The 144,179-nt window shown below is 37.0% G+C and overlaps 1 protein-coding gene across 2 annotated transcripts; it reads left to right on the forward strand.

The window, feature by feature from the left end:
- The first annotated feature begins 25,476 nt into the window (after nt 1–25,476).
- LOC131048311 (ceramide synthase LOH2) lies at nt 25,477–106,499 on the forward strand. 2 transcript variants are annotated; one of them, XM_057982216.2, is made up of 6 exons: nt 25,477–26,114; nt 58,858–59,066; nt 99,127–99,282; nt 105,247–105,432; nt 105,555–105,733; nt 105,958–106,499. In XM_057982216.2, the coding sequence occupies exons 1-6, from the start codon at nt 25,998–26,000 to the stop codon at nt 105,975–105,977; spliced, it is 867 nt and encodes a 288-aa protein (XP_057838199.1). In that variant the 5' UTR covers nt 25,477–25,997; the 3' UTR covers nt 105,978–106,499. The 2 variants fall into 2 exon arrangements, with proteins under 2 accessions (XP_057838199.1, XP_057838200.1); XM_057982217.1 differs by lacking the exon at nt 25,477–26,114 and adding an exon at nt 34,858–34,957.
- The last annotated feature ends 37,680 nt before the right edge of the window (nt 106,500–144,179 follow it).

Raw genomic sequence — 144,179 nt, forward strand, 5'->3', positions numbered from 1 at the left:
TTTGAGGAGATAAGAGAATAGATCCTATAAAATGTATCAATCTTGAATCCATTGTTTTCAAGACAAATTCTTCTTTGATTTTTGCTTGGCAACCAAATGATTAAATTTAATGTTAAAATCTAGAATGAAAAACCTGCAACATGAAACTTTATCTCAATTGGTGATTACAAAATGCATGTATATAAGCTCCTTAAGAGTAGCACATGAGATTAACATTTTATAAGTTGAACACGTGGGAATTAAAAAAACCCCAAATTGTTTACTATTAACGCTAAGTTTCTAATATGACCCCCTAACAAGTACAATGTTTGACATTTTACATTATTGTAATTCTTGCAATACTAGATTTCATAATTAATCAATTTTTACAAGGACCAAATAAACCCAAAATGTTAAAGTTCTCACAAAATAGGTGTTTGAGTTATTTGTTCAAACCCACGATCACATGAATCATCTGCAAGCAAAACACATGTCATAAATAGAGATCCAATAAGATAGATTTTCTCAACAATTCGATAATCACATTGATGAACAAAAGATTATAATTATTAATGTTTGAATGAATCCTTATAGAAAGGATGAATGCAACCCTACATCTAAACCTCATAGGAATATTAAATTAACTAGTTCCAAGTGTCCAATCATAATGAATGAGACAACTGTTGGTCCTCACAACTGGAATGGCAACTAGGTAATAAAACACAATTGAGAGATTGAATATCCTTAAATAGCTAACTTTTCCTGTGGCAAAGGCTCATTTAGTTATCAACCAGGGATGTAAACTTGAAATGGGCCAGCACTGTATGTGCACCAAGTTCATATTACAACCATTCTATATTACTGCAGGAAAGGAAATTCTTCTTAAAGTAAATACACGAAATCTCAAATGAACTAATACTTAATCTTACAACTGGAAATTACTTTAAACAACTACTGTTAAATGATAAAGTTTTGGTGAGTAGCAGGAACTACTTTGTTGTTGTGGCTGCAGGAACAGACACAGGAACGGTTTCCAATGGTTGTAGGAATAGACAATTGCAGAAACAACTACTACAGAAGTATGAAACTAACTGGAACATCCAAAGGATTACTCACCAAGTGGCCCCCCTTGAGTGAGTATCTCCAGAGCTTTAGATTACAATTATCTAATCATTCAAAATCACCTTGATCTCTTTATTTCATCTTGACTAGAAAATACATAAACAATACCAGAAGACTGTGTTTTATAAAATATTATGGTTGTTCTCTGCTATCCCCGAGAGGAGAGAGATCCCTTTATTTATAGGAAAACTTATAACAAACTTCTAACTGATCGACCACATTCCTACGGAATAGGTGAACATGATTTATTAACAAGAGAAGAAGAAGAAGTCAGCACAGGAAAACATAACAACATATGTCCTGCAGCTGAGAAAATATAGCATGACTCGCTTCCTAGATCTAAGCTCCGCTAAGAACAGTTATAAATGTTTCATAAATCAATCTGCTGAAGAACCAATCAAGTGGTTTTGATCATTACTGCATTTCTTTGACTGGGTCTGCATTGCGGTCATATACTTGATGCTCCTTTAAACCGCCATTTAGTCTTTACTTCACCTTTGCTGACCCTACATCATGATATTAATGTGCACAAAAAACATGCGTATATACTATTGCTAACATGATATAATGTAAACCATATTTATAATTGATTTTAGATATTTGCATAGATAGATCATTTAAAACCATTATATGACATCCTTAGGTATAAGTTAAACCAGTTTCAAAAACACTTAAAAGGTATCAACTTAGGAGAGTATTATAATCCAAATATCATCTAATCATAAGACCTAGACATGAGTATTATATCAAAAATCCATCAAAATAGAGCCATTATTTAGGCTCATCAACAACAAAGATATTATTAGTCCAATCTAATGAAAAAAAACACTCCTAAGTTTATCTCAAGTAATAAAGGACCTTATTAATAATTAATTAGGTTATTATCATAATTACTCTAGCACCACCCTTAGATTAACTTAGGGAGAACCTAAAAATATAATGACGAATGCATGAATGCAAACATTAATGGGTTCTCACAACAAAGGGATAGTTAGGTACCCATGTACAAATCAATTCAAACTCTGACAATCGAAGAAGAGGAGCCATGGAAAAAAATCCCTCTCTAGAAGTGAAAAAGAAATAGAAAAGAGTATATGTGACTAAGAATGAATCAATCACATAAGTACAATCAATATCCCCCCATAGGAGAGAAAGGAAGATATGATATATCCCCCCCAAAGGAAGAAGCTCCAATGCTAAAGGTGAATACCTAAATGATTATGAAGATCTAAAAATGACAAACAATGTTCCTCCCATTGGGAAGAAACAAATCCAAGGGTGATGATAGAGAAACTCCATGAAAGGGGATAGAAGTAATAGTCTCATCATGTGTGTCATGGAAGAATGATCTAATATCCACATGTTTGAATCACAATATATTCCAAATCAATTGAATTTTCCCTTCTACTAAAAATGATCAATTGAAAACCTTTTGTGATCTTTAAATCATATTTGAAATAGAGATAAACACACAAATCGGGAAGATATAAATGTCTACCAAATCACACAAAACTGGAGATGAAACTTCATGCAACTAATGTAAAATATTCATGAATTTGTTTGACAAGGATTTTTAATAATATTTGTTTTGTTAAATACATCTAATAATAGCAATATATATATGTTTCAACGACTCAAAATAGTGTCCAAAACTAAAGCCAATACACATATTGAAGCATTAACAACTATCAAGTTAACTCATTAAACTTCACACCAAAGTTATTATTGAAAGTGTAAATGAAAAAAACAAACATTATAAGCATAAATCATAGCCTCAAGGCTTCCAAAACACTTATGCAAACTCAAATTACTAGAACTCAAAATACTCCAAATGGGTATCAACGGGCACAACTAAAACCATAAAGTTTTTAATGTAACTTCACAATACTTGGAGCAGTTGTTTGTAACAATAAAATATATATTCTAAACATATAATAATATCAAAATAAATGCCATTTTATATTATGAAAGCTACAATAAAACTAGAAATGTAAACTCATACAAACCCTCAGCTAAACCCACACAAACTACCAAAAACAAACTAACTCTAAACCTATGTACACAAAGGAAAACTTTGATTGAGCTTGCACCAAGAAGAGCCTCATAATCCCATCCGTATCCATTCTATAAACTCCCATTCTTGGGTCTCCTTCTCTATTTTTTAGCAGTCTCTAAAGAATAGTAAAAGCTTGATAGGAAAACACCAAAGTAAATGATACAAAATGATGCCAAAAAACCCATTTTATTGAAAACCACTCCAAAAACCAACTTAGGCACCAAAAGTCACAACCAAGGGAAGATATTACCTTGCATGGAGTGTATTTAACTCTTTATGCCAAGTGTCCACTAATTTCATCCACTCCAGAAGCATTGTGTCACTTGCTCTAGCTTGGCATGGACACTGAATGCCAAAAATAGGCTAAAAGAGAGTCTCCCACCAATGTTGGAAAGATAATTAATATTGAATATAGTTGGTGTTTAAATAATATTCTAATATCAACCAAATAACCAATTTAATAATATTTCCAAAACCATCAATTGGTTCCGATTTTCTATTCTAGGACTACCAACTTACTATTTTTAGTAAGTTGCTATTTTTAGAAATTTTTGAAAGGGAGCCCGTTATCTATGATGATGGACATGGGTACGCCATACCGATAGATGATGTAATTGAGGATGAGTGAGGCAATCTACTTGTCGATGACTTGGGTGAGTAGAACGGCTTCGATCCACTTGGCGAAGTACTCTGTGGCAGTGATGATAAATTTATGACTGTTGGATGAAGATGGATGGATTTTACCCACAAGGTCAGGTCCCCACTGACAAAAGGGCCATGGTGTTGTGATAGGTTGCAATTCTTGCATTGGGGCATGTATCAGATCTCTATGAACTTGGCACTTCTTACACTTTCTGACAAAGTAGTAGGAGTCTTTTTCCATAGAGGGCCAATAGTATCCTACTCGCATGATCTTTTTAGCCAATGAAGGGCCACTTGAATGAGCTCCGCAAATACCTTCATGTACTTCTTCTAAAGATGTGGTCACCTCACCTTGCTCTAAACATCGGAGGAGAGTACCATCGAGACCTCGTGAGTATAGGGTTTTAGCAATGATGGTGTATCGAGAGGATTAGCGTATGAAGGTTTTTCGATGGTTGTTTGATTGGTTAGGGGGAAGGATTTGATCACGTAAATAGGCATAAAATTCACCATACCATGGGGAATTGAGACCGATGAGTTGATAGACCATCTCGGATTCTGGGATATCATAAGCGGGGATCCAAAGTTTTTCAACTAAGAACTTGTAGCATGTGGAGTTATGTGGAAGATCAAGGAGAGAGGCTATTGTAGCCATTGCATCTGCAGCTCCGTTCTGGTCTCGAGGAATCTACTCAAAAGTGATAGCTATGAATAATTCCTTGAATTTATCAACCATTTTCTTGTAAGGCACGAGCTTATCATCCTTAGTCTGGTAGTCATCATTAACTTATCGTATGACTAACTGGGAATCACCATATACTTGTAGTTATTTCAAATTCCATTGGATGGCCATGCAGAGTCTTGTGATCAAAGCCTCATACTCTGCTATGTTGTTTGTGCATGGGAATATGAGCCTGTATGATTTGGGTATGCTATCACCTTGAGGAGTGATAAAAAGAATGTTTGCTCCCGAACCATGTCTAGTGTAAGACCCATAGAAATATAGCTTCGATGGTGGTGTTGGCATAACTGTGAAAATATCCTCATCTAGAAAATTGGAAATGAGAGGATGGTTGCTTGTGAGCGGTGCTTCAGCTAGCTGATGTGCAATGACTTGTCCTTTGATGGCTTTGCATTCCACATATTCTATGTCAAATTCACTGAGGAGCATAACCCACTTTGCCAAACGATCGGTTAGTGCTACTTTACTGAGTAGATACTTGAGTGGATCTATCTTGGCAATGATTTGTATCTTGTGTGTCAACATGTAGTGCCTCAATCTAGTGGCTGCCAAAATTACTGCTAGAAAAGCTCGTTCAATAGGGGTATAATTGAGTTCATACCCTACCAGTGTTCTGGAAATGTAGTATATTGCACATTCTTTGCCTTCTGCATTATGTTGTGTGAGTAAGATGCCTAAGGTTGTAGTTGTAGCTGATATGTATAACAATAAGGGTATGTGTGGAGATGGTGGCGTCATTAGGCAGTCCTTTAGCTGTTGAAATGCTTGCTGGCAATTCTCTTCCCATTTGAAACGAACATTCTTGTGAAGCAAATGTGTGAAGGGATGACATTTGTTGGCCAATTGTGCAATGAACCGCTGAATCGATTGTATCCTTCCTTGTAATGTTCTTAATTGACTTATGTTCCTAGGAGGTGGCATTTTCATAATTGCTTTGACCTTTGCGGGATCAACCTCAATTCATTTGTTTGAGACAATGTATCCTAGGAGCTTTCTGGAGGTTACCCCAAAGACACACTTCTTTAGATTTAGGCGTACATTATATTGCTCCAGTCTGTTGAAGATTTTGTCCAGTACAACGAGGTGACCCTCTCTAGTTAATGATTTAGCTAGTAAATCATCCACATAGTCTTCCATCAATGTATGCATCATGTCGTGGAAGATAGTAGTCATTGCCCTTTGATATATGGCATCAACATTCTTGAGACCGAATGGCATTACATTTCAACAATATGTACCCCATGGGCATGTAAAAGTTGTTTTGTGGTGATCCTCTAGAGCAATCTTTATCTGGTTGTATCCTGAAAATCCATCCATGAGTGATAGCATTACATGTCCTGCTATGAGGTCCATGATCATATCAATGTTTGGAAGAGGGAAGTCATCCTTAGAACATGATTTGTTTAGATCTCTAAAATCTATATAGATACAGATGCTCCCAATTGGTTTTGCCACTAGTACCAAGTTGGAGATCCATTCTGCATAGTCAATGGGTCTTATAAAACCCACATCTAATATCTTTTTGAGTTCAACTTTTACTAATAGTGCAATATGAGGATGCATCTTTCTAAGCTTTTGTTTTACTGGTTTGGCTCCTTCTGCTACTGTTAAGTGATGTATTAATAGTTTTGGATCAAGTCCTGGCATGTTTGCATAGGGCCATGCAAAATTGAATTGTTTCTTGCGAAAGAACTCTGTAAAATCAAGAACTTATGTTGGAGTCAGTGATTCTGCTAGATGTAGTACGTGTGAATTTTCAAGTGCCCCCAGATTGACTTCCTTTGTTTCTTCTATGAGAATAGATGATCTCTCATGATTAGTGCTAAAGGGGATAATGTCAAACCTTCCATCTTTAGGCACCTCGGAGAGGTTTTCACCATTAGATACGTTGTTTGTTTTTACTCTTTTTGTTTCCACAAGTGTCACAGTGTGGTTTTCACTTGCGGATCTTGTTTTGATTGTAATATTTTTGTGACTGAAAGGTTTGGCATTCTCTCCAAAGTAAGTTGTGTTGTTAAGTTCAATAGCATACCCAACTTTGTGATCCCCTCTTGGTTTGTCATCTCGTAATTCAAGAAAGTTTATGATCGCATCATCATTTTGGAAGGTGTCAAGGTGTGGAGGATCTTGTTGGTTCCACTCAATGAGTTCAGGGTGAATAATTGACATTGCTTCATCGATCAGGTTAAGTTCATAGGATGCATCAGTTATGGTAAGTATGGAGGAACCAAGGTCATCGTCAGTACTATCCTCTTCGAAATCAGGCTTGGGAGGTGACCTATCTGTTGTTGAAGTATCCTCATCAACTGGGTCCCAAAAGGTTTTAATAAATGCATCTCCTTAGCTTTCTTAACCTCAAAAGTGTCCTCGTTAGATGATTGTGAAAATGAAGAATCCCACTCGTATTCATGTGAATCTGTCTCAAAATCACTCAGTAGAACTCTATCACTATATATTATAGAGATGTCTACTGATTTGAAAGGTTTGTCGATAGTTGTTGCAGGGGTTTTATCTGATAGGGTTGTTGATGTTGCTTGGGTGTCTAAAGTAGACAAGAGTTGGTGGGCAACATAACTCCTTTGCTTACTTGTTGTAAATTGAGAAGTGTTTTCGTAACTTAAAAATTTAGACCTGGTAGGTTGATTTGTAATAGACATTGTCCTGCTTCTAGAGGGGGTGATCTTAGAAGTGATCCTCTTATGTTTGCTTGGAATCCTGAGCTTAGAAGAGCTGCCTGAACTAGAGTTGAATCCGAGTCCAGTTGTATCTTGTGGTTGTAACAATGGTTGCAATGGCTCTTGTACACCTTTCTTGTGGAATCCCAATGCACTATGGCCATCATAGCCCATATTTTGCATTAGGGTAAAACCTTTACCATACATTTCTGTCAGGATCCTGACTTGTTGTCTAGCTGTGTCGGAAGGGTCTTTGTAGATCCATCCTGCCAAATCTTCATCAATAGTTTCTTGTTCCTGTGATTTGCCTGGGATGAAACCATCAAGTGTAGTAGTATGGGATGCAACAAGTGGTTTGAGTGAATGTTGTGGTTTTCCATAAGTCCTAGGTGAGAGGGATAGTTGGCCAACATAGAAAAGCTAACTAATATTATAAACTCCTAGGCATTCATCTTGTACTTTCATTTTCAGCTTTTCTTGTTTGGGTGTAGGGATCGGTGGATTGGTGAGGTTTGCTGGGTGAATGTAAGATGATGAGGTGGAGGCTTCTCTATTGCTAGGGACTATGATATCAGGTTGATGCCTTATATGGTTGCAAAAAGCGAATGGGTTGGCATCACCAAGGATAGTAATCTCTACTCCGTTATAGGAAAACTTGATGCATTGATGGTAAGTAGATGGTACTACTTGCATGGTGTGAATACATGGTCTACCTAATAGGAGATTGCATGGAAGAGGGAGGTCTAGGGCTTGACAAACCACATTCTTCACCATGGGTCCTACCCTGACTGGTAGAGTGACACACCCTTTAGAGGAGCATTCTGCATCATCATAGGCCTTGATGGTGATCCGCTTTCTAGCATTTACTATATCTTCTGTATATCCTAATGCTGTGATTAAATGTAATGTGCAAATGTTAAGGCCAGCTCCATTGTCAATCAAGACTCGCTTGATTCTATGTTTATGTATGAATCCCTCAATGTGGAGAGGGGCGTTATGCGGTTGTTGAAAGGATGCATCATCATTCTCTGCAAAAGTGAGACATGGTGATGATTTGAGACTACCAACCATGGGTTGAAATTGATCTGTATTGAGGTCAGGTGGAACTGACGCTTCTTGGAGAGCTTGATCTAAGATGGTTTTATATGAGGGTGATATATGCAAAAGCTCTAGTATGGAGATAAGTGATGGTGTCTTATCTAATTGGTCCACAAGGTTATAATGTTTGGGCACATACGCCACTCTTGATGGTGCACCTGGTAAGACAAGCTTGCTACAACGGACAACAACATTGCATGCGGGATCTTTGCCTTTGATGGTAATGGTAGCAACTTGTTCATTGGCATCATAAAGATTATTGACAATATAGGTATAGGTTGCACGTGTATAATCTGTCGTGTTATCTTGATTCTTACCTTGATGGGAGGGACCTCCTTTCTCATATGATGGGAGTGGATTTTTCAATATGGTATGATCAATATTGGAAGTTTTTGCATTGTGACCATCCACTTCTATGTCACCTCGATCAATGAGGTCTTGAACAATATCCTTTAATCAATGACAGTTTTTTGTTTTGTGTCATCTTCCTTTATGAAATTCACAATAATCATTATCCCTCCACCAGGAAGGTTTCACTTGTGGTTCATAGTTTGATGTTTTAGGTAATTGATAAGATCAGAAGAGATGAGCTGGCGTAAAATCTTTTCAAGATTCTTCCAAGGGTGTGTAGGTGCGATTGGGTTTGTAGGTCGGGTACTTATTTTTAGGTTCCTCTTGCTGTGTGTTTAAGGGTTGATTTCTTGGATTGGTTTGAGGATTACCTTGATTGGTAGTGGGGTTGTTGTGATTATCTGCAACCCCTGCAATTTTGACTATGGGTTGGACGATTTTGACAGTCCATGCATCCACAACATCATCGTTAATAATGTTTTTGTTCTTAGCCCAAAACTTTGGTTTGTCACTGTTGTAGACTGGTCTTGGACCCTCCTTGTTGTCATTGTATATTTTGACAAGTCCCTTTTTGATAAGGGATTTCTCTATTTGAAGTCCTTGAGCTATGACATCTTTGAAATTGTCAGAACATTTTATGTCTAAGTAAAATTTCATTTCCTCATTAAGTTTGAAATAAAAATTTCAACTAATTACTCTTCGGGGATGGGAAAGGAACATCTACTAGAAAGGTGTCTCCATCTATGTAAGAATGTTGAGAATAACTCACTATTCTTTTGTTTTGTATTGCATAGATCAGCCATCAAGACATCCCATTCTATGTTATGCACATGATGAGATATAAATTTTTGTACGATATCCTCAAAGGTTTGATCCCACCGGGTAGGTGTGAGAACCATTGCATGGCTGAGCCTCCCAAACTTTGGGAAAAGAGGTGCATTAAATATGTGTCCTCGTATGCAACCTCTAAGCAGATGGAGAAAAATTCTCGCACATGATCTCTAGGGTCTTCACTTCCTTTGTATTTATCAAACTTTGGGGTTTTGAAGGTGTGTGGGAAAGGAGGCATGTATATGTTTCTATCAAATCGATATGGACAGATATCTTCGAGAGCATATTGCTTTTGTGTCCTTCCTAAGTGCACTTGTTGGGCGAGGTCTTGCATTTGTTCTCTTAACATATCAATTTCTGTAAGATGAGGGGGGATGTTGTCGTGTTGATAGTTATCATCATAGTTATGTGTATTCCTTGCCCCCCTTTCATCGTGATTTTTTTCTTGTCGATGGCTATGTTGGGCTTGTTTTGGTATATCCTTAAGTTGTGATACGTCAAAGTCAGTGGGAAGTTTGGCTCCTTCTTGAGCAAGTTTTAGAAAATGGGCATCAACACTTCCCTTGAGAACTTCTTCAAACAGTTTGTTAAATCTGGGGTTGCTAAGTGCATTTTCTATTTGTGCTTGTGTAGGGGTATCTGGGTATCCTCTTCTGGAAAAGGGGTTAACATTCACTTCTTCTTCTTCCCATATTTTATTTTGAGTTTGTCGATGACTCTGAGACCTAGTCCTAGCCATGTTTGAAGCATGCATTTGTGGGTGAAAACGTGTGTGGTTGAGAATGAGATGAATGAAAAAGTGGATGTGTGATCCCTTCTTATAGTTCCAAGATTTTATGATGATGATGATGAGTTGAAGTGTTTGTGGATGTTTGATCTCCTACAATAAAGGTTGGGTATCAACAAAGTCCTCTTTAGAATTGCTTGTTTGATGTCTTAACAATTGTGAGATGAGGTGTAGCAAGGTTTGTGTTGTTACAAAAACAAGCTATCTAGTAATGAGAGGATGCACTCATGGACTAGTTTTGACCTATCTAGATGTTTAGTAATGCCTTTTAGGATGATTGATCCTAGATGTAGAGACACACCAGAAAGTAATTTTGTTGGTATGATAAGCAATATCCGAAAGGACTAAGGACAACACCTCTTTGTGTTGAGAGTTGAATGGATTTTTGATGTGTTTGGAAGGAGTGTGAACCTTGGAATTTCTACTAAGGGACTATGAATTTGATGATTGATTTTGGAAATGATTTTGAAGTGAGAAAGATGGAAGAAAATGTAGGAGGACTTATGTGAACTTAGGAATCTCTAATAAGTGATTGTGGGTTGTGGAATGTATGATGGAGGAATGCCTTGACCGTGACTATGACGATATGATAGAGCCCTTCTTTGAAAGAAAGCTTGTGATGCAAGTGGTTCTAATTCAAATTCGTCGGTAAAACCGTGACTAAAATCGTGATATTGATGGATGAAAGTGCGATGTTTCAACAAAACTTACAGTTTTTGTATAAGAAACTTATTCTCTTTTGGGTTTTCTTTTCAGTTTGCTTCTTTTTGGTTTTTCTATAAATTGACTTTTTGACATATTTGAGAGATTTCCAAACACGAAGCATGGGTAGCTTTTTGCAAGAATGTGTGAAGTTGTTTTGTTGAGATTGTTGTCGGGGTGTAGCTTGGTTTAAATGGTTGATTCCTTGGACAAGAAAACACGTCAAGACACAAGCACATATTCTTGCCTTTTCAAAAATGGCACAAAAGGTGTGGGTCTAAATCAACCCATTCATGAACTTTTTGACCTTGATAATGTGTGTATGTTCATAGGCCTAAAGTCGGCCCAAATTTATGTGAACTTAGGAATCTCTAATAAGTGATTGTGGGTTGTGGAATGTATGATGGAGGTATGCATTGACCGTGACTGTGACGATATGATAGAGCCCTTCTTTGAAAGAAAGCTTGTGATGCAAGTGGTTCTAATTCAAAGTCATCAGTAAAAACGTGACTAAAATCGTGATATCGATGGATGGAAGTGCGATGTTTCAACAAAACTTACAGTTTTTGTATAAGAAACTTATTCTCTTTTGGGTTTTCTTTTCAGTTTGCTTCTTTTTGGTTTTTCTATAAATTGACTTTTTGATGTATTTGAGAGATTTCCAAACACGAAGCATGGGTAGCTTTTTGCAAGAATGTGTGAAGTTGTTTTGTTGAGATTGTTGTCAAGGTGTAGCTTGGTTTAAATGGTTGATTCCTTGGACAAGAAAACACGTCAAGACACAAGCACATATTCTTGCCTTTTCGAAAATGGCACAAAAGGTGTGGGTCTGAATCAACACATTCATGAACTTTTTGACCTTGATAATGTGTGTGTGTTCATAGGCCTAAAGTCGGCCCAAATTTATGTGAACTTAGGAGTCTCTAATAAGTGATTGTGGGTTGTGGAATGTATGATGGAGGAATGCGTTGACCATGACTGTGACGATATGATAGAGCCCTTCTTTGAAAGAAAGCTTGTGATGCAAGTGGTTCTAATTCAAAGTCACCGGTAAAACCATGACTAAAATCGTGATATTGATGGATGAAAGTGCGATGTTTCAACAAATATTACATTTTTTGTATAAGAAACTTATTCTCTTTTGGGTTTTCTTTTTAGTTTGCTTCTTTTTGGTTTTTCTATAAATTGACTTTTTGACGTATTTGAGAGATTTCCAAACACGAAGCATGGGTAGCTTTTTGCAAGAATGTGTGAAGTTGTTTTGTTGAGATTTTTGTTGGGGTGTAGCTTGGTTTAATGGTTGATTCCTTGGACAAGAAAACACGTCAAGACACAAGCACATATTCTTGCCTTTTCAAAAATGGCACAAAAGGTGTGGGTCTAAATCAACCCATTCATGAACTTTTTGACCTTGATAATGCGTGTATGTTCATAGGCCTAAAGTCGGCCCAAATTTATGTGAACTTAGGAATCTCTAATAAGTGATTGTGGGTTGTGGAATGTATGATGGAGGTATGCGTTGACCGTGACTATGACGATATGATAGAGCCCTTCTTTGAAAGAAAGCTTGTGATGCAAGTGGTTCTAATTCAAAGTCGTCAGTAAAAACATGACTAAAATCGTGATATCGATGGATGAAAGTGCGATGTTTCAACAAAACTTACGGTTTTTGTATAAGAAACTTATTCTCTTTTGGGTTTTCTTTTCAGTTTGCTTCTTTTTGGTTTTTCTATAAATTGACTTTTTGATGTATTTGAGAGATTTCCAAACACGAAGCATGGGTAGCTTTTTGCAAGAATGTGTGAAGTTGTTTTGTTGAGATTGTTGTCAGGGTGTAGCTTGGTTTAAATGGTTGATTCCTTGGACAAGAAAACAGGTCAAGACACAAGCACATATTCTTGCCTTTTCAAAAATGGCACAAAAGGTGTGGGTCTGAATCAACACATTCATGAACTTTTTGACCTTGATAATGTGTGTATGTTCATAGGCCTAAAGTTGGCCCAAATTTATGTGAACTTAGGAGTCTCTAATAAGTGATTGTGGGTTGTGGAATGTATGATGGAGGAATGCGTTGACCATGACTGTGACGATATGATAGAGCCCTTCTTTGAAATAAAGCTTGTGATGCAAGTGGTTCTAATTCAAAGTCGCCGGTAAAACCATGACTAAAATCGTGATATTGATGGATGAAAGTGCGATGTTTCAACAAAAATTACATTTTTTGTATAAGAAACTTATTGTCTTTTGGGTTTTCTTTTTAGTTTGCTTCTTTTTGGTTTTTCTATAAATTGAATTTTTGACGTATTTGAGAGATTTCCAAACACGAAGCATGGGCACCTTTTTGCAAGAATGTGTGAAGTTGTTTTGTTGAGATTGTTGTCGAGGTGTAGCTTGGTTTAATGGTTGATTCTTTGGACAAGAAAACACGTCAAGACACAAGCACATATTCTTGCCTTTTCAAAAATGGCACAAAAGGTGTGGGTCTAAATCAACCCATTCATGAACTCTTTGACCTTGATAATGCATGTATGTTCATAGGCCTAAGGTAATGTCAGTTGCGATATTTTCAGCCCATAGCTTGATATTTCTTCAACTTTGGTACTACATACCTTATGTATCTCGTCGTAGCAGGTAAGGATGTGATATACTAAGTCTTGCGCGAGCATGATAGATAGGTGGTCCCTATGATGGGGGAGTCACCACTTTCATCAAGCTACAAGTAGCCTTTCAAAAAGCCCTATTTCTACTCAAGGAAATATGTATGGTGAGTATCTTGTGAGCAAAACCATATATGCTCTTGCACTGAACTTTTCACAAATATCCTCAATCAATAGAATGGGTGGGCTTCTAAAATAAGAGGTGTCTAGTAATGTTCGATGTCTTTAGATGTAAGTTTATTCTACAGTGACTCACTTAAGAGCCTTGTAACTCACGATGCCCATATGTCCTTTCGAAAGTTACACTATAGGAACATATACACCTAAGGCTACAAATTTCGCTCTCACTTGATTTCTATAGCGGCTCAAAGGATTCACCACTCAAGGTCATCCCAAGAGTGATGCGTCTCTTAGCAGGCCTCTCTTAAAAATAGAAAATTTAGAGTGTTACTAACACTTTTCTCTTGCACCTAGGACCACAAGAGCCAAGGGAAAGGATAGTGTGTGTTAGAATTGGGACCACTCTACAAATTTGAACAAGCGTGCCAAACACAAAAGACACTTGTTCTTTTTAACCTTTCATTGCAATATGATCTATTTGCTACTTAGAGATGTTGCTCCAACAACCATGGTGTTTTTTTAAACCAAGATAACAAATGATTTTGACTTTTGAAAACAAGCTTGGTCAACAAAAACTGAAAATGCGAGATTCTTTGTTATGCACCAAATGAAAGTTGGAGTTGTGTTTTAAGTGCACCAAAAGACAATGAAGTTCATTTTATCCTTTTGTTGAAAAACAAGAAAGATTGGATTCATTTTATGCACCAAATAAAAGTTGAGTTGTGTTTTAAGTGCACCAAAAGACAATGAAGTTCATTTTATCCCTTTGTTGAAAAACAAGAAAGATTTCTTTTAAACCAAAGAAATTAAAATGCTTTTAAACTAACTCCTTCCAAAACCTACAACAAATTGTTAGACCTACAAAATCCACTCAAAAAGTTAGGCAAAATGGTGGGCTTGACAAGCCTAAAACTTCATTTTTCTTACAAAAATTAGCTCTCTACCCGATACAAAAGCGTTAATCTGAGGGAAAACAAAAGCGCTAACATTATACAAAGGAGCTATAACTTTTAGCGAAAGTGCAATAATAGTACAAGAGCATTACAACAGCTAACATAAGTTTTAAATTAAATCAAAAGCGCTATAATAGACAACTAAGGCGCTAAACTGAATAATAGCGCTACTATGCAGGTAGAAACCAGGCGCAAAATCAGAGACAAAAGTGCCACTTGGCGAGATGAAAGCGCTAAAGCGCGACCTGTGCGTGAAAATCTGCAAATTCAGAATGGTTAGTTAAAAAGTTTTAATTTCTTAGTCTTTGATTCATGCCGGGTTCACCAAATGATGTTGAGGAAACAGGGACAAGGCAAAAACAAAGTTCATCAAATGTTAGTTTCCAACCATAAAACCAAGACAAAGAACTAAAACCATTCCAAACATATCAAGAAAGATTACAAAACATGTAAGTAAAGCAAGATAAAAGAGGAGAAGGAAGAGAAATCTCCCTAAGATGCTTCCATGATGCCTTTTGACGCTTCTTCCTTGTTTCTCCCCTCTCCAAGTCCCAAATGAGTGTAGCTCTTAGCTTTTAGCACTATCCATGGATGCCATATGGATATTCAAGATGGTTGTAGATGATAAACAAATGCTATGCAAGTGTAAAAGGGTTGCTATGAGAAAGCTCATAATGTCTATGTAAATTTCACTATAATAACAATGCTCTAATGCTCTATAATGTTGCTTGAGGAATGAGGTCCTTTTATAGGGAAAAATGTTGATTGAGTGAGCTTGTGAAGGGTCAAGATTGATGGGTTTATGATCCATGTGATGGCTTTCAACCCAATCCCATGATGACAAGTGTCAACATGAGATGGCTTGAGAGGAGAGGGAAGGAGCATTTAATGCCCGAGGAGACATGAGGGTAACCTCATATGGGTTGGGCTATTGGATAAATCTATTATCCAAGGGATAAACTCTTGTGCAAGAGTAAAAGGTATAACCATGGTCAAAGCAATGAATGCTTGAAGAGACCCATGAGTTAAAGGATGGTTGAGTTAGAGAGAAAGTCTCTAACCAAAGGTTGAGTTTGAGTTAACCATTTATGGTCATGTAAGAGCCTTTAATGGTTTTAGAAGACTTTAGAGGTTAGCTTGTTGGAGACACAAAGCCTTTAATGGTTATTGAAGACTTTTGAGTTGTTTTGAGAAGTGACCTTTCTTAAGGGATGTGCAAATGATTAGAGAGGGGGATTAGGCTAATTAGAAGGGGTTAGAAGAATTTAGAAGAAGGGTTAGATATGCAAGTGGATTTGGTGGGTGAGAGAAAATAGGATTTTATTTAGAAATAAAATCTATTTATTTGTGCAACTTGCATTTGTAGGAAAATGCAAGTGGGGTGGGATTTTAAATATATATCGATTTATTTAAAAAGGGGAATTTTGATTTGTGTTTTTAAATAAATGTTAAATTTATTTAAATGAGAGGAGTGAGGGAAATTAAATAAATCGGATTTATTTAATAATTGGGTTATAGATAGGGATTTTTAATTTAAATGAATTTATATAATTTATTTAATTAAAATAGCAGAATGGGGGTTGAATGAATTAATTAAATGTGAATTTAATTAATAGAGGAATATTAGTACATTAAAATAAATATTAAATATTTATTTAATTAATAGATAAATTTAGGTGTCTACACCTATAATATAATCTCTCAAATACTCGAGTAGTATTTGGTTGCTTCTCATCTAAATAAGACCATAAACCCATAGACTAAAGCAATTTGGTCATATGAGAAATCTAACTATGATAGTTATGGGGTATGAGTTTCTCAATAAAAGGTTCTTGAACTAAAGTAAAGGTGTGGAAAATGCTTCCTAACACTAATCTAGTGGGGAAGATAGTGCAAATTTTCCTAAAAATATTAAACTATTACACAAATAAAAATACATTTAGAAAGAGAAATGGACATGTAAATAGATAAACACAATTAACACATGATCTACATGGGAAAAACACTTTTGGGAGAAAAACTCCACACTCCAAAAGCACAATACTTTTCATTCTAGTATACTAATTAGTTATAATACATCATCAACACATAGCTTCTTCAATAGAAGCAATTAACCAAGAAACTACAATCTGGATTGATTTTGGTAGGACAACACTTCAATTGCAAAACATAACATGCATAATGCTCTCCAAGACCACCTTATATAGAGAAATAAAACAAAGGAGGAATCTCTTGAAAAAACACTTGGCACACTTCTTTCAACCACCTGTAAGGATGCAAATGACACATTTATATCATCAAATGACTCCTCATTTAAACCTCTTGAGTTGGGCACCCAAAATTTGTCATAAATTTGTGTATGAGAGATGCTAAGATTACACATCTTATAGCTATCATAAAAATAATTATGGTTGACAACACTTAGAACTATGAGAGAATCTATCATAACTAACCATAAATAACACATTCTCTTACAACTCATCATTACCCAAAATGGTTACCCACCTTCTCCATGCAAATGCGTCTCCTACAACTTGTCCATTCTATCATAGAATCTATCGTAGGCTGTAATAAGTTGTCAATGTAAGTGTGACCATAGAATCTGTTATAGATATTGTCATAAATATGTCATAACATGACACTTTTCACCTACATATGCTTAATGCAAGCTTGTAAAAGTGGGACATCTACCTCCACATGTGCAACATATGTATCATTCACTCACTACCAAATAGGATGCCACCAATCCTGTGGTTCCCACTAGATAACTAGACCTTTTTAGGCAATTAATAAAATAATAAATAAATATATCAAATATTATAATGTACTAATAATAAATATTAAGATTTGCAAAGATTAAGACTCCTTGATCCCAACATTCTCCCACTTGTCAAATACCTTTCAAATAGCTCTTAGATCAACTATAGCGGGCCATGAGGCCAATAAAACTATAACACCATTTGAACTTCTCTATGATCATAGGTTTTATTAGTACATTTACAACATTAATCAAAGTGTCAACCTTCTCCAATTTTATCTTCCCATCCTCTACCATATCTCGAACAAAATGAAATTGAACATCAATGTGCTTTCTTATAGCATGGATACTTACATTCTTTGCTCAGAAAATAACACTTTGATTATCACAAAAGATAGTAATCAATCTTGCATCAAGCTGAATATTTAAACATGATCGTCTAAGCCAAATGGATTCCTTTCAAGCATGAGTAGATACCATATACTCTGCTTCTATAATGGACAAAGTGACTACAAATTGTCGCTTACTCGTCCAACTAATAGCACCACCAAATATAATAAAAAAAATAACCACCAGTAGATCTTCTACAGTCAATGTCACCTGCCCAATTTGAATCCACATATCCATGAATAGTCATAGAATGTTGGCATTTTTTAGGATAACCATGAAAACACAAGGAATACTTGGAAGTACCCATCAAATATCTAAACACTCTCTTAACTGCATCCAATGCACTCAACCAAGATTAGTCATATTTTGACTTAGGACTCCCTCTACTTGAGCACTGTTTAGTTTGGTACAAAAAATAACATACATAAGACTGCCAACAACACTTACATATGGTACACCATCTATGTCCTCCACCTTAGTAGGATATTTTGGACAATCCTCCATAGATAACTTCATTCCTAGTGCAATAGGAACTATCATGGAGCTACAAGTTGTCATTCTAAATCTCTCCGACATTGAATTCACATACTCACTCTATCTTAAACAAAGCTTTATGTTAGCTCCATCTCTTCTAATCTCTATCTCCAAAATGTACCTAGAGTTGCACCTAAATATTTCATCTTAAACTATGCTGACAACCGAGACTTCAAGGTAGAAATAAAATATCCATTCCCAAATAGTATCATATCATCTACATATAATGTAATAATAAGAATGCAAACATTATCAATTTTGAAGTAAACACAATGATAAGATTTAGATCCTTTAAATCTTAAACTCAATACATAGATATCAAAAATTTGGCACCACATCCTACTACACTATTTTAGACCATGATACAAAGACTTTTTCAACTCACAAACCAAATTTTCTTTACCTTTCACCATGAAATGCTCTAGCAATGACATTTAGATTTCTCCCTCCAAATCACCATGAAGGAATGGTGTCTTAACACATCCATTTGCTTGATTTACCAGTCATGAGCTATATCAAGTAATAATAAGAACCTAATGGATGTTAGGTTTGTGATGGTAGAGAAATCATCACCATAATCTATTTCCTCAACTTATGAATACCCCTTTGCAACCAATCATGCTTTGTGCTTCTCAACACTTCCATTAGAGCCCATTTTTTTCTTGAACACCCATTTGCATCCCATGGGCTTACATCCTTAAGGGAAAAGGTACCAAATTCAAGTATTATTATTCTTAAAAGATTTCATCTCTTCATCCATGGCTTTCATCTAGGAATCTGCATCACTCATACCCATAGCCTCTCTAATAGTCCTAGGCTCATCAATGTTAGCAATCAAAGAAGAAATACAGTTGGAATCTAACAATTAATAACCAAACCTATTTGGTTTCTACTTGATTCTTGTAGATCTCTTCAAAGGCTGAGGTTGAGGTTCTTCATCTTCTTTGGAACTTTCAAAGCTACTGCCTAGATTTCCTCATCATTAGGTCCATTAGGATCTCGTAGTTCTTCTTTCTTAGGAGTAGAAGGAATTTGAACTACCTCCTTACTCTATTTCTCTTCTTTCTATGGTTCCCTCTCAACATTGGAAGGTTTCGTCTCTTTGAAAATATCACTTCTACTGTAGAGAACCTTTTTTATCACTAGATCCCAAAACTTGTATTATTTTACATTGATAACATAGACGATAAATATACACTTCACTTCCTTTTTCTCCAACTTAGATCTTTTCTCATTTGGCATGTGAGCATATGCTTTGAAACCAAATACTCTAATATGTATCATCAAAGGCTTCTTTCCTAACCACACCTTCATAGGTGTTGTATCAAAAATTTAATATAGAAGACCTATTTACTAGATAGAAAGAATGGCTACAACTTCGGCCCAAAATTTTTGTTCGATGCCAACACAACTAAGCATACTTGTAGCCCTCTCCATCAATGTCCTATTCAACCTCTCTGCAACTCCATTCTTTAAGGGGTGTATGGAGATGTCTTATGCCTCTCAATCTCATGGTCCTTATAGAACTTATCAAAATCTATCAAGCAAAACTCACCACCATTGTCAGTCTTCAAACACTTAATATTTCTACAATTTTGATTCTCAACAAGAGCCTTAAACTCCTTAAAATGATTAAAGACTATATATTTTCTTTTGAGAAAATAAACAATTTTTCTTATACTATAGTCATCAATGAATAATACAAAATACACATATTTTTTAAATTGAAGGAAAATTAACATGACCAAAATAAATAGAATGTATCAAGTCCAACAACCCAGAAGATTTGTGATAACTAGAGAAAAACTAAACATGGTTTTGTTTACATTAAATTTAGTGTTTGCAAAAATTGAACTCAATATCACAATCATCAAGACCCTCTATGAGGCATTTATTTTTCAAGGTTTTGAGACCCTTCTTACTAATATGACAAAGTCTTTGGTGCCAAACATTATCTTCTCTATTGGAAGTTTCATCCCCAAAGCATTAGCAACAAGTAGGTACCTACAAAGAATGACCATAAAATATAGAAGCAAAAATCCTCTTCATTGTTTTATCTGGTGATGAGGATGAATAATCTAGAGCCCTCTTCTTGGACTCTACGAAAGTAATATTGTAGTGTATTGTACATTCATCCAACTTATACAAGGTGTCAATCAAATACCTTTAGCAAGAACCATCAAAGCTCTAGTCATCTTGAATTCTCCTTGTGAGAAAATAGCTTCCAAACCCACATCACTCAATTTACATATATAGAGTAGATTACATGTCAAACGTAGGATATGCATAACACCATCAATCCCCTTCAATCTTCCATCAGGGAATCTAATCTTGACTCTTCCACGATGAACAATCTTTAGATGGGTTTCATCACAAAGATACACCTTCTTACCATCATACTCTTCATACTTTGTAAACCAACCTTGATGTGAGGTATATGGAATGATGCACTTGAATCTATCAACTACACATCTTTGAATGTATGCATTGCCAGGGCTATGACAAAGGATTCACTATAATCCTGATAGGATTTGTTTGAATCTGAATTGGAGGAGTTTCTTTACATTCTTTACAGAAATGACTAGTTTTTCCATAGTTCCAACGTTTTGCATTGGATTTTCTATTAGAATTAGATCTTCCACAACATTTGGATTTGCCTCTTTCATCGTTCTTGTCCTTTTTCTTTTGATCTACCACAAACTGCAAGAGCCTCCTTAACTGACTCAAAAATCTTCCTCTAGATCTCTTTAGAAAGTAACGATGCTTCCGCCTCATCCATATTGAACTTGGTTCTTGTACTCCCAATATCCATAACAAGGTGGTCTCATGAATTTGGTAAAGAACACAACAAAAGCATGCAACGATCCTCTTCCTTAATCTCATCACCAACAAAATCCAATTGAGGATCTATCATGTTGAATGAATTGAGATGATCAAAAACATATCCTCCATCTTTTATCTTTAGAGAATACATAGTCTTTCTTAGGTTAAGCTTGTTTACTAAGGATCTAGCCTTATAAATGATGAAAGGATTATCTTTACACTTTAAATCATATTTTATGGTTTAAACTTTTAATTAACTGTGAACTAATATCCCTGGTGGCATACTTATAACTTGCATGTTTATTCATTTTTTCTATTATATTCTGCTTATTAGAAGTAATATTAGGAATGATATCTTTTGGTTAAATGTTTTACTTTTTGATTGATTTGCAAGTATAAATGCCATGATATCCAAGATTACATTGCTTTGCTTTTGTTTAATGTTCATAAATGTATTTTTGAATATATTTTATGAGAACAAGCGGATTCAACAATCAACTCCAGTTCGTTTGCCACCGGTATGATGACGGCTCCTGAAGTATTCTATATATAAGATCTTCTTGATCTTCCTTGTGTTTATTTCATCGGTTGTCTCTGGAACTTTAACTTCCTTCCGAAGTTGTTAGTCTGATGTTAAGTTTTTTCCAGTTCAGTTGTACTTGTTACTAGCTATTTTAAGCAGTAACAATAGTTTGAATTTGAATAAAGGATATGTATAAATATCCCATTTAGTTATGTAGAATGTAATAGGAAAATTAGTCAGTAAGTTAGCCAACAATAGAGCTCCACATTTTGTAATCAACAAGTCTGTTTTTACTTCTTGTTGGAAGTACAGTTCAATGAAAATTAGAAGTTGATCTAAGAATTCTTGTACCTAGGATCCCACCAGAGGAAGAGTAGGGCCTTCTCAACCGAAGGGAGGTGATCCTTGTGTTGTTTCTTTTACATGCTTAGTTTGTGCATTGAAATTAATTTCACATTGTTCAAATTCCATGGTAACGCATTCCTGATTAGATTGAGTTTTGAATTTCAAAAGCTATAGTTGTTTTAATTTCCACTCAGATATTGTTTTGATAAATGCATGTTAGGAAATCTTAGTTGTTTACTGTCATTTAGTTTCTTTTAAGTAAATGAATTTAGTTTCTCATTTTAGTAAGATGATGAATTTGGAACTAAGAAAAGAACAAAAGCATTATCGGGTTAACTCATGGAATTTAGTTGTTTTCTTGTTTGTTAAGTAGATTTCATTTATGCAATTATAATTTAGATTTATTTCCTGCAAACATAATATAGATTTCATTTTCAACAAGCGTAAAATAGGTTTATTTCCTGGCAACTAATCCTGGCACTTAGTTGTAGATTTCATTTCACAGGAAGATAAAAGTTATTTAAGTTTACAATTAGATAATTCCATGATTTATATCTTAAAATCTGTTCTATTCAGAATCTTGGTGTCAGATTTGAATTCTTCTCAGGATAGTTAATTTTTGTGGCTTAAATTAGCAAAGTGTCTTTTTAGTGCTAAACCGCAGTCATAGGAATAGTTCTGAATAGATCCTGATAGCTCCCGACGGAGCATGATCCAACCACAGTCACTATTTCACAATGCAAAACCCTCCAATTGAGATCCTCTTTATCGCAGACAACTTTCAGACACACTTCGAGTCGATAATGAAAATAATTTAAATGGTGCAAGTTGTGACATCAACAACCGTGCCCACCAATAAACATCTCAAATCTTATTCCAAAGATCTTTCATAGTCTTCTCTTCATGGATATTCAATAAGATAGAGTCCGTCAAACTATAATGGTGGATAATTAGGGCTAGGGTTAAATTAAAATAATAAAACCACTAAATATCCTAGTCAGCCAATTACATTATGGAGGAAAGGAATCTAATAAATATAGCCTTGATAAACCAAGATTCTAATCAAATTCCAACCTCTTAGGATAGGGCTTTCTCCTCCTAAAATTGAATTGAATTGAATTGTTGAAGATTAGGGCAAGATAGTGAACTGTTGAAGCAATCTAACAGAAACAGTGAACTACAGATGTTGAATGGAGCCACCAACCTAGATCTGAGCAGAAAAATATGTTTCAGATTAGTTGCCAAAAGTTCAAGCTAATTTTTCGAGACTAGGTAGTATTAATCTCCATGGTCCTATGAATTTCTCACTGTCGAAAGCTGAACCTGTTTGTCTCTGTGAATTTTGTTGATCCAATAGGACTTTTGCAAGGAGGTGAATATGTAAAACAAAACCAAGATCATGGTCTAGTCTAAATGAAAGGAAGAAAACAACTTAACTTTTATTTTAAGGAGATATCTTGGAAGAAGTAACATGGTACAAATATCTTGGGATTTAACTTTCAATAAGAAGCTTAGTCGGGAAACTTGAAAAACAAAGAGAACATTGGAAGGTTGAAGAGCACTTTTTGCATTGCAAAATAGAGAGAGGAAGAGGTTGAGTTAGAATATTAGAAAATTACTTGGATTCTATTTGGGTTATTAGTAATTCTAATAGTGCTTCATGGGTGTGATCTATTGGCTAGTACAACACTTCAAAAATAAAATGGAGACAAATAAATATGACTCAAAATCCCTTGATCACAGGCAAATTCAAGATAAAATCTTTAGTTCCTTATGAGGTTCTTCTAGCAAAAGCATGCATCTTCCCTATTGAGGCAATTACTATGGTATGCATCTCAAGATATTTGAAAAAAAATTGAATGTAAATTTAGGCAAATAGATGGCATAAGGTTGCAACAGAAGAAGTTTTGAATAGGAAAAATAAGTTCTGGATGAAACAAAAATCAAATGAATTAAAAAAATGGAACATCAACTTGAATGCATGTCCAAATAATAATAAATAAATAATGAAATTGGTTATGGATAAATTCTACAAGTCTATGTTAGAAAAGACACAAGAGAGAAAAAATTATCTTGACAATATTCTATAATTGCTTATGGTTTTGATTGTGTGCCCTTTTTTTACATCAACATTTCAGATCCTACTCTGTGATCCATCATCGGGATGCTAAGATCATAGAGTGTGATCTGAAACATTGATGTAAAAAAGGGCACACAATCAAAACCAGAAGAAATTATAGAATATTAGATTGTAGAAATTTGATTACTTTATCTTGACAAATTTAATCCACATACGATCATTATCAAAAGGCATATAGAAGGATAAATATCACTTAGAGAGCAAAGATGCTCAGAGTCTAATTGATAACTAGCTCAAATCATCTTTGATGCGAAATAGATATATTAAAGAGACCAAAAGAAAAAAGAAGAAGATATATGTCTTTTACATAAATGAGATAATTGAATTAGAAGAACATTATATTATAAAATGCAAACTTACAATAACATTTATGTCAATTACATAGATATTTTCTTAAGGTCAATTACATAGATTCTCTCATCACTTATTCAAAGAAGAGACTATTGAAAATTAAAAAAAATCATCATCAAAATGGCATTTATAGAATATTAGATTGTAGAAATTTGATTACTTTATCTTGACAAATTTAACCCACATACGATCATTATCAAAAGGCATATAGAAGGATAAATATCACTTAGAGAGCAAAGATGCTCAGAGTCTAATTGATAACTAGCTCACATCATCTTTGATGCGAAATAGATATATGAAAGAGACCAAAAGAAAAAAAATAAAAAAAAATATATGTCTTTTACATAAATGAAATAATTGAATTAGAAGAACATTATATTATAAAATGCAAAACTTACAATAACATTATATCAATTGCATAGATATTTTCTTAAGGTCAATTACATAGACTCTCTCATCACTTATTAAAGAAGAGACTATTGACAATTAAAAAAAATCATCATCAAAATTGACATTAACAAACCAACAATACCAAAAACCCAAATAAATGAATTAGTTATCCATTATAATATCTTTGACCTCGTAGATATTCAAACCTTTTGGTTGATTTAATGTGATTTTGTCACATTTTCAAACGTGTGACGTTTTCTTAATTGATCAGATTTTTTTTTCCAAAAAAGTCTCTAAAAACATTTATAGAGTTGTGCACATTTCCAACTCTTTAATAAATTGCTTGATTCCTCGCACATTAATTCCAGGAGACTCTTACGAGCAAGTCAAATTAAAACACCTGCACCTCCATAAGACCATATCCTAAAATAAAATAAAATAAATGATTTGGTCATTTCTATCCGTAGATCAATTAAAAAAATATATTAATGAAGTTAAGCGACGACGCCACCATTTACTCGGAAGAGGACTTGAGCGTTTAGTTTTCTTCCTGGACTATTAAGAAGAATGTTAGGTGGTTAACACTCAATGCATATATTAATTCGGGAAACTGGGGAATATTCAACAAATCTCAAGGAACAGCACATTCGGAACTTAATTTAAAGACAAATTAATTCTTCCTTTCGTTTGTTTACAGTAAGCCCGCGTATCCAAATCCATCAAGAGTACTTTCTACAGATGCACAGGGGACGTTTTACCTAGGAGGAGTGTATATGCACAAAGTATACCGCCTTCTCCTGCCCTGAGTTTACAGACACAGGATAATGCATTCTCATTCTCTGCCCTATTTGACTGTACATGTGATCGGAACTCATTCTTAGCTAGAGTAGCTTCAATGCTGCGAAAGAGTGTAGAATGCATTGGGCTTTTTTCAGAATTAGACAGCTAGACTAGTTTAGAATGTAATTGAAAGGAGGGTTTACCAGATGGTAACATTTTGAGGTGATACTTTTTGCTGTGGTTTTTAAATGGAGTCGATATGGAGACGGGAGGGTTTACCAGAAGTGAAAGATATCTTTCTGGCGATCTATTTTGCTCTTGCGTTTATCGTCGCCCGATTTCTTATCGATTCTCTGCTTTATCAGGTAACCTTTTTTTTTCAGATTTAACCGTGATTTTGGATCCGATCTGACCAAATTATTTTATGGCTGAATTTGAATAGTATTGCAGTTCTTTCAGATTATGTCTGTTTTATCTATTTTTTTGGAATTGATATGGAACAGCATGGATGTTTCCTAATCTTTCAGTTTTTCTAAAAAGATCATTTATTCTCTCTTTTCAGTCGTTAAACGTAATCGAAAGATCATCTTGTCAAATTCAGTTTTTAGTTCAGTATTTAAATTCACAGGTCTAGTGTTTCGGCCATAAGTTTTAGTGGGTTCTTGTGATCACTATTTATGAAATATGGGTCAATGAAGATTGAGTCAAAACTATACAGTTGAATTATGATAAAACATGGAATAAAGATGTTCTTGATTCACAGAGAATTTAAATGCACATGTTTCCTTTTCTGTCACATTTTGAGAGATGAATTATAATGAACTGCCATGTATTGACATTCTTGGGACTATACAACAAGGTTTTCCTTTTCCTTTGATTTTTTTTCAGGCTATGCGCCTCCTTATCTGGCTGGATTCTTTAAGAGGCCTATGGAGACTGTTTTAGAGTAGTTATATTTTTCTTTTGTGAAAGTAATTTCTTCATGCTCAGGTCTATGGAGACAATGCTTTGGCCAAGGGCAAAAACCGAACTGCCCTTGGATGCTTCCCTTTAAAGAAAGTTCTCGTCTGTTCTATGGACAGCTTGAGTGTGATATTCAACAATATTGCAGTTCTTTAAGCTCTTAGCTATTCTACGTATTGCTTGAAAGTTTTAAGTTATACTCAACAGTACTACGGTTCTTTAAGCTCTTTTCTGTCCTATGTATGGCTTGTATTTGATATTGAACACTATTGTGGGTTTTTAAGTTCTTATCTGTTCTATGTATTGCGTGGAATTGATATTGAATGCTACTGTGGTTCTTCAAAGACTTGTTTGTTCTATGCATTGCTTGGCATTAAAAATGAGCAGTGCTGTGGTTCTTTTCATTTTCCATTTTCCTTGGAGGGAATTTGGTCTTTTGTGCTGTCTTTACAGTTGAAATAAGGAGACACTATTATGAGAATATTCAAATTTAATTGCAGATGTAAAGCTTGCAAGTTCATCGCTTCTGCCCCAAGGTTTACAAAAGGTGTTTCTGATTCGGAATTATATACAATTTTAGATTGTTTCCCTACTTCTACTGTTAGAATTTATATTTTCTCTTTGAGACCCAGGTTTCTACCCTAGGTGCAGTGGTCACGACGAGTTACAAATGGCCTAGTAATGTTGGAATTGAATCCACTTTTTTGCTCTCATGGGCAATCATCATCTATAATTTGCACTCAACTATTCACAACTATTCGCAGAGAAGAATGGTGGAAGTCAGAAATTGAATTTTTTATTGAAGAAGTTCTAAGAACTTCTGTGGTGACATTAACTAAATATTTGAAGCGAACGAATCAGGCTCAGCAAACACTGATGTTAATCGAAAAGAATGGTGAGATTAGAGTAGTGAGGAAGGTGGCCAGCAAAGACCTTGTTGCCACAGAAGGGAGGTTGGATATCTTGATGACAAACAAAACTCTTTTGCAATAAAATGTAATAAATGCAGAGGCAACCATTTTAATCATGGTAATCAGATGAACCAGGGTGGGACTGTATAAATAAGAGATTAATTGACAAGATTCCCATTCCTACGATGTTTGTAATGAAAATATTAGGTTGAGTATTTTGATAGGCAAGATATCCCTGTTTTTTTGACTAAACCCAATGGAGTGGTACTAAAAAGTTCATTTCCCTTCTTTGCATTTCGAAGGACCAACATTTGGACTGTTGAGGATGATGGACCAAAAATAAACACATAGGACCAATTTTTGATTGCATTCCATCATAAGTTTGAGACTTATACACACAGAAGCTACTTCTTAGAATCTTAGCCCACAAGAATATGAAATATCAAAGGAATTTTTACCGAGGCAGCACGCTGATGGAAAACATTTTTCTTAGGCATGTTGTTATTATAATATTATGTGGATTGCTGCATTGAAAGAGCCAATTGGGGTGTATGTCAAGTTTGTGAGGTTAGCTACACTTTAAGCTGACATTCAACAATTGTCAGCATATATTAAAGCTGTTGGACATATTACATTTAAAATATTTTTCCAAATGGAATCCAATCAACAATAGGAGACCAGAGACCAAAAAGGTACTTAGAGATCAATCTCATTTTTATTTCTACTGCTGGACTGACCAAAGGAAGGATAGACCCTGCTTACTAATTTATGCTCAAAATGGCTTTGCTTTAGCTGCAGAGATGTTTAGTCCAAGTGACAGAAATGTAAGATCCTCGGAAGGATGCACATGATTGAGTTGCTAAAAGGAAAAGTGAGGAGATGGCCATAAATGATTATGAAGAAGCAGAAGAAATAGAGAATGAAATTCAAATGCCTATGTGGATGAGCATGAACAACAATAGATCCTGACTGTTTTCCTTGGTAGAATGATAGGAATCACTCAACAGTAGACTTTGAGGGTAAAGAGCAAATTGAATGGAAAAGTGGTGTTGTCCTCATTAATGTATGCCAAGTTAAATGTAGAACCCAATAAAAGAAGGGGAAGTGCAATGGCTAGTTGACGAGTATGAAGATATTTTCAAGGACCCTACAACACAGGCTTTGATTAGCTAAAGGGAAACAGCACATCATTGAGTCAATCTGGACTCCGAGCTAGTCATTATTCCTTGTTGTAAGTATCTAAAGCTATTTAAGGATAGAGTTGAAAAAATAATCCAAGAGCTATTGGATAAAGGGCATATGGCATTGAGAATGAGCCCTTATGTGTCTGTACTGTTGCTGCAAGGAAGAAAAATGATTCATTCCATGCATCATTGATTATCAAGAATTGAATAAGAGGAACTGTAAGATAGATATTTCATTTCAAGAATTGATAAACAAATTGCTGAATTTCAACAGTACAACAAAATTGAAAACGGACGATTTACTATCTTGTTACTATCAGATAAGTGTGAGGGAAAGTGACCGATAAAAGATAGCTTTCCAAACTCATTACATCTATTATAAATTTGGGTTGCACCTTTGGGAAGAGTGATGCTTTAATCATCTTTCAAGTATAATAAATTGAAATTCAAGCTTCATTTGAAGTTTGTTTCATTGATTGTATTCTTTTTTAATCAAATCTAGCGAAATTTATTTGATATACTTGAAGATTTCCTATAACTCTTGTTTTAAAATTCTTTATTTGCAAAAGAATGAAACTGTAATTTTGCAAAAACTGAGCTTGTGCACTTAGGATACAATTATTAAGCAGGGAGTGAAAGATGACCTGGCTAAGGTTCAAGCTATCATTGATTGGTCTTCTCTGAAGATTGTGATCTAATTGGATGATTTGAATGACCCATGCAGTTTCTATAATAACTTGTCACGGGTTTTGGAGGCTTCAAGTCACCCAAATTGAAATAACAAATTAACTATAGAAATGGAAAAATGCATTTGAGGCTAAACTTCCAACAGAAGAGAAAGTAATTATTTTCAACCTCATACTTGGCACTTCTAGAATTTTTGCAGTCATTTTCAGTGGGATGTGATGCACTAGTAACTATCATAGGGAAAATTGCTATGCAAAATCAATAGACAATCTGTTTTGAATCAAGACATTATGACAAAAGGGGAGGTTTTGATGCATGCTGTAGAAAAGTTCAGGCAGTAATTGTTGGGACTTATCACTCAAAAAGACCACCGGATTCCCAAGTGTTCCCATCGCAAGAGACCTTGACTGACCAATAAGTAAAGTGGGTAAGCATGTTATAAGATTTCAACTTTGAAATTTTTTATAAGAAGGATATGAAAAATGTGGTGGAAAATTATCCATCTTGACTCCATGGAAAATCTATAGGTAAAGCTGAATGGGAAGACAAAATTGAAAATACAGTCTGAATTCTGAATATGCCAAGGATGAGAAGGTGGCTGGTTTACTACAAGATGATGGAAGGAACATGGAGATGGAAACAAATAGTTTTTTGAGGTGATATGATTTTCTATAGGACCCTCATATGTCTTGTACCCAATTATAGTTTCACTGTAGCTGGATATCATTCTTCGTGCACTATTGGTGCTCTTGGCTTTTTGACTTCCTACAACATAAAGAGAACTCTCTTAATGTGAAGAATTAAGTTTTATCATGTGGGGCTTGTGAAAGGAACAAATTGACTGTTAAAAGTCTAAGTTTCCTCAGTCAGTGATAGAAAAGAATTATATCTATGTTGTCATTGGTAGGACGATTGACATGCTCATTTTAGTTAGGATTTCACTGATAAAGCTTCATAGCTTTTGTGTAATTCATGTAACATATATACATATCACATGGGTCTACACAGATCGTATTTTGCTCTGTATACTTAGAGACTGTTGACCCAGGAAAAAGGGAAGTTAAAAGAGCCCACCTAGGAGCACCCTTATTTACTCAAGGAGTTCTCATATCTACAAGCTGAAGTCAATGAAGGCTTAAAATTGTTAACTTTCTTTCAATTTTCCGAGCATAATGCTCTCAATTGATTATAAATTTTAAAGATTTTGAGCAAAAGCACATAATCCACATATTTCCCTCTCTTTCCATCTTTCAAAACGCCTCACTTAAAATTTCTGTGACTGACAACTAGAATGATAGGATTATGGAGGGCTTTTGTTCCAATCCTGATTTGGCCATTATTATTTGTGTCTAAAAGATTGGAAGAAAAATGTTTTGTGAGACGTGTGTTATCTTGCGCTCCTTAATCAGAACCTTTGCCTGCAAGCTCCCCAAGTTATTGAGGCTGGGATGACTATTTTTGGGGGGATCGAACCTTCCAAAATGCCTCACTTTAAATTTTCCTATAGGGGCCAAATGCCATTTTTGCCTTGCCTTTAGGATTACCTTCCATCAAGCATCATACACATAATAGTATACATAAATTGGAAAGACTCAGAAATAATTTTGCTGTCATTGTGGCACTCTTGTTTGTATTTTTCCTGTTACCCAGTAGGACTGATAAAGGAAAAATACAGAAGCAGAAGATTAAGCCAAGCATCTTGGGTTGAAAAGTCATTATCACTTAACAAATACCAGTTCTAACTTCTAACTCATTAATTCAGATTCTGAAAAGCTACTGCAAGCTTCATCCTACCTCTAAATTTTTCAGCAAAGAAGGAAATTAAAAAAATAGAAAGAAATTCTTTTCAACTACCTTATGCCACTTGACAAACCGTTCTCTCTTTTCATAACAGTATGTGAGAAGAGCTTGAGAGAGGATTCTTCATGCAACTGTGTTGAGTGCAGGGGTACCTGAGCCAAAACAACAGATGTATTTTTCCTAAATTTTCAAAGTACAGAGGGTATACCTTTGGATCTTTATTTGATGCAAAAAGAAAGAAAGGAAAGCAAAATCTGATTAGTCTGCCTCTTGGGTCTCAGACCTCACGCATCAATGATAAAAATTGGAGAAAATAGATGCATAATGAATTAAATGACAACTTTCTAGTTTCAATTAGAGTCTGGGTAAGTTTATCAAGTAATACGAATTGCACTGCTACCGCTTAGGGTGAAATTCTGTGCACCAAAAGAGGTCTAAACTTGAAGCTTATATCAAAGCAACAAAAGTCAAGCATCTAGTTTTGTTCTTTAAACTTCAATGATCATCAGCACCATCTTCTTCCTCCTTGGAGGAGTCCACAAGTGGTAAAGGTGTGAATGGTTTAGTCAGATTTCTTAGGATGCTCAAATTCAAGAAATTGGCTATAATAATCTGAATCTTTAGTAGGTTCCTCATCCAACCTTTTAACTACATGATGTGATTATACATCTCCATGTATCTGTCTGATATACAATATTCTGCATCTCTATTTATATTTCTGAGATGTAACCATCCAGGTTGTTTTGGCCTTAATGGAGGAGATAAGTTCCACATTTGACAGCATCCCTGAGTAGATAAATTTACAGACATAATGTTGATTTACCTTCTTTGAAAACTCTTTTTCCCCCATTAGTGGGGTAGTTGAAAAAATTATTTTGAGACTCGCAGCCACATGGACACTGCCTCTGAGTGGCTTTCATAAGCTTAATTATGGTGGTGCCTCTTGGGGTGATCCAGTGTTTGCTGGTGCTGGGCTCCTTGTCAGATCCTCCTTATGGAAGTTCCTAAGAAATGTGTTATTTTTATAAGGTTTGATACATAAACTCCTTAATTAGAAATCAAGAATCACATATTATTTAAAATAATTACAAATAAAGTTTGCTTTTAAGAGGAGAATATTGTGAGAAAAACAAATTTTTAACTTGAAACAACTCACAAAAAAATCAGATTTTATCCCAGAAACCCCTAATATGGAGGAAAACCAACTCTTATGGTAGTGGCAATAGTCTTGCTATGTAATGTCCCCATTTTCCCACTAGACTCTTAGGCTCAAAGATTCACCTGTTATCCATCTCCGCAGGTGAAATTCAGTGGATAGGAGATGATTATGCTAGCAAGGTGGTTCATACTTAGCCATTTTTGGCTTTGGTGGATTTATATCATATGAACTTTATAATAGTTCATTATAAAGTTACTTTTTCTATAATTAGACAAATTTATAAAGTAACTTTATAAAGAGGGGATTAATGAAATGTCAATAATAAAATATAAAGTTTCCCCCCTTTTTGCACACCTTTCTAGGCAAAAAGTAAAACAAACTTTATTTTTATAAAAGGTGGCCCCATCAATGATAAACCCTCAAGCTGGGCGCCTAAGTGAGGAATATTCCATTGGAATAATGGTATAATGAATCCCTAATTTGGGGCGTGGGATCAAGAAGGCATAAAAGAAGTGCACGGGAATGAATTTGGGTATTGGATTGTTTATTTTTTCTTGGCATTATTTCTTCAGCAGGTCTGCAACGACAAAGGCAGAGGTCTGAGAGCAAATTTGGGGACGAAAACCTCCAATTTCAGGTGTTAGGACATAGCTTCTCTTACCATACAACATATTGGCATACAAGGGAAGCATATCAGGTCATTGAGGGCCAAATTCAGGAATATTTTGGTGGTAACAGCAAATTCATTGGCTAAATTTCTGATCTGGGCAGAATACAAGCATTTTCCAGCAAGTTTGATGATTATTTTGGCAGGCCATACCATTCCTAGCTGGGCCGTACCATTAATTCGTGCCTGGGGACCATCAAAAATAAATACAAGGGTTCTAAGTCTGCTACTGGTTGCAAAATTCATTGTTGGTGATCAGAAACAGTAAATCTGTGGTTGAAAAGGACAAATCAGATAGCAAGTGATCAGCAAGAGTAATTTAGTGGGGAAATTCCTCATTTCCAGGAGGCCGTACCTGACAGGAATTTGACAATAAGCTTGGATCTGCACTTTTCTTCATTATAAGGTTTAGGTAATTCATTTTAGGGTCAATAAAACTCAGTATTGCTGTTGGGTCAATCTGGAAGTACCTACATCAGCATATTTCTCAATTCCACCAATAAACGGAGCTCAACCAGGCAAGCTCAAGATACCTGTTAGGCCAATTTTGGCTTTAGATGCAATTAGTAGTGAATTCATTTGATTTTTTAATTGCTGGTAATAAAAATCACAATTCCGAAGTTTCATTTCAGTTAATTGCTCTTTGTGTACTGTATTTGTTTTTCATTCAGCATTGCCAAATCTCAAGTAAAAACCCTAAAAACTACAAAACCACAAAATTCATTCAAAACTTGAAACAAAACCTCCGCTGGTCAAAGAAAATTCAGTTGGCAAACCTATCAGATTTGGGAAAGATTCAGTTGGCATCTTTCATGCTACCTTCTTTATTATTTTGGAAAGATACTTACAACAAGTGAGGCATTGATTCTTTGCCCTACCTCTGCTGATGTCCTCCAATGAACAGCTAAATTGTATCCTCTCAAATCTCCGAAAACATGCATTAAAGATACAACTCTCTTTTATAGAACTTTGTGAATAAGAAGGTTCTCTTGGGCCATAGAAGATATACTGCACACAATGGAAACTGAAGTGGCATCTCTTTGTTTTGTATTCTGAATTTGAAGTGCTCATTATTGGTGGATAGTATTGTGGTTATTGCCCCAACTTGGTCACTACCCTGATTGCAGTCTTGTCTACCTGTACTTTTCTGTCAGTTAAATTTTTTGAATTCAACTTACCGTTTACTTTTCTATTTTCCATACATTTTCTAGACAATGTGGATCACACCTCCCTTCTTAGGGAGTTTTTGTCCAACAAAAGCTTAATAAGAAAATAAGCGAGGAAAGATTTCTCCTACTCTTTCTTTGGAATAACACTTTGCTTGGTTAATCTTTTGATCCTTGAGTCCTATTTTTCCTTTTTTCTTGGACTCTATTATCGTTTTCCATTATCTTCTTTTCTAGCATCACATCCTTTTCAAGCATGTGTTGGAAATGTTGTCATTGATGTCAAGAAGAGCTTTGTTAAAGTGTATTGTCAAGTATGCTTAGTTGAGAAAATTCTTTAGTATATCAAGAATAATTCTATACTTGATTTTTTTTTATTTACTTGATAAGAATGTAGTGCTTAAAGCCATGACAATGGTGTGAAGACAAACAACTATTATTTTCTCAAGACACAATTATCAATATTGATTTATTATTGAAGGAACTTTAAGGAGTATACTAAGACAAAGATTAAATTTTTAGTAAGCCAGAGATTATGCCAAGTTGTGAAGTAAATTGATGTGACTGCAGATCTTCGAATGAAGAACAGTAGTGAAGATTCTGATGAAACACACCCAGTTGTGAAGTGGTTGACTCCCAATAATATTGAAGGAATAAAGACTTCACGTCAGGTATTCGCATTTGTATATAAGACTTCAAGTGATGATACCTCCATCATATATTTTAAATGGTTGATTGAACCAGATATTGTGGACAAAACAAATTCTACAGCCAAATGATATTAATTCCTTGGTATGCACAGAATTTAGAGCAGGCCGTGAATTACACATCTCCAGACTCCAGGAGAAAACACGTGGAGAGCTTTATCATGCCTATTATAATTTGAAACCATTATTGTCGCTATAGCTATAAGAGAAACGGGTAAAAGAGGATTTTGTTGATATACATGTCTCGATTGAAATACAGCATGAGGGAGAGGTTTCAGAGATTACAAATTAGAAAGTTCGTGAAAGAAGTAATTTTGAAGTGATTATGAACGATCATACACATGGAGAACATGAACAACGATTATAAATCTTACCGCTAATAAAGTCCGAATTATGCAATGATTACACACATTAATATCAGCGATCTGAGAATAAAAAGAAGAGGTCACATTTGTTAGAGCAGTGATTAAAATAAAGAAATACAGGAGTCTTTGACCAGCGATCAAAGTATAAAACTTTGATATATGAACAGCGATTCATATATTAAGAAGACTGTGTGTTATGATGCAAAGCGATGATAGCAATGCTGATGATTATCAAAGCGATTAAAGTCTTGTAAGACAATGAAGGGAAGAACGTATTGATAGATTGCCGAGAAATACAATAGTGGCAGTATAATTATCAAATCAGTGATCTCTCATGAAGACATCGACTTACATAATAAAAAAACATTTGTTAGTGGCAAACAATAATCAGAGATAACATATACAAGATGCAAAGCAGTGATAAGAGATACAGTTTTCAGAAACAGCGATCTTAAGAACAGATGGTACGCATTAAAGCTATAGTGATCTGAGCAATTGGAAGACAGCGACTACAGGTGATTAAGACGTGAATCATGTTTTGAACGGCCATTAAAAAACAGCAACTTAAAGATTGATCACTAAAAGAAACAAAGATCATTGATCTATTTGGCAGCGATTAACGTAAAAGAGTGAAAGTGTTTATTCAGAGGTGAAGATGGATATAATCGCCCATGTAAAGAGATTGATGCACATTTGAAAGATAGCAATTAGTGTGTGAAGGCAGCAATTAAGAAGTTAAGAATGATTAATCTCCACTTCCAGTAGTAGTTTTTCTCAAAAGGTGCGAATTGAGTTAAGAGATGCAATTCATAAAAAATGATAATGAAAGTTAATTTTACCAAAAGACATAAGTAATATGATAAGGAATATGATTTATGTTCTAACGCAATTAAAGAAAAGACATGTCTCTTCTAAAGAGGCATCTCTTCTAAAGAGTGTGACTTGTAGAAGAAAAATATATAAATAGAGATATAGAAGAGGAGATGTGAGTTGTGTATGGTGTATAAGTGAGTCAGTGTGTAAGATATAATTTAATTCAGATTTACTACTGTTGTGAAGAAATAAAAAATGAAAATATATTTGTGAAGGGTTCCCTCTCTTGGTGAAGAGGTAGTTTAGAGTAATATATGAGGAGGTGAATGAGAAGTGGGTTTGTTTCTTAATGTAATAACTTATGCACATTTGAATAGAGGAGTTTGAGCAGATTATGCAGATTTAAAGATAATTTGTAAGAATTCCTTGGCCAGTCATAGAGAGGAATAAATGCAGATTCAACAGCAGCTATCCAGAGGAAATTATTAGCAGATTTATAAGGAAGGACATAAAAGAGATTATAGTAAATTTGAAGAAGACTTTATAGCAGATTTGAGGAAGATATTATAGCAGATTTGTGGTGAAAATTTATAGTAATATTGCAGGTCCCTCATCTGTTGAGTTAGCAACAATGTCAAGGTGGAATTTCAGATTTAAGTGAAGTGGATTGGTGCTCACAAAATCAGATTTGGGAGTTGGTGCTCCCAGTGGGTTGGTGCTCACAAACATAGGGGTTGGTGCCTACAAACATATTAAAAGAAGATATCATATAAAAGCACCGATTTACCATGGTTTTCTCCCGTAAGGGTTTTCACGTATATATCTTGTGTTCATTTTAGTTAGATCACATAATGAATGTTGGTATGCAATGAATATGTTAATGAGATAAGTTATATACTTGTGATTGAAGTTGAAAAAGTTTAAATTGGTAAAAGATTGTTGTTATACTGATTCACCCCCCCCTCTCAGTATAACCATATGCTCTTCAGCATGGCTCTTTCGACACCCAAATCTCCTACAAAGGGTAATTTTACCTACTCTTGTACATGAAGCATGGAGGGCTCACAAAGCTGCAAGTACTCACAGTAACAGCTGAGTTTGAATGCATTTTCATCAATGGCCTCCAAAATTTGGAAAAATCAATCTTAACATCTTAATTTTATTTGCTTGTCCTTGCCCTAGGAAAGCCGAATTCTGTTCCTACCTTAAGTTTGTGCTCCTTGCTATGCTGATCATGCCTTTGTTTATGCAATTGTTCAATTGTTCCTTAATTTTGAGTCAGATTTGTATAATCTTCCAACAAATTTTGATGCTTTAGTCACCTCGTAAGATTACCTTATTTGTTCATCTTGCTTATCAAATGCTACATCAATTGGACTAGAAGACAAATTTTCTGAACATTCCTCAAATGGTGATGTATAGCTAGATGAATGTAACACCCTATTGTAAGAATGCTGAATGTAAGGAGTGATTCATTCCATGTTTTGGGACATTTACTGTTATACCCCTTAATGAATTGCACCAAGCTCCTTCTATTGACCACTTCTATTTGACCATTGCTTTGTGGCTGAAAGGTTGTGCTTTTATATAACTTTGTGTCCCTCATGCTCAATAATGTAAACCTGTTATGCCCCACCATGAAGGAGACATCCACACCTTAGGAAAAATCATCTTGCCTCGAGACTTCACGATTTTTCCCAAAGAACAGCCAGAAAACATTACTTATGAACAGCAGCTAGGCTGATATTAAACAGTGATGACATTGAGGATGAACAGCGATTAGAACATAGCAATAAAGTGATCTTAACTAGTCAGCGATCTTAAGGAAAGCACTGAGTATTTAGTTAAAGACATGCAATCCATCAAGAGATGCGTTTGCAAACTAATTATGATAACTAATGATTGATGGTGGGACACCAATGAGGAGACCCAATCCTCATGAAATGATAACCATTCCAAAAGTCACACCATTTAAAGGGAATGGCAGGATATTAAACCATGATGGGAAGAAGACGGGCATCGCAGAACGATCACAACAAGGATCATCCATTACACCAGATTGGATTATGTACAATCATTATTTGTAACAGCAAAATGGTATGCTGTATCTTACCTTATGAACTATATGCTTATTTTCGATAATGTCCTGTTTGAATTCTATAGGAATAATATGCAAACATATGGTCTATAATATAAGTTATTTCACTTTTATATATATATATATATATATATATATATATATTTGTTAACCAGATTTACATTTGTTAATAATAGGGAATTAAAATTTATATGATAGCTATGCTTAATTTCATATATGCATATACATTCATAAATACATGAGGAATTAGTATATTAATGACCTAATCCTTAATCATTCTCTATTGCCCCTAATGAGGATTGGTTGGATTTGTTAGGGTAAGGCGGTATTAATATCTCACAAGGTAGGTGAGCCCCAAGAGGTGCTATGGAGGGGTGTTCCTGAAACCCTTAGGGAGCCTATGAGGTGGTATTGATGGGTGTTCCTGAAACCCTTGGACCTACTTGTGGAGAATGGTTTTCTAGTACCCTAATATAGTTATTCCCCATCCTCCGTTAGGGTTGATGATTAGGAAAGGAGTAAGGATTGGGCCTAAATATAGTAATTATCAATTGTATTATAAATACAATGGTTCTCTAGTTTTAATAAATTGATTTAAGGCAAATAAGTATGGTGAAGTTTTTTTAATTATGGAAGATTGGCATACTCCTAGAGGGGACATTGCAAAACCAAAACTTACCAACAAGCCTTGTGTCTATTTCTAAAACAGATTAACAAAGTGCACCTATGCATTAACTAAATACTTCTCAGCTGTCTCTTTTCTTGTGATTGTCTTTGTACATGTAGTTAGAATCGTAGTTGCAAGACCTAGACTTGGCTCAGATTTGGCAAGTTGATTTTTGACTTGAAGGTTGGACTCAGCATTCAAACTCGATGAATTGAAAAAACCATGAAATATGGAGATTTTTAAGGATTTAAAGTTTTTATCATGTACTCTTCTATAATTAAGCATTAAAGACACATTAAAATAATCAAATAGAAGCTACTTTGATCATATACAAAGGTATACATCAATTATAGACTCTAAAAGTGAATTTTGCAGAACATTTTTAATTATATAAATATAGTCAAGTGTTTCAGTTTTGCAGAACTTGTGGATTACGATATCCATGGCATCAAAAGAAAAAATTACAATATTGATTTCTGAACTATGGTATAAAGGAGCTTGTATTGCACCACCCAACATTACTAGCTCTATGTGGGGTCATGCGCTTCTATCTCAAACAAATGTATAAATGTTGCTACAACCATGGGTTATTAATTAGGATATGGATTGACTTAGCAAACCAGAAATATAAACATAATTCATAATGAGATTGGGCAAATGATCAAAGGCAAAGATCAGAATGTGTTCTTGCATTAAAAAACGAGCAGCAACAAAAATAAATACAAATAGAATTTGGCTGAACAAAAGCAACTGACTGACTACCATCGTTATAAAGAAACCAATCAACTAACCAAGTATGATGTAATAAATTATATGCTAACAATCCCCCCCTTGTTACATCAAATGCCCAAGAGAACAAATCAAAAAAATTCAAAAATCTTCAAACTTCACGGCTGCAACAGATTTGGTGAATATGTCAGCATGTTGTTCTTGAGTCAAACAAAACTGGAATTGGATATTTTGTTGCCGAACATGCTCACGGATATAGTGACACTAAACCTGAATATGCTTGGTACTTTCGTGAAAAATAGGATTGTGAACAAGCTTCAACACACTCTGATTGTCACAAAATAAAGTTGTAGGTCCTATTTCAAAGTGTGATCATTTGTGGAGAATTCTTTGTGATGACCAGATCGTTGACATAAACAATCATATTACAATCTCCCCCCCTTGCTCTTTGAGTTATAAATTGGGATCATAAGGATTGTTGATGAATCTATGATTAAGGAGATGCTCATAGATCTTGATGTACTAGGCTCGAGAGCCTACTTAAGACTGTAGAGGGATTCAACAAGTCTGCAAACTTTGTGCTGCTGGCCAGGTGCAACATATCCCTCTGGTTGAGTCATATAAACTTCTTCCCTGAGATCTTCATTAAGAAAGGCACTTTCGACATCCATTAGATGAATTTTCCAACTAAATTGTGTTGTTATCGCCAAGACCATGTAAATTGTCTTGATTTTATCTATGGGGGCAGAAGTTTCATTATAGTCATTACCTTTCTTTTGTGCATAGCCCTTAGCCACAAGTTGGACCTTGTACTTATCAATGTCGCCGTTTGCCTTATACTTGATTTTGAAGACCTATTTGCATCCAATAGTCTTCTTCCTTGGTGGAAGATGAACAAGTTCCCATTTATAATTCCTTAGTAAGGCTTGATATTCTACATCCATGATATCCTTTTGTGGTGGTGACTCAAGAGCCTATTGAACTATTTTTGGTTTTGAACTTTAAATAACTTTCCCCATGAGTGCAAATTCACCTCTTCACAATACTTGCTATGAGTTTTGGGCCCAACCAGAGATGGATTTGTAATTGCATGATCTTTAGCATCCTTTATTATTGCTTGGTATCACTTAGGAAGCTTTTTTGTGCATAGGAGGGAGATGAGGATGGAGGTGGTGAAAGAGGGGGAAATTGATCAAATGGAAACAAAGCCTCTTCCTTTGCTTCTTCTTCAAGATCCTCATTCTCAAGTTCAATAATCTTTAGGGTTTGAAAATTAGTAGGATATGGTGAGGAAGAGGTGTTGCATCTTGTTTGCATCTTTGTGGTGGTGTAATGTCCCCTTTCTAATTTGTTCAGTAGGGTGGACCATTACCCTATTTAGTTGGGTTCCCACAGGTTAATGAGTTAGGGTTAGGGAACTTTGGAGGCATTTGATCCAATGAGATGGTAGTATCAGATGATTATTTGGGTTCTGATAGTTAAGATGAGTATAACACTCATTTTCAAGTAATTTCCAATGAGTTTCCCCATACTATTTTTAGTAAGTCAATTGTGGGCACCGACTAAGCTAGTTGTTGTTAGCATTTATATTTTTAGACATATTGGTGGGAGCGATGACTATCATTGGCCCAATATTTAGTATAGTTTAGTGATTTTATTTTAAATAATGATAAGTTAATATTTTATAAAGTTAAATTAAATATTTAACTTTATCGTTATTTAATATATATTAAAATAAAGACTATTTGGGTGCCAGGATAAAAGTGTAATGCAAATATTTAATAAAGGGGGCCTTTTGGTGACTTAAATGCATTTTATGAAGTCTTTGACTTTATTTTAATATTTTTAAAAGACTATTTGGGAGAGGCTGACCTCTATTGGGGATATAAAAGAGGAAGTTGGAGCTCATTTCTCTTATGTGGATGTTGGATATTTGATATTGCTTGTGTTTCTAGAGGAGTTTGTTCTTCTCAAGTTTGTTAGGATGGAAACCCTTGTAGGCAACATTCTCGACATTGTTGAAAGACACAATTTGGAGGATTATTTGATGTTTTCATTCAGGAAACACACTAGAGCTTTCATGGCGATTCATTGTATGCATCGTCTCAGTTTATAATTGCAGATTTTTGGAGGTTTATATTCAGTTTGCATATTGAGGAGTGTGGGAAGGGTTGGAGCTGTTATTATCTTGCTTTATGCTGGCCGTGCCATTGCCATTGCTGTCCGTACATGGGTAGAGGGATGTTGGGTTTCTAGTGACTTCATCAGCTAGGGTTTGGAGAGTTTATCTTGCTGTTTTGGTTTGCCCAATTATGGAGAACTCTAGTTTAGCCAAAGAAGGTGAACCTAGGATGTGGCATCCATTTTCAGTGAGCCAGATTGCATATTTTATGAACAACACCAGCTATCTTATTGCTACATTTTGTCGGTATGTTAGAATTAGATATATAATGTCATTTTATGATTTGGGTTGCTCAAAGTTTTGAGAAATTTTGTATTCAACTCAGAATCTAAATCTGGGATTTTCAGCTCTTTGTATTTCTGAATATTGTCACTTTTTTGAGTTATTAGTTAGCTACAAATATTTCTGTTATCTGCACTTTATTTGTCATTTCAAAACTATTGGAACAAAAACAATCAAAACATATTCCAAAAACAAAAAAAAAAACTCTAGGCAAAACAGGGCAGCATATTACAGGTGGTGGACAAACTCACCAAGTATGCACATTTTTATGACATATCTTCTGACTCCAGACTTCCCAAATTGCTGATTTGTTCTTCAAGGACGTTTTCAAATTACACAGGTTACCTAAATACATTGTTAGTCACAGGGACAATAGGTTTTTCAGTCACTTTTGGCAAGAATTGTTTTGTTTGGTAGGAAGAGAGCTCACCCCTAGACAAATGAACAAACTGAAATTGTCAACAAATAGATTGAAGGATACCTAAGAAATTACATTTCTAGGCAGCAGACACCATTGTTATAACACCTCCTATTGTATGTCCATAGGTATATGACCTTTCATTGCTTTGTATGGATATAATGCTCTAACCATAGTAGAAAATAGTGTGTTGGCAAGAGGTATTCAACATGCCCAGAACTAGCAAAAGCTCTGTGTAGACCAAATGCATATTGAAAGAACTTTTGAAATAGGAGACATGGTCTACCTAAGGCTGCAACCCTATAAGCAATCTTCATTGAAGAAGAAATGAGCAAAAAAATTGCAAGCAAGATTATATGAAAGATGGAAGAAGTAGCCTATGAATTAGAGCTAGCCAAGAATAGTAGAATTGAAATGATAATTGATTGTTATATTAGCAAAGGAGAGAAATACTTCCATAGAAGATCTTTCCATAATGGAAATGAGCCAGAACTAAAGACAAAATAGAAAGATTCTAAATACTAATTGACTTACAGAATAGAGATTTGCTAAAAACTAATTAAAGGACTCAAATGATCATTATAAGCTAAATAGTGCAATATTACTTCAATACCCTCCCTTAATGGTCATTCTACTAACTACTATGCAAAATACTTGTCACAATCTGTCGGTCTTTTGGCCATGAATGCATAGAAGGCTGACTCCTCCTCTAAATCCTCTATGACATGACCTTGTTGTTAAGACCCTCCTTGGCTGGATTTTTGATCAGCCAATTGCTTTCTGTAGAACTTCTTCATATGACCAAGTTTACCACAATAGTGACATTATAGATTTTGGATTCTTTGAAGAATCATCAGGTTTGCCTTGTCCTTTCTGCTGAGTGGACTCACCTTTGCCTTTGTCCTTGGCACTAAATGCCTGTTCCACACTGGTTGTCTCGTTGTTGCTACCAAACTACTTCCATTGTTGCAAGAGCTTGTTGCACAATTCATCAAACTTTAGGTCAACATTGGTGGAAGTAATATTGAGAGTTTTGATGAGGTGCTCATAGGATTGTGGTAAGATTTTCAGCATGATAACCACCATATCCTCTTCTTCCATCTTGCAACCAATGGCCTACATTTGTTATGTCTTTGATCTTCATTAAATGATCCTACAAAGACATCTTTTCATCCATCATGATCGAGAACAACATATTTTTAAGGAAAAAAGCTTTGCCTTTATCTTATGTCTTGTGCAGATCCTTTCATTGTGTCCAAATTTATGCAACAATCTTGCCAAACGACACTTTTGGAAGCATCTCATCGGTGACTTCAGCAGCATAACCGCTTGATGATTATGCTCACCAAACTTGTCCTGGTCTTTCCCTGTCATTGTGGGACGAGAAAAATTACCCAGATTAATTTGATCTAGGCACTAGTACTCAAAAATGGTGAGCATCCTCTATTTCCAAGGATTGTAATTCTTGTTGTTGAACCTCTGAGTGCCTTCCAACATGATGTTGGGTAACGAAGCCAACCCTTCCCCTATCCAGAGACAAAAAAAATGAGATAAAAAATTAACTTCTCAAATACCTTTGATTTTTGATGATAAAAAATTGGAAAAAAATTGAAACCCACGATTTGCTTAAAAAAATTGTTCAAAAATTCTGAATACCCACAATTTTTTGGAAAATTGCTCTAGACCTTCATAGTTCTTAAAATCCATGATTTTCCCAAAAATTGTCAAAAAAACCAGGTCAAAAACCCTTCACTGCTTTGGAGAAAAACTACAATGCCCACAGTTTTGTAAAAAAATGTGCGAAAACTCAATACTTTTGCAGAATTGTTCGCCCTATAAACCTTAGACGCAACCCAAGAAATGCTGCAAAAAATTGATACCTGCTATTTTGATGAAAAAATCGTGCAAAAAACTTAGTCTTGGGTATAAACACCTTGCTTGAGCAAAACCCTATTTGAGTAGATTGTTGTAGAGAAAATGCCCAAAAAACCATGATTTATTTTTTAAAGAAAAAATCGTCCAAAAAAAAAACCTTCGATTTCTCATAGTGAAAAACCCACGATTTCATTAAAAAACAAAAATTGATCAAAAAACTTATAGAAATTTCCTCAAAATTTCTAGGTAGTTAGACCATGAATTATATTATTTTTTTTTTGCCAAAAACAACCTATGTTCTGATACCATGAAATGATAATTGATTGTTATATTAACAAAGGAGAGGCATACTCCTACAAAAGATCTTTCCATAACGGAAACGATTGAGAACTAAATACAAAATAGAAAGATTTTAAATGCTAACTGACTGACTTACAAAATAGAAAGTTACTAAAAACTAACTAAATGACTTAAATGACCATCATAAGCTAAATATTACAATACTACTTTAATAAGAATCCACAACATCATCTTTGTTTCTTGCCTTGAAAAGGCATTGGGGCAGCACATTGGATTGACCAAAGACTTACTACCTTTGGATGATGAAGAAAGACTCATTGTGACACTAGAAGCTATAATGGATACTTGAGATAGGAAGTTGAGGAATAGAAGCATTAGCAAGTATTTGGTGAGGTGGAAGGATCTGCTTGTTGGGTCCCAAAACCATTGCTTTACTTCCTAGAACATATTTTCACTTTGAAGGCTAGGTTTATCATCATGATTGTAAAACTTTCTCATCCATAAATGATGGAGGGTTGAAGGCCAACTCTAGGAGAGTAGGTTTTCTCTCCAATTCTTTGAACTCAGCTTAGATTCAAGGTGTTCCAAAAGGTTAGGGTTGAAGGCCAACTCTAGGAGAGTGGGTTTTCTCTCCAATTCTTTGAACTCAGCTTAGACTTAGAAAGGTGTTCCTAAAGGTTAGGGTTGAAGGTCAACACTAGGAGTGGTTTTTCTCTCCAATTCTTTGACCTCAGCTTAGACTTAGGAAGGTGTTCCTTGAGGTTTTATAGACAAAATGAGCAACCAAAAATGGTGATAGCTAAACACTATCTATTGTCTTGATTCCAAGCCCTGTGCCTATCCAATTGGGCTATAGAGTCACAAACAACAAGAAGGAAAACAATGAATGGAAACATCGAAGAACTGATCTAGGAATAAATTCCATTGCATTATAGGTATTATACACAAAGCATATTTAATAATAAAACAATGAACTACTTAATCCACATTTGTGATGTTTTAAAATGTTGTTAGATTATCAAATGCTCAATACATTCATGTTAGCAACCGTGACAAGAAAGAACCTTAATAGGAAATTAACTTTCCCTTGAAGTTATAAAAACAACTCTTGGGGTATTCTTTGTTAAAACCCAATACAATTTGTCCTTAAGATGTTTTGAAGCCTCACCCCCTTTTTGTAGTTGAACATAGTGTAATCGTAGCCCATGAAAATCCTTGCACCTACAAAGTTTGGGACAGTCACAAAAGAATCAACCTCCTTTCAAGATGGTTAAAATTTGCTCTTTAACAGTTATAGGGCATCAATCCTAATCACAACATTGTCACACAACAAATCAACTGTTGACAATAGATCCTCCAAAATGGATGCATGAGATTGAGAGAAGACTAGACAAATCGAGTGTGGTAGTTGGGAGATTGATCCACAATAATGGTGAGTAGATGAGGGTGGGTGAAAGGAAGTTGCACCATTAAATTTGGCACTCAACTACATTTAAAATACCCTCTTTCGTTAGCAGGCTTCCTTTTGTGTTTTAGCAAGCAAATATAGGCACACGAAAAGCCAAAAATCTAATCATAAAATAATATTTTAATTTTGGTCAAATCTCTAATATTGGAAGGAGTTGACATCCAAATTCGAATTACCTAAAGGAACGCAATCTTAGGGAGGGAGGATTGTTATATACCCTTTCCCCTAAGATTCTAGATTGATTTGTAAGCCCATTTTTCATTTCCCATGGACTTGGCAAAAATAACACAGGGAAATTTAAGTGTAAATTTGGGAATATGGGGGTTGTGAGTGTATGTAACAAATTGATTATTTTAAAAATGATGTTGCTGGCCAATGATTGTGCGAGTGTATTTTGGAGGTAAGGAGATGAATTCAAAAAATGCATATTTAATCAAGATAGGGATTAAGAGAAGGTGTGCTTGTTTATCCATTAATTTTACTTGAATAGATTAGACACCTTGTTTTCTAACATTGGAGATTGGAGGACAAATACTCCTTGATTTCCATAGCTGATTAGTGGACGAAACCCTCTGAATTAGTTGCAAGTGATTTCATAGAGGAATTGTAATTGAGCTTCATTGATTTGCTATTCAAGTGGCTCTTACAACCCCTGTTTGTTTGAGTTTATGGCGACTCTCATAGCGCCTAGGGTTTCTAATTTTGAGGTGGCTCTTGTAGCACCATTGGCTGTAAACTTATCATATTTCATGATATTAATATTGTTATTATTGCTTGCGAAAGCCTAGTAAATTGAATTGACTATAATTGTAATTTTTGTTGTAATAAGAGGAGTAATTAGTTATTGCAAGTTGTGTTGATTGTTCATTTTGCAGGAGTATATAATTCATTTCTGCATATTTTATTAAGCCATATTACCTGTTGCATTAGATCTAATTGTAATTATAATTCAGTAATTGGTGTTTTTTTGGAGTTAATCAATAGAAATATACAATAACCTTAATTGGGGATATTATAGGGGGTTCACCTATTGTGGTGATTTGGTGGTAAAAAAACCTTACCCTCAATACTAGTAGTCAAATCCCAACCCAATGTAACATTTGAGTTTTCTAATGTTCTGTAACTGCACTAGGACATATTCTGTTTTGCCAATAAAGTGTAATTCAATGCATTGCAGAAATAATAGACATGACAGATTACATCATGACAGAATATAAAGGAACTCAGATCTTCATTGATTCATAATAATGTCAGTACAATGACAATGATACTAACTCCGTCTCCATGACCAAGGACTCGCTAATATATAAAGGTGACCGGTCAGTTACCCGGTGACAACTGTCGACAATCGACGGGTTAACTGCCGTCATTAACTCTAATTACATTAAATGTCTTATTGCTTAATTACCCGACAACATCATCCCCCCAAAAAAGAAATGTCGTCTCCGGACGACAGACAACAAAATGGGAATGATATGCCTACAACAGATAACAACTATGAACCCCACAAAAGAACAACTACACACAGACTACTGAGGGGGTAAGGGAGGCATCCCTGATGGTGGAGGGGCTAGGGCTGCTACTGCCAACTGCTCCCGAAGCTGTACCACCTGGTCGGTCCGGTATCGGAGGTCCTGCTCAGCCTGCAACTGTCGCTCCTGGGAACTCCTCACTCGAAACACTGCCTCCATCAATTCCTGATGCTTCGCCTCCAACTCGGCTGCCAGGGTAGCAACTCTCGATTCTGCTGAGGCTCTCTCATTTGACTGCACTGCCAACTCTGCCCTCACGGCACTCAATTCTCCTCTCATGGTGGCAAGGATCTCATCTGTACTCCTAGCATGGGTGCGCTGCTGCTCTAACTCTGTCTCCAATGCAGGGATGCGAGTGGCCAACTCCTTCTGAGCCCTATCCGCCCTGAGCTGAGTCTCTCGAAGCTCGAGATACCTATCTCGTACAGCCTGCTCAATCCGTCTGACCACAAACTGTGTCTGACTCCCTCCGGCCACCTCCTGGCTCTGCCACTCTGCTCGCATCTCTGGAAGATCAAGCGTCGGCCATCCATGCTGCTCAAAACACTGCTGAAATGCCACTGCTACTCCAGATGTAGCAAACGCAAGGAGTCTCCGCAAAGTGAGCTGTCCGACAGACTCCTCTACTGTCGAGGCAACCAGTAACTGAACCTCCTCCTCCATCCTGGCTAAGAACTGCACCATGGCAGTAGGTCTCCCCTCTCCAATCCGTCCAACCTGATGCTGCTGTTGCAGTGATACCGCACCCTCCTCCACCAACGGTGTCTTTCTATCGCCCTACTTTCTAGTGCCACTGTTCAAGTCGATAACCCCTGGAGGTGAAGGAATACAAGGGTAGGAAGGTGTGGGTGGTGCCTGCCTGCGTGGGGATGAAGGTAGAGCCGCATATCTGTCTAGCCATGAATCGACATCGTCCCCCGCCGACCTCTCCTCGACCGTCCTCTGGGCCTCCTCTGTCCTAGGTTCCGTCAGGATGATGGGCATGCGTACTGGTGCACTCACTGGTGTCGTCATCTTGGCTGTGACTGGCGATGGCTGGACTAGTGGAGGCCGAGGATGCATTTGACCAAACCCAGGTATGGGGATGGTAGAGATGGTACCCACTGTGACTCCAGATGATGCCAATGGTCCTCCCTCTCCTCCGACGGTTAGGAGTGCTGGAGTAAATACCACCTGGCCAGTCCTGCTAGCTCCCCCTCCAGGCATTCCACGATGCCCCCTTGGTACACTTGCCAACGATACTGTCTGAGTGGTGGGGGTCTCCTGCGGCGGTACTGGCTGCTCGGTCTGTGAAAGCCTGAAGGTGCTATCTTCCTCTGAATCATCCGACCCCTCACTTTCCTGCTCACTAGTGCCATGTCGTCCTGAATCCGTGTCACTGGCCGACACCACTACATGGACCTGTCTCCTCTTCTTCCTGCTAGTCTGTCCCTCGGCGGTGCCAAATGTTTTGCCAATAAAGTGTAATTCAATGCATTGCAGAAATAATAGACACGACAGAATACGTCATGACAGAATATAAAGGAACTCAGATCTTCATTGATTCATAATAATGTCAGTACAATGACAATGACCATACTAACTCCGTCTCCATGACCAAGGACTCGCTAATATATAAAGGTGACCGGTCAGTTACCCGGTGTCAACTGTCGACAACTGACGGGTTAATTGCCATCATTAACTCTAATTACATTAAATGTCTTATTGCTTAATTACTCGACAACATATTCTACAACATTAAAGTTGCTCACAACATCCAATTAACTTTTCCAATTAATCCTAATCACGAAACTATGTTCTCACACATGGTAATCACATTTATTTTTATATATAAATTGATGAAACTGAAAGTACCACAAAATTCAATTTAGATGACACAACATACTAGCTTGTAAATGTGTTTCCTCTTGTCAATTTGATACAATTAACTAACCATAGTCCTAATTTCACATTCTAGGGATTAGGATTTCGATTCTCAAATCTAGATGTACTGCCCTCTTTCCTATGTATCAATGCAATTTACGATAGTTCCTATTGTCATTTTATGACATCCTTGGTCCATCGATGAGAACCAATCAAAGATATGTTCCATGGACCAGCGCTGCCCTAGTTGATCAAGGAGAAAGCCAATGGTCATGAAGTGTTAAGTGTTGTCTTGTCAGGAGGCAGGTTCCAAACCTTTCCCTTCATGACCCCAGAATCTCGGAACCCCCAGGTTCCAAGTTTTTCCCTTCATGACCCCAGAATTCTAGAACCCCCAGGTTCCAAGCCTTTTCTTGCATGACCCTAGAATCCCGAAACCCCCCAAGTTCCAAGCCTTTTCCTTCATGACCCCGGAGTCTCGGAACCCCCAAGTTCCAAGCTTTTCCTTTAATGATCCCGGAATCCCGGAACCCCAAGGTTCCAAACCTTTTCCTCGTGATCTCGGAATCCTGGAATCCCCAGGTTCCAAGCCTTTTCCTTCATGACCCCGAAATTCCGGAACCCCCAGGTTCCAAGCCTTTTCCTCATGACCCTAGAATCCCGAAACCCCTAGGTTCCAAGCCTTTTCCTCATGACCCCGAAATCCTAGAACCCCCAGGTTCCAAGTCTTTTCCTCATGACCCTGGATCCCGGAACCCCCGGGTTCTTGAGTCCTCTCCCCTTACGACAGGACCCAACGTTTGACTTTTATGACTTGCGACACTTCCAGATGACGTGATCAACACTTAAGGCTCTTAATGCTCCAACAACCCTTGGGACTTGTCTACTTTCATTCAAGGAGCTATAGGGGCACATTTAATGTTTTTGTAGGGTTGCCATCAAGTGGAGTCCAAGGCCATACTTATTTATGGTTACTTGATGGACTTCATGTCAGAACAACATGCATTGACTTTGGAATGTCAGACAATCCACCTTCTAGAAGTACTTTTCTTCTTGGGATTGCCCTGTCAGGCTTTGGCCAGGTTGCTTGCATACACACCATGTTAGGTTTGTGCACTTCCTTTCCTTCCATGACTGACATTCCTCTATGTACGCCAAGGTCAAGGCTTCTCCTCCTTGACCATTGGTTTCTCCTCTGTGACCAATTTGTTGTACATAGGTTGTCTCCCTGCTGGCCTGAGCTACTTTGTGCTCTTTCACTTCTTTGAAGATTTTTATATTTTCTTGCATTTCTGCAACTATAAGTTTGGCCATTGGCTTGGGAATGAATTGAAATTATCATTCTTGCCTCCCTTCAGCTTATGCATGTGTTGTATGTTTTCGTACCTTAATTGTAAGTGTATGTTTTGTTGCTTTCTCTCATGTATATGTTGCGTTAACTTATTTCTGAGTGTGACTTGTGGGAAATCTTCTCCCCTTTGACATTTAGCAAATTCTAACCTCCATACATGCGTTTGGGGTCATTCATGCGATTGAAGGTTGTGCATCTCCAGGGTATTTTGATTGATTCTTTGTGTCGTCTCGGGGTGGGGAGAGGAACATCTCTTATCTTTTTGTATCACCCCCTTTCATTTTAGCATTTCCTTCTTCCCTTTTCCTCTGCAAGCTGTTAGGATAGGTTTAGAAGTAGAATTCAGAGTGTTGAGTTGATTCAACACCTGCACTTTGATTAAGAAGGAAGCCGGCTTTCTCCGGAGATTCAACCCCATTGCACAAGTTCCGACACTTAGGGGTTGTTTCCATCTTTCACGAGGTTGCTGAGTGGACAGCTCAACAAGGGTGCAAACTTTTGTGACAACAGTTCCCATCCACCAACTTTCCAATTTCCTTCATAAAGCATCATCTATACCATTCTAGTCTTAATTCTAGATAACATGACATTGGTTAATACAAACTAATTCTATGGGTACAAGACTCTACCTCTCACATTTTTCAAAACCTTGATTTTTACTTGAATTCTTGAAGAACTGCAATTGGAACAAAAATCTACAATCCTTTTTAGCCAAGTAAAACTTCCAATGGCCTTCTTATAATGTACAGCATTCTAGTTTCTTTATTACTTCATCTCCAAGTAATCCAAAAAGAAAATTCCTATGTTTTATAATTTTTATATATTTTTTAATTTATTTTTTTATAAATATCCACAAATAGATTTGTGTTTATCTAAGAAAGTTTTATGAAATCAATTCCTAATAGTAGCTTTGTAAGGATAATTCTTCAATTTCTAAAATTCATCTTTAAAGGCAAAGTCTACTATTTCTAATTAATAGTTGAAATTAAAACATTTAGAATAATTGAATAAATTTCTAAACATATCCTTAATGGTCTTTAATAAAATATTTGAAGAATTAATTTATCTATAGAATATAAATTCCTTAATTATCTTTATTAATTCATTTTTCACAAATAAATTAATAATCCAAATAATCCAAAACTCATCAATTTTGCTCCCATCAAAATTAACCTAAATGATTTAATAATTTTCAAATAATTTATAGATAATAAATCCATAACTGATTTATTCTCCCTAATAAGTCAATAAACAGATAATTCTTTCTCTTCAATAAATTATCTAAAATTTTACAAATCCAATAATATTAATAACTACGTCAATATAGTGACCCACTTGGATTTAATTTGTTCTATCCATTGAATTAATTAATCTAGAATAATCCACCATTTTCTGATACAGTGGTACCCATACCAAAAGATTGTATAAAGGTTGGGAGTAAGCTGATTAATTAGAGAACTATGCACAGCAGATGATTCCTAAGAAAAAAAATATTTCATAACATTTTCAAATTTCCTCGTTAAACCGCTTAATGTTAGCTGTTGGACCCTAAACTCTGGTTATTTAATCTATCAAAAGTTTTCATCTTTAGAAATTGGAATTTTACAAAGAAACTATAACTTATATTCCAATTTAACATAGTATAACTATGAAATGTAAGAGACAACTGCACAAAAAAATGGATGGTCTACACAGCTACATAGAACTATGGTATGAGAATTAGTTTTTTTCATTGGGTTTTAAAATGAATTTTCAACCAGAATGTTATTGTGCTAGTGGATGAGAGAACAATGCATTTTTTTGTTTCCTTGAATTCCTTCCCTGTACTGCAGGACAACAATAATGCTATAAAGGATCTTATTGGTGCATTGAGTATTTTTTATATTTTGCATACTGTTCACGTGTTTTTATGCACTTCATACACAAAATAAAATACCAAGTTATCTTTGCTCTGATACCAATTGTTAGAATGAACCGGAGGAAAACTGAGAGGGGGGGGGGTGAATCAGTTTTCCGCAAGTTAAACAATTATTGCAGATTATAAACCTTCTACCGGAGCAAAATAAGAACAACACAGTGAAAGATAAAGCATGAGAGTACACAACACACAACACCAATATTTTGACGTGGAAAACCCGGTGAAGGGAAAAACCACGGTGGGAAACCCTACCCACAATTAGATAATACTTTTGCAGCAGTATGTGAAAATATTACAATGGGGATTGCACTTGCAATCAAACCAACCGCCTAGAGGACACTCCTCAACACAAAAGGGAAGTCTCACTGACTTACATAATCATCGGACTACAATCCGAAGGAAATGAACTGTGGAAATAGCATCTCCTAATGCTTGGTTACAGTTCCGGTTAAGCACATTGTCTGCAACACAACCGGAGGACTAAATCCTCATACAACTACCTCTATCAACCTTGTAGACCTTATTTCGCATCTACATATATTCGTTAATCGTTCATCTATGCATCTAACCCATCCATCCATGTATATGATCTACAATGAGATCTTACAATCATATTTATACGTTACATAGACCTAAACAAGTGGGTCGGCCACTCTAATATAAATTTATCATTACAATGGATAAAATAGTAATTGGATCACAACCCATGTTGGCCAAGGACCCAAATAACATCCTCAAATCATCAAACACTTTCGGAGAGGATTCTGGATCAACCGCAACACGTTACACTAACCGGGAAAAACCCTCAGTTTCAATAACACAGAATATCCTACCGGACCCAAATAGGATCACCAAATCTTCACGCTAGCCAATGCGAAGCCACCAAACAATTGGGACACGATCAAGACCACCTTTAGTACTTTAAGAACCATTTCTAGAAGCCGCATCAAAACCACTTAACCATTTCATCAAATATCACCAACCGTGACCAAGAATATCAATCGGCAGTCTAGAACATAATCAATAGCTTCCACAACACCAAATCATGGACCAACTGAATATGGCATACATATAATCATCATGAATATCCGTCCAAAACCGAATCCAACAATCTGAACATACCAGAGCAAAATCTCTGATAACCTCTGCCAAAACCATGTCCAACCGGAGCAGGTCAGCAACCAACCAGAGTAGTGCAGCAACCAACCGGAGCAGTGTTGACATCAATGACAACACATAATCAATTCTTGCATATTGCCAACAATCTTATCCTCTCTTGAACAAAATCTCCTCAAATGTTGAACTAAGTGATCACTTGAGGTGACTCCAAGGTTCCAAATGTCAGGTATTGACATGTGGATAAATTCAATGGTTTGATGCAAAGAAGCAAAATTCGGCATTGAGTCGCGATTAATCGTGAATTGTCAGAAATGCCGATTTTTTCCCCAAAGTTGGGCCGAAAAATCGTTGACTACCAGTCAACGAATTTGGCCGATTAATTGCGGGTAGAACTCTGCAAAATCGTGTTTAAATAATGTTTAAAAATTGCAAAATATCTGCTCGGCTAAAAAAATGACATAAACCCTAAAAATCACTTGCGAAAATAAACCGATTCTGGGTATAGTTTGCATGGAATCAGTTAGGGTTCGAACTTTTTGTCCTTAATTTTTTGCTAGATGTTTTGACCTCTGCAAAACCTTAATGACTTTCTGTATCGCTGAAAATTGAAACCTTAAATATTTTTGTTTGCATTTTGAATAAGAGCCTCACCTTGTCTCGCTGTTTCACCTGGGAATTATAAATAAAAAATCGGAAATAATGTTTCTGCAAGTGATAAAGCTTGAGAAATACGAGAATAAGCTTTCCGTCGTTTCCTTATTTTTGGTAACTTTATATTATTGAGAACTTTAAATTAAAATCGGAACTCTAAATTAAAAACTATGACATATAATTTGGGGGATTATAAACTTTATATAGGTATTTATAAAAAAAATTATAAGTGACAATCCTTACATTCATTTATATTATTGTTTACTGTATGTTTAATATATAATTAAAAATAATTTAATAATTAACATTATAAAATAATTTAATAATTAACATTATAAAATAATTTAATAATTAACATTATAAAATAATTTAATAATTAACATTATAAAATAATTTGTAAATTAAAATTATTATACATTATATTAGTGTCATTTATTAAAATATATAGAATAATTATATAATTTAATAAAATTGTAAATTAGAAATATAAATAATTTAAAAATTATAAATTAAAATTTCGTATCTTTATAGACCATTATTAAATGTAAATATAATAATATTTATTTATAATTTATAATATATATTATTTAATTTTTAATATATAATTAATATATATAAAATAATTTATAAATTAAAATTATTATTTTTTGATAGGTAATTGGCCGAAGCCTGATTAGCTTTTGACTGGAGCTATGAACCAGTGGGGACACAGTAGGGGGCCCCGTCCCCATTACATATCTTTGAATTATTATTATTATGTTTGATTAGATTGACCCCAAGGCCTTCCCCATCCTATGGAAGGCCAAGAGTCACAACTTAAAATTTTAAATTTATATTATATCATTTTAATATATAATTAATATATATTTAATTTATACTATATTTAATTTTAAAAATATATTTATTTTTTATACTATATCTGATTTTTTGCCGATTTAAAAAAAAAATCTTATACTTTTGTTTTGCCGATTAATTCCCCAAACGATTAATGCTTCTTTGGTTTGATGTGATATTGCTGGAATCACAAGGGAGACTTATGTTGAACCTGAATGTTTGAATGCCTGCTGGAATGTGGAATTTTACTTGACTTTGAATAAAAAGATAAAAGAGATGAAGGGTTTAGAGAGCTAGCCTCATCCTAGGAATGTAAGAGACCATGAATGATTTAGTGAAATTCTACTAGGCTTTGCTTTGCCATGCGAAGAACAACTCCACAAAGCTAGTGCGATCTTCTAAGGTAAGCATATGATATTCAAATCACCACCAACAACATAGATGCCATCAATGGGATGCATATCAATGGGTGTGTAGCAATTGAAGTTAAGCTTATAAAGAGTTCAGTTGACCATGCAAAGTATTTAGCAATCAGCGAAATACAAGTAGTATGAACATGCAAATTTTACCATTAATCATCCACAATAGCTTCCATCCATCTACTTGACACCATCTAACATAAGTATATAACAAGAAACCATGCAATATGTAGAAGGATCAACACATTCCACCATAAATTCAATGAAAAGGATATTTATTTACAAGCTTGGCAACAATTTCTGCTTTCTCCTCCTCTACTTTTAACTGCTAATTGCTTGTTACCTACTATTGAACTATTAACTATTAACCTTTACAAATGAGAGAGAGGAGCTTTATACAGTGCTCTCATTACAATTGAATGGCTAGGATCAAATCCACATCAATGGCCAAGATTGAAAGATAGAACCTTAATGAGGTTTTGTTACACAAATTACATAGCATTTAATGCTTGACCAATGATAAAATTACAATAAATAGGACACATGTCCTTCTTTGAATTTCGACATATGAATGATGATGGCAGGTACATTGAACTTTGTGCCCACATGTGGTAGTTATCCTCCTCATTGGATGAGTCAAGTGCATTGAATCTGGACGCCCTGACATGGAATGAAGTGATTGAGTTGAAAATGACTAGGCGCCACCTCCACTTACTCATCTTGTAACTCATCACAAGTGTTTGTAATTTGAGCAATATCTCTTGATACTCAACATTTCCAAGCTCCATGATAAATGAGATGAAGGTGGGAGATATTCCCACATTGTATCCTCCTTGGGGATCAAGCCTTCTAACTTTGATTAACTCTTCTAGAACTATCTCCTTGATCCTGAATCCCTTCATTGGAAGCCTCCGTCTTGGATAACCACCTTGATGTAGTGGCAACAATTCTTGGATTTCCGAAGGAAATTCAAGATAGTCATATGTTCCTCCCATGAAGTGGATCTCTACACTTGCCTTGTAGCGCCTTCCTTTGATGCATCCTCCCTTGAATGTCTTGATCCCTTCAAGTCGTAATGTCTTCTCCCATGCATTAAATTCTTAGCCTTAAACCTGAAATAAGGAAACATTGTGAATCAAGAATCATATAACAGCATTAAAATGAACTTAATCTTATAAAAATAAAAAAAATCCTTCAGCAATCAAGCATCAAAATTCCACTTTCAAATCTGGAAATGAATACTTGAGCCTGCAAATGATGATTTTAACTTCAAATCCGATTGAACCAGAATGGCCTTAGCTGGAAATGGACTTTCAACCAGATCTGATTTCCCTTTAGGATCTTGGGACTGGTATTCTGCTCTTCTCCATTCTGATTTCCCATTTTCTTGAGGTCTGATTTTTTTATGTTTCAGGTGTGATTGGGCTTCTACCAAGTGGTAGACAAACCTGCTGCACTTCATTACTCACCTAGGCCGGGGATTTCAAGGTGTAAGGAAGGTGTTCAAGGCTGGCTGGGCTTTTGGGGGAGTCAGGCATGTGCCGAGCTTCTGGAGCCATGAGGAAGGTGCCAGGGGTAAGGAGGAGCAATGAATGTGCTGGACTTTTGAGGCAGTCAGGAACATTGTCAAGAATGTGCCGGAATTTTGAGGCAGCAAGGAACATCTGCTTGGAAGAAGGTTTTGAAGCAGTGAGGAAGGTTCTTTACTAAAATCTCTTTCAAAACACCCTATCTTCACTCACCACACTTTTTTCTCAAAAACTTCAAGTCATCTCGCTATATCATGGATTTGGGATGGTGAGGAATATCCTCAAGATCTGGTTGGGGTTTTTGGAGGACAAGGAACATGCTGTGGATTTTGGTGTGCAAGTAACATGCCATGGATTTTGGTGTGCAAGGAACATGCTGTGGATTTTGGGGTCATGAGGAATGTTGCTCACTTAGACTTCTCCAAATCATGTTTGGTTCAACCACTTTTATCCTTTATCAACTTCATCTCTTGCTTGATCAAATATCAACATTGTTCCTTCTGATGCTAAGTCATGGATCATAAGGACAAATCATCACCTTCCTGCCTAGGTGTGGATTTGAGGTAGTAAGGAATGTTTTGCCTAGGAAGTTCACGGAACTAAGGCCAGCGAGGCATATGTTGTGGATTTGGAGGCATGAGGAATGCCTCTCACATTGGCCAGATTTACTATCTTGAACTCATCCTATCAATTTTCTCTTACTAAGGTATTACCCTCATTCAATTGTTCCAAGTTCATTGATTTAGCATGTTCAATACTTTGTCTTTAGATAATTGCTCCCTTTTCCTTGATTATTCTTGACTTCCAAGCTCTGGCCTAAAAGCTTGGCCACTTGACCTGATTTGAAGGCTACCCTATGAGGCATCATCCTATTGATTTATAAAAGCTTTTGAGAGCTGCTCTGACTTCATTCCAACCTAGAGAGAGACCCGACTACTATCAAACTGCCCGAGACCCATACCCTAACCTGACCTAGAAGTTGCACTGCATCCCCTCTCAAGCAAGAGGCTAATAGCTCAAGAAACTACCGCCAAGCTAGACAACTAAACTAAGACAACTAATGCTAACAAGAAAAAAAGTGGGGGTCCCCATTTGCAATGGGACGATGTGTGAAAACGTCATTAACACATATCCTATATTGGGAGTCTAGTTCTCATTAATCAAAATTAACTAGGTACAAGTTAACATTCCATTAAGGGTTTCTTTCGTTTCTTACTGACTGACAATAATCATTTTTTACAAAATCGTTGGAAGAATATGATCTGAAATTATTCATTCATCTTTAGCATACATATATTGGAATTATAGTACATTATCACATTAAATGTCAAATAATGGGGTAAAGAATCCTATGTTCGTAGACAAAATATAGCTTAAGTTTATTGTTTTTGCAAGGGATGCATAATAAATTTTGTGTCAATCATAACATAGTTTCTGTTGATTCTTTCCAGAAACTTGCTATCTGGCTCTTAAGCAGGGGAATTGTGTCACTGAAGCTGAAGCCCATTAAACAAGCAAGGATTACAAAATGTACAGAGTCCATGTGGAAGTTGACATATTATGCGGGCGTACAATTATTTATTTTCAGTATTTCATATCAGGAGCCTTGGTTTGGCGATAGAAAGGAACTTTTCAAAGGATGGCCAAATCAACCTCTCAAGTATGTTTGATCTCATTTTCAGAGAGATTTTTGATATATGGAAAGCTAATAGCTAATTATTTTCTCTAGACTCACTACCTCATACATAGGATGCTGAAACTCAATGTTCTGTTGTTTATTATATATTTCTGATATAATTTGAAGCAAGCCAATTCTAAATAGGTTTATGAAACTGGCAAAAATTTATTAAATCCATATTATCTTTTTGTGTTGAAACTATTGATAGTGTTTGTTCTTATTCAAGAACTACAGAGTTAGTTGTTCCTATATTTTTGTTATTTTAATTTTTGGAGTTTCAGTGGTTCCACATAAATGTTTTTATTTTCGTGCAGGAAACTATTCTATTTTGAAGAGTGTCATGTGTATGGTTTTTATTTATTTAATCTAAAATTTCATGGCAACTTTAGTTTGAATCACACTTTGAGATACCTTTTCAAATCTCTGTTTGATGCAATTGCATTTTGTCCTTGTGAATCCTGTAGGAAGAAGGCAAAATATTGCTAGCAGGGATTGTACTTGACATTGGATCCTAGATCACCTCATTTTAGGATGCATGACTCCATAACATTTTTCTAGTTGGTACCAAAATTGGTATGTCTGATTGTGAAGTCTGTGCCTTATTGAAGGGGATTTGATACCAAAATTAAAAACTTGAAGGCTGTAATCACAGGTGCATGCCTAAGATGAAAAGTGCACACCTTACAAAAGTGAAATGCAAATTTGAAGTGTCATGTTTGAAGGTATGTATTTAGGTGTGAAGGTAATCTGCATTGCTAGACAGGATTTAAGACCGTATTCACAAAGATGCCCTCAACAAAGGGAAATTCAAGTTTCTAAGTGACAAATAGAGGTGTGCGTGTGGAGTAGAGGTGCACATTCACACATGGTTAAATGAGGGACAATGGCATACGTCATAAAAGAAGAAGTGTAGCTTTCTGTAAATAAAAGAAGTGCCTATTTTTGGAGCAGCAGTTCTAGTCTTTACAGCCTATAAATAAGGAATTGACAGAATTTTTAGGGAGTCTTGTGTGTCCAGTTTGTTAGAAAATATCTGCATAAATAAACCTCATTTATCTCCTACAGTAGGTCGCAGCAGAATCTGAAAATCAGTTGCCAACAGCAGATTGCAGAGCAGAAATCTAAAACAGCAGAACACAAATTAGATTAGGTTGCCAAGTAGCAGAAATCAACACGACGACACTGAATTCAGGCCAAATTCATTCGCTTTAGCAGTCATAATGTTGTTTTGACAGTCATAACATCAGCAAAATATCTTCAGATCTGCCCATTTTACAATTTATTAGCAAAAGGACAATTGATTATAATGCTTTTTTAATCAGATTTTCAGTATTAAATTCAGATTTTCATGACATATACCTATGGTTTTTCAGATATAAACAGTATGTGAAATCTATCATTGGGTGAGTCTATTTGGAGGCCTTGGACTTAAATGAGTTCATCACAATTTTGTTTACCATAATCATTCATGTTGTCCAATATTCATTTAAAACAAGCGTTCAGACATATCACTAAAATAAAGTATTCAGAGTTGCGAGTTTCATGGAGTTTAACTCAAAATAACTCATGGTTACATATCTGTTGGTTCTGGGGGTAGATTGGAAGCAGAACCAAAATAAACACTAAATTGTTTTATACCACTCCTTGGGCCTCTTAGAGGCTTTGGGCATGAAAAGAACATGTTTTAGGTGAAAGGAGAATCCAAATGCGAGATATTGATTCAATCTAGTTTTATCATGCAAAATCCATACATGAGGAATTTATTTGATTTGCTTATACCGGCAACTTTTGGGGTCTAGGAAACTTGAAATCTGATGATGGAAATCCAGATGTGAGCATTTCATTAAAACTGGATTTATTGTGTTGTGGAACATCTTGGGACTGATTATTGGAATTCAGGGCTATTTTGGAGGTGAGCATCTAATTAACCTGGGTTAAGATCAACTCACTGTGATAAACCATATACACATGGTGGTTAGAGTCAAGTCAAACATTCAATATCATGGGAAAATAAAATAAAATAAATCAGATTCAGAAGGTCCCAGATGTTTAGATGTTTTTCGTGTTGAGAAGTGGCAAGTTTCTCATGCAACAACACAAGAAAAGTAACCACATGAAGAATTCTAGTTAATAGCCTGAGTTGCAACACATAATGGTTACATCTGATCTAAATGAGCCTAAAAATACTCTGGGATCTGGCTTTTGAGTTCTTACCTATAAGATTTGGGATTTGGGAAAGAAAAGTGTGAATTGATTGAACAAGGTAAACTTGGATCATCCTCTTGGAAAGCCATAAGGTGAAATGCAATTGGAATTTTGAATCTAGCTAGTAGAATCTGAACAACAAAGTAAATGAAAATAACCTAGGTATCAAACTAAGAGAAACAAAAACTGGAAACCAACGCAATGAAACTAAAATAAAAATAAACATTAATAAGGCTGAAATTGTTTATGGGTGATGTAAGATTGCTCTTTAGTTTGTGATGCTTGTGCACCAAACATCCTGGGTAACTGAAAGTGACTCCTTTTGCTCATGCATCTATCTATTAATCTTGTGTTCGAAGTAGGGTGTCTTGATTGTCATTGATTATTGATTTATGCAATAGCTCTCTTCGAATGGCGCCTTCATTTGTTTGATCTCCTCCTAGTTTTTCGAGATGCTGTATTTTGCAAGGAAGAATATTTTGTTCCCATGATGCTTGTCAATTTTCTTTCTCAACATCTCAAACACATGTAATCAGTGAAGGAGTGACATGTGGCAGCCTTTAATTGGTTATAAGGACCAAGAGACTAATGTGATTTTCTCACCAAGGCTTAGCTTTTACTAGTTTCTCATTAACATTGCTTATGAATTCGACGATGCTTAGGGGAGCAAACTGAAGAAATTGCTTCAATCAGATTTAGGTGAGGAAAATTTAGATGCAGGAGAATTTAGAATCGGGCTTTATTGCATTTTGGTTTCACATCCTTAGGCCTCATAAAGGAGGTTTGAAATCAAGGGCCATTTTAAAGTCGATTATGCAATTAGCATTGATTGTGATGACCCCTTCCAAAGCAGTTCAGTATGGTTGACCGTTAGCATATTTAGTGGGTTCCCATAGGCTAATGAGTTAGGGTTAGGGAATTCATGATGGCAGTGTGACCAAGTAGTTTGGCAGTGACAGGTGTTCATTGAGCTCAGGTGGTGGAGATGTGTGTAACGCCCTTTTCTGGAATGGATTTGGATGGTTTTCCTATACTATTTTTAGTAAGTCAGTTCCAGGCACCAACTAAGTGAACTGTCAATAGTTATATTTTTAGAATGATTGGTGGATGTAGTTAATGAAGATATCTCAATATTTGATATAGCCCAGTGCTTTTTACTTAAATAACGATAAGTTCTAAAAAATTAAATTTTTAACTCTATCGTTATTTTATTTTATTTAATTATGGACTACATGGGTGCCTAGTTATTAAAGTAATAGTGCAAATATTTATTAAAAAGGGGTCTTATTGGAATGGGGTGCCACTTTGGAGACATAAGGAATTTAAAAACTAAAGTAAAAGGAAAAACCAAAAAGGGCATATCTTTTTGGGAGCCTATTAAAGCAAGCTTTTCGAGCTCATTTGTTATGCTTGGTTTTTGATATTTTGGAATTCTTTCTTGTTGGTTGAACTTGTTCATCCTGTGGTTTTGTGAGGACGGAAACCCTTGCAAAGAACATTTTCCACGTTGGTGAGAGATCCAATCTGGAGCATTTTTTGGTGGTTTCATATATAGATCACAACTGGGCTTCCTTGTGGACTTTAATCTTCAGTTTACTCAGAGTATTCTTCATAGCAGATTTGAGAGGGTTTTATTGCTGATTAATCCTTTCATTTGCTGGCCGTACGGCCCTAGGAGTGGTGTGAGGATTTGGAGAGGAAGTTCATTGCAGATTTAAGGGGGTTTTATTGCTGTCTTGGGATGTCTAGAGCTTGCACACTCAGAGATAGCTATTTTGTGCCCTTGGGAGGTGATTCTGGAAAGTGGCGTCCAATTCTACTATTGCCAGTTTGCAGATTTCAGTCAAAAACCGGACTTGTATTTTTCTAGATTTGATGTGTATGCTTGTAATGTGTTTTTTAAGCATTTTGACAATATATTATAATCTGAAACCTGATTATGAATTTGAATATTGTGGGATTTCTTGAATATTGTCAATTTTCTGAGTTATTTCATTGCTCCAAGTATTATTATTGTCAAACATATACTCTGCACATCTCTCTTCTCTCTAACACATCCAAACATAAAAGAAAACAAAAAACAAGGGTGTATGCTATACTGGTATTAGAGCAGTGTATCCTGCCATCCTGAAGGGTTCAAAATGATACAGTATTGATATGTCATGTTTTAAGCATTAACCATACACACATCATTACAACACCCATAGAAACATATCTCATCCTAATTTGGCTATAGAAGAATAAAGAGCAGTTAAAACACAGAGAATAGGAAACATGGGTGATAGAGATCTAGATGGAGAGAGTGTTTTTTGAATATGATGGATGCTCTTCTTAGAGAGCAATAGGTTGTATAATAGAGGACACAAGAGACGAATCAGCATTTGGGAAAGCTAGTAGAACTTATGGCTAGTCAACTGGTGTGAATAGTAATAATAATAACAATGTGGGTATAAATTGTTAATGCCAATAATGGTCCATTGGGAGGTAACAATGGTCAAGGGGAAAACTCAGTTCATGGTGGAAATGCAAATCAGCGAACAAGAACAATTACATCTAGACCTCTTATGCTAGTTTTCCCACCTATTGCTCGACCATAGATTGAGAATGAGCCCCAAGGTATTGATTCGCAATATCAGTTCCTGCAGGATTGGATGAATGGAGGTCCTGATTAGTAGGCTGCCATATCACTTAGAGACTATATTGATGTCCGATTGAAACATAGACCACGTGCTGGAGGTAGAACATAGAATTATGATTTACAAAAGAAGGTTGGGCAATTAACCCATCCTTACTATGATGGTTCAAGGAAGATTTCAGCTAGAGCTTTGGTGCAAAAGGTGGATACTTTCAGCTTAATTTGATGCCAAAAGAAGAAGCCATCAAGTATGCAACAATACATCTAGATGGCATTGCATGAGTGGTGGCATCATGGAATGATCACCATGGGTCATGATTAGATCACGTCTTATGTAGAGTTCACAAAGAGACTTGTTGAGAGGTTTGATAAGAAAGATCCGAAATTGCATTTGAAGGACATAGCTCAACAAAAACAATGGGGTTCTGTAGAGGCATATGTGGCTGATTCTCAGAGTCTTGCAGTGTTACACATATTTCAAAGAGGAGGCTTATGGCTCTTTTCATGGATGGCTTGGTAGATCCTTTGAGAGGTTGGATCAAGGCACTCGATCCACGTACTTATCATTGATGAGGGCTTTGTTGGTAGTGAATTAGGTGGAGTGGACAATAGAGTGTCTTATCATGCCTATAGTTACAAACCAGCAAAAGAACAACTACCATCTGGATATTCAAAAGTTGCTATCGAAGCATAGCAAGGTGTTTGGGAGTATTCCACATGGAGTGCCACCAGAGAGAGGGATAGAGCATGTCATAAAGCTGGAGGAGGGTTTAAAATAGTGATTACTACAACTTATAGACATCCTAAGAGACATAAGGATGATATAGAGAAAGCTATTAAGGAATTATTGGAGATGGGATGCATCAGACCCAATAAGAGCATAAGGATGATATAGAGAAAGCTATTAAGGAATTATTGGAGATGGGATGCATCAGACCCAATAAGAGCACATTTGCATCAATAGTTGTTTTAGTGAAAAAAGGGTTGGTTGCGGATGTGCATTGATTACAGGGCACTTAATAAGAAGACAATAAAAAACGGGTATCTGCTTCCTAGGATTGATGAGTTGCATGGACTTGTTACTTTTCAAAGATTGATTTGAAGGCAGGCTACCATCAAATACGTATGAGGAAATAGGACATACAAAAGACAACGTGTTTAGATACCACTTTGGACGCTTTGAGTTTTTGGTGATGCCCTATGGTTTAACTAATGCACCAACTACTTTCCAGAGTTGCATGAATCAGGTATTCAAGAAACGGTTAAGGATGTTTGTGTTTATATTTTTTGATGATATGCTGATTTTCAGTAAGACATGGGAAGAACACATGAAGCACCTTGAGGAGGTTTTGAGCATATTGGAGAGTGAGTCCTTGTATGCTGATTCCCAATGTGATTTTGGTATGAAAAAGCTTCTCTATATTGGTCACATTATTAGCACAGAGGAAGTGAGTTGATCATGAGAAGATCAAGGCTATTGTTCAATGACCTACACCAACAAATCTTACTCAGTTTAAGGGATTTTTTGGTCTGTGTGGTTTTTACAAGAGGTTTGTTAAGGGATTTTCATAGATTGCAGCTCCACTTATAGACTTGACAAAGAAGGTGGCTTTTGAGTGGTCCAATTCAACACAAAAGTGTTTTGAGCACTTCAAATTGGTGACGTCTACATTTCCTATGTTGGCATTACCGGATTTCTTCAAACCATTTGAGTTAGAGTGTGATGCTTCAGGAGAGGGAATTGGTGCTGTTTTGATGTATAAGCACCCCGTAGCATTCTAGAGTAGAAAGTTGAGGGGTGTTGAGAAGAGCTACTCTATCTATGATAGGGAAATGTTGGCCATCATGTATGCTTCGGCCAAATTCAGACTATATTTGGTAGGAGCAAATTCACCATCAAAATGGATCATAATAGCATCAAATATTTCATCAACTAGAAGGATCTCAATGACAAGCAGCAGAAGTGGGTTAGTAGACTACAAGCATATGATTTTGACATTGTCAATGTTAAGGGAAAAAAGAATATAGTTGCTGATGCAGTTTTCAGGAGGCCTCATTTGTGTTCACTAGTTGAGATTATTGTTGATTAGAGGGAGTTGATTTCAGCAGACTATGCTAAGGATTCTTGGGCAGCATGAATCATAGAGGGCACTATCCATGGTGATAGGTACACAATGCTTAATGAGCTGATCATTTATAAGGAGAGAATTTATTTGGTGCTTACTTCCTAGTTTAAGGTGAAGATATTGAGGACTTTTCATTGTGCACCTATGGTTGGTTAACCAAGATTCTTCAAGACTTATAGAAAAATCTGGGAGAGGTTCACATGGAAAGGACTTAAAAATGAAGTCTTTAAGTATGTTAGGAAGTGTCCTACTTGCCAATAGAATAAGAATGAACACACTTATCCAATTGGTTTGCTTTAGTCCTTACCCATTCCTAATCAGAAATGGGAATGTATTTTTGTGGACTTCATCACTGGGCTACCTAAGGTATAGGGCAAGGATTTTATATTTCTTAATAGATAGGTTGACCAAATTTGCACACTTTTTTGGCATTTAAGTAGGTAGTTGATTTAGTTTTGAGAGATCTTCAAATTGCTTGGGATGCCTAGGAGCATAGTGAGTGATAGGGACAACAAGTTCTTGAGTCTCTTTTGGTAGGATTTTTTCATATTGAGTGGGACTAAACTCACTCCTAGCACTAGCTACCCACTTGCAGACAAATGGATAGACATAGATAGTGAACAAATGGGTGGAGGGTTATCTCAAGACAACAAAGGCATGAGTGAAATGGTTGCACCTTGGGGAATATTGTTACAATTCTACCTATCACATGTCTATCAGGATGTCACCCTTTATGGCATTGTATGATTATGAGTCACCTAACTTCATTGATTTGCTCTTTGGTGATAGTATAGTGCCTATGGCAAGAGACTTGTTGTAGGAAAGTTAGGATATTATGAAATTTTTGAAGGAGAACTTGTAGTAGGCACAAAATCAGTTGAAGATATATGTTGATCAGCATTGGATAGAGCACAATTTGAAGTGGGTGACATGCTATATTTAAGGTTCCAGCCATATACATAGTCTACTCCCAAGAAGAGAGGGGTAGAAAAACTAAAACCTAGTTTCTACGGCCCCTTCAGAGCTTGAGTTACCAACTAGTCGTAGGGTGCATAATGTGTTTCATATGATGAGACTCAAGAAGGCACAAAGACATAATGTGGTTCATATTGATGTGTTTTTTATGCACTATGCAACACAAAATAAAATACTAAGTATTCTATCCTCGCTTGAAAAAAATCCTCCGAAGTGCTAAATTGTGTGATCAAATGGGATGACTCCAAGGTTCTGAATGTCAGGACTTGACGTGCTCTTGGATAGACTCAGTGATTGTGATGTGATTTTGCTGAAATCACAAAGTGGACTTACGTTGAATCTTGAATGCTTAAATGTCGTTGGAACATGGAAATCTACTTTACTTGAAAAAATATCAAAAGGGTAAAGGGTTGAGAGAGCTAATCTAATTCTAGGAATGTAAGAAATCATGAATGACTTAGTGAAATTCAAGTAGACTATGCTTCGCCATGCAAAGCAACAACTCCACAAAGTTTAGTGCAATCTCCTAAGGTAAGTGTATGATGTTCACATCACTACCAACTGTTGAAATGGATAGCTAGTTCAGATCATAACTTAATGTTGCCTTGTGGCAATTAAAATATTATCATATTGTAATAAGGTTAAGCGATTCGTGTCTAATAGGGCTGGGCCCAAAAAGGAAAGGTGTTACAACTTGCAAGTTATGTAGGCCCCAAATTGGGCACCAAAAGTGCAAACTAAAATATGTAAAATAGCGGCAATTTGGTTAAAGCCGACCTGGAAAACTTGAACGTGAATCTTGTATATAAACAAGATTCATTCTACACTTCAAACACAATGAATCATCTTCATCAAGTGCCGTTAGCCTTATGCAAATTCAGTCAGTGAACTTAGAGGAAGAAAGCGATATAAATCTTCATGCTGCTGCAAGTCTATCCGATCCTTGAGTGAATCCATTGGACAACTTGCTGAGCAAGGTTGTGTTCTGTACTTCAGCGATCTCCTTCTCCAAGTGGTGTCGATATTTCACTCTCTCTGAAGATATACTACAGCTGCAAATACTTGGTTTAGTTTGCCCTAGATTGGCACTACAATCAGATAAGTAATCTGATTCATGTAATCTGCTTATAAATTAAGGAACTGATCTGAATCTTTGATGCAGGGTTTTTCCTCCAAGAGGGAGGATTTCCCAGGGTACTTGTGTCTTGTGTTGTGTACTTTATTGTTATTTCTGCTTATTCTTAGTCTGATTCTAATTTAAGCAACTAGATTAACATCTGATTGCCTAAAATCAACACCAACAATATAAACACCATCAAGACGATGCATATCAATGAGCAAGTAGTATTTGAAGTTAAGCTTATAAAGAGTTTAGTCGACCACACAAGATATTTCACAATCAATGAAAATACTAGTAGTATGAAAATAAGAATTCCACCATTAAGCATTCATAAGATCTTCCATCCATCTAATTAACATAAAAATAAATGAGAAGTAGAGACCATGTAAATTGCTGAATCAACATATGAAGTTCACCATATCTTCAATGAAATTTACATGCTTATTGCAACAATGTCTTGACAACAATCTCCCTTTCTCCTATTCTACTCTTGCTACCTGCTACTTCTCTACTAACTATCCACCATTAACCTTTACATATGAAGTGGAGCATTATATAGTGCTCTTATTAAAATGAAGGGCCGGGAACAAATCCACATCAATGGTCGAGATTGAAAGATGAAAACCCTAATTAGGGTTTGTTATACCCATAACAAAGCATTTAATGCTTGACCAAGGACAAAATTACATTGAATTATCGACCAATAGATGATCAAGGTAGGTACATCGAACTTTGTGCCCACATGTGGTAGTTATCCGCCTCGTTGGATGAGTCAAGTGCATTGAACCTGGACACCTTATCTTGAAGTGATCTGTCGAAGGTGAATAGGTGATGACAGGGCGCCATCTCAGCTCGCTGTACACCTTGTAACTCATCACAAGTTGTAGGTGATTGATGCATATCTCTTGATACTCAACATTATCAAGCGCTTGCAATGAAAAATGGAGGGAATGAGATGATGTAATGTCCCTACTAGTTAGAGATCACTATCTTGCAAAACAGATTGTTAGACTACCACAGGCATATAAATATATAACTAATCTAAATTGCAATCTAACTTTAAAATACCTAATTAACATAATCATAATTTTAATCTAATAAAAAGGATACGAATGCCATACAAAAGTATGTCCTTAGGCGGCCGTGAAGCTCGCCTTCTTGGAACCCATCTTGGTTCCAAACCCTCCAGAAAGTCGAAGGTGAATTCGACTCCTGTCTTGAATGTAATTTCTTACATCCAAGCCCTCTAGGAAATCGAAGGTTAATTCGATTCCTGTCTTGGGTGTAACCTCTTACACCCAAGCCATCCAAGGAAGACCATGTGTTCATTCCTTGCCTTGGATGATGCATCCCATCACCCAAGTCCTCAGAGTGGACCGGCCAGATCCATCTCCTCTTGGTTGAACTTAATCAACCAAGCCCTACATATGCATATCAATGTTCAGTATATACTGCCCTAGGGATTATCATAATCCCTCCCTTAGACTAAGGGAGTTACCTCCCTATAGCCTCCAACATGTGATTACATTTATAATACATTTTTGCCTTTTATTACCATTTTTCCTATTCCATAATTCATGTGTACATATTCCTGATTTAACATGTATTCTCTACATATATTCCTTAAAATGTTCATTAACCAATATTCACATTTATTTCTTAACATATAGTCCTACTAGGCTTTGATATATATTCATTAACATCTAAGAACCATTCATTAACATAAAATGTTCATTACTTATATTCATCAACATATATATTAAAATATTCATTATTAATATTCATTAATATTCATTATTAACATTCATTAATATACGTACTAAAATATTCATTATTAATATTCATTAATATTCATTATTAACATTCATTAATACACATATTAAAATATTCATTCATTATATTACTTACTTATATTCATGTAATGTCCTCTTACTGGTTTTTACATCAGATTTGATATTCCTTTTTATTTTTAATGCAATACAACAAAATTTCCACCAAATAAAGATTTCTTTGAAAACCGCCAAATCGGGTATACCCGAAACAATGCCAAAAGTAACACAACTTTAGATATTCTTCATAAATCTGAGAATAAACATTTCCAGCAAAATTTCGGCAGCATAACGGCCTATAAAATGACACTTCTAGATCTGCAAAAGAGTTTTACAAAATATCTCAAAAAATGGAGTTCAATACAAAGCTCAACGGGCTCCAAAACAACACAAAAATAGCTCGGAAACACCAAAATCACTATCAAACTCACACAGCAAAAGAATCACGACCCAACACACTTATTCCACTCTATTTTAACAGCAAAATGGCTGCAATACAGCAGCAAACCAAACTGATACATAAAACTTAACTGAAAACACAAACCCTTGCTGAAACACACTTGTGAACACACCCAAAACACATACAAATCTGCACTGTTTGGCACAAAGGCAAACTCTGCATGAGCTTGCACATGGAAGAGCCTCAAACTCCCGTCCTTAGCCTTCCTGGAAACCTGCAAACTCCCGTCTTTGGGTCTCCTTCTCCACAGGTTTAGCAGCCTCTGAAGAACAACAAAGCAATGAGCAAAAATCAAGTCCAAGAATTAGCCCAAAATGTTTCCAAAACCTCTAAAAAGAGTGCATAACCCTAACTCACGACCAAGAGGGTAGAATAATTATATTTTCAATGATATTTAATTCCTCTCATCCCATTGGTTGCCAAAAATTAGACACTTTTCCCAAAAATTTATTTAAAACACCTCACCGCCATAGGAAAAGTTATTAATTTGAATTGTTTTGAAAAGGGGACATGACAAGTCCTCCCTCCCAAATATTGCTTGTCCTCAAGCAATGAAGGTTGGGATGTTCAAGAATCTCTACTCCTTCCCAAGTTGCATCCTCTAATGGTAATCCCTTCCATTTGACTAGATGCTCTGTGATGTTTCTATTTCACAATCTTCTTTCCCTTGTATCCAACACCTCCTATGGTATTAAAACTAATTTCCCGTCATCATCAAGGGGTGGTAACTCTGTAGATACCATGACCTGCTGTCCAATAACCTTCTTTAAGCAAGAAACATGAAAAACATTATGTATTTTGCTATTAGGTGGAAGCTCCAATTCATAAGCTATCTCTCCTATCTTTCTGATGATCTTATAGGGCCCATAAAACCTTGGCTTGAGCTTCTCTACCCCACTCCTCTTCAAGGTACTTTACTTATATGGCTGCAACCTAACAAATACCAATTCTCCTACCTCAAAAACTCTTTCTGTTCTCTTTCTATCCGCATACAATTTTTGCTGATTTTGTGCATGTTGTAGATTATCCTTGAGAGACCTGAGTATGTTTTGGCTTTGCTCAATAAAATCATGTGCTGCGGGTACTCTACTATCTGAAAGTAATAGATCAACAAAGGAAAGGGCATCATAATCATAGAGAGCACGAAAAGGAGGCATACCAATAGACATATGATGAGAGGTATTGTAACAATACTCCCCTAGATGCAACCATTTTACCCAAGCATGCTGGGATCTATCCATTTATTAACTATTTCTGTTTGTCCATCTGTTTGAGGATGATAGCTGGTACTAGGAGTGAGTTCTGTCCTTGTCAAATGAAAGAGTTCCTTCCAAAAAGAGCTGAGAAATCTACTATCTCTATCACTGACAATGTTCTTAGGCAAGCCATGTAATCTGAAAATTTCTTTGAAGAACAATTCTGCCACTTGTGATGCCTTGAAATCAGATGCAATTGGAAAGAAATGTGCATACTTGGTTAGCCTATCTACTACCACGTATATGCAATCCTTACCTTGAGCCTTAGGCAAACCAGTAATGAAGTCCATGGAAATACTTTCCCATTTTTGTTCAGGAATGGGAAGTGGTTGCAATAACCCAGCTGGAAAAATCTGCTCACTCTTGTTTTGTTGGCATACCATGCATTCCTTAATGTGTTTGAGAACATCCTCCTTCATACCCTTCCACACAAAATGCTCTCGGATCTGCCTATATGTTTTGAAATATCCTTGATGACCAGCCAATGGTGTGTCATGAAAGGCCCTCAATATCTTTTCCTTAATCTTTGATCCTGGCACCAAAAATATCCTATTCTTGTAATAGATCAGCTCATCAATAACTTTGTATCTATTATCATCCACTAACTCATGCAATATATTAGTGGCAAAGGAATCTTTAGCATACTTTGAAATTATGGAAACCTTCCAATCAGCAGAAATAGATGTTAAAGAACATAGAGTGGGCTTCCTTGAAAGAGCATCAACAACTACATTTTTCTTTCCTTTTACATACTCAATCTCAAAATCATAGGCTTGCAATTTACTCACCCATTTTTGTTGACGGTCATTCAAATCCCTTTGGTTTAAAAAGAACTTGAGGCTATTATGATCTGTCTTCACGACAAATCTCCCACATACCAAATATTGTCTGAATTTGTCAAGTGCATGCATGATAGCTAGCATTTCCTTGTCATAGATGGAATACCCTCTTTCTAGTTGATTCAATTTTCTGCTCTCAAATGCTATTGGATGTCCCTTTTGAGTTAGGACAGCTCCTATACCTTCTCCAGAAGCATCACATTCAACAACAAAAGGTAAGGAGAAATCTGGAATTGCAAGTACGGGGCATGAACTCATCACCTCCTTAAGTTTATCAAATGTTTTCTGTGCCATTTCTGTCCATACAAAGGCTCCTTTCTTAGTCAAATCAGTCAAAGGGGCAGCAAGCTGAGAAAATCCTTTGACAAACCTTCTATAGTAGCTACACAACCCAAAGAACCCCCTCAACTGTGTAAGACTGGTGGGTGGTGGCCAATCCAAAATTGCTTGAATCTTTTGTTGATCAACCTGTACTCCCTTGCAGCTTATAACATGTCCCAAGTATAGAATCTCAGTCAAACCAAACTCACATTTGGATAATTTAGCATAGAAGGATTGCTGCTCCAAGATGCCCAAAATAGTATCTATATGCTCTAAATGCTCTTTCCATGTTTTACTATAAATCAAAATATCATCAAAGAACACCAAAACAAATTTTCGAAGATGCTTGTTGAATACCTTATTCATACAAGATTGGAATGTTGCTGGTGCATTAGTAAGACCAAAGGGCATAACAAGAAATTCAAAGTGCCCATAGTGACATCTAAAAGCAGTCTTTTCCACATCTTCCTTCTTCATGCGAATCTGATGGTAACCTGATCTCAAGTCAATTTTTGAAAAGTATAACGCACCATGTAACTCATCAATGAGCTCATCTATACGAGGTATGGGATACCTATTTTTTATGGTCTTCTTGTTTAGGGCCCTATAATCTATGCACATTCTCATTGTACCATCCTTTTTCTTCACAAGTACCACAAAAGATGCAAATGGGCTAGAGCTTGGCCTTATGAATCCCATGTCCAAGAGTTCCTTAATAGTCTTTTCTATTTCCTCTTTATAACCCCTTGGATGGCGGTATGGAGTAGTTATAACAGGTTTTGCACCTTGTTCTAATTCTATAACATGCTCAAATCCCCTATCTGGTGGTAATCCTGGGGGCAAATCATTGAAAACTAGACTATGCTTATCAAGAATTTTCTGAATTTCAAAATGAAAATTACCTTGTCCCTTGGAAGAGCTCGTGGGATGGATTATGATTCCTGCTGCCTATGCTACTTGTCCTCTTCGAAAGGTCCTCTCCATCCTCTTTGCAGTGACCACCCTGGGTGCTCCATTTGATAAGCCCCTTAATAGGACTTCTTTCCCATTGGACTGGAACTTGAACTCCATTGTTTGATGGTTCATGTAATAGCCCCCAATAGAGTGTAACCATTGAACACCCAATACAATATCTGTTTCTCCAATTCCAACAACATAGAAGTCATCACAAAGCTCATAGTCTCCCAAAGTCATCTTGAGTTGCTTTACCACACGTGTGCAAGGCATAGTGAATCCATCAGCTACAGTAACATTGAACCCTTCAAAATCTTCTGCTTTAAGTCCTCTTTTTATGACAAACCCCTCATCTATAAAATTGTGAGTTGCCCCACTATCTAGAAGGACTGTCATCCTCTGCCCTGCTAATACCCCTCGGATGCAGAAAGGATGATATCTCGGGACTCCTGATAATGCTGCTAAAGTGCCACCCTTGCTGATTTCTTTTTCTTTCTCTTCTTCTTCTTCTTCCTTAGTGTCATGAAATTCCTCATGCTCATCTGAATCAGATTCTGAAGCAACCTCAATATAGTGCACTTGACCTTTTCCCAAACACCTATGTCCTGGAACCCATGGCTCCCTACAGGTGAAACAAAGCTTTTTCCTTCGAAGTTCACTCTTAGTCTCTTCATCTACCTTCTTGTTTGCTGTATTTGTCACATTCTTTGCTGGTGGTGGTGAAAAAGCCTTTTTTTTGAAAATTTCCCTTATGTTGCCAAAGATTTGGAGGCTTTTGATTTGTCACTGGTTTCTTAGGCATGGAAGTTTCAAGCTGCAAACTTCTTTTGATAGCTTCCTGTAAAGTTGAGGGTGAGAAAGCCTTAACCAAGCCCTTAATTGGATCCTCAAGACCATCAAGGAAAAGATAAATGATTCTCTTTTCAGATATATTAGGTACCATAACAGCCACCTTTTGAAATTCTTCTACATACTCATTAACTGATTTGGTTTGTCTCAACTTTGACAATTCTTTAAAATACTCTTCCTCATCCTTGAGATCAAATCTATCTATCACTCTTTGACTAAACTCATCAAAAGTAGTTACCTGACCATGGCCTTGAGTAGTTATTCCATGATACCACCAATCATAAGCTGCATCTTCCAAGTGTAGTGTTGCAAACTGAACAACATCATGCTCCTTCATAGGATTAAGAGTGAAGAAGGTTTGTAACTTTTGTAACCATGCTCTAGCAGAAATTTTGCTTGTTCCATCAAAGGTAGGGGTTGCGAATTTGCTTATTTTATTTTTGAGTTCTCTTCCACTTATGTCCTGCTCTCTCCTATACTCTTTCTTGGGCAGCAAAGTGTTCATCATGTCCACATATTCTCTGAAAGGAACTGAACCCTTAAAGTCATCATCCAAGCCATTATAAGTGGCCCTCAATGCAACCAGATTTCCGGTAACCTTTTCCATAGGATTAATAGTTGCATTTGATACTGGTGTCTCATCTACAGGTAAGAATATACTTTTTTCTGATTTAGAGGATGTAGGTTTCAAACCTTTTGGCCCCTCTGAAGTGCTTCCTCTCTCATTAGTAGACCCTACTTCTTGAAGTTTTTCTGTTAATAACCGCAGGGCTTCTCTAGTCTCAGCCAAACTATCTGCAGTTTTCTTTTGGTTATTCTGGAGTTCTAAGAAAAATTGTTTATGCATTTCATCTGAGTCAGCCATTATTATCTTTTCTTTAGATTTTATATTTTTATTCTCAACCAAAGATTGGTACAAAATCTCCTTGTTCTTCTGTCGCTGCAAATACCTTTTTTCTCGTTCACTTGATTGCATGCAAAATGGTATAAACCCTCAGGCTGGCAAGATATTGACTCCGATACCACTGTAATGTCCTCTTACTGGTTTTTACATCAGATTTGATATTATTTTTTATTTTTAATGCAATACAACAAAATTTCCACCAAATAAAGATTTCTTTGAAAACCGCCAAATTGGGTATACCTGAAACAATGTCAAAAGTAACACAACTTTAGATATTCTTCATAAATCTGAGAATAAACATTTCCAGCAAAATTTCGGCAGCATAACAGCCTATAAAATGACACTTCCAGATCTGCAAAAGAGTTTTACAAAATATCTCCAAAAATGGAGTTCAATACAAAGCTCAACGGGCTCCAAAACAACACAAAAATAGCCCGGAAACACCAAAATCACTATCAAACTCTCACAACAAAAGAATCACGACCCAACACACTTATTCCACTCTATTTTAACAGCAAAATGGCTGCAATACAGCAGCAAACCAAACTGATACATAAAACTTAATTGAAAACACAAACCCTTGCTGAAACACACTTGCGAACACACCCAAAACACACACAAATCTGCACTGTTTGGCACAAAGGCAAACTCTGCATGAGCTTGCACATGGAAGAGCCTCAAACTCCCGTCCTTAGCCTTCCTGGAAACCTGCAAACTCCCGTCTTTGGGTCTCCTTCTCCATAGGTTTAGCAGCCTCTGAAGAACAACAAAGCAATGAGCAAAAATCAAGTCCAAGAATTAGCCCAAAATGTTTCCAAAACCTTTAAAAAGAGTGCATAACCCTAACTCATGACCAAGAGGGTAGAATAATTATATTTTCAATGATATTTAATTCCTCTCATCCCATTGGTTGCCAAAAATTAGACACTTTTCCCAAAAATTTATTTAAAACACCCCACCGCCATAGGAAAAGTTATTAATTTGAATTGTTTTGAAAAGGGGACATGACAATTCATTAATATATATATTAAATAAGCATTAATTATATTCATTAACGTATATAATAAAATGTTCTTTATTTATATTTATTAATATATATAATGAAGTATTTATTCATTACTTACCTATGGTAACCTGTAGCTGTAGCTTCCAGACCTCTTCCTTTATCCACGCAGCAGACCTCCTTCCCCCTTTTCCCCCCATCTCTCATTCTATTTTATAACTTTAATTTCCATAAGAGTCACCTCACTTCATTTGAGGAGTCATATATCTTTGTTTATTAATAAACATAATTTTTAACTCAGACATGTGTTTATCATCCTTTAATTACTGATTTTATGTGATTGTTGAACTGGCACTTGGTCATTAATAATTTATTCCACAATTATCATATTTATCGTTGTATGCTAATGTTCTTTGTCATTAAAGATTGGTGCTTTGATAGGCATCTCCTTTATCGTTGTTCCCACATTTTCTTTTGTAAATCGATCATTTGGCATGCTGGTGATATCGTAATCGATATTATTAGTTGATGCCATTATTATTACCGATTGCTATTGCTTGTAGATAGAATAACAGTGATAGTTATTGTCTTTCAATAAGAGGAGGCTCTTCATATTGCCGTTGGATGATCAGTTGCTGTCAAGAATAATCTTCTATCATAGCTCCCCTTGACTTGTCGTTGCTCTTATATATTTCTTTGATATCATTGCTATCGTTAGATATTCCATTGGCGATAGTGGATTACGGGAATGTTCCTACCGATCTATGGATCTTGCTTTCTTTGTCTTCTATTAAGGTCATTTGTTAATGGATCGTTGGGCACTATTTTCTCTCTTAATCACTTTGTGATATATGTGACTGAATCATTGCTATCGACAATATCATTGTATTTGGTCAAAGTCTTTCCGTAACCAATGATTGTTCAATGCGATTTTTGTTTGCTGATATTATGGGAATGTAGCGACCAAATAACTCGACTATTGCCACCCAATAAATCTCTATCGTTCTTTAGAAAATTTAGTCTGATGATTACTTGATATAAATGTACTTCATATTCATATGAATCAGTCCAATGATACCCATTGGTTCATTGTTTTGGCTGAGTACTCATGGTCGGGACATATATACTTTTTACAGTGTAACGGAAGATATATACATCGTTGGTAATATTATTTCAAGGTGATTGTGATGAGCTGTTGATCCCTTATACCTGTGATAATTGATTTAGAACCTCCAATTGTATTTTGATGCCAAGTAAGAGCTAATATTAATTTATTTTAATTTGAATATTTCAGGAATATTATTAGTAATAAATATTAATAGATATTAATTAAATAATACATTTAATTAATAAATAAATTTCAAAATAGAAGTTCGTTGTTATTATTATATTAATTAATAATAATTCCTTAATTTAGGATATATATAACGATCAAGGAGGGGACATGACAGATGAAGGTAGGAGATATTCCCAAATTGCATCATCCCTGGGGATCAGTCTTTCTAACTTTGATTAACTCCTTTGGAACTATCTCCTTGATGTACTGGCAATGATTCTTGGATTTCCGAAGGAAATTTAAGATTGTGAAATTTTTCTTCTTTTAGCACACACTTCCTTGTGAATCTTGTGCTTCCTTGAACTTGGAACATCTTCTTTCATTCAACGACACTCTTGAGGGTGTTAATCATTGCATATGCATGGGATGAGGTTATGATGCTTCCCTCTAGCAAGTTTACAATGTTCCTTGTCGTTTCTTTGAGCATGCTAATGTTGATGTGTGAGTCCCCCACACCCTGGCAAATTCGATGTCGTGAAGCAACTTATCTTGGATACTTAATCTTCGTAATGTTGCAAATTCTTCTTTGTCTTCTCATGTCCTTAGGTTTGAACCCATGAGCTGATCCCTTGCATGTCCCTATCAAGACATAGAAGAGAACAACTTTGATCTCTAAATCAGAAATGAATTCCCTTTGTTTGATCTTTGATTTTCACATTTCAAGGTCTGATTCACTGATGTTCTAAAATCTGATTTGTCACATTTTCAGTCTGAGACTCCACTTTAATGTCTGATTTTTATTGACTTTAGGTTGGATACATGTCTTAATTTTCTTTGGTTTCAGGTCTGGGACCTGCTACTACTCACTGCCTTCCCAAGGCGCAGATTGGAAGTCACTCCTTAAGGAGTTTGGGCTTTCAAGGGGGCACTGACAGTCATCAAAAAGTGATTGGAGATTTAGACGTGCATTGATTGTGGCAGGTCAGGGTTTTCATAGGGCATTGACAGTGATGTCTTCCTCCCTTTCTCCTTTGCATCTCCTTCAACGTTTGATCACTTGCATGATATGCTTGATCTTCAAAATCATTCATCTCCTAACAACATGAAAGAGCATTTAAGTGTTCACTAGAAGTCTCCAAAGAAGTTTGGGGTTCAAGGGTCAATGACAGTGATGCAAGCTGATTGGGGATTTCATACCCCACTGAGTAAATGACGTCGGACTTTTGAGAGAGCATTGACAATGTCTTCAAATTTCTTGATGTTCTGCCTTAATCCTTCCTTCATCATACTTGACACATTGAATTGATCTTTCCTTCACCACTAACATGATCATTGACTTAAATATCTTCTTCTATCCTTGGGCGGAGATTTCACCAAGCACTGATAGTCATCTTGGGAGGTTGTGGTTTTGAGAGGGCACTAATTGTGAGAGGTTGGGCTTTTGATAGAGCACTGACTGAGAGAGGTCGGGCTTTTAGGGGGTCACTGATTGTGAACAAAAGATGTTAGCCCTACTTAATCACCTCAATTGATCTCATCAAACATCAAACATTTACCCTTAGAGATGCTTATCTTGCTAAGTAAAGGGCTTTCTTGTCTAGATTGAACTTTTAGGGGGTCTGATAGTGCAAGAAGGAGATCGGATTTTGGACATCCCATTGATTGAATGAGGTCGGACTTTTGAGGGGGCATTAACTATGGAATGAAGTAGGTTGGACTTTTAGGGGGTCATTGATAGTGACCTCACTTATGCAATTTCACTGATAGAGACACTTCATCAATCTTAGGGTCCTTTGTCATCAACACTCCTTCATCCTGATTGCTTATGTTGTGACTATCCTCATCTCAAGCATCCTTGAACTTTCTTGATAGTCCTCCATGCTTGGACTCAATTTTATCTCTAATTTTGGAGTCATATGACGTTGATGATCAAATGAAATGATCATCTCAAATATTTCATCTCCTAAGCCTTGAGAGCTAACTGGCCTCAGTCCAACTCTAAGAGAGAGACATGACTTGATCAGCTCTTGAAAAGCTAAGAGCTACACTACCTTGAGTAAAATTTTAATAGTAAAAGACACTACTAGACGACTAAGCAAAGATAACTAAACTATAAATTGGGAAAAAAGTGGGGGTCCCCATTTGCAATTGGGCGATGTGGTCACAACAGTCCCCTCATTAGAGTTGCCACCATCAGATGAGGAGGGGAAGTTAATTCTAATTCTAGAGGCCATTATAGACTACAAGGAGCACACTCTTCGGAAGAGGGTCATAAAAGAATACCTGGTCAAATGGAAGAACTTGCGGATGTAACTTGGGAGAATGAGTAGATTTTACAGTATCCATAATTGGAATTGCTTGGGGACAAGCAATTTTGGGAAGGGCAGACTATAATGTCCCCTTCCTAAGTAGTTCAATATAGTGGACCATTAGCGTATTCAACGGGTTCATGTAGGCTAATGAGTTAGGGTTAAGGAATTCATGATGGCAGTGTGACGCAGTAGTATGGTAGTGACATGTGTTCATTGAGCTCAGGCGGTGGAGATGTGCGTAATGCCCTTTTTTGGAGTGGATTTGGATGGGTTTCCCATACTATTTTTAGTAAGTCAAATTTGAGCACCGACTAAGCCAACAATTAGTACTTATATTTTTAGAATGGTCGGTGGATGCAGTTAATGATGATTTCTCGATATTTGATAAAGTCTAGTGCTTTTTAATTAGATAATGATAAGTTATAAAGTTTAATTAAATATTTAACTTCATTGTTATTTAATTTAATTTAATTGTGGACTATATGGGGACCCAGTTATCAAAGTAATAGTGTAAATATTTATTAAAAAGGGGTCTTATTGGAATGGGGTGCCACTTTGGAGACATAAGGGATTTAAAAATTAAATTAGAAGGCAAAATCAAATAGGGTGTAGCTTTTTGGGAGGCTAATAAAGCAAGCTTTTGGAGCTCATTTATTATGCTTCGTTTTTGACATTTGGGAATTCTTTCTTGCTGGTTGAACTTGTTCATCTTGTGGCTTTGTGAGGATGAAATCCCTTGCAAGGAACATCTCCACGTTGGTGAGGAATCCAATTTGGAGGATTATCTGGTAATTTCATACAAAGATCACAATTGGGCTTCATTGTGGAGTGTGGACTTTAATATTCATTTTACTTAGAGTATTCTTCATAGCAGATTTGAGAGGGGCTGATTGAAGGCAGATTGAGAGAGTTTTATTGCTGATTACTTCTTTCATTTGCTGGCCGTACTTGTACTTGCTAGCTGTAAAGCCCTAGGAGTGGCGTGAGCATTTGGAGAGGAGGTCAATTGCAGATTTGAGGGGGTTTGTTGCTGTCTTGGGATGTCTAAAGCTTGCATACTTGAAGATATCTATTTCGTGGCCTTGGGAGGTGATTTTGGAAAGTGACGCCCAAGTCTACTATGGCCAGTTTGCAGGTTTCAATAAAAAAATCAGACATGTATATTTCCAGAATTGATGGGTATGCTTGTATTGTGTTTTTGAAGCATTTGGTTATCTGGGTATTGTTCGTTTTGATGATATATTGTTACCCCAACCTTGAAAATAAATCTGAGTTATATCATTTTGTGGGATTTTCTGAATATTGTCAAATTTCTGAGTTATTTCATTGCTGCAAGTACTGTTATTGTCAAACAAATATTCTACACCTCTCTTCTCTATGACGCATTCCAAACAGAAAACAAAACAAAGAACAAGGGTGTATGTTGCATTCTCCTTGCAACAAAACCATCGTTAAAACCTAGGGTTAGAAAAAGATTGGGCATATTAAAAATATCTATTAAGCAAAACCTATTTAATTAAACTTGAGCTAGCAACCTTGGGTTGTGATAGACCATGCTTAGAATCTTAGATAGAGAAAATAGAGAACTTAAGGTCATTTACGAATTGAAAATTTGGATGTGATGAAAGGTTTAATTGGGTTCTATAGGACTACTTGCATCCGTACTGCAACCCACTACAAACTTTTCAATTGAAGGGATGCAATTAGAGAACCGAACAGGGTAAACATTAGATGAAGTTGAAATTGGATCTTGGGTATGTGGGTTTATTGAAGGGAAATAGGTAACTTGGGAAACAAAGGTTTGCAAGAAGGTTGTAGATGCGATGGGTTTCTTAATGGAGTCTAAAATAGGCTAAATTCTAGATATGAAAAGAAAAAAGATTATGTTCCTGAATAATATAAGGACTTTGGACTTGAGGAATATTAAATGGAATTGAAATTTGTTCTAGTTCCATGGACCTTTGTAGGACAAAAAACATACTTGAGCACATTGGAAATGGACGTGCCCCTATAGAAGTAGGGTTCTACCAATCCATTAGTCTTCCCTCTCTTTGCTTTTGACTTTTGATGAATCAAGCATGCAATCAAGTATTGATAGCAAAGCATGTAGGATAGAGATAGATTGCCCATGATTAATTGATAGATCCTAGCCTGGGAAACCAACTTCATAAATAGGGGCCCAACTAGATTCTTTCAATTGGGTGGGTGGACAAAGACAATAGGGGATGCTAGCCCTATGTAGTGACACTAGCCCCTACCTATCTAGTGTCACTAGCCCTACTATTTGTAGGGCCCTTTCTATATCTTTGTGAGCCCTTGTCTGTATCTTTTTGGCTAATGCCATGTAGAGTGAGCTTGGCTCCATCTTTCATTAGCCTTTGCCATATCCAGGGTACTTGTTCCTAAATAAATGGATAGAAAAATTGCTTGTTGGACAAGAGGGTAGTTTGATTTTTTTCTTCATAGAGCTAGGGTTTGCCCCTACTATGTAATTGAGTCGAATTGGTAATTTATCCCATTGTATGACTTATTCCTTCCTTCCATTAAGGTTGGGTAGGTTAAGTCAATTTACCAAATACATACTCAAAGATGGGGTAGGGGGCCTAGTCATTTTGATCAATGGGAATTGCATGAATATCCTACTCTATAATGGGCCCTACCCCTACTATGTATAGGGTATAGCAGCAAAAATCGTTTGGGGATAAAAATCGGCAAACCAGAAGTATAAGTTTTTTGAAAAAAATGAGAAAAAAATGGATTTAAATAATGTAAAATGTAGAAAAAAGATATAGAGAGCAAATGAAATAGAGAGTTCAACCCATGAATTGTAGAAAATAGGTTTTTTTTGTTTATATTCATATGGCTGATCACATTGCATTGCACAAAGCATAATTCATAGTACATAATTTATAACTAGATTGTTTTAGTTTACAGAATTTCAATTACAATATAGTTTGTACAAAGTCAACTTATAAACTAAGTACAAAGTACCAAAAAATCAAATGTAGCCAATAACTCTTGCTACTACAAATAGAGCTATGTTAGAGGGCTGTAGGATAGTTAGAATCACAAGAATTCCAAGAAATCAAACCTGTTTAGGTTGATATAAAGTCAATAGAGTTTCATTTCAGTTTAGTCTAGCTTTCTATATTTACTTTGGGCAAGTACTCTAAGGTTCAGATATGTTAAAAAAATCAGATAGAAAACATTACTTGGTATTTATTATGTTGTCTACTATTTCCCACTAAATTGTCTCATTGGATTTTGTTGTGACGTATTCACACATCGTCCCATTGCAAATGGGGACCCCTGCTTTTTTCCCTTTGTGGGGTTCTGCTTTCTAGGTTTTAGGGTGTTGTCTGTTAGCCTTTGCATTTTGAGTGTCGCTAGGGGATCAATACGATGGTAGGCTTTGCTTGAGCTAGGGGAGTCAGCAGGTGCCCCAGAATTAGGGTTTCTTTGAGAGTCTTCTTTAGGGACTGGTTTTGCTCTTGTTGCTAATTGTGTCTTCCTTTGTGAGTGAGTATCATCCTTGAAGGTCCGAGCTAGGTCGAGTTGGTGAGTGATGAAGTCGGAAATGTCATCCTGATCTTCAAATGCCCTGAAATTTGGCTAAGTCTAGAATGCCCTGATCTTGAAATTTGGCTAAGTCTGGAATGTCCCGATCCTGAAATTTGACTAAGTCTGGAAAACTGAAGAATCCTCCAAAAACTAGATTTTGCAATATAACTCCTGGAGGTCCGAAACCACTCTCAAACATCTTGAAAGTATATATGGAATATAACTTAAAGTATAAGTGACATTCCTTATACTTAAATGTTATATTCCATAAAATGATCCTGACGGAGAGTCCAAAATGTCAAATTTCGCTCCTGACCCTTCCAAAGGGTCCAAAGTGAATTTCACTCCTGACCCTTCCAAAGGGTCTAGAGCGAAAATCTTTATAACTCTTGTTTTCCTCCTTATTTTGGCTAGGCATTGGCTTGATGGGAGATGAATGGGTATGCTTTTTCCTTGAGAGGGAGTTTGATTGATTTTGAAGAACAAGATTTTGGCCTAAAGGAGAATTTCGCTCCTGACCCTTCCAAAGGGTCCAGAGCGAAATTCATCATAAACTTCATTTGCTACCTTGTTTGACCTTGAAACCTTCTTCCTCAGGTGGAAAATGATCTAAGTTTGCTTCTTGAAGTGGTTCGAAGTTTGAAAAGTGAGTAATCTAGCCTAGAATGAGATTTTCGCTCCCGACCCTTCCAAAGGGTCCAGAGCGAAAATCTTCCTAAAGCTTATTTCATCTTAAGTTTGGCTAATTTTTGATTTGCAGGGTACCTTGGAAGGAAGTTTGGACATTCTTATTGCCTTTGAAAGGTTTGAAAGCATTGAAAATGAAGGATTTTGGACAAAAAATGAAAATTTCGCTCCTGACCCTTCCAAAGGGTCCAGAGCGAAATTCCTAAAAGCTCTTACTTTTGCAATAAAGGAAATCAAGTTTTGATTTGTTATGGCATGGATGGAAGGAAAATGACTTGCTTTTGCCTCTTGAGGTCGTTTTGGAAAGTAGAAATGAAGGATTTAGCCCAAGAAGGGATTTTCGCTCTTGACCCTTCCAAAGGGTCCACAGCAAAAATCTCTATAAGAGACATTTTTTGCCTTATTTGGCCAAAACTTGATGTCCAAGGCATGATGAGATGAAGTATGAACATGATCTAGCCTTTGGGGATGTTTAGAAGTTGAGAAAATGAAGGATTCTAGCCAGGAAAGGAAATTTCGCTCCTGACCCTTCCAAAGGGTCCAGAGCAAAATTCCTTATTAGCCTACTTTTTTTACCTTTCTTGGACATGAAACCTTGTTCCTAGGGCAATGAAAGATGAAATCCTACCTTGCAAAGAAGTTTCAAGTTGAAAAAATAATGATTTTTGGTCAAGAATGAAAATTTCGCTCCTGACCCTTCCAAAGGGTCCAGAGCGAATTTTCTCAAAACCTCTTTTTGCTATCAAGTTTTGCTAGATCAAGTGTGGGATAAGGTAAAATCAAGAGGAAGTTACCCCTAAGAGTGACTTTAAGTTGCTAGAGACCATGAAAGATGAAGGAATTGAGCCTAGAAGTGATTTTCGCTCCCGACCCTTCCAAAGGGTCCAGAGCGAAAATCCTTAAAATCATCTTTTCTTCCAAATTTTGAACAAAGCCAAGCTTGGACAAGCATGAGAGAGGTCATTTGGATTGCTTTGGAGTGGATTTTGGTCACCAAGAATGCAAATTTTGAAGCCAAATGAGGTTTTCGCTCTTGACCCTTCCAAAGGGTCCAGAGCGAAAATCCTAAAATCTACCTATTCCTTTCAAATTTATGCTAAGCTATGCCTAGACCAAGGTGAAAGATGCCCTTAAGATTGCCCTTGAGTTGATTGTTGTCTCCAGGAATGATGATTTTAGGCCAGAGGAGGAAATTCGCTCCTGACCCTTCCAAAGGGTCCAAGGCGAAAATCCTTCAATCACCTATTTTGCCTTGCAAAATCAAGTTAAACTTGGGTTGGACGTGAGAGGAGAAGTGTTTTCTAGCCTTTTGAGGTGAATGCAACTTGAAATGATGGACGAACATGCTCAAAACTTGAAAATCGCTCCTGACCCTTCCAAAGGGTCCAGAGCGAAATTCCCAGTATCACCTAAATTGCTCACAATGATGATCAAGAAATGGATTCCCAGGCCTTGGTGGAGAAAAGCTATTTGGATAATATCTTTTTGTTGATGATCTAAGTTGAAAATACTATGTTGAAATGAATTTATCATGTGTCCTTAATCATCTTTTGGTTTGTTTTGACAGATGAAAGAAGACCAGCCCAGCATCAACAAGGACAACCTTCTCCAGCCCAGCCTCATCAAGGACGACCTCTTCCAGTCCAACATTTGAAGGAAAGACAAGGTGGTATCCTAGTCATCACTCCTCCACTCGGGTTGGTCCACTTCAGCATGTCCAGATTCAATGTACTTGACTCATCAAAGATGGCACTAACTTTGATGTACCTACCCCGGCTATCCATTGGTTGAATATTCCAGAGAAGACATGTGTCCAAATGATGGCACTAACTTTGATGTACCTACCCCGACTATCCATTGGTTGAATATTCCAGAGAAGACATGTGTCCAAATAATGCAATTATTTCATTGGTCAGAATTAAGTTTGTTGTAACAAACCCTAATTAGGGTTTTCATTGTAAAATCTCGGCCATTGATCTCAAATTGATCTAAGCCATTGAATTGTATTGTGGGCACTATATAAGCCCTGGCTCTTCATTTGTAAAGGCTAATAGTTAGTCAATAGTCAGAGAATAGTTAGTCAATAGTCAGAGAATAGTTAGTCAATAATAGCTAATAGTTAATAGTTAGTAATAGAGGCCAGAATAGTAGAGTAGCAATTAGAGTAGATTAAGAAGAGAAGGCAAGACATTGTTGCCTTAATTGTAAAAGACTTCTTTCCATTGAAGATATGGTGGAATATGTTGTTTCTTTGCAATGTGCATGGTCTCTTGTTGAATCTTCATTTTTGATGACAGATGATTGAATTGAGTGAAGAAAATTGTTGAATGCACCTGTGTGGAATCTGTCTAGTCCATACCACTAGCCTCTTACTGATGGTAAGTGCGCCCTGCGTGGTCAACTGGCATAAAATGAGCTTAAACTTAAGTCGTTACACGTCCATTGTTCATGCATTATCTTGAATGGTGATCATTGTCAGATGGTGTATGATTTGAACATATTGGAAGCATCCCTTAGAAGATCGCACTGAGTTGGTGTTGAATTGTTCAGCCTGATGGTGAGACCCAGTCCAGTAGGACTCCACCTTGTCATTCATCCATCTTCTCGCGTTCTAGGTAGTAGAGTAGACTTCCTGAACCCTGCATCTTTTGTCATTTGTTTGTCTTCCAGTTAGTTAATAGGACTTGTGATTCCAGCAAATCAGACGTTTAGGTCATTAATTGTAAGTCCCCTTGTGATTCCAGCAAATCACATCATACCACAGAGAGCTTATCCACACGTAGAGATCCTACATAACGGAACCTTGGGGTTACTCTGACTGATCCTTCGGCGAGATCTTCAGCAGTCGGGAACTTTGTTCAAGAGAGGATAAGGTACCTCTAGGTATTTTATTCTGTGTTTGGTCGTGTACAAAATACACATCAACAAATTTATATACATGGAAAACATTACTACGAGCCTAAGGTAAATGACATTAATGTGGAATACCGAGAAAAAAACAGCACATCTCTTAATCATTCTATGTCAATGTCCTTGACATCAGACATAGAAGCATACCAAAGAACATGTCTCTATTTTAATGTCCTTAATATCTGTTGGAAATATACTCCATTCAAGGTCACCTACCTGCGATTTGCCTCAACAACTTGATGAAATATGGAGAATTTTTGATGGTGAACCACATTCTAGTGGCTAGTACTCAGTTTTGTGCTAAAAATCAACAAAAAAACCTGATTATATTGCAATTTTGCACAAGTAGGGTATCGTGATAGGTTTGTGGATAGTTAATGCGTTTCTCGAGCGATTTTTTCACCTTTTTTTCACAATTTAAACCTTTAAAAATCGTTGATCAGAATTGCGCCTGATTAAATTGGGATTTTTTGGGTAAAAAATTGTTTTGATCGGAGATTTTTTAAAAATTGCAAAAAAAAGGATTTTTTGAGGATTTATGCTAAGGTATAGGGTACTAGTGAGCTTGGCGTATATATATATATATATATATATATATATATATATATATATATATATATATATATATAGGATATACCCTATCTACCTTATCTCACTTGATGTATATATATATAATACAAGCGAGTATTTGTAATTTTGTATTACTATTGTAATATTGATCTTTTCTTGCTAAACACCCTTCAAGTGAGCATTCATATTATGTAAGTAATAATGAATGCATGCTATTGTTGGATTGAAGATGAATCGAATCTAGCTAGTGGGGCATCCCCTTGGGTTGGTCGCTCCATACTTGAGAGAGCATTGGTCACACTCAACTTGTGGATAGGGATAAGAAATTCATTCTGACCAATGGCACCTCATTTGCTAGCTCTTTAGGTGTATGGTCTTTTGGAGCATAGCATTATTGTTGGTGAGTTGGCTTGAGAGTGAAGCTCCAAGTGCCCTAGAGATGAACCCTCGATGTGAAATAGGGGCTTTATAAAGAGGTATTAAGAGAGCATCTCCAAGCCCAACTATTTGTTAGGGTTTTAAGCAGATCCAAAGCAAATATGAACTAACAATTATATGCAGATTTAAATACAAAAGATAAAGAAATAAAACAGGACACAGATAACATAGAGATTTAATGTGGTTCACTCAGAATTGGTTACGTCCACCATACACAGCCGTCCAATCTTTCTTATTATCTAGCAAAAACAGTACATCAACCTTTTAATGCCTTAAGCATCCCAGCCGCTTATAACATGCGTTTTTAGGGCAACAAACAAAGTCGGCCTTTTTAGGGTTTTATTACAGTGTCGGTTTTCATCAACGAAAAATGGCAAATTTTTTTTTCTCGAGGGCTGCCGCCCCCGAACCCCTGCTCGGGGCCTGTCCCGGCCCCGAACCCCGGCGAGGATACGTGCTGAGTGTACAGTACTTTGCTGATCAGTCGCCACATTTCAACAATCTCCCACTTGGAGACTAATACTACACGACACCACTGTACATGCAACATCCGCTGGATAAAACACTAGGACTTGACTGGTATAAATTCCACAATTATCAATCAAGAAGACCAACAGAAACTGATGAAGAAATCAGCTTCTCCTGTGGAACTGCCTTTGTGAACATATCGGCAGGATTCTCACTTGTGTGAATCTTCTCAAGCCGTAATTGAGCCTCCTCCAAAACAGTCCGGATGAAGTGGTACCTGAGCTGAATGTGCTTTGTCCTTGAATGAAAAGTAGAGTTCTTTGCAAGATGAATAGCACTCTGGCTATCAGTATACAATGGGCTATCCTCTTGTGTTTGACCCAATTCCTTCAGAAAACATTGCAACCAAATCATCTCCTTGCTGGCTTCTGTAGGAGCAACATACTCAGCTTCAGTGGTTGAAATTGCAACAACCTTTTGCAACCTAGAAATCCAATTGACTGCAGTTCCCCCTATAGTAAAAACATACCCTGTAGTACTCCTCCGTGAATCAATATCACCCGCCAGATCAGAGTCAACAAATCCACTCAGAGCAGCATTAGATCCTTTGAAACATAATGCCTTCGTAGTAGTTCCTTTCAAATACCGAAGAATCCATTTCACAACATTCCAATGTTCCATACCCGGATTACTCATAAACCTGCTCACAACTCCCACTGCATGTGCAATATCTGGCCTTGTGCATACCATTGCATACATCAGACTGCCAATAGCTGATGAATATGGGATGTTAGACATTTTATTAACCTCTTCCTGTGCCTTTGGGCACATCTCCTTAGTCAATTTGAAATGACTAGCCAAAGGTGTACTAATTGCTTTTGCATCCTGCATGTTAAATCTTTTCAACACCTTCTTTATATACTCACTTTGGGACAAATTCAAGGTTCTATATTTCCTGTCCCATGTAGTCCTCATACCGAGAATTTGCTTAGCTGCACCCAAATCCTTCATAGCAAATGACCTGGCTAATTTCTGTTTAAGATCATTTATATGTTGCATGTTAGACCCAGCAACAAGCATGTCATCAACATAAAACAATAGGATAATATAACTGCCATTATCAAATCTCTTAAAATATACACAATGATCAGAATGACATCTATGATAACCGTGTTCAGCCATGAAACTATCAAATTTTAAATACCATTGTCGGGGTGCTTGTTTTAGGCCATACAGACTTTTCTTCAACCTGCACACCAAGTTCTCCTTACCTTTGACCTCATATCCCTGTGGTTGCAACATGTAAATTTCCTCCTCCAAATCTCCATGGAGAAAAGCTGTTTTGACATCTAATTGTTCAAGATGTAAATCATCTACAACCACAAGACTAAGTACAGTTCTAATTGAAGTCATTTTTACAACTGGAGAAAATATTTCATCATAATCTATACGCTTTTTCTGTGCAAAACCTTTTACCACAAGTTTGGCCTTATATCTTTTCTGACCTCCTTCCTCCTCCTTCAGCCGATAAACCCATTTGTTAGGCAAGGTTCTTTTTTCTGCAGGTAAAGGGACTAAGTCCCAAGTCTTATTTTTCATCAAGGAGTCCATCTCCTCTTTCATGCCTAGCTCCTGCTGTTGTTTGGCATCTACCTGCATTGCTTCTTCATATTCTTCTGGTTCACCAGAATCCGTTAATAAAATAGAATACAAAGAAGGAGAAAATCTTTCAGGGGGTCTACTTGTCCTCGTATAACGTCTAACACTTGCAGGAGTTTGTGGGACAATCTGTTGTTGGTGAGCATCAGGTACCTGTGGCATTTCATTTTCAGGAATCTCATCCAACACCACATATTCTTGTTTGTCCTGTTCATGCTTCTTTTCCTGCATCTGTTCTTTATACATAACCTTCTCATTGAATATAACATCTCTACTTCTAATTATTTTCTTATTTTCAAAATCCCATAATTGATAGCCATATTCATCTATCCCATATCCAATGAAGGTACATTTCTGAGATTTAGCATCAAGCTTGGTTCTGTTTTCTTTATCAACATGGACAAAAGCTTCGCAACCAAAAGTTTTTAGAAAAGAATAATTTATCTTTTTACCAGTCCATGCCTCCTTTGGAATACCACCATCCAAAGGAGTTGAAGGTCCTCTATTTATCAAATAGACAGCGGTATGTACAGCATCTGCCCAAAAATGTAAGGGCAATCCAGCATGCAATCTCATGCTCCTCGCACATTCCACAATAGTCCTATTCATTCTCTCTGACACACCATTTTCCTGTGGAGTTCCTGGAACTGTCTTCTGCTTTCGAATCCCATTTAAGGAACAGTAATCTTCAAATGTTTTGCTGCAATACTCACCTCCATTATCCGATCTGAGACACTTCAACTTTTTTCCTGTCTCATTCTCAACCAAAGCTTTCCATTTCTTAAAAGTTTAAAAAACATCTGATTTTTGTTTTAGGAAATATACCCATGTTTTTCTAGTTGAGTCATCAATAAAAATAACATAATAACAAGAGCCACCAAGAGATGATACCTGAGCCGGTCCCCATACATCTGAATGTACAAGCTCTAACTTCTCACTCTTCTTCTCTTTCCCAACTTTGAGAAATCTGACTCTTTTCTGTTTACCATAAACACAGTTTTCACAGAACTCTAAATCAATCTTCTTTAGTCCTGGCAATAGATTTTTGGAGTGAAGGATTTTCATCCCTTTCTCACTCATGTGCCCAAGCCTATGCTGCCACATTATTGAATCTGTTCTTGCAACATTTATTGTTGTTGTCCTTGCAGTAACTTTATCTGTAGCAGCTAAGGTAGAGTAAGTGTTACCAGTACATAAATATAATGTGCCTACCTTCGCACCTCTAGCTACTACTAATGATCCTTTAGTAACCTTCCACATACTGTCTGAGAAGGTAACTATGCAACCTTCACTACCTAGTTGCCCTGCAGAAATTAAATTTCTTCTTAAATTAGGGACATGTCTTACCTCTTGCAGAAACCAGTCATTACCATTCTGCAACTTGATCTTTATCTTTCCTTTTCCAACAATTTGACAGGGCTCATCATCACCCAAATATACCTGTCCAAAATCACCTTGAATATAATCTAGAAAATATTTTCTATGGGGTGTAGCATGAAATGAAGCCCCAGAATCTATTACCCAGGAATCATTGACATTATCCAAACATAAGATTAAAGCATCTTGTAAAGTATTACTTGCAATATTAACTTCCTTACTGTCATTTTCATTTTTGTCTCCTTCTTTGTTTTTCCGAGACCAACAGTCTTTCTTTAGATGACCAGGCTTTCCGCAGTACCAGCAATCTTTCTTTCCTCTAGATTGAGAGCGTCCTTTCTTTGACTTCCCTCGTGACTTCTCATTCCCAGGGCCTTTTCCTCTTTCCTTTGATCTTCCTCTGTTCTCCACATTCAAAACACTACCCGATGATGTTGAAGTCTCACCTGTGTTTTTCCTTCGCATTTCCTCGCTTAGGATAACACCAACAATATCATCAAATACCAAAGTATTTTTACCAGAGACAGAGTTACTTACAGCCATAACCAAGCTATTCCAGCTTTCTGGCAAAGAACATAAAATCAAGAGAGCCCTAACCTCTTCTGCAAAGGTAATTTTTACCGAAGACAATTGACTGGTAATTGTATTAAATTCATTTAAGTGCTCCGCTACAGATCCTCCCTCACTCATTTTCAAATTAAACAAACGTTTCATAAGAAATACTTTATTCGAAGCCGAGGGTTTCTCATACAACTTAGCCAATGTTGCCATCAAATCTACAGCCGTTTTTGCTTCTGTTATATTGAATGCTACAGACGGCGCAAGGCATAATCGAATGGATCCCAGTGCCTTTCTATCTAAAATGTCCCACTCTTCATCTGACATTGTGGTTGGTTTCTTTGCCTTTCCTTCCAATGGCCGCCACAAATCTTTTTGATACAGGTAATCCTCCATCTGCATTTTCCATAACTGATAATTCTGGCTGTTAAACTTTTCGACCTTGAATTTGGAATCCTCCATTGCTCCCACTCAAATCTGAAAGTCCTGCAAATTTACAGAAAACCTCGCTCTGATACCAATTGTTAGGGTTTTAAGCAGATCCAAAGGAAATATGAACTAACAATTATATGCAGATTTAAATACAAAAGATAAAGAAATAAAACAGGACACAGATAACATAGAGATTTAATGTGGTTCACCCAGAATGGGTTACGTCCACCATACATAGCCGTCCAATCTTTCTTATTATCCAACAAAAACAGTACATCAACCTTTTAATGCCTTAAGCATCCCAGTTGCTTATAACATGCGTTTTTAGGGCAACAAACAAAGTCGGCCTTTTTAGGGTTTTATTACAATGTCGGTTTTCATCAACGAAAAACGGCAAAATTTTTTTTTCTCGGGGGCTGCCGCCCCCGAACCCCTGCCCAGGGCCCGGCTCGGATACGTGCTGAGTGTATAGTACTTTGCTGATCAGTCGCCACATTTCAACACTATTCATGGGCACCTTCGACTCTATTTGTCACATTTCTTCCTCCTCGATACCTGGGGACTCTATTGGCCCCTCATTGCCTCACTATAGCCCTCTGGAATTCTTCTAACCCCAAATTGTCTTTCTATATCGGACAAGGCCCCACTCAATTTAGACCCAAGAGGAGAATAAACACGATTGAACAACTTTCATCAGGTCTATGTGCCTATCGAAAATAAAAGATACATTAGGAGGTAAAGTTGGTGGGAGAATGAAATCAAAGCAATAGGCAATGAATAGAAACTTGGAGAGATTTGAAATCATAATACCTTAAAAATAAAAAAGGTTATCTCAACATAAAGTGGGAATACCTTCGGATCCATTGTCTCATTCCATCAAATCCATCATTGACTAAATTTGGGAAAAGTAGGAAACAAATACAAGATGAAAGGATTTTAAACCTGGTTAAAGGATTTCTCATGTTTGTGAGGTTATTGGTGATCCAAACCTAGGGAAAGCAAGGGAAAGGTTATGAAAAAGGAATTGATGTAAATAAAAATGTGAATACCAATGAAATTGAATATGGGGTCTCCTATTAAAAAGATTACCTTGGCTTTGCTCAGACTTGGACATATTTTCCTAACTTGGGTGGTGAAGCAAAAATGATAACAAACTATGGGGCAGAACAAAAAAAAAAGGTTTTGGGGAGGAAGTTTTGATTCAAAGCTAGGATTATGTACATAGATCTGCTTGATAAGATTAGGTAAATAGGAAAACATAAACAATGTAATTTAAAAGAAAAGAAAAGAAAAGCATCCATGGCCTAGGTAGTGAAAATCTAATTTTTCTATTGTTGTTAATGCTTCCTTGGTTTGGATTTGGAGTATGTATCTAGTTTTGGTTCTTATATACTAGGTGTTTGCAGTGACTGGTTACCCATGCGTTCTGGTGATTCCATCTTAAGTTTATCAATATTTTTGAGACTATTGGGATTTATATTTTCGACATATAGTATATTAGTATGATTTCATCATCTATACATTGGTTGAATAGTGTTGTTGTGGTCATTTGTGTAGATTGATGTGCCCTTTGTGTCTTCAAAAATCAAATTGTTGCCATGGTTAGCCATCTATTTATTGTTCGAGTAGTGTTGTTGAGTTCACTCATACAGAATTATCTCTCTTGGATCTTGATTTTAAAGGAGGTTCTTTAGTTTTACCACTATGGCATTTATTTTTCAGCAATTTCCTCTTCTATGTTCCTCATGTTCCTACAGTTTTTGGAACAACTTTTGGAGGCTTTTCAATTGTTTACCTATCTTCTCTTCTATGGGGAGAAATCTATTATTTCTTGTGATAGCAGTAATCCTTGGGGGGTCATGTTTAGTTCTCCTTCCTACAAACTTTTATTTTCTACAAACTTTTCTTATTTTCTTCATTTGTGAGAAATTTATTTGTCCATGGATACCTAATTGCCTTGTAGTTGAAACCCATCCTCGCATCTTTGTATGCTTTATTATTCTCCCTAAGTAGCACTTAAGGGGGGTTGGTATGAACAAGATATATTACCTAACTAATTTCACCTTAGAAACAATTCACACCTAGTCACTTAAGCTTACTTAGGTCATTTACTTTTTGTGTTTTATATCATAGTGTTAAGACAATTGTCATTATCTTAATTTTTGCGAGGGTTTCATCTAGGGTTTTGCCTTTGGCTTTATAGCAAAGTCATTTTATCATTTTTTAAAATTCTATATTGATTGTGTTTTTTTGGCAATATAACAATTCTTTTCTATTGCATCTCTTGTGGAAGTTGTTTGTTCTTGCTATAAATTCTTGCTCATATGAGTTTTTTCAAGGGATCTTTTTTAGCAACTAGGCCCAAACAACATCAACTAAAATTATGAGAGTAGGATATTCTTGGCCATAGATATTCACTAACACCCATATGTTGGTGTGAGCATGTTAAATTACCTAATTAGTTTCACTCTAGGAATTATTGGCACCTAATTACTTAAGCTTACTTAGATCATTTACTTTGTGTCTCATATCTTACAACAGTTTGTCATAGTGTTTCATTCTCTCCTTTATAGCAAGGTCATCTTATTGTTTTTTGGTGATAGAGTAGTTCTTTCTATTGCATCTTTTGTGTGGAATTCTTGCTGTTTAGATTCTTGCTATTCTGTGTTCTTCCATTTCTCCAACAAAAAATGGTTGATTTTGAAAACCCTAGATGAATTGTGGCCTATAGAGCTAGAATTGTTTGCTTTTCTAGAAAATACTTTTAGTTACAAGTTCTAAAATAAACACTTGCCTGTGAATGGGCCTTCATGGGCTGATCCATCTTTGGAGACAAATGAAATTGTAGAATAGTCAAAACGAGATTCTGGGTGGGTTAAAGTCCACTTCGATGGAGCATTGAAGGGCAATCCAGGCTCTTCAAGGGCGGGTTGTGTTGCTAGGGATGAAAGTGGAAACATTTTGGCAATCAATGCTCAAAAACTTTCAGAGGGGACAAACAATGAAGCTGAGGCTAAAGCAACGCTTGTTGCCATTAATTTGGCCATCAAATCATCAATATCCAAGATTCACCTAGAAAGTGATTCACAGATTATTGTCAACACCATCTCGAAAGTAGAAGCCCAAAATTGGAAAATCAACGAAATACATCAAATTAATTAGGAATAAATTGAATTCATTTGAAGATTTTAAAATCTCACATTGGGAGAGACAAAAATAGGGTGGTAGACACTTTATCAAATTAGGGTTGTGCATTGAATGACAATAATGATGAAAATTGGTGGAATGATTTTTGAGGCCTGCATTTTGAGGTGAAGTACGAAATGCAGGTTGGAAGTGATGCAGGTTAATTGTTTATTGATTGCCTCTTTGCATCTAGAGATGTCCAAAGTGTGTGAGTGGTTTTAAATGCATGAGACTCAACCATGGTAAAACAAACTCATTGAATGGTGTAGGTGCTCTGGTGAAAGGTGATTCTGATGGAGGCGAATTTCTCATTGTGCACAGAGAAACAACAACTGACATTCTTAGGTAAAATAAAGGATGTTCGTCTGAGAAAGATATTCACCTTCAACGACCCCATGTTTTTTCAATTAGTCAAAATGATGCTGGGCAATGACTACATGGAGTCGGAATTTTGTTATCGCACACATGTGGATATAGTATTAATGTATTTGGCTTGGTGTCTGGAGTTTAGTAGGGATGAAACCAAATGGATAATGTTGGCGATAGTCCAGTGCGAATGGTGTCAAGGCATGGAGGATTTACTTGAGCTTGCGGTTCTTGGAAAGGTTTTTGTTGCACCAAAAGGAGAATGGGTGCATCTTGCAGAGTATAACCCCCCTATGTGGATGTTTATCCTATGGAAGGTTGGGAGTGCAATTGAAGAGAGGTGAGCCGAGGCAAAAATTTGGTGGCAATTTGTGAAACATTATATCAAGGTTTGGGAGAGGAAGCATGTGGAGCAAGTCATGACGGGACAAGCACCAGCAAGGAAGCAACTTATGTTCTTTGCAAAATATTTTTGGGATGGGTAGGAAAGAAAGAAGAAACAAAATGATTAAAGTTGCAGGTTTTTTGGTTTTTTGTATTGGATATGGTATACAATTAGTAATGGCTAAAGGCCAAGCATATAGTTTGTTTTTTGTATATTGACTGTAATGTTTGGTTCAGAGGGCGGTTTACGGTAGGTGTTGGATGGTGCTATAGTATGGTGGGGCTGTTTTAGGGTTTAGATGGCACTGTTGTGTTTTTACCAAACTTGGCTATCACAATTGTAAATTTTGCTTTAACCTTAATATATAAAATAATACTTGTACCGATAAAAATAAGTTCTAAAATAAACACAATATGAGGAAAAAAGACTTGCCTAGTTACCATTACTTTTTGGAAAAATGAACAAGATATAAAAGCGATAACTATTCAAAAAAATCTCTAGTGGAGCTTGGAAATGTTAGAAATGAAAGTGAACACTATATAGGGAAATTTGAGTTCAACTGTAAAAATGATCTTAACTAGTATATAACCAAATAAAGATTGCATGAAATTAAATTAGCAGCACAAGAAAATATGGAATAGTAGAAAAATATTAACAGTGTTTAAGTGGAGAAATCCAATTGATAAAAACTCCACCAAGAAGAGAAACCCAAGTCTATGTTATCTTCAAAATATAGATTACATGCAATCCTTCCTTTATCCTCTTCAGTCTTCAATTCTTTAGCAACTGTATAAATAGAAATTTCTTACTTTCAATTGCATTACTTTACTACCACCTTAATTCTTGCTTATATAGCATTTTTAACCCCTAAATGGGGCATCCAAGTTAGTTATCATAATGAACCAAGCGTTAATGACATAGGATAATGTAGGTTGCAACCAGATTACTAACCTGCCTGATTTGTGACCTAGTTGTTAGTTTATAGGTGGTTATTGTTTTTAACTATAAGATGTTTTAGCTTTAATAATATCCACACAAGGTGACAAAATAACCTTATGGGAAGTTGGGCATCATAACCTCCAAGATTCTCTTTTTCTAAATAGTAACTCACTGTTGGTAAAAATTTAGTTTCCAACCTCTGTTAAAAATTAATTACCATACAATTAATAATATCCAAACAAGGTGACAAAACAACCTTATGGGAAGTTGGGCATCATAACCTCCAAGATTCTCTTTTTCTAAATAGTAACTCACTGTTGGTAAAAATTTAGTTTCCAACCTCTGTTAAAAATTAAAAACTAGTAAAACCTCTGATGGTAAAATATAATTACTACTGATGGTAAATCCCTCATCTCTTGCAAATGATTTACAAATAATATCAGGATTAATTAAATACATATGATTTACAAGGTTGATGGCACCTTAATTCTATCAAGAAACACATTAAAAAATAAGAAAAAAAATATACTTTGAATGGAGATTTTTCTTGATATTCCTAACAGCTATCTAACACTTGTAGAGGTGTAGGAATAGCAATAACATGATCGTTGAACACTAATCAAAGTTTCAACCTTGAGCAATGAGTCAAGGTTTCAACCTTGAGCAATGAGTCGCAATGGAGTTTTTGGTTAAGTGAGGAATTAAAGGTAAGAAGTGTTGTTTTCTTTTTATGTTGTTACTACTGTTCTTTGGAGGTCTAGGGTATTTTTTTCCTTATTTTAAATCTTTTTTTGGGTCATGGGTAGCCAAGATTTCTTGCGAAGGTATGCAGAGTGTTTTTCACAGACAAACCTGGTTCGTACATGAGAGGAACTCACAGTTTTGGTCATATTTGGCTCATACCCATACACAAACCCTGGTGGGACCAAGACTTGGTATGTGTATATTCCTGGTTTTAGGTTAACTTGGTGGCAAAGGTTCTAGAGAATAAAATGGGGTTAGTTGTGATTTGCACTTAAGTATACAGTTCTCATGGCAACAGTTTGCCCTTGGAATAATAAAAATGTTAGACAATATTCTGTTTACTTATCAGGAAGGAGCAAGATTTCAAATACTTTTGCAATGAATTTGACATGCATGTATATCTTGCATTTGTGAGCATATGCAAGAATTATTACGTTTTAGCAAACAGTTAACTATCTGAGATAGCTTGTGTTTTTTGCTGCTGTTCACAAAGTTTTCACAAATTTATTCTTTAATCATTATTAGAATAGGATTGGTGTTGCTTATCAAGTACTTCTTAGAGGTATGTATTGGAAGCATAAAACTCTTCACGAATTGGAATTTTTGAAGATATCAGTTTTAGAGTTTTATGGACTGCCAATGAGGATTATGAATTAATGTGTGCTTTATCATACTTACATCAGGTTCGTATTTTGCAGGTTTCCGTTGAAGCTCTTTTACATGTGCCAGTGTGGATTTTATACGTACAGTATTGGTGCCCTTCTAATATGGGAAACTCGAAGAAAAGACTTCACTATTATGATGTCTCACCATGTTATTACAGTGTTCTTGATTGCATATTCTTTCTTTACACGGTAACTTCTTATTTCCCTTATAGTGCTATACCTGTAGAATGATGTGAAGTTTAAATTCTCTAAAATTGACACGAGTTCGTAACTTTTGCATGTTTAATTATGTTTTATTCGGAATCCTTTTTAATCTTGGTAAATTCAAGTGCTCATACTCAAAGCATCTACAGGTCTATATTCAGTATTTAGCTGTTGTAAGATTCATGTGCACGTGAATTAAGTGCTGCATCTCTATTTGTTGTATTGAAAATATTCTGGAAAACATTTAAGATTAGCAGCAAAATAATTTGAAATAATACTTGTGGATATTTAATGCATAATGCAATAATAATATTTCCTTGGCACTTACATTCCCAAATTACTTAAAGTGACTCTTGGCTTTAATTGGGATTGATTTTTAAACAGGGTCTTAGAATAATGATTGGAGCATCTATTCTCCTAAAAAATGCATAGACAACAATTCTAGAAGAGACATTTTATTCCTCTAAGTTAACTGTAGTGGTTAAGGCTAGATGTTTGTGCTAAGCTATATGAAGTTCTCTGAAGGTCCAAAGTTGGGGGTTTGGGGAATGGGGTGCAAGGATGCATGAGAATGCAAAGGTCAATGGGCTCAGATAGGTGGAGTGTCACAGTAGCGGGGATTGGACTTCAAAGATACCTGATGCTAGAGGGAGTAGGGATCAAGCTTCAGGGATACTTGATGTTGGGGGGAGCAGGGTTGTGGGGGCACAGGGAAAGAAAGGCAGGCATGAGAGTATGAGAAAGTCTAAAATCTCATCCAAGGCTGTAATCACACCCTCATACATAGGATTAGGGATGTTACATGCCATCCCATGAATCCAGCTTTGTAGGACAAACAAATATCCAGTCATGACTGTCTATCATCCGTAGAACCTGATAAATCAACAGCATTCAACAGAACCAATTGAAAGTCATCACATCTGCCATAACAAATTCCATAATCTACGGAAGCCTGGACATCTCACTTTTGTTTTTGAGATCTTTCAGTGATTAATCTTAGGACTATTGATGGAGGCTTGAAGCTGCAGCTCATAATAAAGCTCAAATCAGGCTTTGTGGCTGCAAGATATCAAGCTGCCCACCAACTTATTAAAGATTGAGTTGTTGACCTGTTCAGAGTCACTAATGGCTGATTACTTCAGGTCGGTCTCTATAGGAACAGCAATCTGATTTTATTGTGCCAGTACCATTACCTGGGATGATTAGATTATCTGTATATACATCAACTGATCCATATTCCAAGAGATATCTGAGGGACAATGTGTGTTACATGCAAAAGTAATATTCAACAAGAAACATAACTAAGAATAAACGTTGGTAGAATGACAAAGGAAACATACTAGAACTGTAACTGAAACATTTATTAATTAGGAGATGAATGGTGGTCTATCTCTCTCTTACTTTGTCTTGCTTAGTCGATCTCTAGACATCAAGCTACTTACATGTTAGGCATTCTGCAAAAGGGCCAATGTTGAAGATGCAATGTGTACTTTTCCGTGGGTTACTCTTCACCTTAATTGTTCATCATTGAGATGCATCGAAATATATCAGTCAACAAGAGCAGTAACACAATGGCACTTGGTGTTACCACATGTGGACTCTGATATATCCTACAATATATAGCTCATTATGTATGGTGAACTCTAGAGATGGAACACCACATGCAGGCTTCTCAGATTGCAATGCATCACTGGAATTGTTAGTGCAGTACATGGTGAAGGAAGAATATTTATATGTGAACCACATCGGATGGTTGTGTGATATCACAGATCATAGAAAATGGTTCGGCATTGCTGTGTCAATGGTGCTCTACTTGGAGCGACTGCTTTGATCAAAAACAATATTAGCACTGATAATGTTGACATAGATTTGGACTAGAAAGCCTACTAAAAGATCGAGCAAGATGTCGTGGAGCCTACTTGAACTCATAAAGGGCCTTTATCATGGTACATACAGGGTGTTCTTTCCTTGGAACTTTGAACTGATCTAAGTAGTACATACATCTCTTTCTCTACTTTTCCCTTGAGAAATATGCTCTTAATCACCATTTGAGAAAGCTTCAATTAATGCTTTGATAGATTGCTAGAAACAACAGATTGTGATCATCTTTGTTGTTAGAGAAAAGGACTCCTCACAGTCTATGCTTCTTGTTTGGGAAATCCCCATTCCACCAACTTTTCTTTGTGCTTGAAAGGTCCGTTTTCTCTGTACTTGTCTTAATTTGTCCCTAGGTTGCCACACTCTCTGTGCTCCTAATCTAATGCCCACTGTTTGCCTTTCCACTTTCTTCTTAGAGTTCTGTCTCCATTTCCAAGCTCTTCACAGAATTTAAACAATCTTCTCAGGAGTGGTTATAACCAACATATCTGTTCACAATAGTTGTAGTAGACAACTATTTATTAATTACATTAATTTCTATGTCAAATAAAACTTTTTCACATAAACTCCATTAATAAAAGGGTCTATTCATTAATTGTTTTTCTTTTAAGCCTCTTTTCATAAATTTATAATTTATGATCGCTTCTTAAGAAAAGTTTTTTTTTTTTTTTTCATTTTCATTTCCTTTAGAAATAGATTTTACCATAATATTTCACTCTTTACAAAATATTTTTGAAATGTAATTCCCCCTTTTAACCAAAAGGGTCTTTCACATGGATGTGGTTCTCTTTTGATTTTTTTAAGAAGTCATCCCATAACACCACAATTGTATATATATCCTGATCTTCTTAACAATACTGTCTGTGATTATTATTTGGTTTTTAAAAATAATCTCCACTCAAATTCTTTTTCAATATTCTTTCTTAACGTGACCCATCTTATCACTGATTTGACACCTAGTATGTTTATGGGTAGATTTACTTGTGCTAAATACCTTATATGTCATTGTCCTTTTGCAGCTTTTGTCTGCTTCTATTTCCCTTTGACCTTATCAGAAAAGGCAGCTTACTACACAGTTTATCAAATATTATATTAGCATCTTCGGATGTTTGACTAAATGTTTCAAAATCAAGAGTCATATCAGTAATTATAATATTATATCTTATCTTCTTCACCTACCTTTCAATCTTTGGCAACAAATTGATATTTTAAATCTTTAATATTTAGCGAGTGTTATTTAGATGTGAGATTACATATTTCTGGCTTGAAAGGAAAGGCAAAATTTGAAGATAGAAAGACCTACCTCTATTAAATGTTTGGTATTTTTATTTTAGTTTTGTTCCAACTTTAGCCACTAATGATGATACTGGCACTACTTTGAGGCACATCGTTGAGAAGGTTTGGGAGAAAATGGAAGAAGCCTTTTGTTGCTTTGTTGATTTCAAAAAGGCTTTTGACATGGTCCCCAGGGGTAAGCTTTGGCACAGAATGGAAGAACATGGGGTTCCTTTGCACCTTAGAGCGACTGTCCATAGGCATTATGTGGAGATTAAAGTCAAAATCAGAACCTCAGATGGAATTTCAAAGAGTTTTCGGAGTGATATTGGGGTCAAGCAAGGCTGTCCATTATCCCCTACCCTCTTTGGCCTATATATTGACAAGCTAGAAGAGTGGTTAAATTTTCAAGATGGCGATAGTATCCGCTTGGGTGAGTTTTTGATTAAGCTGCTTCTTTATGTTGATGACCTCATTCTAATTGCTAAATTGGCTCTTGGTCTGAGAGAGCACTTATACGTGCAATTTTGCAAAGTGGTGGGGATGCAAGTCAATATCAGCAAGATGAAAGTTATGGTTTTCATATAATAGAAGAAAACAAAACCAGGATAAGTTCTACATTGAAGGTAATATCTTTGAAGAAAAAACAAATTACAAATATCTTGGGATTGACTTTAGCAAAAATTTGAGTTGGGAATGTTGTAGAAGAAAGAGAACTTTGGGAGGGTGGAAAGCGTTATATGCTTTCAAAATAGATGTAGAGAGGCAGAGTTGTGGGATTGCAAAACTATCCAAACGCTTTTTGGGCTTTTAGTGCTCCTAGTTGTACTTTATGGATATTAATTGCAGGCCAGCAGCACTTCAAATTCACAATGGAAGAAAATTGAACAAATTCAGAAACGTTTGATCACAAGCAAGTTCAAAATTAAAAGCACGGTTCCTTATGATATCATGTTAGCTGAAACTGGGGCTGTTCGTATTGAAGTTATTGTTATGGTGCATCTCTTATTCTATCTAGAAAGAATTGAGCAAATGAAAGAAGGTAGATGGCCTAATGTTATTTTCAGAGACATTGTGCAAAAGAAAGAAGACTTGGATACAGCAAAACAAAATATGGATGAGTAAATGAAATATATTTTATAATATGTGCCCCACAACTAGTAAGGAGATAAAGGATTTTGTGATGGAAAAGTTCCACAAGCATGTTTGGGGTAAAGGGCTAGGGAGAAAGAAGACTTATTATATCTATTATATCAATGAGTTCAATCTCACTTTTGACCATCATAAAAATCTTACATAGGGACTGTGGAGAGCCAAAATTCTCATTGCTCAGTTAAGAACTAACTCTCATCAACTCCGTTGTGAAACCGAACGTTGGAAAAGACCAAAAGAAGTTTTGGAAGATAGAGTGTATTTTTTGTGCTTCTGGACATGTGAAAACAGGAAAGCATTTCATTTTAGAGTGTGTTGCCTTCAAGGACAGCAAGGACAGTTATGTGCATATCTTGACAGCTGGCTCCTTTGTTGAGAAGTTGAGGGCGCTCAATCACCTTCCATAAGAAGAGGATGGAATTGCAAAAGTCAGTTTGATCAAGCAGCTGGTCCCATATATTGTTTTTAAGGGTTTGCTGAGAACCTACCATAGGAAGAGGATGGAATTGCAAAAGTCAGTTTGATCAAGCACCAGGTCCCATATATTATTTTTTTGCCTCTGAGATGTTAAAATTTCTTCTTATTCTTCTATGAAAAACCTCGCTGCAGCGGAAACTAAACAAAGGCTAACTTCAACATTGATTGGACTCCAACGTGACCTGCATCAGCGCCAAAATTCGCATTTTAACCTGATTTTTTAGTGCTTTGTGCTTAATGCTTTAAAGCTGGCTGACTTCAAATCGCTGGTCACTAAATCTCTGTACAGGCAGACTTTGAGATTCTAGTTGCATTTTATCACCTCTCTACCCCAGCAAATCTTCCTTTACTACTCATTTAAACTATTAGCCACGTTGAATCTTCCGCAATATTAAAAATCTCTCTTCCGGCAAAATGTTCTAACCGCACGATTTTAATGGCATTACCATTTAAACTTCTTTCATTGGCGTCTAATCGCGTTTTTACACTTGATTACGGGGTTGTCTAGCTTAACTTGCGCGATCTGGGTACATTTGCCTGGCTGGGACCTCACAACTTTCCAAAGGTTTTACCGTTAATGCCAGCTCCTGATCGCTCATTATTATTGCCTCTGCCTATTGTACTTATGTCGCTGATTTTAAGTTATTTTTGCCAGCCTGTTGATCTCTATTTTCATGTTATTCTGCCAGCATTACCGCTTCAGTGGTGCGGATAATATTCAGTTGCCACTAATGAGCCTCCTCATTGCTCATTTCACCTGCTCCAACGGCCACCAAACAGCCCCCAAGCCCTGACCCAGGCACCTTATATTGCTGTGCGAAGACTGCTGCTGTTGCTGTCGTTTTCTGTTAATATATTCGGCGGCGAATGCAATGAGTGGAATAATTACAAGATTGACCCTTATGTTACAGCTTTATTTGCTCCAAATCGAATACAGTCGGCCATAATTCTTCCCTTGTACGGCTAGGTGGGCTCTAATCAGAAAAAAAATATGTTTGTCCTTCGAAATTTTGCAGGGGTATAACAGGATGAACTTAAAAAATGCTAACGCAGTCCAATAAAATACTGAATTCAGCTCCAAAATAATTAATGGTTTTCTTATTGTAGATAGTCTTGAATTATTTGTTTGCTAGAAACTTGAGACATTCTGCTTAACGTTTCATACAGGTTTTTTCGTTGCGGGTCTATAGTTTTGGCCTTGCATGATACAAGTGACGTGTTCATGGAAACAGCAAAGCTCTTTAAGTATTGTGGCAAGGAGATGGCAGCTAGCATGTGTTTTGGACTTTTTGCGATTTCCTGGCTTTTACTCCGTCTCATATACTTCCCTTTCTGGATAATCCGGAGCTCAAGGTTTGATCTTTTTTTCTTGTCTCAAATTTGACAAACTGTAATGCTATAATAACTTATTAAACATCACATGCTTCTTTGATGTATCGAGTAATTTTATAAACTTTTTTGTTTTGTTTGTGCAGTTATGATCTCATCCAGTACCTTGCTCTTCCGGACCCCTATCATATATGGATGTATTATGTTTTTAATACAATGCTTCTAACACTCCTTATGTTCCATATATATTGGTGGATTCTCATAAGTTTAATGGTTCTGAGGCAGCTGAAAAATAAAGGGCAAGTTGGTGAGGATATTAGATCTGGTAAGTGTGCAAATACCCTGTCATTGAATATCAAGTCAGCAAATACTCTCTGTTTGGTAGACTTGTACTTTTGTTTCCTACAAATCTATGTCCCAAGGAATATGTTGTAAAGGATTCTACTGGTAATTAAAAATAAATGGCATGTCTACTCACTGTAAGAAAACATCATATTATTTTTCTCTTTTCTAACAAGAAAATATAATTATTTTTGGCCTTGGTTCCAGATTCTGAAGATGGAGAGTAGTGGATGAAGGATATGTCTGAACATGACAACAGAGTCAATACTTTTGTTAATGTGTGAGATCTTGAAGACCTTGGACTGCTTGGTTCAGGGATTCATTTCGTCTTGATTTCCTGCCAAATCAGTTGTATACTATGGATGGATAGATTTTGTAGTGTCTTTCTTCTATCGCATTATTAGATTACTTTCATCCGCATATCAGTGTCCCCTCTGAATAGGTTTGGTTTTGTTATTTGGCTTAATATTTCCTCCCTTTTTCCTTTCCTACTCAGTTACAATATTCGAGAATGTACGTCGATGGCCCATTTTCCAGGTTCACGATCTTGACCATTCTTGTGGCCATTAGGGTGTTATATATGTGCAGTCCACAACATATTTCAGCCATTCGAAGGAAAAATAGAAAATGTTACAAAAAATAATTGCATCTGTATTATTCGTATTGCTTGTTTGTGCCAACGGAGCTCTTCCAAGTTTTGAGGCTCATATTAAGTGTTAAATATAAGGTCATGAACAATTCAATCTTTAGTTTCAATTGTTTTATTTGGTTTTACAAATGAAAACATTTTTGTTCTACAATTTTTAAGACCGTTTGAAATTTCTTATCCTTAAAGTTTAGAGTGGGAACATAGCAGAAAACCTTGGAGTGATATCTCATTCTTGAAGGCCATGTTTGCTATTTTTCAACAATAGAAGCAACAATACTTTAAATGGTCAATTGCTTCCTTCTTTATCTTACTGATGGGGTAGAAGGTACTCTATAGGTACCTATACATCAAGAATGCTTCCTTTGGAAGTAAAAGCACAAAGCAAACATTTGAATTTGCAATACAATAAATTAAAATATAATCAACTGCATGAATATATTGCGTACACGGTTTAAGTTACTGAATATCAAAAGCCGACTTTTGGTGCACAAAAGTTACAAACCATTGCACAAGTGGTGTAGTTCTCTGTCCAATCGTGTGGTGCTTAATTAGTATTCAACTTGTTTATAAAATGGTTTTAATTCTCGTTTTCAGTTTAGCTATGTTAGGACTTAGTATTTCTGTCTTCTTCATCCAATTTCCAAGTGAAACAGGTAGAGGGTACATGGATAGAGCAAATTTGTCAATCTTTTGGACTCTCCAAAATTATCTCATCATTAGAACTTGGCTTCATTACAACCATTTTCATGTATTCTATGATAGTTTTCAGTATTACGTTTGTCTGCGTTAACTCTTAAAGTGGCGTTGAAATTTCTGGGATATAATCCGCGTTGCACATGCAAGGTCAGAGCCAATATGATGGAATCTCATGCAGGTGCCTGATGAAAAATTGCGTCAGGTTTTAAGCTCCTCTGTTTCAACCCATTCACATTTTTTAATCAGATATGTGTTGCCCTTGGTCGTTCTCAGGCCTTGTCCCAAGAAAGATGCAGCCTTGTTTGTGAGATGTTAGAGTTTCTACGTTCAGTTTATGTTGCCACTTCAACATCCGTTAAACCTGTCAAATTGGGATTTTGTCTTTTCTGTAATGAACCTTGAATATTTATTTCAGTATTGTTGTTCTCTCTTAACATTTGAGAGCAATACATTTTTACAGGGTTTTGGAAGTGCCGTTTTCTCAGAGAAAATGTGTAACATGCTTTAGAGGCATTCTTTTTATTTGCATGGATACTTGTCTCGACTTGTGTTGCCACGTGTAAGACACCCAAACAATTTTAATCAGTTTCTTCCTTACATTACAAGCCATCTCAGAATTTTTTTGAAATGCATGGTCCGGCTTTAGATCTTAAGATTAGTTTATCAAAGATTCTCCAGCACATTCTATGAGCTGTGTTTCTACTTATGATGTTCAAATATTGCTTGTGACGGCCACTTTTTTCTATGCTATTTCTTGTGACGGCCACTTTTTTCTATGCTATTTCTTTAACCTTATTTTAATATTGCTAACCGTTTACAAATATTATATTTTGTGCATATGAGCATCAACATGAGACAAATACAAGCTCATGCAAACACAACCATGAGACTAATATCAACTTCTTTCAAGCAACCACACTAGAAACCACTTGTGGAAGATCATGAGTCACAACTTAGAAATCCACTTGTTTAGAAATCATTTCCACGTTAGAAGCCAACTATGGAAGACCAAGAGTCGCAACTAAAAAATCCATTTTAAATATCCCTTTGAGATTTGTACTTGGATCTCCATAGTGAGAATTCAATGTTTTTAACCAATTAAGCTCAACCCCTCAAACCTTTTTTTTAATCTTTTTTGTTTCTAGCCCCAATTAATCATTCTTGGTTTTTAATTCAAATTTCAGGGAACAATATGAGGAAAATACTAAACAGATGTAATTTTGGTTCCATGCAATATTTTTGATACTAGGTGTGCTGAAAAGTGTGGAATATGCAAAAGAGAATCAAACAACATCAAACACACATGAAACATTATGTTAGAGTTAGAAATCAAAATAGAAACTAAACTAAGTTAACTTCAAAATAAAAAACCCCAAGTACATCTCACGTTCCTCTATCTCCAAGGATCTTCAAGATTCAAGGTGGCTTTCACTTGGAAGAACACTCGATCTTTTAGATGTCAACCTAAAGAAGGAGATTGAAGGATATGCCAAGATCAAAATGATTGCAATTAAGATCCTAGCTAGATGATCAAATGATATGAAAAGATGGAATGCAAGATATGAGACTAAGATTATTTCCAAATTGAAAGCTTAGGTGTGCTAATTAAACTAACATGGAGATTGCTATGAAATTGATATGCAATGGCTATGAATTAAGCTAGCATGATACTATCAACATGATGACAACTAAACTAGCATGCAACTAAGATGATCTAAGTGCTTGAAGATGACAAATTGAGCTCCTTGATAACCTGCAAATTGACTTTAAGTTTGATGCACAAGATGATGGATCCTAAGATTGAAAAAATGGGTTCTATTTATAGAGAATAGAGAAATGGATGGCCAAGATTGAGCAATCTTAACAACGGCTAGGATTGAAAGTTATCAATCCATGAGGGGGATTCAATCCAATCCCAAGTTGACAAATGTCACTTTGAGATGGCTTGAGAGGATGCTAAGCAAGTGTTAGGGATAACCTCAAGGGATGACATAATTGGATAATGCTATTATCCAAGGGAGCATGCTATTGTTCAAGAGGTAAACTCTTGTGCAAAGTTGAAAGATCGCCAAAGGGACAACCATCATGGGCTAGGGTCTTGTAAGAGGCATTAAATGCCTTTGAAGACTTTGGAGGTTAACTTGTTGGAAGGTAGATAACTTTCAAGGCTTTTGTAAGAGCCTTACAAGTTTGGAAGACTCAACAAGTTAACTTGTTGAAGAAGGTAAAGTCTTCAACACATTTTGAAGACTTTCCCTAAATTTGGAGAAGTGACCCCCCCAAATTTAGGGATGTGACATGATTAGAGGAATTAGGTTAGTTAATGAGGGATTAGAGGGGTTCTAGAAGAATATTAGCATGTTAATGGAAAATGTAGGAGAATGCAAATAGAGGGAAATAGGCATTTTAAGATAAAATAAAAGATTTATTTTAGCCAAAAGGGGTGCAACTTTCATTGTAGGATTTTGCAAGTGGGGGACCATACACAAATAAATAATGATTTATTTAAATGCAAAGAGATTTTAATCAAATGTAAATTCAATTAAAAGAGAAAAAGGGGTTTTTAATTAAATAAATAAGATTTATTCAATTAAATGGCTAAAGGGCACTTAATCAAACCTTAGTTTAATTAATAGGTTAGGCTAGAAGAAAATGATTTTAATCAAATCTTTAATTTGATTAGTAGTCTGATTGGAAGAATATGGATATTAATTAAACCTTAGTCTAATTAATAGGCGATTAAATGATGATTAAATGAATAAAATTCGTGCAAGTTTTAGGTGTCTACATTTTGCCCTTCTTTGAAGCGATGCGTGACCACATGTTGATTCAAAGAAAAACGCTTGATATGTTGTCAAATTTTTTGATATGATGCTGTCAAAATTGTCGATATGAAGCCTTGGATATGAAGAATTGATTCGATATGAGATTTGATGATAGAATTGACGTTGATATGGAATTGATGTCAATATGCCCCCTCGGGAGATAAATTGAAAACAAATACAATTTTCTGTGCAGTGTTGCGATGCACGACAATTTTTGAAAATTTTGGACAATTGTAATTTTTTTTGAATTTTTGAATTTTTAAATTTTTTTTCAATATTTGTCTGTCGACAAATGTTATTAAAAAGAATATATTAAAATGATGAAGTGACTAGGTGGGCATAGCGCATACATGCCCCACACGTCCATTGAGGCACTATAGTCGCTTGCGTCAACATGGGCTATATAAACCCTCAAGGGCCCATTTCCACCTCATTTGTGCACTTGGCATTTAGAAAGTGGAGCTTGGAGAGGAGAGAAAAAATGGACCCACCCTATCACAAGTATCAATTTGAGCGAGCTCGACGCTACCAGCTACTAGTGGAGTACGACCCACTGGTGAGTTCAATCTTCAAACCCTCTTTTGTGAATTTTTAGCTAGATTTTCATGTTTTTAGGTTAGATTTTTTCAAGTTTTTTTGCTTGTACGAGAGTTTTTTTCTTTTCGTTTTTTTACTTTTTTGAATGTTTTAGCAGATATGTTAGGTTGCAAAGCGCATTTGCCGTACGATAGCGTATTTGAATTTTATTGTAGCGCATATGTTTATTTAATTAGCTCATTTGTTTGATTTCGTAGCACATTTGCAAAGTCATACAATGCATTTCTATTAGTACATTTGTTAACTGTTCTAGTGCATTTGTTACGATGCTTAATTTTTGAATTTTTTTGAATTTTTTTAATGCATGCAAAATTTGTTTTTAGATGCGTTATGATGTTTTGCACCTTGTTGATGTGTTGAAATTGGTCGTCTGCGTCTGTTGAGATGCGATATTGTTGAATGTTGGTCTAGAGTTGATATGGGTCTTGATTCGATATGAGTTGGGTTGATATGGTTCAAATTTGATATGGGTCACGTTGGTATGGATCGTGATTGTCGATATGAGTCAAGTGTTGATATGGTTCAACAGTCGGTATGAGTCAAACTAATTGTCGACATGGGTCAAATTGATTCGATATGGGTCAAACTGATTCGGTATGGGGCAAACTTGTCGATATAGGTCAAACTTGTCGATATGGGTCAAACTGATTCGATATGGGTCACACTTGTCAGTATGGGTCAAATTTTGTCGATATGGGTCAAACTTGTCGATATGGGTCAAACTTTGTCAATATGGGTCAAACTTGTTGATATTGGTCAAACTTGTCGATAGGGGTCAAAACTTTGTCAATATGGGTCAAACTTTGTCGATATGGGTCAAACTTTGTCGATATTGGTCAAACTTGTCGATATGGGTCAAACTGATTCGATATGGGTCACATTGATTCGATATGTCAAACTTTGTTGATAGGGGTCAAATTGATTCGATATGGGTTAAACTGATTCGATATGAGCCAAACTGATTCGATATGGGTCACACTTTTCGATATGGGTCAAACTTTGTCCGGTCAACCTTGTTGATATGGGTCAAACTGATTCGATATGAGTCAAACTGATTCGGTATGTCAAACTTTGTTGATAGGGGTCAAACTGATTTGATATGGGTCAAACTGATTCGATATGAGCCAAACTGATTCGATATGGGTCACACTTGTCGATATGGGTCAAACTTTGTCAATAGGGGTCAAACTTTGTTGATAGGGGGCCAACTTTGTCGATACGGGGCCTGATTTGATATGATTATTGATTTCGATATGATTCTTGATTTCAATAGATAGGTTAAGTTGAACCCACTTGGTTGTCAAGAGTGTCTGATTTGGAACTCTATGTGATATCGTGACTGTCGTCACTTTGATAGGTGCCCCTTTTTGATTGAGTGTTGATGCTTGATTGCTTAGAATAGATGGAACTGATATGGTACTCATGTGTTGATATAGGTGCACTTAGGTGTTATCCAACTTCGGGAGCGATACCCAAAGACACTCTCCATGCGAGGATAATTGACTAATGATGATCGAGCGGTGCTTGAGGCTTGCGGATTGATAAACCTGCTACATATGCCTTCCTACCGGAAGAACAAAGCACTTTTGTTGGCTTTGGCTGAGCGATGGCACAGTGATCCTAACACCTTTCACTTGTCGGCAAGAGAGATCACAGTCACTCCTGAGGATGTTTATCGAATTCTTTGGATTCCGATCACCAGAGAGCTAGTAGTCTATGATGTTGAGGAGATTGGAGGGACCGATGCATTGCGGGAGATTTTTGGTGATCCCCATATTGTTGGATATTCAGTGCCTTGGCAGGATATGGTGGACAGATATGCCCCACTCCCTTAAGTGGTAGTTGGATTGGTAGGTGGTTTCCTTTTGCCGAATAAGAGATCATGTGGGTTATCAGTTGGATGGGGTTGTGTGCTTCGGCGGATGGTGCGAGAGCGGACTTGTTATGCGTGGGGGATATGCGTTTTGGCCCACCTGTATCATGAGTTACACCAGATAGTATATGGCAAGGATCAGGGGTCTAGTCTAGCAGCAGGTTGCTCATTGCTTCAGATTTGGGCGTGGGAGCATATAGCTATTACGCGCCCCGTTGTTTCAGAGATCTCAACCAGTTGGGTACCCATATCTCTACATGTACAGACATACAACTTCTCAGCCTATGCTCAGGAAGTTAGAGTATTGGAGGCATGTTCTAGATGACATGGATATAGTGGTCTGGTGCCCATACTTGGATTGTGAGCCATGGCCTGAGGATGCCACAGAGGTTCTAGTTTTTCTACATAGAAGATATTTGATTGGGCAGACACCCTATGTAGTAGAGAGTTTCATGTTGTCCCAAGTATATCGACAGTTTGGTCGGCCACAACCGATGCCACAGGGGACAACCTTGTACGTGAGAGCAGAGTGGGGGCCGCCATTAGATTACACCACAACCAGTGCAGAGTTCCATTCTCTTCCTTTTGTTGTTTGGGATACGAGGTCGACAGTGACCGATGTGGGCATGCACCAGGATTATGCCCTATATTTGACGAGCCAACATTTCCCTCGATTAATAGGGCCAGGAGAGCCGGTACCACCACTAGAGGAGGTAGACGGTGATGATGATGATGGTGGCGATGGAGGATGACAAGGGGGCCGACGGGGCCGAGGTGTAGAGAGAGGGAGGAGAGGCGGAGGGGGAGTAGGCCAAGGTAGAGGACAATTGGACTGAGGTGGGGATGGTGGTGGGGATGGTGGTGGGGATGATGGTGGAGATAGGAGTGGAGGAGGACCAATGACCAGGGGGTGAGGGGTATGGGTGGTGGTTGGCGACAAATGTTATGTCAAGGAGGGCCTATACGACCAGAGGCCGTAGCAGCAGTTAGAGGCGGGGATGAGGAGGAGAGCTCTGAGGGCAAGGGATCAGATGATGGATTTGATGAGGAGACGAAGTTAGAGGAGTTGGGTGATGGGATGGTAGGATTGGGTGGCATGGGCTTTGATGTGGAGGAGGAGGAGGATGTCCAACCTTTGACATGACGAAGGAGAATAGAGATGCCCCCGCCGACCAGAGGACATACGAGTTCCTCACAGGTACCAGTAGCACAGGACCCGCAGCCGTCACAACCTTCCTCGGTTCGGATTACAGTTCCCTCACACTAGCAGCAGGCACAGATAATAGGGTTACAATCCTTCGTGGAGAGCCTGCAGGCACAGTTGGTACAGGCACAGGGTTGGATAGCTCAGCTACAGGGAGTCTAGACTCGGCTTGTCCAGGCTTAGGGACAAATTGGTCAGTTACAGGCACAGGTTGCTCAGTTGACTACTGAGCAAGATACATAAATACAACGGCAGGGCCGTGCAGAGGAGCTTGCCTAGTCCCTATAGCAGATTGCGACATAGGATGGCACCCCTAGATTGACGTGCCCCTAGCTATGCTGCCGGTTCTCAGCGCGGGGGCTCCTAGAGACGAGGAGCCAACGACAGTGTCATGGGTCCTAGGAGAGATCCTTCTAGTGGTGGTACAGGTGCAGGTAGTTCTAGTACTGGTTCCAGAGATAGCCACGCATAGAGTCTTCCATATGAGGGTTTCCATTTTTGATTGCATGATGTATACATTGTTGTATCTATTGAGCATTTTGATGATGTACCACGATGTACTATGCTATATAAACACATCATTGTTTTGTTTCTGATATGTACATTTGTTGTATTTTGATGATCTCTTTGATATGGTACCCATTGATTCATTGATGCTAATGTTGTTGATTTATGTACTTTGTTATTGATGTGATATTCAGGGACTTTGGACATTTATTGTTTCACTGATGATTCGTTATGACTTATATCTTTGATTTTCTTTTGGATCAACATGGGTCACACATGTGCATGATGATATGATACTAGATATGCTCTTACATGTTATGGATGCCTTTATTTTGATGAGCTATATGATATGCAAGATCTATATGACTTTTGCTTTGATAATGTAGATGATTGCCTATGTGATGTGCGTGATGATGTGATTTTATGACGCTATGATTGATATGTTTTGAAGGTGATATGCTTAAGATGTTTTGGTGATTATGCTTAACTATATGTTTTGCAGGTGATATGCTTAAGATGTTTTGATGATTATGCAAATGAATGTGTTTTATGATTTATAAATGTGATGAATGTATGCCTTTTATTATGCTCCTAAATGCAATGCATGCATGTACATGGATAAAAATGTGAATGCGTTAACATTGTTTTGTTCTTTTTGTATGTTTTTTATTTGATATGGTAATGTTCATGTATGTGAATATACTTTGATATGAGATGATAATGATGATGCATCTAATGAAATTTGATTAGGATATGATAATGATGTGAAACGTATCTTGAAAATGAGATGTAAAATGAGAATGATAATGGTAATGATATGAGACTATGTGAGATGTATCTTGAAAAAAAACGAGAATGATAATGATAATGATATGTACCTAAATGCAAAGTTTAATATAAAAAAGACAATGATAATGCAATCTAATGCAAAGCTTAATATGCTATGAAAATGATAATGATAATGCAATCTAATGCAAAGTTTAATATGATCACTACATGAAATGCACTCTCGTTACTAGTGTGGCCATTTGTTTTGATCAAATTGCCAGTGCTTCCCTTTTTTTATTTCATCATTGAGCCTTGATTTGTTGAAAATTGATACAAGCATCATGGTATAATTGAACCATAATGACTTGAGTATAACTTACATTGATGCTGATATTGCAAGACGACACAAGCGTCAAGGTATAATTGAACCAAGACGACCTAAGTGTTGCTTGAGTAAAACATATAAGAGTTAACCTTAGTCCAATACAAATCCAAAATATCCTCAGTGATATGTTGCCTGATCACGTCATAAGACAAATTTTCATAGTAGAAGGCTTCACTTCCAAACAACAGACAAAGAAAACATTGCATTGCTTCCTTGCTTCTCTAGTCTTTGAGACATCCTTGAGTTGCTTAGGAGATATGATAAACAAAAAACAACAACCATAAGTAAGCATGTATGCTATCTGAAGTGTATTCTTGTTAAATAAAACATCTTGCAAATAGATCTCTTGTTCAGTTGAAATCAATTCAAGTCCTTGATGTCTATCCTTGATGGTTGCGCTCTCATGTTGTTATGTTCACCATTGGTTGTTCTGATCCTTGTTGTCCTACTACGTGTTTGGTCTAGTGTCTAAACCCACAAGGAAAAATACTCCTAGCGAGGTTAGGATTTTGCCCCTTGCTGCCGATACTACTTCGATATAGATATGTATAGTGATCAGCAAGCCATGGTGGGATATGATTTGGATAACTTATTCAGATAATCAAGGACAATGACTATGCTAATTATGTTCGGGATAACGTTGTGTGTATAAGTGTTCTACGATGGCTACTGGCTTAGATTAGATGGAGCGAAAGATATGATATGTGTATTAATAGATAGAGGAGCTTCTCTATCACAAATAGCGCTTGTTGCCAAGTTTTCACCACCTATTTTTATTGCACTTTTTGAATTGTTTTTCATTTTTTAAAAATATTTTCTTGATTTTTTTATGTCACAAGGCGTCTGTTTACGAGGTTTTCAGCCTAGTGATGATTTTTTTGATAATTTTTTTTTTTTTTTTGGTTGCTTTTTCACTTGATTCATGCATTGGACGACTCAAGTGTAGAATTTATTCAGATGGATGCTATTGGTTGGCTCATCAAGCATGTCCCCTTTTGAAGTTTATAACTGATATACCCTCGATCCATAAGCTAATATGATGACAAAGGTTCCCAACCAGTTAGGTTCAAATTTCCCCTTCTTTTCCCGATCTTATTGATTTCAAGGATATTCTTTTAGGACTAGATCACCAATTCTGAATGCCCTTGGTATGACCTTGTGATTGTAGCTTCGACACATTCGTTGTTGATATGCCTTGAGATGATCAAAGGCACGTCGTCGACGTTCGTCTAACAACTCTAGCTCTTGCAGTCTGTTGACTCGATACTTTTCATCTGGAATGAGGCCTTTCAATGATACGCTGAGTGATGGAATTTCTACCTCAATAGGTAGGATAGCCTCTGATCCATACACCAATGAGTATGGTGTAGCTCCTTTGGGTGTGCAGATACTTGTTTTGTAGGCCCATAATGCTGGGTTGAGTTGAACATGCCAATCACGTCCAACCTCATTTACTATTTTCTTGAGATTTTTTAAGATGGTTTTGTTTGAGGCCTCTGCTTGGCCATTCCCTTGTGGATAATATGGTGATGAAAAGCGATGCTGGATATGAAATCGTTCACAAAGTTCTTGTACATCTTGATTCTTGAAAGGTCTTCCATTATCTGTGATAATGGAACTAGGAATGCCATATCGACAAATGAGATAATTCAAGATAAAAGAGGATATTTGCTTGCCGGTAACAGTAGTTAATGGGACGATTTCTATCCACTTTGTAAAATATTCAGTGGCCGTGATGATAAACTTATGTCCATTTGATGAGGAAGGATGAATCTTGCCCACTAGGTTGAGTCCCCATTGATAGAATGACCATGATGTGGTGAACGGTTGCAACTCCTGTGCTAGTGCATGTATAAGATTGCCATGAATTTGGCATTTTGGATATTTTCTGGCAAATTGACATGATTCTTTTTCCATGGTTGGCCAATAATAGCCCATCCTTAGAAGTTTCTTGGCAAGAGTAGGACCACTTGAATGTGTGCCACAAATACCTTCGTGAAGTTCATGTAAGACGGTTTCAGATTCATTACGATCAAGACACTGAAGAAGAGTACCATCAAGACCTCGACGGTAAAGTGTGTTAGCGGTTAGGGTATAACAGGCTACTTGACGAATAAAGCTGCGTTTCTGGTTTCGGGATAGGTCTAGTGGAAGGATATTGTCTTTTAGGTAGGTGTAGATCTTTCCATAGAGGGGGGAATCAGAACCGTCTAGGGTGCAGATGACTTGGGATTCCGAATTGTCATAGGCAGGGGAAAACAATTTCTCCACCAGGAATTCATAACGATTCTATTTGTTTGGTATTTGCAGGAGAGAGGCAATGGTGGTCATTGCGTCAACAACTCTATTGTCTAGCCTTGGAATCTGTTCAAATGTGATGTGTACAAAGTATTTCTTAAAATCATCCACCATACGTTTGTAGGACATCATCTTATCATCCTTCATTTGATAGTCATCATTGACCTGATTGATAACTAATTGAGAGTCCCCATAGACTCAATTTTGTGATTTTCCACTCCACGACTACTTTGATACCTGTCACTAGAGCTTCGTACTCAACGATATTATTGGTGCATGGGAACATCAACCTGTAGGATCTCAGAATTGTGTCCTTCTGGAGTGACAAACAAGATGCAGACACCTGATCCATACTATGTATAGGATCCATCAAAGTATAAGATCCATTTCTTCGGTGTAACAATGAGCACATCTGTATCTGGAAATTCCACATGTAGTGGGTGTTTGTCTGGTAGTGGTGCTTCTGCTAGTTGATCTGCTATTTCTTATCCTTTGATAGCCCTCAGTTCTATGTATTGAATGTTGAACTCACTTAGGACCATGACCCATTTAGCTAACCTCCCTGTGAGAGCAACTTTGCTAAAAAAGTATTTTAATGGGCCGATCTTCGCCACTAGCTTGATAGTATGAGCTAACATATAGTGTCAACTTTTGGGAAGTGAACACAACAACTAAACAAGCTTTTTTGATGAAGGTGTAATTGAGTTCGTAGCCATTCAACGTCCTACTAATGTAATAAATGGCTCTTTCCTTTCCCGCTGAGTCTTCTTGTGCTAGTAATGCCCCCAATGACACTTCCGTTGTTGATATGTATAGAATGAGTGGCTTGCCTGCTATTGGTGACACCAAAATAGGTGGATTCATGAGATATTTCTTGAGATGATGGAATGATTTTGCACACTTTTCCTCCCATCTAAAAGGTACATTTTTATGAAGTAGATGGTTGAATGGGAGACATTTGTCCACCAATTGACCAATGAACCTTATTATAGATAGTAGCCTGCCTTGAAGAGATCATAGTTGACTAATGTTCCTTGGAGGTGGCATTTTCATGATTGCTTGAACCTTTGTGGGGTCCACCTCAATACCCTTTTCTGATACAATGTAGCCCAAGAGTTTTCTGGATGTGACCCCGAAAACACACTTTTTAGGGTTTAATCTGACATTGAATTGCTCTAGTCTCTGGAAGATTTTATCAAGAATGTCCAAGTGTCCCTCTCTTGTGAATGATTTGGCTAGCAAGTCATCTACATAATCCTCCATAAAAGTATGCATCATGTCATGGAAGATTGTTGTCATTGCTCTTTGATAGGTCACACCAACATTTTTCAAACTAACAAACATGACAGTCCAACAATATGTACCCCATGGACATGTGAATGCCATTTTATCCTGATCCTTTGGAGCTATTTTTATTTGGTTGTAACTTGAGAAACCATCCATGAGTGATAGCATCACAAGCCTTTTTGAGGTCCCTAAAGTCGGTGTAGATCCAGATGCTTTTGTCTGACTTGGAGACTGGTACAATGTTGGAAATCCATTTTTCATAGTCTATAGGTAGGATAAAACCGACATCTAGTAGTTTCTTTAGTTCAAATTTGACTAGCAATGCCACACATGGATTCATCTTTCTGAGATTTTGTTTAACGGGATTAGCTCCTGGAGTGATTGATAAGTGATGCATAATGAGGTCCAGATCAACTCCCGACATAAGAAGCAGCAAAGTTAATTTTCTTTTCCTCAAAAAACCTTATGAAACTCAGCTTATCCTGATATGTGAGTGATTCAGCGAGGTGAATGATTTTTTCTATCTCTGATGTACCGATATTTATTGATTGAGTGGGATCAATCAATATAGGTGATCGCTCCTGATAATATTTAGGAAGAGTGTCAAGTCTCTCATCCGTCAGCGCCTCAGAGAGGTTTTCACTGTTGGATACTTTCTTTTTACTATTTCGCAATCTAACACTGCCATTAAATTGTTTTCACCATTAGATCGATTTTGTCTTTTGTTTATTTTGCAACTAAGAGACTTGGCACTCCCCTGATTGTAGACATCGTCATGGGGTTCACTGGTGGAGCATGTTTCTAGGTTGGCTGAGCATAAGTATTGAACAATGGCGTCATCATTTTGAAAGGTTGGTATATCAATGTGTTCAGGTTGTTCCCAGTCTATAAGCTGAGGATGTATGAGAGGTAGGGGATCATTTGGTGGATCAAGGTTTGCCCTTGTAAGAGCCAAGATTGAGACGTTGTCATAGTAGTCATTGGATGTATCAAAGTCTATGACGGTATCAAGGTCTTCGATAGTACTCTCTTCGATGGTGCCTGTTTCATATTGACGCTGCTCATTCTCACTAGCCTCATAGATATGTAGTGGTCCAAATTCAAATGATCTAAACCTCAAACCATGTCCATCATAGGGTATGGGTGTATATGTGTGGATTGTATCTACCTCAATGTATTCAGTGACATCAGAGCAAGTATCCCATTCATATTCATTTGAGTCTGTCTCAGAATCACTTTCTAAGGCTACACCACTATATTTGATAGGAATATTGTATGACGAGAAGAGTTTGTTGATAATTGATACAAGTTTTGTCGCTTGTGTTGATTCATGTTCTGTGCTTTCTTGTACTCTTTTGATTTGTTCATAAATAGTCTCCTCCCTTTGAATGACAAGTTCTTCTTTTTGTGGTTCATATTCATCTTCTCTTTGTTTTCTAACTGTTTTTTTTGTTACTGATTCTGTACTGGCTTGATCAGGTTTTGTCATTGCTTGCACGTGATGTATCTATTTATAGGAAGCTTCCTCTCTTTGAATAGAGAGTTCCTCTTGTTGTTTCTCATATTCTTAATCCTTTTGTTCTTTGTTTGTCTTTTTAGCTGCTTGGTGTATCATTTCTTGCCATGATTCCTCGTTATGTGTTACATTTCTTCTCCATCGAGGATTATGATGATCTCATTTTTAAACAAGTTGAATATGCTGGTCATACCCAAGTCCATATTTATCTTTGGTAAGTTGTGAATGGGGTTGAACTGGTTATGTGATTCCTTCTTGACACTTGCCAATAGGTCCCTTTCCTTTGTATCCCATCTGTTGCATGATTTTGAATCCATTACCATATTGTTGTGTGGGGATGACAACTTCTAGAGTAGCTGCTCTTGTTTCTTCCTCATCTTTGTATAGCCAGTTGAGGATATCCCTGTCTTTTGATTCTTCTGTGAGTGTGCCTACTTGGATAAATTTGCCATCAAACTTTTTGATGGGTTGTGCTGCTCTGTGCCTTGATGTTGAAGGTTGTCCGTGAGAGCTTGGTGAAGTCGACAACTTTGATAGGTGTAGGGATTCAAAAGAGTATTCCCCCATGCCTTGGTCTTTTATCTTCATCTTCTTTTCAAAGTATATGGACAAAGACTTGAGTTTTTCCTGATTATTGGATGATGAGGAAGCTTGGGCCTCCCTGTTATGTGGTACTAGAACATTTTGAGTTGCCCTCATAGTGTTGCAATACTGAAAGAGGTTGGTGTTCGTTGATATTGAGATCTCCTGTCCATTGTAAGGGAACTTGAGACATTGATGATATGCAGAAGGTACCGCTTGCATTTCATGGATCCAAGGATGACCCAAGAGTATGTTATATGTCAAGTCTATGTCTAAGACTTGGCAAATTATGTCCTCCTGTAGAGGTCCTACCTAAATGGGTAACACCACTATTCCTTCTGACGACCTTTCTTCACCATCATATGTCTTGATAGCGATTTTCTGTTTGGGATCAATAACTTTCTCTGAGAATCCCAATGCATAGATAAGTTTTTAGGTACATATATTTAGGCCAACTCCTCCATCTATTAACACATGTTTTACTTGGTGTTTGTGGACGAGAACTTCAATATGGAGTGGGGTGTTGTGTGGATGACTCAAAGAGACGTCATCATGCTCTAAAAAAGATAGGTTATGAGGCACTGCCATATGTGCCACCATCGCTTGGAATCGATTGATTTCCAGGTTGTTTGGAACTGTAGTATCTGCAAGAGCTTGTTCCAAAATGTCCTTATGTGTTGGTGAGATTTTGAGCAACTCTAATATCAATATTTGGGCAGGTGTCTTTTGCAATTGGTCTACCAATCTGTATCGAGTTTTAGGAAGAGTTGTTGCTTTAGATGTACTCCCCTTCAAGACATATTTTTGTGCCCTTGTTGTCACATTCACCGGTGCGTGTTCTTGTTTATCCTTCAGTTTTATGATTTTCACTTGGTTGTCATATGCCGATATGTGATTAATGACGTTTTCATAGATGTGGTTTATGCGGGCTTCTTTGTTGTTGTTGGATGTTGTTGCTCCTACCTTGTCATAATTAGGAAGAGGATCTTTGAATGCCTCGTGATCACCATTAGTCTTATGACCATCAACCGTTATATCACCCTTGTCTTTCATGTCTTGAACTAGGTTCTTCAACCTTAGGCAATTATTTGTGTGATGCCCCTTGTTTTGATGATAGTCGCAATAGTGTGAGTCATTCCACCATGGTGGTTTGACTTGGGGTTCAAAATTTCTTATGTTTGGGAATGTGATTGTAACGTCATAAATTGTACGCACTTGCTAAAGCAGTACAATTTAACACCTAGTTTAGCACCCGCCTTGGCGCAGTTGCATTTTACATTGCATTTCCCCTTTAGCACTTAATTAATCAAATTAATTAGGTCTAAAGGTTCTATTTCATCATCTTCCACATCATAAAATCGAGCCCTTTCATTAAAGCATGCCCCTTTCATTTTATTCTTCCAATACACTACTTAATCAAAAACCCTAATTAGGCCCTATTCTGAGCTTGGGGGCTTGATTTCGGGGGTCAAAACATCTCGAAATCACCTGTAACTTCGGGATTCTCTCTAAAATCATCATATCTGATGGCCCTGAAAATTTGGTGAAAAGTTGTCGGGACCATGGCTCCCGGAGTGCACACAGTCCCGGACATTTTTCCTGAAATTTTAGGAGCGCGATCCAATCATAAAATAAAGCTTAACCCCAAGAAATTGGTGGGATATTCAATCTCTAGGTCGGCCAAAAGTTGGAATTAAGACCTAGGGTTTCATACATAAGAGCTCTCTTTCTTCATTTGAAAGGGATCCGATTTTTGTTTTTAGGAACCTCATATGCAGCGAAAGAGCAGATCTTTGAAGACTTCAACAACATTCAACATCCCTCTATCAAGCATTTATCAAATCTATTCATCCATTTAGGGCTTGGAAGACATTGAAGAACAATAGGAGATCACTGACTGAAGATTGGCTTGTACCTCTCCCTTGGGGGTTGGGTATGGTTTCATGTTGTTTTCATGTCTTTGCATAAGCTTCAATATATCATTTATCCATGCTTTAGATCACTTTGCATCTTGATTTAGAGCATTTACATTATCATTTACAAGCAATTAGGGTTTACTTCCTAGGTTGCTCTAGTTTGCTTACTTGCATTTTAGATCTTGCACACACACAAGGTCTGCACATACATTACTTTTACAATACAACTTGGCTATTCGTGGAGGTGGAAATCACCGAAGCGGGGGTTTGACTAAGGCAAAACCCTATATAGCCGCCCAAACACCTTTTTTAGATATAAGTGCAGGTTTCGAGACTCGGACGACGCCGCAGGTTGCAGATCCGGAAAAAGCAGGTGGAGACAACACCCCACATCAAATTGCAGAGCAGAATACCAGGACAGGGGCGTGGGGCGCCCTGGTCCTGCCAAGACAGGGGCGCTGGGTGCCCTGGTCCCTGGGACAGAGGCGCTGGGCGCCCTGGTCCTCCTGACAGACATCATTTCAGACAGTTTTCCAGAGTGCAAAACAACAGTTTCAGGTGCAGTTCCGGGACAGAATCAGGACAGTGGCGCCCGCGCCCCCGTCCCGAACATTTTCAGTCAAACTTTGACTCCGGGTACGCATTTGCATTCCTGTTTTATCCTTGTGTTTACAGCTTTCCATTGTTTAAGTTCAATTCTGCAATCTTGTTGTTAGCTCATACTTGCATTTTAGGGTTAGGAATTGAACTTGCATAATCTTACCTTTCAATTACAACAAAGGAATAGAAACCCTAATAGGTAGCCCGTGGCTCTCTCTTTCACAAAAAGAAGTAGCCAATTGTGTGATACCTCTAGGCTCTTTCGTATTTCGTAATGTGTGACAAGAGGTAGGATTAGGGCATGATAACCTAGTCTCGCTTTTTCTCCCACACATTTTGGTGAACCCGACGTGAATCTATCATTGTTTCTTCTTGCATTGCATTTGTTAGATCTAGATCTAGATCTAGTGTGTTTTCATTTCATTTTTATTAAAAAGAAAAAAAAAAAAAAGAGTGTGTTTCTTTGCATTGTGTGTTTAAATTTCATGCAATTTTTATTTCAAAATGTCCGACTTTTATTTGCAAAATGTTCATGCTTATGATGATTATTATGAGTATAGCCAAGATGAATTAGATGAAGCTTTAGATGAGTTTTTGAACCCTAAAGATGCCAAACCTTCATTTTACCAAAAACTCATAAACCTTGTTACTATGCCATTTCGTTGTGATGAGAAAGATAAGTTGAATGAATCCTCTCAAGGGTACATTCCTATCAACTCTTCCACTAAATCTAGTAACATGGTTGTTTTCAACAATCCCCTCTATGAGGAGATGTCTCCTTTTGAATCAAAAGATAAACCTTTTAATAGATATGATCATGCTTTGTTGGATGATGCTCTTGATGACTTTGTGGCTTTATCAAAATCTCTAAACAAAAACAAAACCTCTAAATTGGTTAACATGATAAACTTGAATGAGCATAAAAAGCCTCTCTTTGAAGTCCAAGGTGCTTATCCTTCTCCCACCTTTCAAGGTCCTAAATCACCTCTCCTTACTGTCCAAGGAGGGTATGATCATGATTCCTTTTGTACTCCGAATAAACCAATCATCACTGTGCAAGGAAGAAAACCTATAAGTCCTTATAGTTATGCCAAGCAAATAACTAGAGAGAGTTATCATGCAGTTGCCCATACTTATCATACCAGAAATAATAGGCAGCCTAGTCCTCCTCCTGTTATTCCAGTTTCTCTTCCGAATCCTCAACCAATTCTTCCGCAAGCTCCACGTATTTCACAAGTTCTTAGTAAGGAATATGATCTCATAGAACAACTTAAAGTTACCCCTTCTAAGATATCCCTTTGGGATTTGATTCAAACTTCTTCCGCTCATCATGGAATGTTACAAGATGCCTTGAAAGATTTGAATGTTCCTCCACCGAATACATCTAGTAATATAGCATCTTTGGTTAACTCTGTGATGAATCCTAAAGCTCAAATTGTGTTTACCCAAGATGAGTTGCCTACTAGTGAAATCCAACATCAATATGATCCCTTGATGATTGTGGTTATCATGAAAGACACTGCTATAAGACGAACACTAGTAGATAATGGCTCTGGTCTTAATGTGTGTAGCATTAATCTTTTGCATAAGATGAATGTGGATACATCTCTAATTGAGCCGGACTCTCATCCTATTCGAGGCTTTGATAATGTGGCTAAAACTTCATTAGGTACTATCACCTTACCCATCACAGTGGGGCCTGTTACTTTGCCTACTCCTATCCATGTTATGTCGGGAAATCTAACATACAACTTGTTATTAGGGAGACCTTGGATTCACAGTATGCAAGCTGTCCCCTCTACATTGCATAGACAAGTTAAGTTTATCTACAACAATAAGACATATACCTTGATAGGTGATACCAATTTTCAAGCTTGTTTGCAAACATCTACTTCCAAAGGGGGTGCCTCTAGGCCGCCCTCGTCTAGTGGTGACTCTTTAAACAAGATACCTGTTGGTGAATCCTCACTCTCTGATGATCAAAATTCTTTGGATGAGTCTGGAGCTCCTGAAGAAGACTCTTCTCGACTTGAAACTACACATAAGAAGGATTTTGATCCTGAGAAGATTCTCGCAGATGACGATTGGGGATCCCTTGATTTTAATCCTACCTTTGTAGGTGAATATGAGGTTCCTTCTAGAGAGCTTAAAGCTGAAAAGAAGGAAGAAGCTAAAAATCAATCAACACTACCTGAACCTATGAGTAATAACTTTGTGGCCACTTCTCAAACTTCTTCTCCCCGCACTTCTAATTCTGAAGAGTTTTCTTTATCTTATGAAAAACCGCCTTCTCTGTCTGAAATGGCTGATCGTTATGGTCGTGGTTTTCGCATTTTTGCTAAGCATGGGTATCATGGAAATGGTTGTGGCGCTCACGAACAAGGAATAAAGGTTCCTCTAGAGAATAATCTTCACAACCATGCCTTTGGACTTGGCTATAATCCCTGTAAGCACACTAAGGCTTCTAGAAGACCATGTATTAGTGTTAATACTATTTCTACATCTCTATCAATGCAACACCCCGAGTACATTGATGAGGATCCTTCGTGTGCTTGTGCTTTTGATGTTTTCCCTACCGATGATGCTTTAGCTGAATTTTTAGGAGCATATGATACTCTTCCTCGTTATCATCACAATAGGGGACTCCCTTATTGTTTGAACACTGAAGCCTATTTTGGAAAAGAGACGGATAACGATGAGATTGTGAAAGAATTCCCTCAGCTAAAGGATACTCCTCAACAAAGTAATCTTCTCATAAGTGACACCACTAATGTTAAGATGGATCCTTGCAATGAAGAAAAAGTTATTAAAATTGGAAAATGTTTGGATGAAGAGGAACAAAAACAATATGATGATTTATTGCATGAATTCCCCGAGATCTTTGCTTGGACATACTCTGACATGCCTGGTATAGATCCTAAGATTGTTACTCATAATATTGTCTTAGTCCCTGATGCTAAGCCCGTGAAACAAAAGATTCGAAAAATGAATCCTAAGGTGGCTCTGCTTGTTAAGGCTGAGATTGAAAAGTTATTGGAGGCTGGATTTATCCGCCCTATTGATTATTCCCCATGGATTTCAAATATTGTCACTGTGGCTAAACCAGATAATAAAATAAGAATGTGTACCAATTTCCGAGATTTAAATAAGGCTTCTTTAAAAGATGATTTCCGTCTTCCAAACATTGACACGATAGTTGATTCTACGGCAGGACATGCCTTATTATCCTTCATGGATGGTTTTTCAGGATACAATCAAATTTTCATTAACCCTCAAGATCAATTCAAAACTGCTTTCACCACTCCTTGGGGTACGTTTTATTGGATAATGATGCCTTTTGGACTTAAAAACGCCGGTGCAACTTATCAACGAGCGATGACCCTTATCTTTCACGATTACATGCATAAGATTCTAGAAGACTATGTTGATGATGTTTTAGCCAAATCCATTCTTCGCATAGATCATATTAAGATCCTTCGTCAAATCTTTGAAAGGATTCGTAAATATCACATGCGCTTGAATCCCCGAAAATGTGTTTTTGGTGTGGATAGTGGAAAACTATTAGGATTCATAGTTTCGCATCGTGGGATTGAGGTGGATACTAAGAAAATAGATGCTATTGTCAACATGCCACCTCCTAGAAATGTGTCTCAACTCAAAAGCTTACAAGGAAAAATTCAAGCTATTCGTAGGTTTGTATCTCAACTTGCGGATCGTACTTTTCCTTTCACTCAACTTCTCAAAAATAATATCACTTTTCAATGGAATGAGGATTGTCAGCAAGTATTTGAAGATTTAAAAATGTATTTGGCTAATCCTCCTATCCTTCGACCGGCTGAACCTTCTAAACCCTTCCTTCTTTATACGGCTGCGTCCTCTCATGCTCTTGCAGCATTATTGGCACAACATGATAAAGATGGTAAGGAGTGTCCGGTTTATTATATAAGTCGTACCTTACTCGATTATGAGACCCGATATTCTGCGATAGAAAGACAATGCTTGGTCTTGGTGTTTGCGACTCAGAAATTGAGACATTATCTCTTAAATTCAGAAGTCCACGTCATGGTAAAATTTGATCCATTGAAGCATCTTTTCTCTAAAACTGATTTATCAGGACGCCTAGCTAAGTGGGTTATGATGTTAACTGAATTTGACCTTAAATTTGTTTCACAAAGGGCAATTAAAGGGCAAGCGTTGACCGATCACCTAGCTAAGGCCCCTTCACCTTTCTCCTTCCCTAACCCTGAGTCTTTTCCCGACGATTTCATCCTTTGTACAGAGAAAGATGAAACTTGGGAGTTATACTTTGATGGCTCTAAGTGTCGTACGGGATCGGGGGCAGGTGTTGTTCTGATTTCTCCTACAAAAAAGTCTATTCCCTTATCTTACCGTCTCAATTTCTTATGTACCAATAACATTGCTGAGTATGAGACTCTTATAGCAGGAATAAAGGCAGCCTTGGCTCTGAATATAAAACACATACATATTTTTGGAGATTCTCAACTGATTATAAGACAAGTAACAGGACTGTATCAAGCGAAACAAGACAAGTTATCACAATATAAAGACCTTGCTATCTCTTTGTTACAAAAATTTGATTCATACACCATAGAACCTGTTCCTCGAAAAGATAATCGACATGCGGATGCAATGGCATGTGTGGCTTCTCTTGTATCTTTAGAGGACCCTGTGGTTGATCTTAAATTTGTTATTCACAACCTTACTTCTCCAGCTATTGTAGATGATTCCAGCTTGGTGACATGTTGCAACTTCATAGACTCAGATGAATGGTACTCGCATATCGTAAGATACTTGACTGATGGTACCTTTCCTGATTCCACCAATAGGGACACCAGGGCTAGAGTTCGCAAGTTGTCTGCTAGGTATATCATTCTTTCTAATGTTCTTTACCGAAGGGGTTATAACAGTCTTCTCCTTCGTTGTCTTAACAAATCAGAAATCCCTATTACTCTTGAAGAGGCACATTCAGGTGCCTGTGGGGGGCATTTTGGAGGTAAATCCTTGGTTCAAAGATTACTTCGTATGGGATATTATTGGCAAACTATGCAGCAGGATTCTTTTTCATTTGTTAAGAAATGTCATCAATGCCAACAACACAATAATTTGATTCATGCTCCTGCCCAAGAACTTCGTTCTCAGGTAGCTTCTTGGCCTTTCTCTGCATGGGGGTTGGATCTCATCGGTAAAATTTCTCCTCCTTCATCTCAAGGACATGTTTTCATTATAACCGCAACAGATTACTTTACAAAGTGGGTAGAAGCTGTTCCTCTTCGCTCCACTACAGCTGAAGTGATTTGTCTATTTCTTCTAGAAAACATTATTTCTCGATATGGGATACCTTCCACTATAATCTCTGATAATGGGACATCATTTAAGGATAAAGACGTGAAGCAATTCCTCGAGAAATATCATATCAAACATCGATTTTCTACGCCATACTATCCTCAATCAAATGGTCAAGCCGAATCATCCAATAAAATAATCGAACAAATTCTTCGCAAAACCGTGAATAAGCATGGTAAGGATTGGAGTACTCAGCTAATCTATGCTCTTTGGGCCTACCGAACGAGTGTACGAATTGCCACGGGAACTACTCCTTATAATATTGTTTATGGTGCTGATGCTATTATGCCTTTAGAATTAGAGATTCCATCACTTAGAGTTTCTCTCAAAGGTATAATAGATGATGACTCCTATAGAGAACAAAGACTTCAACAGCTTGAGATGCTTGATGAACAACGTATAAATGCTCTTGAGCATATTCAAGCGTATCACAAAACTCTACAACGAAACTATAATGATAAGGTTATTCAACGTTCCTTCTCAGTGGGTGACTTAGTGCTCTATGAGAATCAGCGCAATGTGAATGCCTTACCTGAAGAAAAGGGAAAATTTAGTCCTAATTGGCTTGGACCATATATCGTTATTGAAGATTATGGATCAGGTGCTTACAAAATAGCGGATGTAGACGGTACGCCTCTTAAAGACCCTATAAACGCTATGCACTTGCGAAGATACTATGCTTAATGCCTCATTCCTTATCATTTGTCTATTTCCTTTCTCACTTCTTTAAAATTGGATAACATGTTAACATATCTTTGATTAGAGCAAATAGAATTAAATGATGTTTTGTTTAATCTATATTGCTTCGTTCCTGACAAGCATGTGTCTTTACTTTATGGTTTGTCTTGAATTCATTTATGTAAATTACAAAAGATTTACATTTTCATTATGTTGACATATTATACAATGTTTTTATGTGTTAAGTTGAATCATGTCATGTTGTGTTTAAATTCAAATTAAATCACATTGGTTATATGATTCGTAGGCTTAATACATACTTTCTTCCTTATCATCAATATAGTACTTGATCAAATATTTTAATTAAGTCACACATGTATCAATTTAATCATGGAGCATTGAGAAATCAATCACATGGAAATTAAATTCAGAACATACATGTACATCTACCAAATGTATTAACTTTAATCACAATACACATTGTTTAGGCATTAAAGATAACACGTTTGAAACAAAGAAGCATGTATATATATATATATATATGTGGATCAATATACAAAGGTAGGTCACTACACATCCAAAATGTGACCTACCCTACATCATAAAATCATCTCCTATCCCTAGGGCTAGTGGCTGGAGAGTGACAACTCGATGCTCCCTCCTGATCCGGCTGTGCAGGTGGACCCATGGGGGTATACCATGATATAGATCGTGAATGGCTCCGAGAGGAACTCCTACGATCCCTATCCATAAGGATAGCGCGATACGAGGTAGCCTCGGCCTGAGCTGCTGCTAGATCATGCTGTGCTCGCTGAAGGTCCTCTGATAGGGCCCGCTCTCTCTCCCTCCATATCTCTACCTGTACTCGAAATGGGGAAAACAAATCATCATGCCGACCCGCGTTCCCTTGAGGTCTATAAGCAACCTGTGAGGAACTAGGGATCTGCGCTATCGTAGAGATATCTGTCACTGCTTGCTGAATCAAGGAGCGCCACTCCTGCACATTAGCTGTAGCAGTAGAACAGATTTTGTGTTAGTACCATTTTATATCATCAAAACATCAATCAATCAATATAAACCTACTATACCTGGATCTCCCTCATGCCAGTAGGGATCGTGATATGGTAGCATCTGTGACTGGGAACTACTAGGCTCCCCACGCTCGAACGATCTGTGCGCGATAGGTGCAGGTCTTCGTAGCACCTTGTGTTCCCCCTTTTGGGGAATAACGGGAGGATCTAAGGCTACAGTATCATCCCCTGAATGGTGAGGAGCTGCATCTGACTCCTCCTCATCATCTCTATCCTCCTCCTCCTCTTCATCCCCATCCTCCTCGTCATCCTCATCCTCATCTGCATCCTCGTTCTCCTCATCATCATCTCTCTCCTCCTCCTCGGCACTAGGCTGATCTCCTATAGGCGGATCAGGACCTCCTGCCTCCTCATGACCCTCTCCCTCCTCTGGCTCCTCTGACCTGGATCCCTGATCCTCATCTCGGTCTCCATGCCTCCATGGACTTGGATGGCCTGTTGGATGATCTGGTGGAAAGATAGGCCCTGGGTATGATCTCACAAACCAGGAATGATACCTGCACTGTGCCCCGGGGTCTGCAGCATAATCAGTGACCACATCCTGATCGGACCCCTCTATATCTGTGATCTCGATATCGTCTATCGTCGGTCTCGCTACTGCTCTGGGTCTGGGAAGGACTCGTGAGTGTCGAGTATAGATGGGCACATCGGCTGGGACACACTGCTCTAGCCCGAACTGCCTCCGTACTCGGTCAAAGTAGAATGGGACTATGATGTGTGGATATCGTCCTCTCAGTAGGTGGTTCCTCTGTAGGCATGCTAAATGTCTCTCCATCCCATCCCATCTGTGCATCCGCAGATATGGTCTCCACACGGTCATCTCGGCTGTCAATCTGTCAACTATCACTCTCCAATACAATAGATCTCCAAATCTCCACTCGCTGGTAAGTGGATAAGCAAATACCCTAGGTCGCTCGCTAGCCGTACTCATCGGATAGCCGACAGGCCTGGTGCATGTAAAGTGCTCAAATATCCACACCTACAGAAGTGTGCATGTCATCAAGCTGCAACCCTGTCCGAAAACATACTCCTCGAGGTCGTGATAGAGATGTGCAAGCATACTCCGACCCCAGGCATATACTCTCCCGTGTCTCTCCATAGCCCTGATGCACCACGTGAGACCCCTATGCATGTGTGTACCTCACCCATTAGGGCAGACAGCTAGTGCAATGATGGCTATCATAAGACGTCTCATGAGGGGCACCTCTCCTGTAGGATGTAAGAGCCAACTGACCATGATACGACCTCTCGTCTCGCTCGGCATGACTGTCCCTATGCAATATACCTGCTCCCTCTGATGATCCTCTACTGACCGATCGGTCGCATATGTCACGGTAGCTCCTCTGATCGGTAGGCGAAGAATGCGGTACACATCCTCAAGTGTCACCGTCATCTCCCCTACTAGAAGCTGGAACGTGCATGTGTCAGGATCCCACCGTTCCATGAATGCCATCAGCATCGCGGGATGAAATCGAATGGCCGGCATAAGAATCATAGACCACAAACCTACTATCGACAATGTGTCTCTCTCTGCCTGAGTGAGTCGGGGAATCTGATCTCGCAAACTGCGAAGAATCTGTCCCGCCGTGTGCTCTCTCATATACGGGAGACCCTGCATCACAAAAACATAACTATAATCAGTGCTCAATCATCAAAAATCATTCATGCAAAACTGTCGAACATCGTATGCTAACCCTGGCATCTCTCGCCAAGTCCTGATTGGGGCCATGGTGCCTTGTCAGGGACCATGGCACCCTATCAGGGACCATGGTGTCCTAAAGGGACCATGGTGCCCTGAAGGGACCATGGCGCCCTGTGTGGGACCATGGTACCCTGAAGGGACCATGGCGCCCTGTGTGGGACCATGGTGCCTTGTGTGGGACCCACGGTCGGGTTCCAGGGCCCGTAAATGATCACAGAAAGTCAAATGCAGAAAATCAAAAGTCAACATTCAATCAACTCACCTCATCCAGTGGCTTGTCGTCGATCACGGCCTGTCGCATGATCTCAATCCTCGTGGGATGCTCTGGTCATCGCGAAGGCATGATGATGGCTATGTAGGCTCCACTGCAATGAACAATACTCAGAATCAACAAAGTGACAAATGCAAATGTCACTTTCAAAGGTATATACTTTCATTCCTTTACCTTTACTTTCAAAACCCTAATTTTCCTCTTTCACTCATTTCGTCATAACTTGAGTTTGGGAGATGCGATTTTCGAACCGTTTGTTGCGTAGGAATCGTATTTTTGCTCCCCTACTCTTGGGATGTTCCAAAAAGTGCTCTGATGAAGCCTTTCTAGTGAACATCCCTCATCAACACTCTCTTACACAATTTGTCGTAAGTAAACATGCTACCCTGTTTCACCTCCCTAATAAGCAAGTTGAAACAGGGGGGGCATATAGCTACTCGCAAATTTCATCACCTTCCTTAGTAAGCATTAGGTGATTTTGTGATCTAACGTGTGTTTTGTAGGGTGCGGTTCCTAACTGTGTACTGCAGATACCGCTAGGGGCTTCGTTCGACAACTTATGGATATATCCTTTTTCAAATGATGTTTACTTTCTGTACTTTAGCTTGCATATGCACGTAGTACTCATATGACCGCTAAAGTGGGGGCTAAATGTAACGTCATAAATTGTACGCACTTGCTAAAGCAGTACAATTTAACACCTAGTTTAGCACCCGCCTTGGCGCAGTTGCATTTTACATTACATTTCCCCTTTAGCACTTAATTAATCAAATTAATTAGGTCTAAAGGTTCTATTTCATCATCTTCCACATCATAAAGTTGGGCCCTTTCATTAAAGCGTGCCCCTTTCATTTTATTCTTCCAATACACTACTTAATCAAAAACCCTAATTAGGCCCTATTCTGAGCTTGGGGGCTTGATTTCGGGGGTCAAAACATCTCGAAATCACCTATAACTTCGGGATTCTCTCTAAAATCATCATATCTGATGGCCCTGAAAATTTGGTGAAAAGTTGTCGGGACCATGGCGCCCGGAGTGCACACGGTCCCGGACATTTTTCCCAAAATTTTAGGAGCGCGATCCAATCATAAAATAAAGCTTAACCCCAAGAAATTTGCAGGATATTCAATCTCTAGGTCGGCCAAAAGTTGGAATTAAGACCTAGGGTTTCATACATAAGAGCTCTCTTTCTTCATTTGAAAGGGATCCGATTTTTGTTTTCAGGAACCTCATATGCAGCGAAAGAGCAAATCTTTGAAGACTTCAACAAAATTCAACATCTCTCTATCAAGCATTTATCAAATCTATTCATCCATTTAGGGCTTGGAAGACATTGAAGAACAATAGGAGATCACCGACTGAAGATTGGCTTGTACCTCTCCCTTGGGGGTTGGGTATGGTTTCATGTTGTTTTCATGTCTTTGCATAAGCTTCAATATATCATTTATCCATGCTTTAGATCACTTTGCATCTTGATTTAGAGCATTTACATTATCATTTACAAGCAATTAGGGTTTACTTCCTAGGTTGCTCTAGTTTGCTTACTTGCATTTTAGATCTTGCACACACACAAGGTCTGCACATACGTTACTTTTACAATACAACTTGGCTATTCATGGAGGTGGAAATCACCGAAGCGGGGGTTTGACTAAGGCAAAACCCTATATAGCTGCCCAAACACCTTTTTCAGATATAAGTGCAGGTTTCGAGACTCGGACGACGCCGCAGGTTGCAGATCCGGAAAAAGCAGGTCGAGACAGCACCCCGCATCAAATTGCAGAGCAGAATACCAGGACAGGGGCGTGGGGCGCCCTGGTCCTGCCAGGACAGGGGCGCTGGGCGCCTTGGTCCCTGGGACAGGGGCGCTGGGCGCCCTGGTCCTCCTGACAGACAGCATTTCAGACAGTTTTCCAGAGTGCAAAACAACAGTTTCAGGTGCAGTTTCAGGACAGAATCAGGACAGTGGCGCCCGCGCCCCCGTCCCGAACATTTTCAGTCAAACTTTGACTCCGGATACGCATCTGCATTCCTGTTTTATCCTTGTGTTTACAGCTTTCCATTGTTTAAGTTCAATTCTGCAATCTTGTTGTTAGCTCATACTTGCATTTTAGGGTTAGGAATTGAACTTGCATAATCTTACCTTTCAATTACAACAAAGGAATAGAAACCCTAATAGGTAGCCCGTGGCTCTCTCTTTCACAAAAAGAAGTAGCCAATTGTGTGATACCTCTAGGCTCTTTCGTATTCCGTAATGTGTGACAAGAGGTAGGATTAGGGCATGATAACCTAGTCTCGCTTTTTCTCCCACACAGTGACGAGTTTTTTTTCCAAGAGCTCTTGAAATGCGGATTCTAGGGTTTGTCCCAATGGTGTAAATGTTCTTCGATATTGGGGAGGTGGAGTGTTGGTGTTACTCCCTTGATTATTGTTGTTGTTTACTTGATAGGTAGTGTGCTGATAGTTGTTAGTGCCTTGATTGATATTTATTTGATTGTTGTTGGGTGGTGTACTACCTGATACATTTAGCACTGGTTGCTTGGATTTTACGTTGTTGGCGTCAACCATACCATCATTAACAACATTCTTGTTCCTAGTCCAAAAATTGGACTTGTCCGAGTTGTTGTTGTATTGATTGTTATAGGTGTTATTGTTTGATTAACTAGCACCTTCCTTAGAGAATTTCAAGGTTCCCTTTTTGATTGAGGCTTCTTCTACTTGAATTCCATTCTCGATTAACTTTTGAAAACTAGGTAAACATTGTAATTTGAGTTGATATCTCATTTTGTCATTCAAATTATCTATAAAAATTTCCATTTTCTCCTTTTCAGGCACATCACGTTGGTACCTTGAGACCATGTGCCTCCATCTTTGTAAGAACACCATGAAAGTTTCATTGGTCTTTTGTTTTGTATTGCATATGTCAAGATTGGTGACCTTGTGTTGGATATTATAGGAGTATTGTGAAATGAATTTGTTCACTAACTCATCAAATGACTTGATAGGAGGTGTGAGTTTTGAAATCCACTCCATTGTTTATCCTCCAAAACTTCTTGTGAATATCCTCATCGTGTAAGTGTCATTATGGGCAAACTCTAAGCTCATATTGCAAAATTCCCTAACATGATCATGGGGATCACTCTTACCATTGAATTTGTCATACTTTGGTATATCCGAGTTTGGTGGAAAGGGCACCATGTTTAATCTTCCATCAAAAGGATAAAGACAAATGTCCTCCAAAGAGTACCTTGTCGTGGACCCTTGTTGCATATCCTACATCTATTGTTGGAGTGCTTGGAGTTGTTGTGTGATGTTGGCTAAGGGAACATTTTCATCGTTGAACCTTTGATGATTGGCATCCCCTTGTTCACTAATGTTCTTGTGATTACGGGTGTCATTTTGGTCAAGGGTGTTGTCTTGGTCATGGGTGTTGTCTCCTCCCAAGTGCTCTTGATTATGAGTATTGAATGTGTAGGTCCTTGCCCTTGTTCTTGGGATTCTTTCATGGGTATTCCTTGAATTATCCATGTCAAAATCCTTGGGAATCTTGACTCCTTAACTATTTAGCATGAGGAGGTATTTTTGTTTGTCTGATTCTATAAGCCTTTCCATGAGTTTTTGGAAGGTGGCACTTTGTTGGCATTGTTGGATGAGATCCTCGGTGATCTCATTTTCCCCCATATGCGTGTATTCATAAAAAGGATTGGACTCCCTACGATTCATGCTTGATTTTGGTTGTGAGTCCAACTCTTTGCTTTTCTGAGATCGAGTGAAAATGGGCATTGATATGCTTGTAAATTAGTGAGTTATTCTCTTAGCGGGGTTGATATTTCTTCCTCTCTTATTGGAGTTGGTGGTTTGGGTTGAGCTTCATTGTAAGTGATGCAAATGTTCAGAAAGAAGGCGGCATTAATTTCCCCCCCTTTGTTGAGACGTTGGTTGAATGCTGACTTCTGCATATAAGCCCTACTTCTCAAAGGATCTTCGTCAAACTCGTTGGTTTTTCCTTGAAGATATAATCACATGTGACGTAAGAAGATACAATGTGATACAAAGAGTTGACGGTTAATATAGAGAAACTTTCTCCTCTTGATAAGCTCCCTAGGACTAGGTTGTCTCTTCTTCAACTTAGTCTTTTGATGAAGACTTCTTCTTCTCAAAATATGGGGAGTGGTCATACAAATGATCAAAATGTTGATGCTGTTGGTTGATAGGGATACTTCATTTTGATACTCAAGCTTACTAGTCCTAATAGAGGGTTTGTTCGACATGCCCCTATGACAAAGTATGTCAAATGATATGGATCAAGTTTCCCGATATGGAAACCAAATTTGACAAACTTGAATACTTAGCTAGGTATTGTTGTTGAGATAGTTTGGATGATAACTTGTGATCACTTGGTTTGATACTCCTCTAATCTTGTTGGATGAAAGTCTTGCCTAAAGATAGTCGAAAAGTTGATAACCACCTCAAAAGGTGCTTTGTTGGATTCGAAAATCTCCTCCACTTATGATTTCTCTTTGTTGAATTGATTTTTGAGTTGGTTGATTGATATTTTTTCAAGATGTTTTAACATTTGCGACAAGACTACATAACACACATAAAGACAATGGTCATCCTAATGCTAAACATTTAGTGTATGTTCCTCGAGAATGTGTTCAAATCCCTAATGTTTTCACTGGTTTGGATACAAATAAGACACACCAACTAGAGTCTTTATTCAAGGGTCATTTACAATACCATAACCCACAACTTGATACTCCTTAAGCTCAAACAACCATGTCACCCTTAGGGGGTGCCTATTTTTTTTCCTTTTTACATAAATTAACCCAAAGAGGATTGCTCCTCAATTGAGTAGTTATCTTGGGAGATGTATGGTGAGTGATATTGGGGGTGGATTCTTCCCCACCCTTGCACTATGATATTGCCAATGTATGGCAACTCACTCGGCTCAAGGTTTCTACTTCTATGGTTTGTAGTAAAGATACCATTTGGCATGACAAATGATAAACTCAATTAAGAGGCTTCCCAACCTTTAGAACAAAGGATTTTTGAATGACAAGGATACTAGGGGAAGGATATCAAATACACACTGCCATTGGAGGGGATTTTCATTAGCCTCCACATTTGATTATAGTGGGTTAAACTTGACTTTAGCCGTTGCCCACTTGGGTCGTACCCTTCTCACTAGCCCTCTCAAGACGTTCAAGAAGGCAGGCCCTTTAAAGGTTCTAATTGATTGAAAGTAAATAAAGCATAAAAAGAGTGGGTTTGGCTTTTTGGTCACCCATAATTAAGGGGAGAGCATATACCTACCACTGAAGACAAATCACACAAAGTTCCTTTTACCCTTTCAAAGCAATTGTTTTCTAAGTCCTAATTGGAGATGTTACTCAAATCAAACATGGTGTTTATTTTAGTCCCACATAGAAATTGTTTTCTAACTAGGAAAGTGAAATCCTAGTCAACAAAATGAAAGCACATTGCTATAAAGTAAATCGATTTTTCAAAAAAGGACAAGTTGATTGTTCTTTTTAAGCCCAAATTTGAAGTGTTTTTGCTCCTAACTTGCAAGAAAACAAAGTTTGATTTGTGATTCTTTTTACCTTTGCAAGTGATGTTCTTTTTAGAGCCCCAAAACAAATGTGATTCCTTTTAAATCACCAAATTGAAAATGTGAAGTTCTTTTTACAAAAGGAAATGTGAATTATTTTAACCAACTTTGAAAAAGCTAGCAAAGAAAATAAAAAAATCCTAACTTAATGATGGTATGATGAAAGAATAAGTATCCGGTAGAATACTGAGAGGGGGGGGGGGGTGGGTGGGTGAATCAGTACATTGAAAAACTGATACAAATTTCCCAAACTCAAACTCAGTCAAACAAAGTAAACATATCTCAGTCAAGATCAATATTCATAATAAAACTTAACATCAACCGGTTTAACTGTTATGACAACTTAACAGTAAACTTCAATGTTGTAAACATCAACAATGCTTAATCATAACCCAACATATTCATCTCTCAACGCTTCTACTTATCATGCATTACCAGAAGTTAACCAAATCAACAAAGAAGATCACAACCACAAAAGCATTCACCACTTGACACAAATGTTTATACGGGGAAAACCCAAATAGGTAAAAAACAACGGTGAGATGAGACTCACAAGGATAGCTATCTGAACTTTTCTGAAGTTCACCCTGTTAGGAGCCAAGCCTGTTAAAGTTTTACAATAAGTCCTGTTAAGAACTAATTCCAGTTAGGAATTGATGAATACTAAGAGGGGGGGGTGAATTAGTATGCCAAAAATTACTGCACTAAAACACTTACACAGTCTAAAGATAAACTAGTAAAGCAGTCTAACAGTCAGACCGGTTACTACACATGCAAACCAAAATGCAAATAAAGCATTCACCCACAAAAGCAATACAACCATAACACAAGATATTTGACATGGAAACCCAAATGGGAAAAACCACGGTGAGATGGAACTCACAAGTCACTATCTGCAGAATAGAAACTAGACCGATTAAGGTTAGACCGGTTAAGGTCTTACAATGTTCTTCACCAGAACAAATCCTGTTAGGAATCTCAATCTTTGTTAGGAGATAAGTCCGATTAAAGACTACCTTGTTAGAGGATTTTAGATTCACATGTGTGAACCACCTTGTTAGAGGATTTTACAAAGGCTTTGAGGCCTACCCGATTAAGGGCTACAGACTTGTCAAAGATGTGAGTAATCAACAAGTGTTTGATCTATCTAATAGCACAAACTGCTTGGTTAGATCTAGTATTGCTCACAACTAATGCATTCTAGCATTACTTCAATCTCCTCTCTCTCTCTCACAGTTACAACTTGATCTTCTCAGATAAGATCATTCTCAACTTCCACCTTAAACCCTAGCTCGACATTAACCCTTTTTGCAACAACTTAAAACCCTAGACATGATGTCCTTTTAAAGGAATCTGATTTCATGTCGGTCCAATAGGATTACATTACAATTTCCTAGGTTCAATGAATCTAGACATACTCAGTAACATGACATAAAAAGCACCGTCAATGTGTCGGCACCGTCAAACAATCGGTGGATTGGTAACTCATCAGAAAATGCCGGTTGGTAACTCATCACAGAGTATTATCGGTTCATAGAATATACCGGTTGCCGGTTTGACAACAATGAAGACTGGTAAGAATGTGTTGTGCCGCTTTTCTCCCTCGTACCGCTTGTGATCTGTGAACTGCTTGGGGTTGACATGCCGCTTCAGACCGAGAAACACATTCTGCAAAATCACCACTAGTCTAAAGACTAGTATACCACATACCGGTTGGAACAAATACTGGTTGAGCATGAGCTCATACATATAAAGGGGATCTCAATACAAGTGTGTGTCCATCAATGACAATCACAACATAAACAACAAAAATGCCAACAAGAATCACCCAATTAAGGGATTTACAAATATGCCTTGATGAAAAGAACAATATCTTGTTAGGAGTAACCTCGTTGGAGGATTTAAGAATCCAAACTAATGGACTACCTTGTTAGAGGATTTAATGAGTAGCCAAGCTTGTTAGAGGTTACTCGGTTAAGGGATTTCACTTCTGTTGTAATTGTTAGAAAATAACATGTTTTATTGATCTATCTGAGTAGCACTACATTTGCTTGATCGGATCCTTCTAAGCTTCAATCTGACTTCACTCAAAGTGCAGATCCATTCACCGGTTAGGCAACTACACACTCAACTGGTTTCAATCAATCTTGTCAACAAACTTTACAAACAACTTCATCAACCTTAAATACAAATCAATTAGGTCGGTAACACAATAAAAACCTAAATCTCATCATCGATATTACAAACAAGTCGATACAATCTTGACCGTTAGAAATCATAGCAATCTCTTCACATTCTTCAAGAAAATTCTATCTGCTCCATGATCACCGCTTCATCGGACTTTGTAACTCATCACGCGTTGTGCATTAGATGCAATCTACTTTGCTCCTTCCCTAGACAAAGGCAAATGTGCCAAAACAATTTGAACATATCCTCATACAATGATCACATGTGTCTTCATCATTACCGCTTATCAGATAATAAACCATCAAACTTGATCGGTTAGGGTTTAACAGCTGATAGGGTTTACTGGTTACATTGCTTAAAAAGGTTTAACCCTTTACACCGGTTCACCGGTTCAACTCACAAACTTTACATACCAGTTTACAACATCTTCCACAAAGCTCTTCTTACCAGTTACTAGCCAATATCAAAAACAACAATATCAACAATAACATGAATACCATTACTGGGTCAATTGACATCAATGACAACATATCATTAATGTAATCTCTATGCAAAATGCCAACAAACTCAAAATTCCAACACTTAACTCCTCCAAACTGCAAGAAACTCTTAGAAACTTGCAAAAAAAAGAAGTTAGTGAAAGTCCCAATCACTTGGTGGGCTAGACAAGCCTAATTCGCCAAATAAGATTACAAAATTTTGCCTCTGTGACAAATGCGCTATTACAAAGTGCAAATGCACTACAATAGAGAGTCAATGCACCACTACAAAGAGTAAATGCGCTACCGAGTACTACAAATGTGCTATTACAGAGAATGTATGCGCTCCGTCGTACTTCAAATGCGCTGTAACAGTGAGCATATGTGCTATAACAAAGGGCAAATGCACCATAACAGAGACAAAATGCGTTGTAGTGTACAACGTATGCGCTAGAAGATTCTGTAAGATTTCTTGGCTGGACCTGCACAAAAATGTTAGAAATTTGATAAATTTAGGGGCCAAGCCCCACAGTGGGCGCGAAAAATGTGTGCTGAAAAGTGTGGAATTTGTAAAAGAGAATTAAACAACATCAAACACACACATGAAACATTATGTTAGAGTTAGAAATCAAAATAGAAACTAAACTAAGTTAGCTTCAAAATAAAAAAACCCAAGCACATCTCATGTTCCTCTATCTCCAAGGATCGTCAAGATTCAAGGTGTCTCTCACTTGGAAGAGCACTTGATCTTGTAGATGTCAACCTAAAGAACGAGATTGAAGGATATGCCAATATCAAAATGAATCCAACTAAGATCCTAGCTAGATGATCAAATGATATGAAAAGATGGAATGCAAGATATGAGACTAAGATTAATTCCAAATTGAAAGCTTAGGTGTGTTAATTAAACTAACATGGAGATTTCTATGAAATTGATATACAATGGCTATGAATTAAGCTAGCATGAAAATGGGATTAGCATGATACTATCAACATGATGAAAGCTAAACTAGCATGCAACTAAGATGATCTAAGTGCTTGAAGATGACAAATTGATCTCCTTGATAACTTGCAAAATGACTATAAGTTTGATGCATAATATGATGGATCCTAAGATTGAAGAAATGGACTCTATTTTTAGAGAAAATAGAGAAATAGATGGCCAAGATTGAACAATCTTAAGAAGGGCTAGGATCAAAAGTTATCAACCCATGAGGGGGATTCAATCCAATCCCAAGTTGACAAATGTCACCTTGAGATGGCTTGAGAGGATGCTAAGAAAACATTAGATGCTAAGTAAGCATTATGGATAACCTCAAGGGATGACATCATTGGGTAATGCTATTATCCAAGGGAGCATGCTATTGTCCAAGAGGTAAACTCTTGTGCAAAGTTGAAAGATGGCCAAAGGGACAACCATCGTGGGCTAGGGTGATGTCTTGTAAGAGGCATTAAATGCCTTTGAAGACTTTGGAGGTTAACTTGTTTGAAAGTAGATAACCTTCAACGCTTTTGTAAGAGCCTTACAAGTTTGGAAGACTCAACAAGTTAACTTGTTGAAGAAGGTAAAGTCTTCAACACATTTTGAAGACTTTCCCTAAATTTGGAGAAGTGAACCCCCCTAAATTTAGGGATGTGAAATGATTAGAGGAATTAGGATAGTTAATGAGGGATTAGAGGGGTTCTAGAAGAATATTAGCATGCTAATGGAAAATTTAGGAGAATGCAAGTGGATGGAAATAGGCATTTTTTAGATAAAATAAAAGATTTATTTTAGCCAAAAGGGGTGCAACTTGCATTTGTAGGATTTTGCAAGTGGGGGGAGTATTCACAAATAAATAATGATTTATTTAAATGCAAAGGGATTTTAATCAAATGTAAATTAAATTAAAAGGGAAAAAGGGGGTTTTAATTAAATAAATAAGATTTATTCAATTAAATGGCTAAAGGGTACTTAATCAAACCTTAGCTTAATTAATAGGTTAGGCTAGAAGAAAAGGATTTTAATCAAATCTTTAATTTGATTAATAGGCTGATTGGAAGAATAGGATATTAATTAAACCTTAGTCTAATTAATAGGTGAATAAATGATGATTAAATGAATAGAATTCATTTAATTAGTTGTGCAAGTTTTAGGCGTCTACACTAGGTTGTTGATAAAACTAAAGAAACAAGATTGAGATAAATTGACGTGTTTACTGTTAATAGAACACAATATTATATCATTCAAAATGCTCTAAACATGGAAACTAGTTACAAATTAAATAAAACAACAATTACATTTAATGGTGTTAGGCCCAATATGGAAAGCTAATGTACTGAGAGGGGAGGGGTGAATCAATACTCCAAAACTCTTCTTCTCTAATAACCTTACTGTTATGCATAAATAGAATAGTGCAGTAACATAAAATAAAGTTAAAACAAATAGATAACAATCATAAATGATTCACTCCATAACACATATATTTTGGTTACGCAGAAACTCTTGGTTAGAGAGAAAAACTGCGGTGGGGGTGGCACCCACAACTTCACTACTGCAATAATAAAGATGCTCGGTTAGAGCTACATTTAGCTATTTCTGATAGCTTACCCTGTTAGGAGTAACAAGATTTGTTAGATCTACCTTGCTAAAGGATTTTACAACATTTATTCTGAATACTGCACCTGGTTAGAGGCTTTACAATTTATAGACTTGGTTAGAGTCTTTTACCCTGTTAAAGGTTTCTCTTTCAACTTCACAATATTACAATAAAATCATTACAAACATCTACAACTTTACATCTGAAATGTTATAGCAGATTCTATGTGCTCAGGATAAGATTACCTTGCTTATAGCATACCTCGGTAACTCATATAGTAACTCGGTAAACCCTTCTGTTTACTCTGTTCTTCGACTGTTCTCTGAAAACCTTTTCGGTGACCTCTGTGTCTCTGTAATAGTCTTCGTTCATACATATACGCACACACCTTGCTCTTAATTCATGCTGTATAAATAGATCTCTTAAAACGGTGATCTAATTCATTGCTTTGATCTTACAAACAAGATTCCTTGAATGAATAACTAAACAAAATATTTCATTGGTTAGATTGACCTCGCAATCATACACAATCTTCTAGTGCAATTTCCAATATAATAACGGTTAGATGTGCCTCGATCTTGTAACACATTTTCATATGCATGTCCAGGTTCAATGTATCTGCTAACACGTTTCACTTGGTGAATATCAACTCGGTGTGTTAAATTCACTGCTCGGTAGCCATAAAAAGATACTCGGTAGACAACTTGGTGAATACTGCGTTCTGTGACTGCTTTCTTCTGTAACCGACTAGACTGTGCATACCG

The sequence above is a fragment of the Cryptomeria japonica genome, chromosome 3 (assembly GCF_030272615.1).
Source record: "Cryptomeria japonica chromosome 3, Sugi_1.0, whole genome shotgun sequence".
NCBI lineage: Eukaryota > Viridiplantae > Streptophyta > Pinopsida > Cupressales > Cupressaceae > Cryptomeria > Cryptomeria japonica.

Bases quoted from the DNA above. Each gene is read 5' to 3' on its own strand.
- LOC131048311 (XM_057982216.2), top strand. From the start codon at position 25,998: ATGGAGTCGATATGGAGACGGGAGGGTTTACCAGAAGTGAAAGATATC. The intron at 26,115-58,857 runs GTAACCTTTTTT...GATTCTTTCCAG, and splicing joins TCGATTCTCTGCTTTATCAG to AAACTTGCTATCTGGCTCTT. The intron at 105,734-105,957 runs GTAAGTGTGCAA...CCTTGGTTCCAG, and splicing joins TGGTGAGGATATTAGATCTG to ATTCTGAAGATGGAGAGTAG.